This window comes from Microcaecilia unicolor, chromosome 3 (assembly GCF_901765095.1).
Source record: "Microcaecilia unicolor chromosome 3, aMicUni1.1, whole genome shotgun sequence".
NCBI lineage: Eukaryota > Metazoa > Chordata > Amphibia > Gymnophiona > Siphonopidae > Microcaecilia > Microcaecilia unicolor.
In genome coordinates, this window is record NC_044033.1 from 479,702,524 (window position 1) to 479,846,702 (window position 144,179).

At 42.7% G+C, this 144,179-nt stretch overlaps 1 protein-coding gene across 1 annotated transcript; it reads right to left on the reverse strand.

Annotated features, from left to right (window-relative positions):
• Positions 1 to 17,744: 17,744 nt before the first annotated feature.
• SLC17A5 (solute carrier family 17 member 5) lies at positions 17,745 to 88,997 on the reverse strand. Its single transcript, XM_030199043.1, has 11 exons — positions 88,788 to 88,997; positions 77,828 to 78,024; positions 69,037 to 69,270; positions 56,237 to 56,324; positions 43,035 to 43,121; positions 38,837 to 38,955; positions 35,796 to 35,954; positions 31,705 to 31,837; positions 23,698 to 23,845; positions 21,219 to 21,309; positions 17,745 to 18,497 (listed from the first exon to the last, which is right to left on the reverse strand). Exons 1-11 carry the CDS (start codon positions 88,873 to 88,875, stop codon positions 18,360 to 18,362), a joined length of 1,482 nt encoding a protein of 493 aa, XP_030054903.1. The 5' UTR covers positions 88,876 to 88,997; the 3' UTR covers positions 17,745 to 18,359.
• Positions 88,998 to 144,179: the final 55,182 nt, after the last annotated feature.

Genomic DNA, 144,179 nt, shown 5'->3' on the forward strand with positions numbered 1-144,179 from the left:
TTCTTGGGGTTTCAGTTGAATTTTTTTCTGCATATTTCTAATTTAGCATGCACTGATTGCGAAGAAGTCCATGTGAACTGAATGGCCACCTTCACATTCAGCGCATGCTAATCAGTAGCGCTGCTTTGTAAAAGTAGCCCTTAGATTGTATTGGTGAGAGTCTGTGTTCTGAGTGACCTAGGCCAGTATTCTGTTAATATGGAGTTTCTTCTTTTATTTAAATTTTTAACATTTCAATGTGTCTAAAAATATAGAAAAGCAATAATAATATTGAAAAACATACAAAGGAAAAAAATAAGCAACTTTTGTCCACAATTACAGAAAACAATGTAGAGGTCAAAATAGGAAAAAACAAAATAAAAGGAAAGAAAAAAAAAAAAGAACACTAATTACTGAAAACACATCCAGAAGGGCCCACAGCCAGCAATACAGTACAATTCAATTCCGAGTCACTAAGGGGTCCTTTTAAGCTGCGTTAAGCACTAGTGCATGCTTACCGCAGGTATAAAAGTTACTACTGCAGGACACGCTGAGGCATCCGATGGTAGTTTTGGAATTGGTGTGCTAAAACATAGATTTCACCCTTTAGCATGGGGGCATGTTTGGAAGTGAGCAGGTGTACCCTGAGCTAATCGGTTAGCATGGGGGCATTGGCGCATGCTGACTGATTTAGCAGAGGAGCTGCTACTGCCTATAAAATAGGTGGTGGTAAGGGCTCCCGTGCTAATGGCCGCATGCTAATTGGGAAATTAGCATGCAGCCATTAATGTAAAAAAAAAAAAAAAAAGAAAAGAAATTGCGGCCATTTAACAGCCACGCTAAAAGTGGCCTCAGTATGTGGGAAACCCACATGCTAAAAATAGCACAGGCCACTTTTTAGCACAGCTTAGTAAAAGGGCCCCTAAGCCTAGATCCCTTGTTGCCTCTTTTTTTTTTTCTTTCTTTCTTTTGACATTTATACCCCACATTATCCCGAACATACTCGAGTTCAATGTGGCTAACAGTAAATAAACAACAGACAAGGTTTACAAAGCCATAAACAAAATATCAAATATAGACCACTGATGGCCAGTTGCAATCTAAGATACTCCATCAATGGATAGAAACCTCTCAAAGAGGTCAGTTTTCAGTCTTTTACAAAATACCAAGTAATCAGGCTGACCCTTGATTGCCGTTGGAAGTGAATTCCAGCACTTAGCACCCTGGTATCTAAAGTCAGCAGAGTGAACCAACTTACAACACACTCTCTTGCAATCTGGAAGATGAAGTTTGAGGTTGGCCCTAGAACCAGAGGTTATATTGCGTAGGGGAATAGTTATTAAGGGCTGAATATAATCCGGTGTCATGCCATATAATATTTGAAAGACAAAAAAACACATAATTTGAAAAAAAATCCTGGCTTTAATGGGCAACAAGTGCAGCTTGCATAAATGGAGTGGCTCCATCAAAATGCAATACCTTGAAGACAACCTAGCTGCAGTATTTTGGGCTGTTTGTAGCCTTTTTAGGACACCCTGCTTACATCCAGGATAGATGGAATTGCAGTAATTGAACTGAGTTAAAACCAAGGATTGAACTTGCAGTCTTAAAGATGTCTGGCGAGAAATACGATCTGATTCTCCCTAGCTTCCAAAGAGACCTGAAGAATTTTTTCACTACCGAGGAAACCTGAGGCTCGAACGTGCCTGTCAATTAATGCACCCAGTACCCTAAGTGTTGAGTCTAAGGGATACGACACATCAGTAGTAAAATTATTATATGTGGTACAGTAAATTTCGAAAAACTGATAAAAGATATCCCACAGCAGGTGGGGGGGGGGGGGGGGGCGAGCTGCAGGAGAGCCAATATAGGATAATACACAGAGGATATATAACACAAACACAAGCAATAAGAGCAGGGTGGACACCCGATGCTCCATGTAACAGAGGAAGAAATACTTTTTTTCATGCATTTTGGAGTTGTGATAAGAGTAAAAACATTTTGGACGGCGGTGCATAAATACTTTGAGAGTATCATTGGTCAAGGAATAGCCCCGTCCTGGAGAGGAGTACTTTTGAATAAAAGGACAGCGTATGGGATCTCAGATAAGAACTTGGAACTGTTACTATGTAAGGCACATGCTGTGGGGAAAAAATGTATACTCAGACACTGGTTGAAGGAGGAAACACCCTCCTTCTGGTATTGGAGGCACAGATTTCATGAGCTGATGCTCTGGGAGGCCAAGGCAGCCCAGGGTACTCCAAAGAAAAGAAAGATGTTTATTTCTACCTGGAACAGGTATCTGCAAAGCATTTCCCATAAAGCGAGAAGTGAAGTGTTAAATAAACTTTCAACACAACAGAAGACGGAGTAAAGGTGGGGTTTTTTTAGGTCATCTTGGTTGGGTGAGGTTGAAAAGGGAATACAAGCCAGTGAGGATAATGGCAGATAAGAGTCGTCAGTAGCACTAAAAAAAAAAAAAAAAAAAAAAGGGGGGTAATGTACCATACCACACATAGAAGAAAAGTAGGAAGGTGAAAAGGATGAGCGTGAGAGACCATGAAGCGCGGTGAGGTACTTTTAAAGGAAGGGAAGGGGGGGGGGAGATGAGTGGGAGGGGGGGGGGGTACAATATTTAACAAGGTGATCAAACAAGAATAACATATGAGCAATAACTATTGGAATTCATGGTCGAGTTTAATGTTCAATGTTGTAGACTGTTTCTTTATTCGCACAAGGAAATGTTAAAGGCAATAAAGATTAAGGGGGGATGGGGGGGGGGGGAATCTCAGACCTGTCAGGTACTTAAGCAAATACATGTGTTTATGTGAAACCATCAATAAAATTGTGGGAATATAAAAGGCTTTGTAAGGGCATGGGGAGAAAACTGTAACAAAACTTTGATGATAGCAGTTTATGACTAATGTACTTAAGAACGTTATGTTATTAAACAGTCATAGGTTGAATCTTATGGATATGTTATTCTGTTGAATCATCAATAAAAACAGTTGAAACATATATATGGTACAGTTAAAGAGGTTGGTTACCACAAGAAATTTAGTCTTATCTCTATTTAACTTAAATTCAGAAGTCCAGGATTCCAACAAATCCAGACAAAGTCTAATCTTTTTTTTTTTTTTTTTAATAATATCCTATATAATAAAACTCACCCTCAACGTTCTGAGGACACTGATGTCAGTGTCACTTCCGTCGGGCACTTCCTTCGGGTTCGAAGGGTTCGTGGTGGTGAAGCCACCGAAATCACTGTCTCTGGGCCCCGCCCTCGCGTCAAACCTGATGACGTCGAGGGCGGAGCAATGGCGTCGGTGGCTTCACGACTCAGGAGATGAAGGTGGCGTGCATTGACGATTTGCGGAGCAATGGTGGTCAGTGGCTTCACAACGCCGAAGGGGTGGGTAGGGGGGGGGTTCGGGAGGAAAACCTTTCTAGCGCCCGTTTCATTTGCTCCAGAAACGGGAATGTTTTACTAGTTTCATACATAATACAAGATTTATCTTGCAATAGAAACATACAGATAATATCAAAATTTAACAAAGAAAATATTCTAAGATAAGATAACAATCCTCTCTCTTCTTAGACCACAAATGTAAGCTGGGGGGGGGGGAGGATAATTAAGTTAAGGAGAACATATAACACATTAGTAAAATTAGGAAACATGGCCTGGACCATCCATGGGTTATTTCAAAAATATATCTCAACTCTAGCTCTAGGATTCATTTGATAATTCTCTTCAATTCGATAAAGCTTTTTAGCTGATCCGGCTCATAAAAGATATATTTATTATCCAGATATTTAACCATGCATTTACATGGGAATGCCAATAAAAAGCTAGCTCCTAGTGACTTAACATCTTGACTCAATGCAAGAAATTTCCTGCGTTTTTCTTGAACTGTTCTTGTAACATCCGGATAAATCCAAATTCGGGCTCCGAGGAAATCTTTCACTGCATTTTTGAAATACAACTTCATAATTGAGTTTACGTCTTGCTCAAACACTTAGGAAACCATCAAAGTAGATCAAGTTTTAATTTCAGGTTGTGGATTGTTCCAAAAAAGCAGTCAAATCTTGTAAACCGGATGGGACTTGATTTACTGATTTTCTCTCTTCCTCCTCTTTCTTTTTTTGCGGAACTGGGAGATAAAAAATTTTGTTTTATCGGGGGTATAAGATCAGAGGAGTACTTTAGAATATCAATCAAATACTTTTTGAAAAGTTCAAGAGCACTCAGTTCAAATGTTTTTGGAAAATTTAGTATCCTCAAATTGAGACGCCTGTTGAAATTTTCAAGTTGATCTAGTCTATTATGAAGAATAAGTTCTCAGTAGTATTTTTCAAAGAGGTAATTTCTTGCTGGAAATGAGTTTTTTGATTGGATGTGTCTTGTCTAATTTTTTCCATAGAATCATTCAACAAATCAATTGTTGTCACTAGGGAAGCAGTATCTAAAGCTGCTTTTGTAACCGTATTATTCAAAGTTTGTAGCATTACCCAAATGGTTCCCAGGGTTACCTCCACAGGGGCTTCTAGCCCGATGTAAATCCTCTCTAAGCCTTCCGGGCAAGGCACCATCGAGCGAGAATTCCTCCATGCCAACCTCGGCCGCCTCCGAGAACTCTGCCTCGCCTCTGAAGCTTGCAGGACACGGGGGTGGGTTGAGATCTGGCGAGGAGAGTGTAGTATCCGCCGCTAGGGGAGGTGTTGCTCCTCAACCGCTACCACAGCAGGGCTCCTCTGTGCCTTTTCCCGTGGGGTACTCGTAGTGAAACTATCGAGGGTCGTCTGAACTGTTTGGGCAGCTCCAGCCGCCGATGGTAGGCTTTTTACCACCCCCTTCCTTTTAGTGTGTGGCATCGGAACAAGCAGAAACTTTCCTTATTAGACTGAAAGGTAAGTTCAGAGAACCTCGATGAACGCTATCGAGTAGTGTCCGCCATCTTGAAATGTCACTCCCCCGTTCACGTTTTCTGTGCTTTTTCGACAAAGCCTAATCTTAGGGATAATTTCTGGAAGACCAGTCTTGAAAGGGATATAGATTGTGACATCGTTCATGTAAATAAAAGTGCAGAACCCCGCTGCCTCTAGCCTTTCACCTAATGGAGCCATCATAACACTGAATAACAAGAAAATCTGTGAGTTGTTTAGGATCACAGAAAATGTGCGTTAAAACTTAATATACAACCATACAATTACAAGGAAATCAAAACAAATAAGAAGTCCCCAGAGCCAGGACTCTAGGTTTAAAAATCATGAATTCCTGGCACCTTTTCTGGGTAGCACATGCAGATCAGGAAATATAGCATGGAGTTTCTATGTAAGGATCTATAGTAATTTGGTTGCTCAGTTTTCCCAATAGGTGTACTGATATTCTAGGTCCCAATGCATATTTACTGTGCTGCTTTTTCCTAGGTAGGGTCATTGTTTCATGAATTTTGGAAGTTATGCTGGAATGGAAGATTTGCTGTAGATCCTACGTGAATATTTATACAGTGTTGTATTACTTCACAATATACCTGAGAGGGTTTATGTTGCCGTTACTTAGGTTATATTAAAAACTCAATTTTTGTATAACAAGTTTTATTGGGAAATGTCCTAGCTATGCGTTTCACTAATTGTTGGGTGAGAGGCCAAGTTCTTCTATGGATGAAGAATATATGTTTAGATTTAATACTGTATTGAGGAAGCATCTGTATGTTGACAGACTGTGGAGGGAGCTGGGTTCAGTAGGGTCCGAATTATGAAACCTTTTGTATTACCAACCCCCTCCTGCCCCTGGGGCTAGGGCAGTAGCAATTGTCCAGGTTTTCTTTTTCAAAAAGTTGGCAATCCCACAAAGTTCTTGATAAATATTCTTGTAACTACCTGATCCATCTGGTAAATATCTTTCTACGCCAATACAGCTGTTTGAATTCTCTCTGTTCTCTGATAAATTTTGAGCTGCTAAGGGGTTTGGCACAGAGCTCAGGGAGCTTGTCTTTTGATATCAATCAAACATTCACAATTTAGCAGACCCAACTCTTTGCACCCTGGTACTGGATGAAGAAGTGAAGCGAAGTGAAAATGGACTAGAGTCACAATGCTACTAAAGAAACAAAGTGAAACCACACTGCGTGTGTACCCTTCATATCCTTCTTGTGGCTATCATGGAAAATGGACAACAGTGAGAATAATATTACAGATACCTAGAACCCTGATGTGCATGTGTCCCACTGAACCAAACTACAGAAACCTGAAGGTGTTCTGGAGCCTGCTTCCTACAATGTTTAAGCAAACACAAGACAGATAGGGTAGGCTTTGTGGTTACATGTGAACAAAATCTGACACAAGGAGACTGAACAGAAATGGAGGAGAAACATACCACACAAAGATTATAAAAATGTTTATTAATCATTCTACATTATATTAAATTAACTAGACAATTTTCTAAATATAATGCTTTCTTAAAACCCTGTTTTGGTACCATAGTTCCATTCTGCTCCTTTGGGCTTCCAGGTCAGTTGGAACCAGCACTAACTGGGGGCTATGGCACCGTAAGCTTTCATTTTCAACTATCCAAGGTTTTTATTCCCTTTATAAAACTTCACTTAGCTCAACTATCATGGTAATGGTCCTTGGCCAGGGACCATATATCATAGTCCTAATTTGGTAATGCAGAACCTGAGTCTGGCCACTACGTGCCATTTAGCAAAGACTGGAATCTTCTTCCCTTCACAGCTTCTTTGCCCAAGTGAGTCCAGAAATTTTAATTAGGTTATACGAGAAGCAGCTGCCATGCTATCAGGCCAGCCTAATACACAATTCTGGCTCACTGCTACATACAATTTCTTTTGCAACAATGATTACTGCATAACATTTTTTTTTCTATTAAATATTCCCTTGTCTAACCCGCCTATACACTAGGCGGTTTCCATAAAAACATACATACCAATATAAAACAAAACATCTTCAATAACAAAAACCTAACCTAAAATACTACTATCATAATCTAAAACATAAAGATATTATGAGGCTCAAAGTCCAAGTCAGATATTTGACAAATTAAAGGATGGTGTGCCCAAGACTGACATTTTCCCATATGGCCTTTATTTTGGAGTCTCCTCTACACTTTCAAAACCTCTTGCAGAGCCTAGAGATCCTCCTGGCTGTGACAAACTGCAAAGTCAGTATTAATACACAGTGGCGTACCAAGGGGGGGGGGGGGGGGGGAGGCGGGGGGGGCGGTCAGCCCCAGGTGCACGCCGTTGGGGGGGGGGGTGCCGTGGCGCGCGCCTGTTGCCCTGTCTCCGAGTTCGCAATTCGCATGTGTTCACTGCTCCCTCTGAGTCTGCCCCGGAACAGGTTACTTCCTGTTCCGGAGCAGACTCAGAGGGAGCAGTGAACACATGCGAATTGCGAACTTGGAGACAGGGCAGCAGGCGCGTGCCGCGGCACCCCCCCCCCAGCGGCGTGCACCCGGGGGGGGTGTCATTTCGCCGGGGGGGGGGGGGGGGCGCATTGGCGATCCGCCCCGGGTGTCAGCTATGGTCGGAACGCCACTGTTAATAAATCAATGCCACTTATTGAATGATGACGCAAGTGGCAGTGGATGTTACCTGCATTCAAAACAGAAACCAAATTGCACAGACAGATGAAATTAACAGCCTCCATGCGGAGGTTGAGAAATGTCAGCATGTGATTTGAATAAGGCACATGTCCACATGCTCATAACTTCAGTAAGTCTGGAGGGATTTCATTCATCACCACCAGTATTCCATATATATGATACCTGCTGTAGAAAAATTGCATTTTTGTAATATAAAATCCACTGTCAGTAAAGAAATAGTGGGTCAGCTTCTTTGTAACATCTGTGGTCCACAGGAATCCCTGAGATCATCTTCCTAAGGAAATCTGTCTTGCATAATCTTGCATTAGACATTATGTCTAATGTCTTCCATTTGAGTTTGAATTACATTTAATTAGTTTCTGAGAAGCAAACACTAAATAAATTACAAATTACACCAATCTTAAGGCTCTTTATATCTATCTGATATCCCTAGTACCTTAAGAAGTTTTAATTAAACAACTCTATAATACTAAGATGCAGACAGTAGTCAAGCAGCGAGAGGGGTGCTATCCAGTCTTTTGCATTAAGTGTCACATGTATGATTATCTCCCAGTGGGTGAGAGGTCATATGTGTTTGCTTGATGAAAAGAGCTATCTCTCAGAGAACAAGTCCGTTCTCTTGAGGCTACAGTAGTAGACTTGGAGGAGCTGAGGGAGACAGAGCGGTACTAAAGGAGGCCTACAGGGATGTTATACAGAAGTTTCACTTCCAATCTGGCAGTCCCTGTGCTGCCTTGGAGGAGGGAGGTCTTCTAAAAGGAAAGCATCACCCTGGTGCAGTTGGAAGTAATCCAGTAGTCAGGACCAACACACCAGGGGATGCAATATCCTCTCGCACCGAGAATGTGTCTTCAGGAGCTACTGCTCAGGAGGGAAGGGTTAGGACGGCTGTTGTTGGTGATTCGATTACTAGGCATGTAGATAGCTGGGTGGCTGGTGGACATGAGGATCGCCTGGTCACTTGCCTGCATGGTGCAAAGGTGGCTGACCTCACGCATCACCTAGATAGGATTTTAGATAGAGTTGGGGAGGAGCCGGCTGTCTTGGTACATGTGGGTACTAATGACAGAGGAAAATGTAGGAGAGAGGTTCTGGAAATCAAATTTAGGTTCTTAGGTACAAAGCTCAAATCCAGAACCTCTAGGGTAGCATTTTCCAAAGTGCTACCCATTTCATGTGCAGGGCCCAAGAGACAGGCAGAGCTCCAGAGTCTCAGTGCATGGATGAGGCGATGGTGCAGGGGGAAGGGTTTTAAATTTGTAAGAAACTGGGCAACATTCTGGAGAAGGGACAGCCTATTCTGGAAGGATGGGCTCCACCTTAACTAGGGTGGGACAAGGCTGCTGGCATCGGCATTTAAAAAGGAGATAGAGCAGCTTTTAAACTAGAGCCTGGGGAAGGCCCGACAGTCGTTCAAAAACGCATGGTTCAGAACAAGGTATCTATCAATATCACCAAAACAGGGAAGATAGGGTATCCCAATAGCGAGGTTGCAAAAGAGACCATAGTAGATCAGGTGTCCTTAAATAAAAATCAGACAAAAGATTGCAAAATAACACTCAACTACTGAGAAAGATGTAAATAGGAACAACAAACAGTTTGAAATGTCTATATGCAAATGCCAGTAGAATAAGAAATAAGATGGGAAAGTTAGAATATATTGCAATAAATGAAAAATTAGATATAATAGGTATCTCTGAGACCTGGTGGGAGGAGGATAACCAGTGGGACACTGTCATACCAGGGCACAAATTATATCGTAGTGATAGGGTGGATCGAATTGGTGGAGGGGTACCATTGTATGTTAAGGAGGGCCTTGAATCAAATACATTGAAAATTTTGCAGGAAACAAAACACATCTTGGAATCCCTATGGATTGAAATTCCATGTGTAAAGGGGAAAAAGATAGTAATAGGAGTGTACTACCATCCACCTGGCCAGGATGAACAGACAGATGTAGAAATGTTATCAGAATTTAAGAAGGCTAACAAACTGTTGAACACAATAATAATGGGTGATTTTAATTATCCTGATATTGACTGGGTAAATGTAACATCAGGGCATTCTAGGGAGGTAAAATTCCTTGACAAAATCAAGGACTGTTTTATGGGGCAGCTGGTACAGGAGCCAACAAAAGAAGGAAAAATTCTAGACCTAGTCCTTAGTGGAGTGCATGATCTGGTGCAGGAGGTAATGGTGCTGGGGCTGCTTGATAGCAGTGATCATAATATGATCAGATTTGATATCAGCTTTGGAGTAAGTACACATAGGAAATCCAGTATGTTAGTATTTAAATTTCAAAAAGGAGACTGATAAAATGAGAAGAACTATAAAAAAGAACCTTAGAGGAGCAGCTGCGAAGGTCAAAAATTACTTCAGGCGTGGATGCTGTTCAAAAATACCATCCTGGAAGCCCAGACCAAATATATTCTGTGTTTTAAAAAAGGAGGAAGGAAGACCAAACGACAGCTGGTATGGTTAAAAAGTGAGGCGCAGGAAGCTATTAGATCTAACAGAAAATCCTTCAGAAAATGGAAGAAGGAACCGACTGAAAACAATAAGGAACAGCTTAAAGAATGGCAAGTGAAATGCAAAGCGCTGATAAGGAAGGCAAGGAGGGACTTTGAAAAAAAGATTGCGTTGGAGGCAAAAACACATAGTAAATTTTTTTTTTGGTATATTAAAAGCAAGAAGCTGACAAAAGAATCGGTTGGACCGTTAGATGAGGGGTAAAAGGGGCACTCAGGAGAGAGAAAGCCATAGCGGAGAGATTAAATGAATTCTTTGCTTTGGTCTTCAGCAAGGAAGATTTGGGAGAGATACTGGTGCCAGAAATGGTATTCAAAGCTGACGAGTCAGAAAAACTGAATGAAATCTCTATAAACCCGGAGGATGTAATGATGCAATTTGACAAATTGAAGAGTACAAAATCTCCTGGACTGGATGGTATTCATCTCAGAGTACTGATAGAACTGAAAAATGAACTTGTGGAACTACTGTTAGTAATATATAATTTATCTTTAAAATCAAGCATGGCTGCAGAAGACTGGAGGGTGGCCAATGTAACACTGAATTTTAAAAAAGGTTCCAGAGGAGATCCGGGAAATTATACACCAGCAAGCCTGACGTCGGTGCTGGACAAAATAGTAGAGACTATTATAAAGAACAAAATTACACAGCATACTCAAAAGCATGGATTAATGAGACAAAGCCAATATGGATTTAGTGAAGAGAAATCTTGCCTTACCAATCTGTTACATTTCTTTGAAGGGGTGAACAAACATGTAGATAAAGGTGAGCCGGTAGATATTGTGTATCTAGATTTTCAAAAGTACCTCATGAAAGACTCCAGAGGAAATTGGAGAGTCATGGGATAGGAGATAGTGTCCTATTGTGGATTAAAAACTGGTTAAAAGATAGAAAACAGAGAGGTCACGTGACGCTATGATCAGGAGCGGTCGATAGAGGCTTTGCTCCTGCCACCCCTTCGAATTTCCCACGATCTTGCTGACCTAACCCTCAATGTGACGAGCTGGTATAGGGGTAGTGTCTCTAGCAGAGTGGCTGGAAAGTGCTGGGCAGCTGCGACGGAGAATGGCTGTGAAATCGCTGAGGAAAGACAAAGATTGGAGCAGGGCTCCTGAAGACAAGATGGTGGCTCCTGCAAGCCTTTTAAGCTCGTTGATTGGCTCCACGTGGGTGGCAGAAATTGCGGCTGAAGTTACAGGGGCGATGGAGGTTATCTTGGATAGCAGGTTGAGCCCGATCAACTCAAAGTTGGAACAGCTGCAGAGCAACGTGGGAAAGCTAAAAGCCAGGGTTTAATTACATATCAACAGCGTACCGGGGAGTTAGAGGATCGGATGACAACGGTGGAGGAAGCGCAAAGCTGCATGCAAAAACTGATATCAAATTACACGGATAAGATTGAAGACCTGGAAAACAGGTCTAGGAGAAACAATTTTCGATTTGTGGGGCTACCTGAAACATTAGAGAAACGGGAACTCCGTACATTCTTGGAATCCTGGCCGGCGCAAGAGTTGGCGCTGGGCCCCACGGTGGGACCAATTCAAATCGAGCGAGCGCATCGGGTAGGCCCTAAACAACAGACTGAGGCCAGGTCCCAGGTGGTAATTTGCCGGTTCCTCAATTTCGTGCAGAAAGCTATGATACTATAAATGATGCGAGGAAGGAAGGAGATGCGTTATAACAACCAAAAAATCCTGTGCTTTCAAGATTACTCGGCAGCGGTGGCTGCACAGAGGAAGAACTTTTCTCCAATTTGCTCACAACTGTTTGAGAGAAAAATCAAATTTGCCTTACTATATCCAGCTAAACTAGTTACTCATCAATCAGTCACGAAAACATATGGATCAGTGGAAGAGGCAAAGGCTTTCCTGCGTCTTTTGGGACCAGCTGAGACCTGAAGGAGACCGGCAGTGGTTGATTTAAGTGGACTTACAGGATTCTGTGAAGTTTATAGTAAACTGGAGTACACATCGATCAAAAAGTCGATTATGAAGAAAGTAAGCTACAGTGTGCTGGGGTCGGATCCTGCTTGAGTAGGAGTGCAGTGAGTGCTACCCAGTTTCCAGATCATATGGGAAGTGTAATTTACTGCCGAGGGCGTACTTGGCAGCCAGGTTTGAAAGGCTGAATATAGCAAAGACAATTCTGTTAGACTTCTTACATTTTCTCTTCTTTTCCTATGTTTATTTGTTTACTGCTATTCTCATGTTATAGAGAATTTAATATGTTACTAGGATTTTTCATGGAAAGTGAGGATAATTTTTGTATATTATAAGTGGGGTTAAAATCATGTAAACAAGAGGTTGGTTATGGAGTTTGTACTTTTTTATTTTGATAGGGAAGTTGGAGGGGGAAAGCGTTAATAGCGTGATGGTTCCAGTGGGGAACTACTGTGGGGTAGGGGGGAGAGGGTGGGGGGAGGGGGCGTTGGGATTAAGTACTGGGGAAAGTTTGTGCAAGGCAGCAAGGGGGTTGGGGTGGTACATAGGATGAGATACAAGAAAACAAAGGGGTTGACATGGGCAGCGTATTGGATTGGTTGTGGATTCCGGATGGAGGGGTCTGAGGAGGACTGTAGGCTGGGACAGGCTCTCTCTCTCTCAACAATTGGTTTTTCTTGCGAATGTTTCATTTTTTTGTTGCTTAAATTGGTTAGAGTAGTAACTTGGAATGTAGGAGGCATTCACTCTCCCATTAAACGTTCCAAGGTGTTGCAATATCTTCAATGTCTCAAAGCAGATGTGGCAATATTGCAAGAAACCCATCTTTCAGATGTGGAACATGCTAAATTGGTTTCATGGTGGGTGGGGGAGTGTGTGGCCACTTCTACGGTGGGGAAAAAAAGAGAAGTTGCCCTACTATTTCGCAAAGGGGTGGCCACGCAGATTAAGAAGGTGGTTAATGACCCAGGGGGGGGCATTTTGTTTTCTGTCAAGCCACTATAGCTCGTAGGGCCGTCACAGTGGGTGGCAAATATGCCCCTAATCAACTGGACTGTGCATTTTATAAGAAACTGATTGATATTCTTTGTGTGGAGGACACCACTCCTTTACTTGTGGGTGGGGATTTTAGTATGGTTTGGGACCCCCAACTTGATAAATCTGACCCCCCGAGGGGAGTAAGGTACAGGTCTGCAAGGGGCCTTCCGCATTTCAGCTCTCTGTTGGATGTGTGGAGAGTTCTGCACCCTTTGGAGAGAGACTATACGCATCTTTCTCGGGCACATGCCACTCAGTCTAGGATAGATTACCTCTTGCCCTCTCGACCACTGCTCAATGACATAGTGGAGGCTCAGACAGGTCCTTATGTGATCTTGGATCACACGGCAGTTTGGTTAGATTGGAACCCGGGAGGGCAGGGGCCTTCGGGGTCGACCTGGGCTTTCCCTTGTGAGTTGTACTATGATGTGAAATTCAAGGAGAATTTGCTAACTAGTTGGTCGGATTATAGATTTTTAAAATCATTCCTCTGAAGCGGACGTAATTTTATTTTGGGAAGCTGCCAAAGCGGTCCTCCGGGGATCGATCATTGGCTACACGAGCCATAAAAAGAAGGCCAGAGACTGAGAAATTCTTAGACTAGAAAAAGAAATTATGAAATTGAGACAATGATTTGGGGAGCATCCGACCGCTTCTCTTAAGGGTGAACTTTTGTCAATGCAAATAGCTTTGAATTCCTTGCTTCAGGAATGGGTGGTTAAAACAAAAAGCTATTATAGATACCAACTTTACAAACATGGTAACAAAAATGGGAAATTATTGGCTCGCCTGGTAGCGCGGAAACAGCCATCTAGGACCATTGTTTCAATTAAGGATTCCTCAGGGAAGATGGTGCACTCTAATGCAGAAATATGTGAGGTTTTTAAGGCCTTCTACCAAACTTTGTATACACCACAGGATTCGGATGGTCTCCCAGGGGGTATTTATTTGGAGGGACTCGATCTCCCTAGTATTTCCCAAGCGGAAAGAGCAACCTTAGGCACACCTATTCATCCTAATGAGGTGTATGGGGCAATCAGTGGTAGCCCATTGGGCAAGGCTCCGGGGCCAGATGGGCTTCGAGACGAGTTTTACAAGTTGCTGGGGGAAGTGATTGTAGAACCTCTAACGAAAGTATTCAATACCTGGGTAGCTGGGGGCTCTATGCCTCAGCATCTGAACGTAGCACAGATTATAGTTTTGCCTAAACTGGGTAGGGATACAACTTTGCCTGCCCATTATCCCCACTTCTTTTCGTACTTTATTTAGACCCCCTTATCCGGGAGATACATTCTAATGTGGACATTAAAGGGGTGGATTTCGGTGGGGAGAGTTAAGTTGGCCGCTTTTGCAGATGATCTTCTGGTGGTCCTCACTGATCCACAGACTTCACTGGAGGCACTTTTAGAGTCCTTTCAAGAATTTTTTTTTGTTTTGTTACATTTGTACCCCGCGCTTTCCCACTCATGGCAGGCTCAATGCGGCTTACATATTGTATACAGGTACTTATTTGTACCTGGGGCAATGGAGGGTTAAGTGACTTGCCCAGAGTCACAAGGAGCTGCCTGTGCCTGAAGTGGGAATCGAACTCAGTTCCTCAGTTCCCCAGGACCAAAGTCCACCACCCTAACCACTAGGCCATTCCTCCACTTTTGGGGATGTCGCGGGGTTCAGACTGAATTTAGACAAATCGAAGGCATTGGCTAGCTCCATAGAGCTTAAGCGCTCTTGGCCCGGGCAATTTCCTCTGCAGTGGGCGGAACAATCTTTTAAATATCTAGGGGTGCTCCTTTCTTCGGAGGTAAAGGAGTTATACCAGCTTAAAGTAACGCAGATGATGTTGAATACTCAACAACAACTGGAGAAATGTCAGGCGCTACCTTTGATTTGATTGGGTGTATTTGTTTAGTGCGCATGGTAATTTTTCCTAGGTGGCTGTATTTGCTTCAAACCCTGCTGCTGTGGTTAATACAAAAAGACTTGCACCGCCTAAATCATCTTGTCTCAAGGTTCTGTTGGGCAAAGAAGAAAGCAAAACTACGTTTCACTCATTTGATAGGTATTTGGTCTCAAGGTGGGTTGGGCCTTCCCAATATGAGACTTTATAATATTGCATGCCTTTTACGACATGTTCGAGATTGGTTATATTCCTCAGATTTTTTTACATCTCATGCACTTGAGCTGAAATACTTTGCTCCCTATAACCTGATAGCATTATTACACATGGAGAGATCACTGATTCCTCGACATCTTAGAAGTAGTGTGCTCTTGGGTCCTCTTAGAGAAGTATGGAGATTTCTGCAGAATGGGCTAGGTGGGAATTCACAGGCTACTGAACTAATATCTCTTAGAGGGAACCCTGCCTTTCCCCCAGGAATGGATAATCCGGTTTTTGCTCAGTGGGAACGGATGGGTATGAGAACATTGGAGCATATATTGGATACGGAGGGTGAGCTGAAGCCTTTGGAACAATTGAAGGATCATGACGGTATTAGATGGGGGTGACACTTATGCATACTGCCAGGTTAAACATTATGTTCAATCTATGCCATTGGGGGTACTGAGGTCCTGGGGAGGGGCTAAGCTTCGCAATTTTTTTGAGGCAACAACCATGGGAGAACCCCCACCCTCGATTTCTGAGTTGCATAGGGCCTTATGGCAGTTCTGGAAAATCAATGGGATAGTGGATATCAAACTTAAATGGGAACAGGAGATAGGGGGAGGGTTGGGCTCGTGGGACTTTCTGGCCTCTATTAAGAGTATCCCTCGGCTGACTAGTAGTGCTATTTATAGGGAATGTGCATTCCGTGTTTACTATAGAGCTTATTTATCCCAGGTGCAGCTTTACCAGGCAGGAGGTATTCCTCCACCAAAATGTCTTAAGTGTAAATTGATAGATAATACCTTTTTCCATGCGTTTTGGGGGTGTGTGAAGATACGGCGTTTCTGGCGCCATGTCACCGATTATTTGTCATCTATTCTTTTTTGCAGAATTGTGGTTTCTCCACTTCAATTAGTGTTGGATGGCCCGGGTAATTTTTGTAGAGCGGCAAGGAAGTGCATTCTGCAGACCTGGACCTCGGAATCCCCGCTGGAATATTGGCATTGGCGTAATATGGTGCACCAGTTGATAACTTGGGAAGCACGGGAAGTCAAAGGTTCCTTTAAACGTAAAACTCTCTTTCTGAAAATATGGAATCCCTATTTGGCCTCTTTGTTGTCAAGAGGAAGAAGCCTCATTATGAACAAATTAAGCTGTCAGTGAGTCTGTTAGGGGAGGGAGGGGGTGAGTTTTGGAAATGGTCACTCTCTTCCATCCTTATTCTGGGAGGTCTTAAGAGTTCAGTCCTCCTGGGAGGAGGTGGGGGGGAGGCTCGCTAGGAATAAAGGGGAAGAGGGCTAGGGATAATAGGAGGGTGGGATGGTAATAAGGTTTATAAGAGTTTTCTGATATTATTACAGCATGTTTTTGAGTTCTATCATAGGTTAGGGCTTTATTTTCATGCGAGGTTTTAACAAATACTGTTGGAAATAAAAATGAAGTTAACTTTGGGTGGGGTAGAGGATGAAGGGATGGTAATAAGCGTAGAGGTACTCCTCTTTATAGTGCCTTGTTTTCGGAATAATGTTTCTGATGCATCATTCATATTGTTCCGGAGGTATGATGCAAAAATGGTTTTATGAGGTATTAAAGGAATTGGGGGGAGGGGGGAGGGAGAAAAGATTAAAAGATTGATGAAAGATGTTTCATTTATGTATACTATGTTGGTAATGAGATGTATCATATGGAATCAATGGATATTTGATAACATGTATGTTGAGCGATATAGTCAATAAAAAATGTGTTGATTAAAAGATAGAAAACAGAGAGTAGGGTTAAATGGTCAGTATTCTCAATGGAGGGGTCTGTGCTTGGACCGCTGATTTGTAAGATATTTATAAATGACCTAGAGATAGGACAACACAAAGTTATTCAAAGTTGTTAAATCGCAAGAAGATTGTGAAAAATTATGATAGCCTCCAATCTCTTTAATGCAATACTTAGTGACTGAGTTCGACTTAACATCTCTCTCTACCAAGTTAAAAGCAATAGTAAAATTTATTTATTTGAATTTAACTCATGCTTTTTTCTCAGCAGGAGCTACATTCTGGTATACTAAGTATTTCTGTGACCCCTGAAGGCTTACAATTTGTTTGTACCTGAGGCAACGGAGGGTTAAGTGACTCACCCAACATTACAAGGAGAAGCAGTGAGATTTGAACAGACTTTCCTGGTTGTCAACCTGGTGCTCTAACCACTAGGCTGCTACTCCAGTATTAGCTCACTTTCCAAATTAAAAATGTGTACTAAAATATTTAACATACCTTTTTGCTTATGTTTTGAGCACATTTTTATTTGCCTGCCCTTGCGAGTGAAGCAACTGAAAGCAAATAACAAAAGTATTTACTGTGGAGTAAATAAAAAACATAAAAGTAGCCATACTGGGTCAGACCAATGGTCTATCTAGTATCCCGTTTCCAACAGTGGCCAAGCCAGGTCACAAGTACATGGCATAAACCGAAATCATGACAACAATCCATGCTACCAATCCCAGGGCAAGCAGCTCTTTCCTATGTCTGTCTCAATAGCAGACTATGGACTTTTCCTCCAGGAACCTGTCTAAACCTTTTTAAAACCCAGATACGCTAACCACTGTACTACACCCTCTGGGAAAGAGCGCTGAATGTTACTGTGTGTGACTCTGCAAGTTAGAGGCAACAATGCACAAGAGGTCCCACGCTTACAGCAGTGGGCAGAGAAGTAAGCTAGCCTGGGTTCAAATCCCACCGACACTCCCTATGGCCTTGAGCAAGTCACTTAACCAACAGTCTCAGATACAAACTTTGGAGTTCAAGCCCTCTCTGGCAAGGAAACACTCACACCTTGAGCTCAAAATGAATAAATTCAAATCAGTTAAAATGTGCTACATACACTCAAATGAGTTCCTTGCAGATGCCTTTGAAATGCCCATCGGTATCCTGAAGCAGGTGATGAGATGTCCTGGTAGTGTGCGCTTCATTTTCCTGGAATTAATGGATCAAAAACAGCCCCTTGCTGTGCTATATATTAACAGTGGGGAAGGAATTATCCAAGACCAGAGAGAGTTGAACAAATCACTTGCAGATTCCCACGAAAAACACAAAAGTCACTTTTAGGACACACTGTACAGGTCCAGTGTGGGAGAGCACAGATGTCATTGTCCGGGATTTTTTCATATTCTATGTGAGTGAATACCTTTGATGGCCCATTCCTGTACCATTCCACTGCCAAACACCACAAAGAAAAAGGCTCCAAACACGTCAATAGCAGCAGCAATATAGAAAACAAGTTGCCACTCTTCCACTGTGTTCTAGAGGAAGGAAAAAAACAAAACAGATGACACTGTTACTTAACCAAAGTTCTCTCCAGGATAATACAGCTGCAGTTCTGGGTCAGCTGAGGTTGTATGATACAACTAAACTTTCACTTCTTTAAAACTCTAAATGGCAAAAACATCTTCTGAGATGAGATTTTATCTAAAATTTACACCTAAGAACCACCCCCCCAACAAATTTTATTTATTTAAAATATTTATAGCCAACTCTATCCCGCAGTTCTAAGCGGAGTACAAGATAAAAATATACATAATATCAGTAGATATAACTACAAATTAACAGACATGAAGTAACCTGTACCATGACAAGTAAAACTATAAAATGTATCATGCTTTACCAGTACCCCTGACTAATTTATTTTTGTTACATTTGTACCCCACGCTTTCCCACTCATGGCAGGCTCAATGCGGCTTACATGGGGCAATGGAGGGTTAAGTGACTTGCCCAGAGTCACAAGGAGCTGCCTTTGCCGGGAATCGAACTCAGTTCCTCAGTTCCCCAGGACTAAAGTCCACCACCCTAACCACTAGGCCACTCCTCCACTCTATCAAAAGCTTGTACACATAAATGAGCTTTTTAAAGTTTTCTAAACTGTAACTAATGAAGTGCAGCCCATAATTGGGCACCCGCAATGTCCACCATCACAGAGCGATAAACATCAAGTCTAATCTGCCTAAAAGAAGAACGTTCTAAAGCATTGTATCAGATGATCTTAAACGCCACACAGGGTGATAAATCTTAAGTAAAGAAGCAGGAACTAAAGTTACTTCATTATTCAACCATTATTTTAAACTGAATGTAAAATATTCAGCAATATTCACCTCAGAAAAATATTTGTAGCTGAAGTGAAAAACAGAAGTAGGTGAAGAGGCCTATAGGACAATAAAGAGAGTGGACAGCTGGCAGGGGATAGAAAGAGGAGACTGGGGACCAAAGGGTGTGCAGTAGAGAATGACACGGGGACAAAGTTTGTCTCCGCCCCCGCCCCGTGGGTTCTGTCTCTGTCCCCACCCCATCCCCGCAGGTTCTGTCTCCGTCCCTGCCCCTCCCCGCAGGCCCTGTCTCCATCCCGTCCCCGCAGGTTCTGTCCCCGTCCCGTCCCTGCAGGCCCTGTCTCCATCCCCGCCCCCGCAGGTTCTGTCCCCGTCCCCGTGGGCTCTGTCCTCATCTGCAGGAGCCTCGAACACTTATGATTTTATATTTAAATCTTTTTATTAAAATATAAAAAGGAACAATATGCTGTGCAACTGTTGTGTATAAATTACAAATAGAGAACAATAACAATGAGCAGCTATAATAACCCTCCTTCCCACCACCACCCTCTACCCTTCCAACCCCCAAAATAGGTGATTTCTACTACACCAAGGAATCTTAATTCATACTGTTAAAATGCCCAGGGGTATAAAACACAACCCGTTCTATATGCCCTAGAGGGGAAAAATATGCCCTATGAATCACTGTTATGTTTTTTTTAATCTGTGGATAAATAAGAAAACATCAGCAATCTCAGGATTCAATCTAGCTCTCCTGTCTTCCACAGTCTTTCCTGGAATAAAAGTTGTCGTCTTAGAAGATGTGCTGGTAGCAGGATGTACAGGATCTCCCATGCAAATTTTGCTAGTTGTGGCCAGTATGTTTGCTTGTTTTTTCAAAAAATCAAAATATCTTTGTAGGCATCACTTAAACATAAATAACAATCCAGTTCATTAACAGGCTTCAAAGTAGAAAATGACACAGGGACAAAGTTTGTCCCCTGTCCCCGTGGGCTCTGTCCTCATCCCCGTGGGATCTGTCCCCGCTCCGTCCCCGTCCCCATCCCCGTGTCATTCTCTAGTGTGCAGCCTACAGCGATGAAGCAAAAAGGGTTGCAAGCAGTGGCTGAGGGGGAGGCGGCAGGCCGCTGTGCTCATCAGCTGGAGATAACAGGACACCGTGCCACCTTGCCCTGCCCCTGCACACATGCGGCTTTCAGCTATTGCGGGAGCAACAAGGATCACCAGCACCAGGAGCAAGGGGGACAACGGGAGCTGGCTGCAGCCATTACAGCCAGCCCTCACGAGGCACAGACCCCCTTTTCAACACACATTCAGCGTGTGCAGCAGCTTCCTCCTCCTCACTGGCCTTCATCCAAACCACTGGCAAGCTGCTAGTAGGGAAAAAGGGGGCAGACTGGGTACCAAAAGGTGTGCAACCAACTGAGGGGGATAAGACAAGAACAATTAAAACAGCTGTACATAGTCTACAGAAGACCACACATTAGGGAATGTTCAACTTCAACTGCATTGAACAACTAGGTGAATCCCCCTTCACGGGTTTCCGACACCAGTACTGCCCCGAACAGTGCAAAGACAGCAGAACTGCTCCATCCTGCACTATGAGAGAAGAAACCTCTCTGTATTCAGACTGTTAAAACAGACAGCATCCTACCCAAAAGAAGTTTCAATTATGGAGACCAACTATAAAGATTACAGCTGCTTTGTATAAATAAAACGTATGCTACGTACTATATACTTCTTATAGCCTTGGAGTGTTATTGTACACTAACTCAGGCTGCCTCTCTATATACTGTCCCTTCTTTGAAACTCCCCCGTGCTTATACAGTGCATAGAGAGCTGCTATTAACTTGTACAGGGACAGAGATCTGTGATAAGGAGCCAATGCTTTTTGCACTGGAAGGATGCAGGTAGTCCACTTACATTACGAGTCAGGCTTTTTGCAATCACTGGTCCTACCATTCCTGGAATTGTGGCAAAAGTATTTGTGATTCCAAGGAGAATTCCTGCGTACCTGGAAAACATGTTCACAGCAAATTAACCTCTATCCTCAGTCCGTTGTCACAATTGTGGGAAGGATCATGGCTGCCAATCCTGCATCATAGCTACTGTAGTAATAAAAAGCAGTCTATTTAAATTTTAAACCATAAGTACTGGGATTTATAGCTATTTTTAAGTAAGAACAGATTAACCACTGTCGCCTTTTTTTTTTCAAGACTACAAGGCGGCATTATAGAAGTTTTCACTTACTGAAATCACTAGAAAACAGAAAAGGAGTGTCCTAGGGCAATGTTTTTCAACTTCGTCAAGTACCCCCTAAGTTGACAACAGAGTACCCTGAGCTCCGATTAGCAGTGGTTTTCAAATAGACTTTCCCAAAATTGACATATTCTGATCACAAAATAGAAAACAAAATGACTTTTTCTTCCTTTGCTGTCTGGTCATTTTATTTTTCTGAGTTGGAACAAGTCTGGTTTCTGCTTTCCTCTCTACTCCTTTTCCTTACAGCTTTCATAGATTTATTTTTCTGCCTCTCTCTTCAGATTTAATTCATTCTTACTATCCAGTCTTCATTTTTCGCTTTTTACTGCAACTACCTACAGTTTTTCCTCTCTTTCCCTCACCCTGACTCCATTCCCCTTCCTCTTACTCCCCAGTCTTTTCACTGTCATCTTTCCCCCTTCCATCAAAATCTTTCCTCTTTGTCTCTCCATCCTGCCATCCAGCAACTTCCCTCTGTCTTCCCCCCCCCTCCATCCAGTATGTTTTCTCTGCTCTTCCATGTCTACCCTTACTGTCCCCCTCTAGTTGCTGTTTTTCTAGATCAGCAGCAGCATAGGCGAAACAACATACAGCAATCATGGGGCGGCAGTCTTTCTGAGTGTGCTGTTGGATCTGCTGGTCCCCTGCCCCCTCTGACATCAACTTCCTGTTCCAGAACAGGGGGCTGGCAGAGCCGACAACACACGAGGAAGACTGTGGCCCCATGACTGCTGTATGTTCTGCCACACCTGGTCTGCAGAAGCAATAGGAGCAGTGGAAGTGGCAACAGGAGGTAGGCAAGGAAGGTCCTTTTCCACATAGGTTCTCAACATTCGGTAGAGTCTACCGGGTGCTGTGTACCCCCTGCAGAGGTCTTGTGTAACCCTTGGGGTATGTGTACCACGTATTGAGAACCTATGGACTAGGGCTTAGAGAAGCAGGCTGAAAACCAGGAATCAGATCTCACTTCTCCCACTGTTGTTCTCGTGCAAGACATTACACCCTCCACTGCCTCAGGTACCAACTTAGATTAAAATCCCTTTGGGATAAGGATCTACACATTGTCTCTGAACAGTAACTTGCTTTAGGCATGGGTTTGCGAAGGTGGGGGAAAAAACACCTCTAAGTTTCATGCCTAGATTAGGCATAAATCAAGTCACCTGCAAAGCATTCATCTTCAGTCATGGTGAACAGAACTACAGCAGGATGGACTAGAAGTAAAGCAAAGGTAGCTTTGGGCACTGGAAACGCTAAACTGTGTGTTTATAGTTCTGCATAGATCCAGATGTGCACTGACAGGAAGGGAGGCATTAGGGAGGAGATGCTGGACCCCAGGAGACACAAGGAGGGAGTCAAGGTACTAGACCCAAGCAAGGGGGGTAGGGAAGGGAAGTGCTGGATCTGTGGATATACTCACATATAGGTTGTCTCCCTGACTTTCAACTTTTAAATTGGTCATAATTGCAACCTATACTCCAGTATCTATATGCAGATGCATTGTGAATTACATTTTGCAGTCGGCAGAATGTGAAAAATGTATACGGGTGTAAAAACTTGTAAGGCTTTCTTTGAAAGTTTAGGAATAAGGGTTTTCTTACATAAGATAAGTATGGCTGGTCTTGTTGAAGTGACCCAATCTGTTTTACTTATCCCCCCCCCCCACACCTTTGGGGACAAACAGCTAGTGAAGCTTCTAGTGCTGTGAAGCCTTTGCTGTAGGTCACCATATAGCTAATGCAATAAGTTGTATTTTTAATTCAAAGAATCTCTCAAGATCAAGGAATGAGCAACCAGTGGAGGAGCAGCCTAGTGGTCCTAGCACTGGACTGACAATTAGGGAAGTCTGGTTCAAATCCTGTAGCTGTCCCTTGTGATCTTCGGAAAGTCACTTAACTTTCCATTATCTCAGGGTCAAATTTAGAATGTAAGCCCTCCAGGGATAGAGAAATATCTAGTGTACGTGAATGCAACTCATCTTGAACTACTACTTAAAGGCATGAGCTAAATCCAGATCAATATCAAGGAATGAGTAATGTTTACCATCTTTGCAAGACATAGCCACAAAAGTGAAATCTGCATTATAGAGTCAGCACTGTATTAGTCTAAGGAGACATGACTCATTCTACAGGCAACTACTTACGATGGTGCAATATCTAGGTGGTTTATACCAAATCCAGACATGCAGAAACCTCCAAGTGTTGTTGATATGGTCAGGAAAGTAACTGCCAGTACATAATTGCATCCTGTGTATCCAGCTGCTACTAAAAATAGAGCAGGCCCAATCATTCCTGAAGAATGGAGGAAAAAAAAAAAGAGAGAAGTATTTTTAATCAATTGAGCAAACTTGCCTAAATCTTATAATCAGAGTGTCTTACAAGCTGATTTCATCAGGTACTCTGATAATAAAGGTTCCCGTGAAATCCTGCACTGCACGTTGCTGCCACCTACTGAGCAACACCTGTAATGCTTCTTGGATTGCAATTGAAAAGAGACTTAGCTTTTAGTCTTTCTTACTGCTACAGCTCCTTCCTCCTGGACCCCAGCAAATCATAGATAAACAACAATATAAATTAAGATAGGCTCAGATTATTCACAGCATTTATTTTATATAACCCTGTACAAGGTTATATGCTACGTGAAAATAAATGCATAGATAGAATTGGCCATCCAGGGAAGACCACAAAAATGATTAAAAACATTCTGCACTAAAACCCCTACAATATTACATCACTGTACCAGAAAAGACTGGTATTATGGCCCTTAGAGAATTATGGAGCACGAGAAGTTATGATGACATGGGACATCCCCATTCTGAATGATAAAAAGGCTAGATGCAAGGAATTCAGACATAGTGGTGAAAAAGAAACACCAGAACAGCATTGATCATGGAGGTGTCATCCCAAGCAATTACTCTTCGAATCACAGGAAGGAAAGATCTTCAAGTATCGAGAAATGCAGTCCAAGACAACGAAAATGTGACAGAAGGAAACAGAAATATTCCACAGGCCCGATTAAAAGGAAGTTTCAGGCACACCTAGATAAGTTACCTATACATTTTACATCTTATGAACTCCAGAAGAAGACATTCTTTGGCATAATGCAAGTACTACTGTAAGTGTTAGCAGTAAATCTGAGAGACTGACATCGTACTCAACATACTCTGGCTTAAAAGCAAGACTCCTTACTATCGTGGTATGTGCAACACTAACCCATTTGGAGACATTGCCACTGTGACTTAACTATGAACACCTCAGGGGAAAAAAATGGGGGTGAGGGGATATAACAAGAGGCATCCAAATATCTCGAAGGTTATAAATACTGCATAAGCAGCTAATGTTTTGTAGTGGAAAAAAGTTCTAGAACAAAAGATCTTATGAGGCTTCAGGGTGGTACACCGGAAGCAACATAAGAAAATATCTTTTCATAGAAAATGCAGAGAAAGCATGGAATGGCCTTCTGGGTGAGATGGTAGAAGCAAAAGCAGTAATGAAACTCAAGAAAGAATAAAATAACCACAGACGACCTCTACAAGCTTAGAAATGAAGGGAAAGATGGAATCCTAGTTAATCTATAACATATTGCATCATAAAATAAACTGGTTAGACCAAATGAACTTTAGAGGCTATCAATCATCATAATCCATGTCTGTTTAAACACACTTGCAGCTTTAGTGATTCCTTTTTATTTTGCAAGTTCATGACACATATGATTCAAACTCCTCTCCATTATTGCTCAGACAAGTCTGGACAGAGATAATGGAAGATAAACCCAAAGGACGATAGGAAGAGACATTATGAAGAGGTGCCAATACTCGGATTTGCAAAGTTGCTGTATGCGAGGTCTGGAAGGAATTTTTTTCCCCCTGTGTACCCAAACTGGTGATAGAAATACAGTTTAAACCTGTAGCTGTCTGGATCACCACAGATATTAAGAACATAAGAATAGCCATACTGGATCAGACCAATGGTCCATCTAGCCACGTATCCTATTTCCAACAGTGCCAATCCAGGTCACAAGTACCTGGCACAAACCCAATTAGTAGCAACATTCCACGCTACCAATTGGGTTTGTGCCAGGTACTTGTGGCTTCCCCATGTCCATCTCAATAACATATGGGATTTTCCTTCAGGAACTTGTCCAACCCTTTTTTAAATCCAGAAATGCTAACCGTCCTCTAGCAGCGAGTTCCAGAGCTTAACTATTCTTTGAGTGAAAAAATATTCCCTCTATTTGTTTTAAAAGTATTTCCATGTAATTTCATTGAGTGTCCCCTGGTCTTTGTACTTTTTGAAAAAGTGAAAAATCGATTCATTTCTACTCGTTCTACACCACTCAGCATTTTATAGACCTCAATCATATCCCCCCTCAGTCATCTTTCTTCCAAGCAGAAGAGACATAACTTCTTTATCCTTTCCTCATATGGGAGGAGTTCAATCCCCCTTTTCATTTTGGTGGCTCTTCTTTGAACCTCTTCTAACTCCGCTATATCTTTTTTGAGATATGACGACAAGAATTTAATTCAATACTCAAGGGGACGTTGCACCATGGAGCGATAGAGAAATTATAATATTCTTGGTCTTATTTTGCATCCCTTTCCTAATAATTCCTAGCATCCTGTTTGCTTTTTTGGCTGCCACTGCACATTGGCCAGAAGATTTCCACGTACCGTCTACAGTGACACATAGGTCTTTTTCTTGAGTGCTGACTCCTAAGGTGGACCCTAGCATCACTTAACTATGATTTGGATTATTCTTTCCAATATGCATCATTTTGCATTTCATCTGCCATTTGGATGCCCAGTCTTCCAGTTTCCGAAGGTCTTCCTGCAATTTTTCACAATTCGCATAGTTCTATGTCACCTGCAAATTTAATCACTTCACTTCTCGTTCTGTTTTTCAGATCATTTATAAATATGTTAAATAGCACCGGTCCCAGTACAGATCCCTGCGGCACTCCACTAATCACCCTCCTCCATTGAGAAAAATGGTCATTTAACCCTTTGCTCCATTTTCTGCCCAGTAACCAATTCCTAATCCACAGAAGGCCATTGCCTCCTATTCCACTAATGTTCTCAGGAGTCTCTCCTGAGGAACTTTGTCAAAAGCTTTCTGAAAATCCAGATACATCAACCGGTTCACCTCTATGAACATATTGAATTACGCATTCAAAGAAATGAAGCAAATTGGTGAAGCAAGATTTCCCTTGGCTGAACCAATACTGACTTTGTCCCATTAAACCATGTTTGTCTATGTGTTCTGTAATTTTATTCTTTATAATACTTTCCACTATTTTCCCTGGCATTGAAGTCAGGCTTACCGGTCTGCAATTTCCCGGATCACCCCTGGAACCCTTTTTAAAAATCAGAGTTATATTGGCCACCCTCCAATCTTCAGGTACTGCAGACAATTTTAACAACAGTTTCTCCGCTATGGCCTTATCCTCCCTGAGTACCCTTTTTGCTCCTTCATGATCTATTCGTCCCATGAATTCCCTCACAAGCTTTCTGTTTCTGATGTAACTGAAAAAGGAAATATGATAGAGGTCTATAAAATAATGAGTGGAATGACAGGTAGACGTGAATCAATTGTTTACTCTTTCTAATAATACTAGGACTAGGGGGCATGCAATGACGCTACAAAGTAGTAAATATAAACTGAATCAGAAAAAATATTTCTTCACTCAACGTGTAATTAAACTCTGGAATTTGTTGCCAGAGAATGTAGTAAAAGGTTTGAATAGCTTCCTAAAAGAAAAGTCCATAAGCCATTATTAAAATGGACTTGGGGAAAATACACTGCTTATTTCTAGGATAAGCTGCATAAAATGTATTGGGATCTTGCCAGGTACTTGTGACCTGGATTGACCACTGTTGGAAACAGGATGCTGGGCTTGGACCGTCGGTCTGTCCCAGTATGGCAATACTTGTACTTACATTACTATGAGTTTTTGTCTCCACAGCAAGTTCTTCTTCATATTCTCTTTTACCTTTCTTTATCAGTGCTTTGCATCTAGCTTTACACTGCTTATGTTGCTTCTTATTTCTTCATTTGGATCAAATTTTCCATTCTTTGAAGGATGCTCTTTTGGCTCTAATAGCCTCTTTCACTTCACCTTTTAACCACGCTGGCTGTCATTTGCTCTGTCATTTGCTCTTCTTTACACCTTTGTTAATATGTGGAATACATCTGATCTGGGCTTCCATGATGGTATTTTTAAACAACGTCCACACCTGATTTAAATTCCTAACCTTTCCAGCTGACCCTTTCAGCTTCTTTTTAACCATTTTTCTGATTTTGTCATAGTCACCCTTTCAAAATTTGAATGCCGCTACAGTAGATTTCTTTAGTGACTTCACACCAGATAGCAGCTCAACTTTGATCATGTTATGATCACTGTTTCCCAGTGGATCCAAATCCATTACATCCGTACCATATCCTGGATTCCACCAAGGAACAGATCTAAAATAGCTCCTCTTCTTGTCGGTTCTTGGACCAGTTGCTCCAAGAAGCAGTCATTTATTACATCTAAGAATTTTACCTCTCTAGTGCTCCCCGATGTTGCATTTATCTAGTCAATATTGGGGTAACTGAAATCAAAATTTATACAATCAATTTTCTAGTACTCTATTCTGTGTCTGTAGGGATGTCATTCAAAGCAATTACCAACCACAATATTTCAAAAAGTGGAGAAAAAAAGACTTCAGTGAATATCAGAGACACTCCTATTTGTAAGGCCAATGCCTTCAGAATTATAGAGGGCTCCGTTCAATCATGAGTCATAAAAAAAACTCCACTCCATTGTGTAATTATAACTGACAAATACCTTCTAAAGATACAGAATAAACTCAGTGAAGCTAAATACTGAAGCCCACAATGTGGTATTTATCTTGGAAGATCAATACTGAAACGTTTGCACCATCAGTTGCCGCCAGCGTTTTTCTTGAATTGTAACGTTTACAAATCCTGACAGGGGATACTCTGTTTCACCTTTCTAGGCTGCATCAGGGGAAAATAAAGGTGAATAACTCAGCCTCCAAGAGCATAACAATTCTCCACTCAAGCAAATCCTTTTTCCACCGCCGCTTCACAAACTTCAGCACCTTTCAAAAATGGCAGAGGGCTGAATGAAGACACCAAGAACATTTAAGTATGCGTATGTCATATTACGTCAAGACGCCTTTGAATTCTGATAGGTTACAGAAAAGCTCTCCACTCTAAAGCCATGTTCAAACCCCGAGGGATGACCGTGTCTTGAGTGAATATCACCCATTATTATAATGTTGCCAAATTTCTGTAAGCATTTGTTCATCTGTCTGTTCGTTCTGTTCTTGCGGACAGTAGTACAGTCCTACCAGTATACTCTTTCCCTTCTTACATGGAATTTCTATCCACAAGAATTCCATGCTGTTGTTTCATGTAGAATATTTATTTTATTCGACTCAATTCCCTTTCTTTTTTTTTCCCAATTCTCTTTTATTGCCAATAAATACATAAATGTATACAGGAAATAATAATACATATATTTGTTGTTTTTATAATATCATAAGTCCCTTCCCCCTAGTAAAGACCCTTCCCCGTTCCTAACCCAACTGAAATAACAAAGCAAGAATTTCAAGTATGGTGACTCAATAAAACATAACTATTATGCTAATAAAAACTGTCATGTAGAAATATCCCGCCATCTCATATAAGGTGTCCATACTTTAGAAAACTGCAAAAGGTGTCCACGCTTTTTAGCTGTAAGCTTAGACATAAGACAACAATAGTCCACCTTATTAAAAACCTGTGCTACTGAAGGCACTGTAGATTGTTTCCAATGTTTTGTGACCACTATCTGGGCTGCTGTATAGATGTGAAACGAAAGATAGTGAAGTTCCTTCTTGATGCCCAGTTGCCGCACATTCAAAAGGCAAGTATCTAGTGTAAGGGCTGGGAGCACCGGGATACAGCTCAATAGTTGAGAATGGAGATTAGTCCAAAAGCTCTGGATAATAGGACATGATCACCATATGTGCCAAAAGGTACCAGATTCCCCACATTGGCGCCAACAGGCTGTAGATCCCATCTTAAAAATTCAAGACAATCTATATGGTGTAAAGTACCACTGGTATAACATCTTATAGCCATTTTCCACCAAAGGGGTAGCAACAGAAAGTCTCAACAAATATTTAAATATCTTTGTCTGTTGTGAGGGTGCATAAGTAGACGATAACATAAATTATTTATTTATTTTGGCAGGGAAGAAGAGGCTGGGATCTGTGCAGCAAAGCTTAATATATTCTGGAGATCCCTCCCTTGCCAGTACCTGATTGCAATACACAATGAGCTAATTACTATTATAATGTGCATGCAAGGCGATGCACAGCTGTTTCCGACCCCATGCACAAAAGCAGTTGCTACCTTTACTGTGGAAATTTTAACGGGAGGTCTGGCGCTGGCGGTTCTTCATTGTCACAAGTAGAAGAAGGGGAGAAACAAGGCAGGGAAGATGGAGCACAAAAAAAAAAAAAAAGATGAACACCAGCTTACACGCAGCTTCTCTGCGTGTATAAAGCCGTGCCATGATTCTTTTTTCAAATGACATTTTACTGGCAAGAAATGGGGGAGGGGGGAGGTAGGCAGTAAATGTAAAGCATAAAAGTAATGCTGACTTACCAAAAATGCAAGGAAGACAAGAGTCAAGCAGCCTCTGCTGGGAAACAGCTAGAAGCACAACAGAGAGGGGGCTAAACCACTCACTACTGGAGGGAGACACCAGAAAGTTCAGATCCAATCAGCTCATAGCTCTAGAATGATGTCATCAGGGAAGCCCTGCAGGGAGGAGGAGATGGGCATTCCAGGATGTCAGCCAGCCAATAGCAAGAAGCTGGGGGTGGAACCAAGCCCTGGTGCTAATTCCTCAGAGCCCAGAGGGAATATTCTAGGCTTTTCCCACTTTTTCCTAGCAGCGGGGAGGCAGGAAGCCCTAACACCATCAAAAAAAAAAAAAGCGCTTTTGTGCTTGCAAAAAAAAAAAAGGGGGCTACATCTACTGTTTTCATATATGCAGCTTGTCTGCATGTATGAGAGCCGTCTGTAGCATGCGCAGAGTAGCCACGTATAGCGATTGACTGTTCTGTGCATGCTTAGCTCACCGACTGGCTTCCCCCATATCGCATGCAAATAAGCTGGGTCGCAAAAGCAATGAGCATCTCATTCACATGTAAATAATCTGGGTTGCAAAAGCAACGAGCAGTTCATTCACGTGCGATTCTCTTTGTGAATCCCTCTGTGTTTCTAAACCGGTAAATTTTTACCGATTTGGAAATGCAGACAGATTCTTAATGGGACCTTTGTGCATCTGGGCCTCAGAGTCATAATAGTATTCTTAGTTTTGTTCTGCATTCCTTTAGAAATACTTATAACTTTCTGTTTGCTTTTTTTGGCAAACACACACAGAAGGTGAGCTCTCCACAGGAAAACCAACGAAAGGCAAAACACACAGTGGATCCAAAAAAAGGTCCTCTCACAATGAGTGTCTTCCTGAACAAGGTCTTTATTAACAGTAGCAGAATTGACCCGACACGTAACGTGTTTCGGCCGTGAGGCCTGCGTCAGGGGTCTAGTGTTATCTGTAGAAAAAAGTGCCTTGTAGGTCAGATGAAAAAATAGCACTAAAGCTGCTAAAAGCGATATTTGGCTATAAGAAGTACTCTATCCATGCGCTGGTGCAGCTCTCAAAAGAGTAGTAATGCAGGACCCAAGGTAAAGGTGATATAGATTTCGTTACATCTTCAGTATGGAGGACACCGCCAATCGGCCAACACTCTTCATTAACCACAGCCTCGCCCTCCTCAACAGATAACACTAGACCCCTGACGCAGGCCTCACGGCCGAAACACGTTACGTGTCGGGTCAATTCTGCTACTGTTAATAAAGACCTTGCTTTTTTTGGCAGCCACGGCACACTGAACTGAAAATTACAGTCTACTCTCCACAATGACACAGAGATCATTTCCTGGGTGACGATTACTAACTCAGAATCCAGTATACTGTACCTGTAGTTAAGATTATTCTTCTCTGTGTGTATCATTTTGTACTTGTCCACATTAAATTTCATATGCCATGTAGATGAACTATGATATCAAAATAACAATAGCTTCACATACCTATAGAGTTAAATGTCTTGCGAACAACCACTGTTGAGATGTTGAGGTGCTCTCTCATGTAGTCGGCAAGCTGACCAGTTAGAATCATACACAACCAGCAGCCAAAATATGGCAGTGCCGATAAAACTCCATTCTGTTATAAAACAAAATGAAACACTATGTAATGGTAGTTGCAGAGTGGATGTGGGAAAATAAAGCAAAATTCCAGGATGATGGAGATTCTGTGGGTGGGAGGCACACAAATTCCAGATGCCGTCATCCCGATTGTTGATACGATAAGAGATTTAGGGGTGATATTAGACTCTGACCTTATGAAGAAGCATCAAATTCAGAAAACAGTTAGAGGGGCATAATCGAACGAAAACGTCTATCTCCATGGGCGTTTATCTCCGAGAACGGGTCCGTGAAGGGGCGGACTGAACCGTATTTTGGGAAAAAATAGACGTCCATGTTTTATTCGACAATTTGTGAGCTGGGCGTTTTTGTTTTTCAGCGATAATGGAAAATGAAAGCGCCCAGCTCAAAAACGAATAAATCCAAGGCATTTGTTCGTGGGAGGGGCCAGGATTCATAGTGCACTGGTCTCCCTCACATGCCAGGACACCAACCGGGCACCCTAGGGGGCACTTTTACAAAAACAAAAAAAAAGGTAAAAGAGCTCCCAGGTGCATAGCACCCTTCCCTTGGGTGTTGAGCCCCCCAAATCCCCCTCAAAACCCACCACCCACAAGTCTACACCATTACTATAGCCCTAAGGGGTGAAGGGGGGGCACCTACATGTGGGTACAGTGGGTTTGGGGGGCGGTGTGGAGGGCTCCCATTTACCAGCACAAGTGTAACAGGTGGGGGGGGGGGATGGGCCTGGGTCTACCTGCCTGACGTCCACTGCACCCCCTAATAACTGCTCCAGTGACCTGCATACTGCTGCCAGGGAGGTGGGTATGACATTTGAGGGTGAACATAAGAAGTTGTGAAACGGCATATTTTTGTGGTGGGAGGGGGTTTGTGACCACTGGGGGAGTCAGGGGAGGTAATCCCCGACTCCCTCCAGTGGTCATCTGGTCATTTAGGGCACTTTTTGGGGCCCTATTCGTGGAAAAACAGGGTCCAGGAAAAGTGCCCTAAATTCTCGCTAAAAACGCATATTTATTTTCCATTATCGGCGAAAGGCGCCTATCTCTGATCGGCCGATAACGCCCCAGTTCCGCCTTCACCACGCCCCCATCAACTTTGTCCGCATCCGCGATGGAGTGCAGTTGAAAACGTCCAAATTCGGCTTTCCATTATACCGCTTTATTCGTTTTTGTGAGATAAACGTCTATCTCCCGATATGGGTCGCAATATAGGCGTTTTTCTTTTTCAAATATATGCTGGTTAGTCTTGTCTTTGCCAGATTAAAACCGATTAGATGGTTAAAAAATTATCTAACATAAGAACATAAGCGTTGCCATACTGGGCCAGATTGAAAATCCCACATACTCAGTATCCTGTTTCCAACAGTAGCCAATCCAGCTCACAAGTACCTGGCAAGATCCCAAAACAGTAAAACAGATTTTAAGCTGTTTATGCTAGAAATAAGCAGTGGATTTTCCCAAGACCATCTTAATAATGGCTTACGGACTTTTCTTTTAGGGAAATTATCCAAATCTTTTTTAAACCCTAAGTTAACTGCTTTTACTATATTTTCTGGCAAAATTTTAGGTTAATAGCACGGAGTACAATAATTCCGTACTTTGACTATGGTAATGGTCTGCTGATAGACACACCAAAATGCTACACAGGCACTGCAGGAAGCACAGAATGCAACAGCTCCAGTGTTAACAGGTACATCTTGTTTTTACCGTATTTCTCCTGTGTTAAGAATTTACATTGGTTACCTGTCGAACAAAGAATAAAATTCAAAATTCTACATTTGTTTTCAAAGTACTGACCAATGAGGTATCAACCACATTTCTGCTCGTTTTGAATCTTGTGCATTATTCATGTCTTGGAGGCATTAAAATGTCCATCATATCCAGGGCTTTTTTTGAGGGGGTACTTGGGGGTACTGAGTACCGGCACCTTTTCCATTGTCTGCTAAAATTGACCCATGGTCTCCAAGTTTTAATGAAAGAGTTCAGGCTCCACACAACAATTCTGCCTTATCATAGGTTCTGTTACTGGTTGCAGGGGGCCAAGCTATTGTGGGGTGGGTCCCTCAGTGATCACTCCCACCCCTGCAGGGTGGCCTGCCATTTGAGTACCGGCATCTTTTTCACTAGAAAATAAGCACTGATCATATCCCTCCTGTCATTTCTTTCCTTTAAAGGTATGTGAAACAAAAAAAAAAAAAGCTTCTTTTTTTTTGTTTCACATTATATTTGCAAGCAGAGTACTGTCTCTCCTGTTTGTCTGTTTCCTTTAACGGTATACATATTTAAGTCACAGCTTTTGGTGCTGATACTGTACAATTCAGATAACTCTTCTTTGGGATGTCTTTTATGGAAATGTACTTTCAGGCGGATTTTCCTAAAAAAATTATTCTACATCCGAGTATAGTTGAATTTCATCTAGTTACTCACAAGGGCAAAAACAGTCAACATAAAGGAATCTTATTTATGATGTTCCTCAAATGTAGTATATATTATTCAATACAGAAAATGAGAAGGGTGATATATGAAAAGTTTGCTATATTGGAGAAACAGGACAGATGTTAAGACAAGAATCAACTCACACAGGTACCGTATTAGAAAGAAATAAAAGGCGACACCTCTCCGAGACAACACTTTGCAGGGCTATAGCACTGCTGACCTTCAGAATACTAAGAGTAAACTTTAAAACAACCTTGGAATGTATGACCTTTTGAAATTAGGTTGATGAAATACTTTGACACCAACAAGATAGGAACCCAGGGCTCTGTTATGACCTATCCCATTATAACCTATAAAATGAAAGTGCTTCTGATCATTCATTTACCTCGTCATGCTTTCCACCCCACCTCCTTTCCCTGTAGACTGTTACTACAATCTTTTAATGTTTCACTTACATATTCTGATATGGTCATCTTTTGCTTATGCCCAACCTGGACAAGAAGGTTCTGGCGTTTGAAAGCTAGTCAAAAATATATTAAGGCAGTCTAATAGAAAGGTATCATCTTATGTTTGCTTTGTTTCCTTTCAACTTATTACCTCAGAAGGAAAATGAAATCCATTTTAGGGACTGTGCCAATGTAAAGTACACTAGGTGGGAGAAAGCTTGTTAGGAAGAAGACAACAAAGCATGGGCAAGTTGGTGATGGAACGAGAAAAAGAAACCCAGATGAGATTCTAGTTATATCCACAATTTTCAATGAACAATTTTCAGCACTCCTCAGTGACCTATATTGTGATTTTTCTCATCACTTTCCTCCATTTTCATCCTTCTTTATTCCCTCCTCTCCTAAGAAATAACCAAGAACTCTTGTATTCCTCTGCTGGCTCACAGCTAACAGGACGTGTCTTCCAAGACCCAGCGGCATAGCGAGGCCGGCTGACACCCGGGGCGGGTCGCCGCTGCGCACCCCCCCCCCCCGGGTGCAGTACGGCGCACCCCCCCCCCCGGAGTGCATCTTTACCACTGGCGCCCCGCCCCGCCGAGTGCACGTCGTCTCTGGGAGCTGCGTCGGCTCCGTTGGTTCCCTGCTTTCTCTGCCCCAGAGCAGGAAGTAACCTGTTCCGGGGCAAAGAAAGCAGGTAACCAGCGGCGCTGACACCCCCCCCCAGCGCGTGCACCCGGGGCAGACCGCCCCACGCCCCCCCCCTTCCTACGCCACTGCCAAGACCTAGCCCTCAGTGTGGCTCAAGAGCAAGGACTAATGCTGCTGCAGCTGTTGCTACTTTTCTGAGGTTCAAGTGCTCCAGCACGAGCCTCTTGTGCTATCTATTTATTCTTCATTTTAAGGAGATTGCAGAAATCCTATATTTTGCTATGAAATGCAACTCAATTTAAAAACAATTATTTTACTTCTTACTTTATTTACATGATTCTAGCATTGTTTCGGAAGTATTTCTTAATGCCATCAATGCAAAGCAAAGAATTAATTTTAAAAAGTCATTGGATTTTCTTGCACTTACCTCTTGTGCATTAAATTGCAGGATGTCCTTCATATATGTAGGCAACAGTGTAAGCAAAGTGTAGAAAGTCCAGTTGTAAGAAAAATGTGCTACAATAATAGCCCAAAGGGGCATGGACTTGATCATGGCTCCACAAGGAACAGATTTCTCCGATGACAGCTTAAAAAGAATGACAGACAATACTGTCTTAATGAATGGATAAACACTGGGAATGTCTATTATGGGGTTAGCAAAACCTGTGTGTGATTAAAACACTGTCAAAGTGTACCAGTTAAGCTCATCAGAAGAACCTGGAGGAGTAGCCTAGTGATTAGTGCAGTGGACTTTGATCCTGGGGAACTGGGTTCTATTCCCACTGCAGCTCCTTGTGACTCTGGGCAAGTCACTTATTCCTCCGTTGCCCCAGGCGCAAATAAGTACCTGTATATACTATATAAACCGCTTTGAATGTGGTTGCAAAAACCACAGAAAGGCAGTATATCAAGTCACATTTCCCTTTCCCCTTAAGAGCTGCAATTGGAGATTAATAGAATTACTATAAAGCACTGCAAGCATGGGGGTGTGGGGGCCTTACACTCATGTTGAGAATGTTACCATGCTGCAATGTACACACACACACACACACACACACAGACACAGACACAGACACACACACACACACACATTTCTCGGTGCCTGTCATAATACTAGGAGACATCAACATGCACCTAGAAAAACAAACCAATGGAACTTCACAACTAGCATACTTGCATACAGATTTGCAACAAACAAAAACCACATACTAGAAAACCACAAATGGGAAGAGGTACCATAGTCAGACCACAGCAAGCTCACATTTACACTACAATGGTAAGAAAACAGCAAGAGCAAAGAACCAAGGAAACAAATCACATTCACACAGAAACATATCACTCAAAGACATTCACTTCATAAAGAAACTGGGATGAAATAAGCAAAAACACACTAAACAAAACACCACCACTTAAAATGAAAACAAGGAGCCAAAAAAAAACCACATTCCTGGTTTAATGATGAACTACTACAAATGAAAAAAAAAAACTATGCAGGAAACTAGAAAGAAAATGGGCCAAAACCAAGACTGACATGAACAAAACCATGTGGAGGAAAGCTATAAGAACATACATACGTGACATAAATAGATTTTGCTCACCTTTTTCAGTAGTAGCTCAACATGAGTTACATTCAGGTACTCTGGCTATTTCTCTGTCCCAGGAGGGCTCACAATCTAAGTTTGTACCTGAGGCAATGGAGGGTTAAGTGACTTGCCCAAGATCACAAGGAGCAGCAGTGGGATTTGAACCGGCCACCTCTGGATTGCAAGACCTGTGCTCTAACCACTAGGCCACTCCTCCAATGTTCATCATGGAGGCCAGGGGGAAAAAAAAAAAAAAAGAGAGTTGCAGGTCCTGTATGCTTGCAGCAAAAAGAAGAAACAGACATTAAATCCTCATAAAAGAACAAACCCTTCTACGCTTCCTCACACTTGGTGTTAAAGCATTAAGCTCAGCCTTTAAGTTCTTTGCGTACTTTTCTGCATCTGTGAATAATAGCTAATGGCTATACCCAGTGGTGTAGCCAGAACTGAGCATTTGGTAGGGCAAATAGTATGGATGAGCACTAAACAAAGGTGACTTGCTATACTGCCTTTCTGTGGTTTTTGCAACTACATTCAAAGCGGTTTACATAGTATATACAGGTACTTATTTGTACCTGGGGCAATGAAGGGTTAAGTGACTTGCCCAGAGTCACAAGAAGCTGCAGTGGGAATTGAACCCTTGTTGTGACTGATTCCTCTGTGTACCTACAAGGGTTCCTGTTCTTCTGTTTTCTTGTTGAGCACTAAGCAAGCCATTTCCTCTGCCTCCTTTTTCCTCTTTCCACTCGCCTTCAACAAAATAAAATTAATAGTACCTTAGCTGGCAGGGATCCTCAAGCCCTGCCAGCTGAAGAATCTGGAGCTGTGCTCAGTCAGTAAACCACGGCACTCAGTAGCAGCATGTTGAGACTGGCTTCTACAGCATGCTCAGTTCTTGCGCATGAACTGGGTATACATGAGAACCAGGCAGGCTTGTAATTCCCGTGTCAGTGGCTCACAGAGCTACCGCTGAGTGCTGTAGTTTAGCAACCGAGCAGAGCTCTAAATTTCTTCAGCTTGTGGGGCTTGGGGATCCCTGTCAGCTATATGATTGATGGGCCTGAGGACAAAGTGGATTGGCCCAGGCCAACCAGTGGCTGTGCTCTTGCAATAGATTCATTACCACTGTTTTAAATATACTGTATGCTGGTATATAAGGCAAGGTTTTGAATAGGGTTAACTCCTGTGCAAAACTCTTTTTATGCATCAGTGTACCCACAAAATTGTGCACTAATGCCAAGATAATGCTGTACAAAACCTTGCACACTCTATTGCATTGACCCCTTGAAGTCTTGACCCCTACAATCATAGCCTGAGCAAAGAAATCAGGCAACATGCAATATGAAGAGTAAAACTGCAGCATGCTCACTAGTGGAGGAGTGGCCTAGTGGTTAGAACTGGTCTTGCAATCCAGAGATGGCCGGTTCAAATCCCACTGCTGCTCCTTGTGATCTTGGGCAAGTCACTTAACCCTCCGGTGCCTCAGGTACAAACTTAGATTGTGAGCCCTCCTGGGACAGAGAAATATCCAGTGTACCTGAATGTAACTCACCTTCAGCTACTACTGAAAAAGGTGTGAGCAAAATCTAAATAAATAAATAAAATAATCTGTATAGTCTGCTGGGAGCTTCATATAAAGCATTAACCCCTTAAGCTCACGCCCTTCACACACACTGGTTCTAGATGCTAAGCTGAAAGAAAGTGGAGAAAATCACGTGCATTTAGGTAAGACTGAATGTTAACCACTTGGAAAACTGCAAGCTGTAGTTTTTTTCTATAACATTTGAATATCATTATTTTGAGAACTGGAAATGGTGCATTTGAACTGTTGTCGTTCTGACCAGGATATTTATGACAATGCCCAATACTAAAAAATTCTACATACTTGATTTCGAAGAGACGAAAGAATATAATCTTTTTCTGAAGGTGAGATTGTTCTGTGAGTTTCAGGGGTATCGCTAACGATCCAGCACCATAAGATGAACCATACTATTCCAAGTGCACCTTGAAAAAACAATCGAGACAATTGCTGCATGTTCACCAAAGGAGACTAGTATATTCCTGCTATAAACACATTTCACAAACACAGGTTTGATTAATTGTTTATCAAAAAATTGTCCTTGCCCTAGGTAAGATGTCCGAGAATGAAGCCTGCGATACATCTCTCCCATTAGACACGGCTGGTTGCTAGTAATAAAAACAATCCTCCATGGATGAAAAAGCAAAAATGAGGAACAATGGAGGTGATATAAAGCAAAGTTGAACACCAAAGATGCTAAATAATCCTTTATTATTGATCTTCACTAGACTCGACACAAGTCATGTTTCGGCTAAGTGGCCTGCATCAGGCATCCAAAGAAGGTTTTAACATTGTAAGGATTATGAGGCTGTCCTACCCTGGTTAGGCCCCTAGAGGGCGCTGATCCCCCTAAAATGTCCAGGGAGAAGGGCTAGGTGAGTCAAAGGGGAGGTATAGCTGGAGCTCGCTAGGACCGGGGAGAGTCCTGGAGGTGGAAACAGGTGCAGCCGGTTATGGGCTGGGTCCTGTTTGGGTCATTATCCACTTAATACCCCACTGAAGTGTGAGGGGAGAAGGAGGGGCTAGCAGCTGAAGAAGAGAGCTGGTGGCTGGAGCTGGAGATCCCCATGTGAAGTACTGGCTGAGCCCTTTTGACTTGTGGTGAACTGGGTGCAAGGCAGGGAAGCTGGCTGGGGTAAGAAGGCCCTAGAGTGCCAGGATAAGAACTATGGGTTCAGAGAGCTACTGTGTGTCCCAGATGCCAAGGCTGTGTTTAGAACAGTGAAGAGGTACTGTGTGTCCCAGAGTTAATATTGAGAAGAGACTGGGTGTCCTGGACTGAGCTAGTACTGAGCCCAAATGCCAGTGGGAAAGGGCTCAGGGGGAAGAAATAAAGGGACATTGGACTGTGCAAGAAGAAATGTTTAAACTGGAAGATTGCACTGAGAGGAAGAAATGAAATAGTTAAGCTGGAAGAACTGTTGAGCTTGTGGAAGTGTTTTAAGCTAAGAGAGGTGTGCCCCATGGGCTGAAATAAAGAGTTGTATGGAAGAAATCCTGTTGATAAGACCTGACTCTGTTTGCTTTTTTTGAGAACCAGGTCACCCCGAGTAAGAAGGGGTAGGATCTGAATTTGCATAAAATCTGCATACTAGGAACCAGCTCACCCTGAGTGAAAGAGGGACCTGGGAGCCTGAGGTGAGAGCTCCATCCTCACAATTCTTCACAATTAACCTCATTATGTTTACAACATAGAACAGAGCGATTTGGTGACTCCAAAATGACTAATGTAAATAAATCACGAAGCCACAAATCCAAGCGCTATGCTCAACTGTAACTCTGGCAAAAACACACTTGTTACAAAAGAAACTTGTGTATCATTCCAATTATTAAAGATCCAGCAGCATCGTCATGATACTAGCGCTCTTGATTCTGTGAACTACTGGATCTTTGTCTCACCTCAACTGTTTCTCGTGGTTGAAAACCTCTGCTCTAGGGTATACATATTCAGATCTTCCGGTCTCTTCTCATATGTCTTTTGGCGCAAGCGCCATACTATTTTTTCCACCCTCCGCAGAACCAGTAGAAATTTAGTCTTCTCTTTTAACTTGAGTTTATGGTTGAGAATCCACACTTCAATGGTATCAACACAACATTTTAGTTCATTTAAAGGCATATTTTTGAAGCACTTAGACTTACAAAGGTACTTGGAGGGGCATTTTTGATATGACGTCTAACTCCAACTTTGGACATTTTATAAAAACCGTCCAAAATCTGAATAGGAAAGAAGGTAATTTTCAAAAAGAAAAACGTCTTTTTTTCAAAAATACTGTTTTCGAACAAGGTTATGTGCTTTGGACATTTTGCTTTTTGGTTTATTTTTGAAAAAAAAAAAATGGATAACTGCAAAATGTAGAAAATCAAGCCATTGGGATGTAGGAGAAGCCAGCATTTTTAGCAGACTGGTCCCCCCTTGACATCCCAGGAGAGCAATGGAGCACCCTAGAGGCACTTCTATGCATTTCATAAAAATGCTCCCAGGTACACACCTCACCTTTGCTTCATTATCTTGTCCTCTGAGCTCTCTGAAAACCACCCAAAACCTACTGCCCCCCACTGTACAGCACTACAATAGTCCTTATGGGTGAAGCGGGCACCTATATGTGGATACAGTAGGTTTTTGGTGACTTTGGGAGGGGGGTGTCACAGTTTCTACCACAAGTGTGACAGGTAGAGGAAGATAGAGACCTGGGTCCCGCACGCCATAGTGTACTGCACCAACCACTACTCTAGGGACCTGCATGCTGCTCTAATAGACCTGGCTATAACATCTGACGCTGTCCTAGAGGCTGGTCATATTTTTCTTCACATTTTTTTTTTTGGGGGGTGGGAGGTGGTCAGTGACCACTGGTGGGGTATTAGGGGAGGGGGTCATCCCCGATTCCCTCCAGTGGTCATCTGGTCATTTAGGGCACTTATTTTTTTACTTATTCATTATAAAAACAGGTCTAGCTCAAAATGCCTTAGTTTTGTTTTGTTCCATTATGGCTGAAAAATGTCTAAGTCTTAGGAACGCCGCAAATCCCACCCTTAACGCGCCCCCGACACACCCCCTTGAGAATTGGATGCACTGCAGACGAACAGCATAGAAAAACATCTAAAAAATAGGTTTCGAAAATACTGATTTGGATGTTTTTGTGAGAAACACGTCCAAATGCTGCTTTATGCCACTTTTAAAACGTTTTTTTTCTTTCGAAAATGAGCTCTGTGGAGGGGCATAATCAAAAGGGGCGCCCAGGTTTTCCAGAGGACGTCCTTGCAGGACGTCCCAGCGAAGGGCCGGGAAACCTGTATTATTGAAACAAAATGGGCGGCCATTTTTCACTTCGATAATACGGTCGGGGACGCCCAAATCGCGAAATTTAGGTTGACCTTAGAGATGGTCGTTCCTGATTTTCGGCGATAATGGAAACAGAGGACGCCCATCTCAGAAACGACCAAATCCAAGTTCTTTGGTCGTGGGAGGAGCCACCATTCGTAGTGCACTGGTCACCCTCACATGCCAGGACACCAACTGGGCACCCTAGGGGGCACTGCAGTGGACTTCAGAAATTGCTCCCAGGTGCATAGCTCCCTTACCTTCGGTGCTGAGTCCCCCAAAACCCACAACTGTACACCACTACCATAGCCCTTATGGGTGAAGGGGGGCACCTACATGTGGGTACAGTGGGTTTCTGGTGGGTTTTGAAGGGCTCACATTTACCACCACAAGTATAACAGTTGGGGGGGGGGGATGGGTGTGGGTCTGCCTGCCTGAAGAGCACTGCACCCACTAAAACTGTTCCAGGGACCTGCATACTGCTGTCATGGAGCTGGGTATGATATTTCAGGCTGGCATAGAGGCTGGAAAAAATATTTAAAACAAATTTTTTTGAGGGTGGGAGGGGGTTAGTGCAAGTGTACAGCGCTGCATATGTCTTGTAGCGCTATAGAAATGATAAGTAGAAGTAGGTCATCCCCGATTCTCTCCGGTGGTCATCTGGTTATTTAGGGCACATTTTTGTGGCTTGGCCGTAAGAAAAAATGGACCAGGTAAAGTCGTCCAAATGTTCGCCATTATGGATCGAGGACGCCCATGTGTTAGGCACGCCCCAGTCCCGCCTTCACTACACCTCCGACACGCCCCCGTGAACTTTGGTTGTCCCCTTGACGGAAAGCAGTCGAGAATCCCAAAATCGGCTTTCGATTATGCCGATTTGGGTGACCCTGTGAGAAGGATGCCCATCTCTTTCAAAAATAAGCCTGATAGTAACCTATGGAATCTTGTAAGTCTGTGCTTTGAAAATGTGCCCCTTTGTGTCTCAACCGAACCACGACTAACTGGAAGCATTACGGTGATATTGTCTGCATATATCAAAGATCTAAAACCTAGTTTATCCAATTGAAAGCTAAACAACTGCCTTCTTAATGTTTTACATCTAACTTGCCAGTGCTTATTTTCTTTCCTACTGGACTTGATTTCAGGGTGCAAAAGAGTAGAATATTAGACTTAGAACCAGCTTACCAAATATGTAGAATACATAACTCCAGTCCATATAGTAGCAAATTAAACCAGACACTGGGAGGGAGACAACTGTTCCTAGCTGAGCACCTGGGAAAATAGAAATGAGAGAAACTCATTTTGTTATTTCATCTGGAAAAGGGGTAGTGTTGGCCATAACACAGAAGAAACATGAGACTCAGCAGGTCTGGTTTTTAGTGTCTAAGAGTTTAACGGTGCCCAACATTCTGTCTCCAGAAGTGCGTCATGCCAAAAGCACACAGCAAATAAAATAATGGGAAAGTCCATTCCGTGGTGCTCACTCCAAGAAGTGGAGACATCCAAGTTTATATCCCCCTAATTCTATACAGTTGAGCGCACAATTTTATGCTTATCACTCAAAGTTGCATAAGGAGGTTATAGAATACTCTGTTACGTGCGTAACTTAATAAAATAATTAGCGGCTAATTGTCATTAACTACTAATTACTGCTATAATTGGTGTTAATTGATTCTAATTGGAACTAATTATGTGTGTAACTGCCCTTAGTATATAAAAAGTCGGAGAGTAACCAAGGATACCAGAAACTGGAGGATGTGGGGCGTTTGAGTTCTCCGCTTGCTGGCGGATCTTCTCTCACATAACTGCCCTTAGTCAGGATTCTGCAAATTGTGTGCGCAAAATCCATAACGTACAACTGCTAGGGAGTGTGGACCTGGGAGAGGCATGGGCAGGTCAAGGGCTTACCTAGTATTCTAACACTCATGTGCCTAAGTGCTAACTGTTATGCATCTAACTGCCTACAGTTAGGTGTGAGCATTTATGCCAGCTGTTGAGCTGGCAGAGATGCTTGTTCCTAAAGTTAGGCGTGTTACTGTGGACTTATGCTGGTATTCTATAACGGCAGTTATGCTCGTAACTGCTTTTCGAGAATGGGCACTTAGGAAGAAATTCAGTAAATGGCCCTCAAAATTCCACACGCCCCAAAAATTGGCACTAGGCATGATTCCATAAAGGACGCATGCACTTTATAGAATGGTGCTTGGGCATGAGACTTACGCCTGCTAAAAGCAGGTGTAAATGCTGGCGCCTAACTTAGGCACAGATTGAACTAATTCTATAATCCTGTGTGCAACTTTTGGGAACGCCTCTGACACACCCCCTCTTCAGATATGCACTCTCTTTATAGAACAGCGCACAGCAAGATGCACGTGCAACTGCCAATCAAAGCCAATTAACTGCAATAATTGGCTGTTAGTGCCCAATTATTGCTAGTTTGAGGGCTCGTTAATCTTCAGCGCACACACAAAATTCAGCATGCAGCTTTGGTGTGATTTATACAATTTTGGGGTTAATGTGCACCTTTCTCTTGCACCTAGCCTTAGGTGATCTTTTGAGAATTGTCCCCTGTATGTACACTGTTTCAATAACTTTTGGGCTTGCAGGCGGTATTTATTTATTGGTTCAAAAAAGCAACAAGGCAAATAATCCACAAGATCCAATGTGTATCTGGGTTTTAAAAAAGGTTTGGCAAATTCCTGGAGGAAAAGTTCATAGTCTGCTATTGAGACAGACACGGGAAGCAACTGCTTGGCTTGGGATTTGAAGTATAGAGTGTTGCCACAATTTGGGTTTCTGCCAGGTACTTGTGACCTGGCTTGGGCACTGTTTGGAAAACAGGATACTGGGCTAGATGAACCTTTGGGGTCTGACCCAGTATGGCTACTCTTATGTTATGTTCTTCAAAGTTTATTTACTAAAAAACAGAACATAAAAATATGCCCAACCCTGGCAGTGTTTGGCCCATGCAAGGGCAGCATCGAGGCAATCCAAACAACTGGTAACAAAATTAAACGAGCAAATGTTATTTCAAATAATAAAACATATAGAAAACTTAAATGCAAATAAGACTAATAATAAAACATAAATAATTCTCATCAATAAAACAAATGATATTATTTAAAAGCTAAACCAAAACATGTAGATAAAATCTAAAAATATCCATTAAACGGCAAAGGGACAAAATTTACAAAATAACATTGTATAAATGTAATCTAAAAATATCCATTAAATTTTATTTTTGTTACATTTGTACCCCGCTCATGGCAGGCTCAATGCGGCTTACATGGGGCAATGGAGGGTTAAGTGACTTGCCCAGAGTCACAAGGAGCTGCCTGTGCCTGAAGTGGGAATCGAACTCAGTTCCTCAGTTCCCCAGGACCAAAGTCCACCACCCTAACCACTAGGCCACTCCTAGGCAAAGGGACAAAATTTACAAAATAACATTGTATAAATGTAGAGGTGAAAAAAGGGTCACCTACCAAGATGGTGGTGTATAATAAAATCTCACCAGCCTGGTTCTGTACACTAAAAAAAAAAAAAAAAAAAAAAAAATCAATAAAAATATACCAATTACAGACTGGTCATCAAATGATGCAGCTCTTACATGGGTGAAATACGGCCAGTGCTGAGCATGTTTTTATGTTCAGTTTTTTAGCAAATAAACTGCTATTTTATCTACCACATTGGATCTTGTGGATCATCTGCCTTGTTGTTTTTTTCAGACCATTATTGTTGGGTATATTAGGACCTTCACTGAAAGGTATAATGTCATTTTTATCTTGGGAGGATGATTTAAGTTTCAATGAGGAACATCCTAATAGTCTACTCCCTCCTGAACTTTTTTTTTTTTTTTAAGTAACTGAAGTTATGAAAGACTATTTACAACAGTGGGAGGAAGAAGTAAAACCGAGTAAACCTTTTATAAGAATAGAACTACATGAATCTCTCTATACATGAATCAGGTATAAAAAGATTCCTAGAAGGTTATGTGTATATAAATCACCAACTATGCTTACAGATGATACTATTTTTATGTCACAGTGGGAAGCGATTTTGAATACACATTCTTTAGGATTTAATAATTTTATTAGCAAGAATCTATAAAGAAAAAGAACAAAAAGTACAAGAAGAATTAAATAAGGAACTAGCTTTTCTAAAAGAAAATAATAGATGTTTTGACTTGCTGTATGAAGATCATAAAAAAAGTTGATCAATTTGAACATGATCTTAGATTGAATAAATATGAAAAATTCAGAAGGGATGATTAGGACTATAAAAATGGAAATGTATATCCCTGGCATAAGAATAAGAATCACAATAGAAGAACCTACACAAGTATGAGAAGAGACAATAATATAACAAGTCAATCAGTGCTGATAATTGCCACTTAATTATTGATACTAATTGGAATTAGAATTTATGTACAGAACTGTCTAAGCATATTCTTTTACATGATTTGTATAAATTCTAAGTCACATAGTTCAAAATGGGGCATTTCTAAAATCTCTGTGCATGATTATAGAATACACCCAGTCTGCGCCAAATTAGGCATCAGGATTTACACCAACTGAAAGAAATCTCAGTGAACCTGGAAGATATACTGAGCCAAACTGATAAATTAAAGCGTAGTAAATCACCTGGACCGGATGGCATACATTCAAGGGTACTCAAAGAACTCAAACATGAAATTGCTGATCTGCTGTTAGTAATATGTAACCTGTCTTTAAAATCGTCTTTAGTATGTGAAGATTGAAAGGTGGCCAATGTGATGCCGACTTTTAAAAAGGGTTCAAGGGTGATCCAGGAAATTACAGACCAGTAAGCCTGACGTCAGTGCCAGGCAAAACAGAGGAAACTATTATAAAGAATAAACTTACAGAACATATAGACAAACATAGTAGGACAGAGTCAGCATGGATCGCCTCACCAATTTGCTTCATTCCTTTGAAGGTGTGAATAAATGTGGATAAAGGGTGAGCCGGTTGATGTAGTGTATCTAAATTTTCAGAAAGCTTTTGATAAAGTTCCTCATGAGAAACTCCTGAGAAAATTAACGAGCCATGGGATAGGAAGCAAGGTTCTGGTGTGGATTAAGAATTGGTTATTGGACAGAAAACAGAGGGTAGGGTTAAATGGTCATTTCTCTCAGTGGAGGAGGGTGAACAGTGGAATACTGAAGGGATCTGTATTGGGACCAGTGCTATTTAATTTAACATATTTATAAATGACATGGAAATTGGTACAAGTGAGGTGATTAAATCTGCAGATGAGGGGGAGTCACGTGACGCTATGTACCGGAGCGGTCGGTGTTAGACTAGCTCCAGGTACCTACTTGCAATTCCCGCCGAAAAAAACTCTAAAAAAACAACATAAACCCGAACATCCATTAACGGAAAGCTGCCACACTAAGATTCTGCGCCTGAAAGTGAGATCGCTGACAGCTATGGCGACTAAATCGCTAAAAAAAAGACAGAGGAAAGAGCAAAGCGCTGGAGGACAAAATGGCGGCTCCGGCTAGCCCGCCAACCTCTGCAGTTGGGTCCACGTGGGCGGCGGAGATCGTGGGAGAGGCAACGAACGCGATGGAGGCGATCTTAGACAAAAAATTAGAAGGCTTAAATTCAAAACTGGAGAGATTACACCACCATATGGCGCAACTGAGTCAAGAACTTGTAGCACACCAACAACGCACAGGGGCCCTGGAAGACCGAACAGGAGTTGTGGAAGAAAAATATGCAAAACTCCAAAAGCTGGTGGAAGAACAAGCAGAGAAACTCGAGGAGCTAGAGAAACCTCCTGTAACCTCCGCTCACAGGACAAATCCCTCCTCTCAGTACCCTTCTCCACCACCGCCAACTCCAGGCTCCGCTCATTCTGCCTCGTCTCACCCTATGCTTGGAATAAACTTCCTGAGCCCTTACGCCAAGCCCCCTCCCTACCCATCTTCAAATCTTTGCTCAAAGCCCACCTCTTCAATGTTGCTTTCGGCACCTAACCTTCATACCTTTCAAGAAATCTAGACTGCCCCAATTTGACTGACTGTACATTTGTCCTTTAGATTGTAAGCTCCTTTGAGCAGGGACTGTCCTATGTTAAATTGTACAGCGCTGCATAACCCTAGTAGCGCTTTAGAAATGTCAAGTAGTAGTAGTAGTAGTAGTAGAGAAAAGATCCCGACGTAATAACTTACGCTTTGTTGGGCTTCCTGAAGAAATCAGCGACAAAGACCTCCGTGCATTTCTTGAAACTTGGCTGACGAAAGAACTGAAACTGAGCGCAGAGATGGGCCCGTTGCAATTCGAGAGAGCACACCGTGTGGGATTGCAGAGACCTGGTGACGTTAGGCCCAGAATAGTTATCTGTCGTTTGCTTAACTTCACTCAAAAAGCAGCGATACTGCAAGCTATGAGAGGAGGTATGGCCCTTAGATATAACAACCAGAAAATTCTTTGCTTCCAGGACTATTCGGCTGTAGTTGCAGTGAAGAGAAGGAGCTTTTCACCAATTTGCTCCCAACTGGTGCAACATAAGGTTAAATTTGCCTTGCTGTACCCGGCGAAATTGCGGATAACTCATCAGTCCACTACGAAAACCTATGAAACGGCGCAAGCGGCACAAGATTTTATGAAACAGCTGCTGCAGAAGGGAGATGAATGATGAGAATGATGGCACAGACTTTTGCTAATATACAATCTGAAATGCGATAAAACTTTAATACCTTGTGGAAGCAAGCTGGAGAAAATTACAAAGAAGGGATCAGTTCAAACAAGCAGGATTCCGATGACCCCATTGGAAAGAATTTGAGGAGCATGGAGAGTGAGAATGCCTAATAAGAGCTAGATCTGGTCTTAAAAGAGCAAAAGACAATGGGGCAGTCATATGGATCCCTGTGGATTTGATGTTTACTCTTACACTGCGCCAGCGGGGTGATTGATTTATGCGAAGAGCAAGTTTGGAAGCATACTCGGAGACAACACACTAACCCGGTAGAAGCGGCCAGAGTCTCCCGGAGAAGCGTTCTGGATAGACATAGGAGGGAGATAACTTGACATAATCTAAGAATCTCAGGAAATAACCGCTCCTGCTTCAATGAGTATCTACAAGGTAAATGGCTTAGTTACCATAACTATATTGTAAAATTGGATGTTGATTGCTCCTGAAGTTGCGGTGGACATGGTGGATAAGAGACACAGACTGCCCAGGTTGGGAGACAAATTTATGAAAGAATATATGGGAAAATGGCTGACGGGATCTGAGATAAGTAAAATTTAGGAGCAAGAAATACATTTAAGTATAACAGAGCTGGTAGATCAACTGCATGTATTGGAGTTGAGGGCTCTTACCGGGGCTCTAAGAATGTTTGAAATGTTATATTTGTTTGACAGTTATAGAAAATTGCAGATGGTTCACATGACTTAATAATAATTGTGGGATAATATATGGGGAAATTTTAAATACCAAAAATTTGGGAATAGTGAGAAAGGGGAATACAAAATACTTTTAGATGTGAATATGGGATCACAAAATTAAAATGTCTATTGGGCAGGAATTAGCGAGGGGGGGGTCAAACGTTACTCGTTCCTTGGGGAAAAAGTAGTAAGGAGGGCATGGGGGATGAAGAGGGGGGTATGGGAGGAGAAGGGGGGGTTTCAAAGAATTGGGGTGAAGATTCTATCAGGAAGGAAAACGCAAAGGGAAGATATGGGTACTACAGAGGTAAGGAGGAACAGGAAAATATTACTTCTAGGGAGGAATTGGTGTACACAGTACATAGAAGTAGCTGAGAGAGGCCATAGGCTGGGGTGGTCACTTTCGGGAGATAAAAGGTTTCAATGGCAAATAGGATGCTTTCATGTCCCTTAAATGGTTAAAATAGTAACATGGAATGTTGGAAGTATTAATTCACCCATTAAAAGATCAAAAATTTTGAAATATCTGCAAAGAATTCAAGCAGACGTTGCTCTTTTACAAGAAACACATCTTTCGGATAAAGAACACGAAAAACTGGTTAGATGGTGGGTAGGGGACTGTGTAGCTTCACCAGCTAAGGGGAAAAAGGGAGGTGTGGCCATCTTAATTAGGAAGGGGTTGGTAACTGAACTGAGTGATGTGACTAAAGATCAAGAGGGGCCCTACATCTTTGGTAAGATGATAATAGCAAGACAGAAGGTGCTGCTAGGCAGTATAAATGCTCCGAACCACTTTGAGGCCCAATTTTATAAAAACCTGTTGGATACACTCAATAAAGTGGACCCCATCCCATTGATTCTAGGAGGGGACTTCAATATGGTGTGTGATCCAACAATGGATAAGTCTCAGCCCCCTACAACGTTATGTAACTGGTCCTCGAGAGGCCTGCCCAGTCTCTGCACTGTACTGGACCTTCTAGATGTATGGCGGATATTACACCCGCAAGACAGGGACTATACTCACATGTCAAGGGCTCATAACACCCAACCGAGGATAGACTACCTGCTGATGTCCCGATCATTAATGGGAGGGGTTAGAGAGGCGAGAATAGGACCCTATGCCATTTCAGATCACGCAGAAGTCTGGGTGAGCTGGCAACCGATAGGGACGGAGGAGAAAATGCGCTCGTGGTCTTTCCCGAGCTTTTTAGCTAAAGATACTGGTTTTAAAGACAGACTATTGGCTAGTTGGGCTGAATACAAAGTTAACAATGAACATTCGGTCGAAAGTGCCTCCTCTTATTGGGAAGCAGCCATAAGAGGAGAGATGATAAGCTATGTCAGTCACTTAAAAAAAACTAGGGATAACGAAATTTTGAGATTGGAGGCCCATACACGAAATTTACTGAAAAGATTTGGAGAAACCCCGAACGCTCGTACTACAAAGGAGCTCCTAGCGGCTCAGGTGGCTCTTAACACATTAATTCACGAACGTGAGGTCAAATCACAAGCCTACTATAAATTCCATCTATATAAATTTGGGGGTAAAGGCGGAAAGGCGGAAATGACTCGTCTTATAGCCTGGAAACCTCTTGCATTGTAGTAGCCTTGAGAGACTGGACAGGCAAACTATGTCACTCAGACTCTGAAATAAGAGATATTTTAAAAAACTTCTACCAGCAATTATATGCAGAAGGGGAGAATTCAGGCCTTGAAAGTACTCTATATTTAGACAATCTGGATTCTCCAAGACTGACTGATAGGGAGAAGTTCAATGCCCCTATATCTATCGATGAGGTGAGATGGGCTATTGGAAGCAGTCAATCAGGGAAAACACCTGGGCCGGATGGGCTGAAAATAAAGTTTTATAAAATGATGGGAGAGGCTATTCTTCCACCACTGGTGGAAGCATATAATGAACAGGTGGAGAAAGGGTCATTACTTGTCCAATTGAATATAGCTCGTATTATACTAATTCCAAAGCCTAAACGAGATGTCACTCTACCTGAGTCTTATAGACCCATATCACTGTTGAATTGTGAAGTAAAAATTTTCGCAAAGATACTGGCAAACAGAATGAGCCGGGTACTGCCAAGAATTGTACATGAAGCGCAGGTGGACTTTGTCAAGGGCCGAGCTATATCTAAGAACCTTAGAAGGATTTTACTTTCCTTGGAGCAGATCGGTAGGGGGGATAGCTCGGCCCTCATGGTAAGTTTTGACGCAGAAAAAGCTTTTGACCATGTAAGATGGGATTTTTTTGTTTACAGTAATGGAAAAATATGGATTTGATGGATGGTTCCTGGGTGCAGTTAGATCTCTTTACTCCTCACCAAAAGCGAGGGTTGTGGTGAATGGTAATTGTTCAGAAAACATGGGGATAGAGAGGGGTACCCGTCAAGGATGCCCCTTGTCGCCGCTATTGTTTGCACTGTATTTGGATCTATTGATAAGAGATGTATATTCTAATCCAGACATCTATGGAGTAACTTTGGGTACAGTTAAGTTTAAACTGGCAGCCTTCGCTGATGACCTATTGGTTGTGATCACAAAGCCAAAGATATCGTTGCCAGCTCTACTAGACGCATTTAAGGAATTTGGTGATTTCTCTGGTTTTAATCTAAATTTGGAGAAATCGGAGGCATTGGCTACTGATGAAGTAACTGGTAGAACTTGGCCTGGGATTTTCCTGTTGCGGTGGGCGAGTGGGCACTTCTGATACTTAGGTATTTTGTTAACCACAAAGACTAGTGACCTTTATAAGCTTAATATACAACAGTTACTGACGCAAACCAAACAACAGCTGGAGAAATGGGATGCATTGCCGCTCTCTCTGATAGGTCGTTTGGGGCTCATACGTATGGTTAATTCTTCCTCGCTGGTTATATGTAATGCAAACTCTCCCCCTTCGGCTGTTGAATAAAGATCTGACGAGTTTCTATCGGCTGGTAATGAGGTTTTGTTGGGCAAATAAAAAGGCGAAAACCAAATATCAGCTGTTGTGGGGGGGGGGGGGGGGGGGGGGCTGGTTACAGGGGGGATTAGGCTTGCCTAATGTGAAATTATATAATGTGGCATGTTTATTGCGACATATTAGAGACTGGCTTTTTGAATCTAATAATAATAATTCCCCTAGAGATGGAAGAGGCGTTTTATGCTCCTTACCGCTTGGTGTCACTGTTGCAAGTGGAGAGATCTTTGATTCCTGGGTGCCTAAGCCAAAGTTTGCTGTTGACTCCGCTGCGAGAAGCTTGGCAGTTCTTGGGGAAATGTTTGAAAGTGGATATGGGGATCACGGAATTAATGACCATTCGAGGGAATCCTAGGTTTCTGTCAGGTTTGGAGAATACAGCATTTAAAAAATGCGAAGAAAGAGGAATAATCTGTCTGGAAGAAGTTATAGGGGTAGATGGACAGATAAAACCGCAGGAGCAAATTTTCGGTAATGAGACACTGGAGTGAGGGGATACTTTCGCTTACTGCCAATTGAAACATTTTATACAATCCCTAGACGGGGAGAGACTGAGACAAAGGTTGGGGGCTAAACTGAAAGAATTTTCTGAGGAAATTTCAGATAATGAACCATCTGTCTCTGACGTGTATAAGGCGCTAGGGGCAGTGGGAATGATTAAAGACTTGAAAACAGTTAAAGAATGGTGGGAGAAAGATTTGGGAGTAGATCTATCCACTTGGGATATTAACAGGCAAGTGAAGGGTATTGCAAAACTAGTTAGTGGGGCTCAATATCGGGAATGTGCTTTTCGAGTACTTCATAGGGCTTACTTCACACAAAGTACAATTAGCAAAATTTGGGGGGGGCACAAAATTCATTATGTCCGCGATGTAAATAGCAGAAAACACATTTTACCATGCTTTTTGGAGCTGTGAAACCATTCAGGGATTTTGGACCAGAGTAGTATTACCTGTCAAATCTGCTGTCTTGTGATGTAGCAGGAACCCCCTCACAGATGTTATTGGATATATATGGGTCTTTCAGAGGAAACACTTCAGAGGAAACATTGCTCTTTCATAAGGGGTGTCTGTTAGCAAAGAAATGTATACTCCAGTACTGGACTTCAGAGGCAGTGCCAGAATTTTGGCATTGGCAAAATCTGGTGCATCAGCTGCTGATGTGGGAGGCAAGAGAAGCCAGGAGATCTCCAAAATGAAAAACTCAGTTTTTTAAGATCTGGGGGAAATATATAGATACCTTATCAGCTAAAGGTAAGACCTTTGTACTTAATGTGCTGTGAACGTTATGTTGGAGCTGGGGGTTGGGATAATTCCTCCTTTTGGATGGTTGAGAGATTTTCATGGGAAGGGAGAGGGAGGGAGGGATAAGGAGGGTATGGGGAGGGAAGCAGGTGGGTGCGGAGGGGATTGGGAGGGGGGTGGGGGTTGGATAATGGAAGTAACAAAGTAAGTTGAAAGCAGTATGTCCGAACTGCTTGGTGATTGAATATGATTGAATTCAATGGTTTGTTGTACTTATCGCAATATTTGTTGTTGATAAAAGTGTGTACTGTTTTCAATAAAAAACTGTTGAAACATAAATCTGCAGATGATACAAAACTATTCAAGGTTGTTAAAACATGTGCAGACTATGAAATATTGAAGGAAGACCTTAGGAAATTGGAAGACTGGGCATCCAAATGGCAGATGAAATTTATTGTGGACAAATGCAAGGCAATGCACATTGGAAAGAATAATTCAAATCATAGTTACTTGATGCTAGGGTCCACCGTAGGGGTCTGCACTCAAGAAAAAGATCTAGGTGTCGTTGTAGATAACACACAGAAATCTTCTGCCGTGTACAGCAGCAGTGGCGGCCAAAAAAGTAAATAAGATGCAAGGAATTATTAGAAAAGGGATGGTGAATAAGACCGAAAAAACTATAATGCCTTTGTATCTCTCCATGGTGCGACTGCACCTTGAGTACTGCGTTCAGTTCCGGTTGCCGTATCTCAAAAGAGAAATAGCAGAATTAGAAAAGGTTCAAAGAAGAGCAACCAAAATGATGGAATTCCTCTCGTATGAGGAAAGGCTAAAGAGGTTAAGGCTCTTCAACTTGGAAAAGAGATGGATAAGGAGAGAGATGATTAAGGCCTACAACATCCTGAGTGGTGCAGAACAAGTAAAAGTAAATCGATATTTTACTCATTCCAAAAGTAAGAATAGGGGACACTCGAAATACTTTAAAAAAAAGGAGGAGGAAATATTTTTTCACTCAATGAATAGTTAACCTCTGGAATCCAGACAATAAATGGCAAATAGATTGAATATACAAATTAAATAGTAATGCAGATAAAGAAGAACTTTGTGGAACCCAGTTGTTAAAGCAAGGCTGTCCAACCTTAGTCCTCAAGGGCTGCAATCCAGTCAGGTTTTCAGGATTTCCCCAATGAATATGCTCTACCTCCACTGTATGCAAATAGATTTCATACATATTCATTGATATTCAATATAGTTATAAACAATTTTTTGGATATTTCACAAAAAAACTGCGATCGCGATGTATAACCTTTTTTAATTATAGTCTTCGGTGGTGTTCTTGTGCACTGGGACTCACATCCATTCTTCACTCATCCTGTCTGTATGGGATCATTCATCACAGTAAAGCAGCACCCTTATTTTATCATCCTCACTTTAATATTCCCTTATCTTTTGTTTGTCATGTTTGTCTGTCATAATTAGATTGTAAGCTCTGTCGAGCAGGGACTGTCTCTTCATGTTCAAGTGTACAGAACTGCGTACGTCTAGTAGCGCTATAGAAATGATAAGTAGTAGTAGTAGTAGTGGTAGTAGTTAATTACCTCACTAGTTACTCCCATCTCTAAATCATTTATAAATATATTAAAAAGCAGCGGTCCTAGCACAGACCCCTGAGGAACGCCACTAACTACCCTTCTCCATTGTGAATACTGCACATTTAACCCCACTCTCTGTTTCCTATCCTTCAACCAGTTTTTAATCCACAATAGGACATTTCCTCCTATCCCATGACCCTCCAATTTCCTCTGTAGCCTTTCATGAGGTACCTTGTCAAACGCCTTTTGAAAATCCAGATACACAATATCAACCGGCTCCCCTTTGTCCACATGTTTGTTTACTCCTTCAAAGAATTGAAGTAAATTGGTCAGGCAAGATTTCCCCACACAAAAGCAATGCTGACTTGGTCTCAGTAATCCATGTCCTTGGATGTGCTCTGTAATTTTGTTTTTGATAATAGCATCTACCATTTTCCCCGGCACTGACGTCAGACTCACCGATCTATAATTTCCTGGATCTCCCCTGGAACCTTGTTAACTAAGTTGCACACGCAAATCCAGAATACTGGATTTTATTTACTTTCTAAATATATTTTATTTACTTTCTAATTTCTGTAGTGTTGTTACATTAAATTAGGGGCAGCAAGTGATTTCTATGCCCCTTATATATATATATATATATATATATATATATACATATACATATATACACACACATACATATTTTTAACACAGTTTTTCAAACTGACATGTGAAGTATTTGAATTCATATATGTACATTCATTGATTGTCTATTTGTTTATATTTTTACTCTATCTGACCCCTCCTGGAATAACATGTATAGAATGTTTGTACGTTTGGGAAGCTTGCCAGGTGCCCTTGGCCTGGATTGGCCGTTGTCGTGGACAGGATGCTGGGCTCGATAGACCCTTGGTCTTTTCCCAGTGTGGCATTACTTATGTACTTATGTAAGTCTTGTTTTATGAAGTGCTCTGTTAATACTTTTTGCATTGAAATTTGGGTTCTGGTCCACCTCTACTTCCCTGCATTTTGTTGGACTATAAGTAGGAGTTCTAGGTCTCCTGTTTGCTTCATTTGATTTTGTTATACTGCAGAACATGAAAAATACTTTCTCACTCAATCAGGCAGGCACAGATGCTTAATGCCTCATTTGTTCTGGTACGTTGGTATGTACATATAAGCTCACCTGCATAAGAAAGGCTGAGCAGCCTACTGCGCTCCAAAGGTGGTGCCCAAGAGGACCACATGGCATGCATCGCAGGGAAGGTAACACCCTGGGAAAGAAAAAACAAATCATTATATATTTCCACACCATTTTCATTATTACATGCAGCAAAAAGTGTGTTTTAGAAATGCCACCCTGTAGTCCTGATTCACACATTAGCACTGAAAGCTTGACAGACATCATTGCTTTGGCTTTAATATAGGAGGACATGTTTTAAAATCGTAGGTGAACGTGGTAAGACTGTGCGATTCTAGACATTGCTTTTGACTGGTTCTCCTCATACCTTTGGGACCATTCAAACACTATGGCAGGAATCACAATTTCAGACATATACACTCCTATGTGGCGGCCCACAAGATGCCATTCTAGACCCTACACTCCAACATCTTTATGTCCTCATTGCTAACTCTTATTCAATCATTAGACCTAACCCCTTATGTCTATGCCAACAATACACAGATTCTCAGCATTTCTGACTGCGATTCAGCCCAGGAAATTATTGCCTTAAACACCAAACTTGATCGAATAGCTGACTCCAGACAAGATACAGGGGGTCTTATTCTCCTGGAAAGGCAATCCAGAACCTACTACCCCTATTAGTATAGCCAGATCACCAGTCGGTTTTGGACCTACCACAAAAGTTCAAGGCATCATTCTAGACCAACACCTAAATTTCAGGCCACAAATATCTAATACTATTCACTCTTGTTTCTTCAAACTAAGGATGCTCTACTATGTAAGATATCTGTTTACGATGCTAACTCATGGTTTTATCATATACTCAACATCTAAAAATAGACAGAAACTTAGCCATTAAACTAATTACCAACACATGCAAATATTTATTTGTTCTTATATCCCACAATTATCCAAAAACTGGTTTTTGTTCAATGTGCTTACAATTAACAAAAATAAATGCAACAAAGTTTGCTGACAAATTGCACATAATTGAATGTTCATTCAGATGGAGGAAAGACTTCAATAAGACAGCGCTAAAATTGTAACATAGCTGCTGTATGACATATCACTAGTCAGAAAACCTCCCTCCACTTCATTGCAAAATGCTTCTTCGGGAGGCTTCAAACTGGCATCACGCACACTCTATTCTTCTGGACATTCCAACATAATATTCCTTCCGTGTATTCTGACATCAATGTCCAACATAATATTGCTTCCATGTATGCTGACAGAATACATGGAAGGAATATTATACTGGAGCATCCAGAAGAACAGAGTGCGTGTGATGCCAGCTTGAAACCAGCAGCTCCTGAAGAAGCATTTTGCAGTGAAATGGAGGGGCTCTGTTGAGTTGATGCCGTGCTGATTATAAATATTACCAAAGCTAAGTTGTCCCACTTCTCTTTTGTGCACAAAAGTATTTCATCTCCTACACACACCAATTTCGGAGACACTTATAAGGAGGTCACTAGTAGAGATAACACTGGTCATCCAAGGAGCAGAACTCCAGGAATGCCAGTTCAGAGCGGTGCACAGAGCATACTTTTCACCGAAAAGGGCATTTCATGCATGGATAATAAACACTGATCATTGTCAAAAATGTAGGCAGGGGGGAGCGACCTTTGTTCATTGCATGTGGCAGTGTAGGCATATCAACTTATTCTGGCAGAGGATAAGGCAATTTTTAAGTCAGGTATTAGGACACCAGGTTATCCTCACTTTTGAAAGAATGATGTTAATCTTGTGGGGCATTGGGGAGTGGGTACACGGGGAGAACGCATACTGCTAAGTAAGTCATGCGTCGTAGGGAAGAAATGTATTCTTAATCACTGGGTGTCGGACTTGCCTCCCTCATACTGGTACTGGAGGAACAAACTTCACCAACTCATGTTATGGGAATCCAGAGAAGCGAGGGTTTCGCCAAAGAGACAGGAGAGGTTCCTAGCAATCTGGATGCCATATCTTAATAAAGTATCACCTAGAGCTCGCAGTCAAATTCTGAATAGGTTGCCATGGGGCAGTAAGGGGGATAGGGAATAATCTGGTATGGGCAAGGATGCAGAACTCAAAAGGTGGACGACCAAACCAAGGAAGGGGGGGGGTGGGGAGGGGGAGGGGCCTATAGAGGAGATGGTTATGGGTTAAGTGCTTATATACGAGTTGTTTGCAATGTTACACAATTGGCAAGATTAATAAAAAAGGGGGGGAGTTTTGTAGTTTACAAATGAAAGCACAAACATTTGGTTTATAGGAACAAAGATTTGAGGGAGGGTTGGGAGAAAAATTAAAACACTTTGATAATAGACGTTCATGATTTATTCATATGCGTATTGTGATAAACACAGTGCCTGCCCTTACAGGAGGAGGCCGCCAGATGGCGCTCTCCCATTGAAAAGCTAAAAAAATGCCCATTCTGGCCACTAGAGGGAGCTTTAGAGTCGAGTCCATGGTAGTGACCAGAAGGAACGGCTAGGGGGTGCTCGGGGCACAGGACCTATACTTCCCTGGGGAGGCCACCAGGGGGACTCTCTGAGTGGAAGCTGGAAAGGTGGAGAGAGTTCTGGGTGCAGACCTTTCTGGAAGCAGGGGGAGAGGCCTAAAGAAAGGGGGAATGGATTATTGGGCACCCTATAAAAAGCACCCTCTAAGCCAAGGGAGGAGGGAGGAAGATGGGGGAACCTGCAACACCCAGAGCCTGAGGATGACTAGCAGGAAGACTGAGGAATGAGGCCTGCTGGAGGAGAGCTCAAGAGAAAGGTCAGGAGAAGGTTCCCTAGACAAACCCAAGGAGGTACTTACCTGGTGGGGACCAGACATGGAGGGGCATAATCGAACAGAAACGCCTATCTCCATGGGCGTTAATCTCCGAGAACGGGTCCGTGAAGGGGCGGAGTGAACCGTATTTTCAAAAAAAAATAGACGCCCATGTTTTATTCGCCAAGGTGTGAGCTGGGCGTTTTTGCTTTTCAGCGATAATGGAAAATGAAATCGCCCAGCTCAAAAACGAATAAATCCAAGGCATTTGTTCGTGGGAGGGGCCAGGATTCATAGTGCACTGGTCCCCCTCACATGCCAGGACACCAACCGGGCACCCTAGGGGGCACTTTTACAAAAACAAAAAAAAAGGTAAAAGAGCTCCCAGGTGCATAGCACCCTTCCCTTGGGTGTTGAGCCCCCCAAATCCCCCTCAAAACCCACTGCCCACAAGTCTACACCAATTACTATAGCCCTAAGAGGTGAAGGGGGGCACCTACATGTGGGTACAGTGGGTTTGGGGGGGTTGGACGACTAAGCATTAAGCAGCACAATTGTAACAGGTAGGGGGGGGATGGGCCTGGGTCCACCTGCCTGACGTCCACTGCACCCCCTAACAACTGCTCCAGGGACCTGCATACTGCTGCTTGGGAGGAGGGTATGACATTTGAGGGTGAAAGTAAAAAGTTGTGAAACATTATTTTTTTGTGGTGGGAGGGGGTTAGTGACCACTGGGGGAGTCAGGGAAGGTCATCCCCGACTCCCTCTGGGGGTCATCTGGTCATTTAGGGCACTTTTTGGGGCCTTATTCATGAAAAAACAGGGTCCAGGAAAAGTGCCCTAAATTCTAGCTACAAACGCATCCATTATCGGCGAAAGGCGCCCATCTCTGTTCGGGTGATAACCACGCCCCAGTTCCGCCTTCACCACGCCTCCGACACGCCCCCGTCAACTTTGTCCGCATCCGCGACGGAGTGCAGTTGAAAGCGTCCAAGGTTCGGCTTTCGATTATACCGCTTTATTTGTTTTTGTGAGAAAAACGCCCATCTCCCGATTTAGGTCGGAACTTGGGCGTTTTTCTCGTTCGATTATAAGCTGGATGGGGTACTAGGGTTATGAACAATTGCTACTGAAGTGTTTAAGAAGAACAAACAGCCGTGGGGTGGAGGATAGGACCGTAAGGTTATGGTGAATAAAGTGTGTCCTATCCAGTGGAGGTGGCTGTTATATCCTGAGACCTAGATGTTCCCCCCCAGTAAATGGTCTCAGGAGGATGAATTACAGTCAAAGAAGAGTTGGAAAGCCAGGTTCCCAAAAGACTGTAACCTAGCTCTAATAAACAGAATTTGCATGCCACCAGTTAATTTGCATATTTTGGCCAGCAGAGGAAGCTGTGCTATCTTCCAGAGAAGGGTGACCAGGGGGCCCCACCAGAAGAACTGGTAAGGGGGATTGGTTACCAGGAGATACAGCGGGGAGGCTGGGCCGGGACTGCAGGTTAATGAAGAGGTTACCCCGAGTAAAAGGGGAGGACCAAACCTAGAGGCCCTTTGGACTGGGGGTAGAACTGTGTGTTCCCAAGAAGGAAGCTGGCTGGGGTAAGAAGGCCCTGGTTCCCCCCCCCCCCCTCACATACTCCCCCCCTCACTTACTATCTAGCCCTGGTGGTCTAGTAGGGTCTTCTCTTCGGGGCAGGAAAGAGCCCCCTCTTTCCTGCCCGGAGCGCTGCCTGTCCTTGCCTGCTGCATCCTCCTCGGTCTGGCTGGAGATTCAAAATGGCCACTGAGAGTTGAAGTGGCCTCGCGAGAGTTCAACTCTCGGCGGCCATTTTGAATCCCCAGCCAGACCGAGGAGGATGATAGACAGGGGAGGCAGCGCTCCAGGCAGGAAAGAGGGGGCTCTTTCCTGCCTCGAAGACGTCACTAGACCACCAGGGAACATGGTAAGGAAGGGGAGGGGACGGGAGTAGGGTTACCACGGCGCCGACCGCCCACACGCACGCGCCTGCCCGCACCCGCGCCTGTCCAGAAATCCGGACAAACGTGGGTGCAGGCAAAATCCGCCGGACGCCCCGGACATGCCCTCAAAAAGAGGACATGTCCGGGGAAATCCGGACGAATGGTAACCCTATGTGTCTAGAACAGTGAAGAGGGACTGTGTGTCTAGAGCTGTGTGCAACCAGGGGGGACGGTGTGTCCAGGGACTGAGTTAGTACTGAGCCCAAATGCCTGTGTGAGAGGGCTCAGGGGGAAGAAATCTAGGGGTATTGAACCGTGCAAGAAGAAATGTTTAAAATGGAAGATTGCACTAAATAGGAAGAAATGAAATGGTTAAGCTGGAAGAACTGTCAGCTGGTGAAAGTGTTTTGAGCTAAAAGAAGGGTGCCCCAGAGGCTGGAATAAAGATCTGTTTGAGATAAGACCTGACCATGTTTTGCTTGTTGGAGAACCAGGTCACCCCGAGTAGAAAGGGGTAGGAGCATCATTTGCACAAAATCTGCATATTGTGAACCAGCTCACCCTGAGTGAGAGAGGGACCTGAGATCCTGAGGTGGGCGCGTCATCCTCACATTAGCCTCATCATTTTTACAGTATGCTATGTCATGTTCTGTAAATCATCATATATGGAATTTGGTGTTTCTGTTTAACATGCTGATTCAATAAAAACTGTTGAAAGATTTAAAAAAAAAAAAAAAAAAGTATTTCATCTCCTAAACTGTACCACTCCCTCTGGTTTTAGCAGCCCAAATGCATGGCCCTGTATTTTTTAGCATTAAACCTTAGATGCCAAAATCTGGACCATTCTTCAAGCTTTGCTAGGTCCCTTCTCATGCTATTCACACCATCAGTTAAGATGAAGATTGTTTACCTGGGAATAACTCTAAATCAGCACTTAACCTTACATGCCACCATGTTAATAAGATTGCTCATACATCTTTCTATGGGCTGTGGCTGTTGCACTGCTTGCATCCATTTGCAACTGATGCTTATTTCCATGCAGTATTGCAGACTCTAACAGCTCACTGTCTTGACCACTGTAATGTTACCTTATGTGGGTTGCCTGCTTCTACACTAAGATCTCTACAGGTGGGTCAAATACAGTGGTGAGAATCCTGTTACACAAGGCACGCTTTGACCAAATAACTTTCGGATTGGTGTTAACTCCACTGGCTTCCTACCAAATGGCATATTAGATACAAGGGTTTACCCATGGATTTAAGCATGCATGAAATATGTCTTTATTTACTGTATCTCTTTTGACTCCCCATACTTGTGGTTGATCAATTAGGACCTGCTCTCAAAACACATATCACTCCCTCTTTGGCTGTGAGCAAACTGCAGATGGCATGTGCCAGGACTTTCTTGCTTTTTGACCCAAACTGATGGAACACTTTACCAAACATGCATTCTAATATGAACCTTCAGGGTTTTGGGGAGAATCTCAAGACTTATCTTTTTTTCTCAAGGTTCCTCGGTATGAGTTGTTTGTATTTTTATGCTTTTGTTACTCGAATATGTTTATTGTTAACTGCCTAGAACCATGGCAAATGGGCAGTCTTGTACAAAACAATGTAAATAAAAACAAGCCAGGGTATTACGGCAAGAATTTGTCATTTTCATTGTTACATTTGGCATTAGCAAACTCTCAGGACTATAGATCAGAGTCTCAGTTGCCAGTGCAGCAGAAACTGAATCTATGGGTGCAAACAGTGAATGACAGGCTGTGAAGGGTGGTGCATAGCCTTCCCCCTGAATTCTAAAATTTATGAACACTACCTAGGAAGCAGTGTGACCACTGAAGAAATGACCAAAGATAATAGCTTAGTCAACCTCTCTCAGAGAACCGCTCGAGTTCAGCTCATACAGAAATGATGCTCAAATAAAACCTGGAAATATAAAATTGTCATTTAATGTTTGCAGTGATCCTAAGGTGTCACAATCACACTTCTAGTTCCTTATCACCTCAGTGACACTTCACACTACTCACCACAACTGCTTTGTGGTGGAGGAGTAGCCTAGTGGTTAGTGCAGTGGACTTCGATCCTGGGGAACTGAGTTCAATTCCCACTGCAGCTCCTTGTGACTCTGGGCAAGTCACTTAACCCTCCATTGCCCCTGGTACAAAATAAGTACCTGAATAAAAGTAAACCGCTTTGAATGTAGTTGCAAAAACCTCAGAAAGGCGGTATATCAAGTCCCATTTCCCTCCCCCCCCTTTTTTTTTTTACTGTCTCATGGGTTTATGCTCAGAACTCTGGCATTGTAGGGAACAGTGCAGAAAAAAAAAACTTCCCAATGCTCAACACTAATAGCATGAAAATTATGGAGAAATTAGATCTTACCTGCTAATTTGCTTTCCTTTAGTCCCTCCGGACCGGACCAGGATTGGACTGTTGGGTTGTGCCCGCCTACCAGCAGGTGGAGACTGAGAAAAACTCTGACTCTAGAGAGCCAATAGGAGCCCTGGCCATGTGACCTTAGCCTCAGTAATTGAATAACAAAGCAGGAAAGAAAGAAAGAACTTCTGTGCCGTATGGAATCCTAGCAGCCACAAATTCCTCGGCAAAACCGAGTACTAGAGCTAACCAGCAACTCTCACCAGAGAAGTGGTATGGCCCATTTGTATTAGAGCTCGCCAGCAACTCTCACCAGAGAAGTGGTATGGCCCATTTGTAATAGAGCTCGCCAGCAACTCTCACCAGAGCAGTGGCATGGCCCATTTGTATTAGAGCTCGCCAGCAACTCTCACCAGAGAAGTGGCATGGCCCATTCATATTAGAGCTCACCAGCATCTCTCACCAGAGAAGTAGTATGACTCACTTAAGGTTTCATATATATTCCATCAACTGAGCTCACCAGCAACTCTCAACAGAGAAGTGGTATAACATATTTAAGGCTTTATATCTATTCCAGCAACTGAGCTCACCAGCAACTCTCACCAAAGAAGTGGTATGACCATTAAGGTTTTATATATATATATATATTCCAGCAACTGAGCTCACCAGCAACTCTCACCAGAGAAGTGGTATGATATATTTAAGGCTTTATATATATTCCAGCAACTGAAGTCACCAGCAACTCTCACCAGAGAAGTGGTATGACATATTTAAGGCTTTATATATATTCCAGCAACTGAAGTCACCAGCAACTCTCACCTGAGAAGTGGTATGACATATTTAAGGTTTTATATATATTCCAGCAACCGAGCTCACGAGCAACCACCAGAGAAGTGGTATGGACCACGCAAAGTCTTTTTTTTTTTTTTTTTTAATATATATATATATACAGTATCATCTGTTTGTTTGTTTGTTTTTTTGAAACATTCCACTTCCAAACTTAATAAAAGAATCTAAAGAGTTGATAGAACATGGGAGGGGCCTGGTCCGGTCCGGAGGGACTAAAGGAAAGTAAATTAGCAGGTAAGATCTAATTTCTCCTTCCTTAGCGTCCCTCCGGACCGGACCAGGATTGGACTGTTGGGAAGTACCAAAGCAGTAATCTTACGGGAGTGACAGACATTGAGAATGCGGTAGAGTCCCTGAAAACACCCAAACTAGGATGAATACGTAGCCAAAAGCTTGAGGATCCAAGAACCGCCAATAAACTAAATAGAATAACTACAAAGCAAAAAAGCTGAAAAGTCCAAGCGACGCTGAACATTGTCCCCTACCAAGTGGTCACGAAATTGACGGAGTGAAAAGCTGCCAAAAAAAAGACTACCGAGACTCCAAAGAGAATGAAGAAAAAATTCCTTCTTGGGAGCTAGAAAGTAAAATTTTACTCTGCAAAATAGAGCAAGGTAATGGCCGAAGGCCCAAGAACATCCAGAGAAAACAGAAAGTGGGACACTTGTAGAGAAGACAAAAACAGTCTGCGCCAACGTGACTAAACAAAGAGAGAAAAAATAGAGACATGCTACGAAATCTAATGAGATCACACGAGAGCTCAAAAGAGAGATCAAATGAGAGACCTGGCTACACGCACCCTGTAACCTAGAGTGTGCCCGAAATGCACCACCCGTTGCTTGACCTGACAACTCTGCCAATAAGACTGTCTGTAATGAACCAGACATCTAGGAAAGGATGAAACGAGGAGACGTTGTTTCATGAGCGCTGCTGCTACTACGACCATAACTTAAGAAAAAAGTGCGCGGAGCCGACGCAAGACCGAAGAGCAGGGCAAGAAAACTGGTAATGAGGACCTTCTCATCATCCTTGTATCGTGGACATTACTCCTCCTATACTGAGATGTACTAAGATCTACCAACCCACACCCATAAGAAATGAATGTGGTACTTGCAACCTGGATTGACCACAACTGAGGACAGGATGCTGGGCTTAATGGACTCTTAGACTTTCCCCGTATGACAATACTCATATACTAAGCAAAAATGCAAAGGAAGTGAAAGAATCCCCTTCCAATTGAAAGGAAGGTCTGGAGTGAGGACGTATAGATTGAAAATGAAAGGATCACCATATGTTGCGCGTGGACTGAGACACACTGGCCTTTAATTTTACCGGATCTCCCCAAACCTTGTATCATGTCATGCCTCCTTCCTCACTGAGAGTACAGAGATGAACAGACGCACACTCACGAGATATGAATGTGGTATTTGCAATCTGGATTGACCCCATCTGAAAACAGGATGGGGACTCTTGGCCTTTCCCATTATGGCAACACTTATGCCCTTATGGCAAAAAATGCACAGAAAATGAGTGAATCTCCTTCCAAGAGAAAAAAACTCTGGAGAGAGGAAGAATAAAATGAAAATGAAATGGAATAGACTTGGAAAATACCTATTACGGAAAAGGTGGTGAATTTGTGCCACAGGAGACAAGACTGTACCTGACGTCAAGAAAGCTTGAAACAAGACCCTAAAATCTGTAAGGAAGAGAAAGGGATAGCAGATGTTATGGATGGTCATACTGGACAAAACCAGAATGTTTACCATGTGCCCAGGCTGAACAGATAGAGGAAACAAAAATACAAGTAGATGGCGTGAGGACCTCCCACTATCCTTAAGTGGGAGAAAATGCAAATTGACTGGATAACTTTACTCCCTAAGTTAACATATATCTTGTAAGTCCTAGAAGAAAACTAAGATAACACATGAGAAACTCCAAGACAGTTGGAAAGTAGAGAAGACGTGAATAAAACATGCCTTCTAAAGCAGTTGAGAAAACTGGGTGCTCGGTAGACAGGACTGAGTCTCCTAGAATATGAGAACCACCTGAACCATGTAGCCTAGGCAGCTGTCATCTGCTATGCCAAAGAGAACGCATAGCCATGAAAGAAAATTGCTGAAAGGAAGTAAGACCTTAATGTCCAGAATTGCAAAGTACGCAACAATTGAGTATCAGACAATGTATTTCATTGCACATGGCATCTGAACCATATAGCCTACGCTCTAGAGAACGTTTGTTAAGATCTTAAAACACAGTATAAGAACATTGCCACGGAGGAAAATTTCCTGAAAGGAATTAAGATCTTATGTCCAGCATTGTAAAGTACCAAACAATACACTATCCGGCAATGTAGTTCTACCCACATGGCACCTGACCCAGATAGCCTATGCCATAGAAAATGTTTGTTAAGTCCTTAAAAACACTGTATAACATTATAGCCATGAAGGGAAACGCTTGAAAGGAACTAAGATATTATGGCCAGATTTGTAAAGTACTAATCAATTGACTATTAGACAATGTAGTCCTATTCACCAGGAAATGAGAAAGACACAGAGTGACGTACACTGGACCCCCATAAAAACTGCGCTAGACAATAGCGAAGACCTTTCCTCCAAACATCACGCACAAGGGAGAGGAATAGGAAAATGGTTATTTTGGAGCTGAGATACAATTTAATTCGCCCCATTGTCTAAAACAGACAATTCCTGACTGAGCTGCACTTTGAATCGGAGTCTTGCCAAGAACAAAGAAATCGCCAACTGAGCTGCACTTTAATTCACAACATTGCTAGCAACCAAAAAGTCCCCGACGGAGAAAAAACAGAGGGAAAAACAAAATGAGCGCCATTCGCATCGTAGCATTTCTTTTTTTTTTTTTTAATAGCTAGAAAAATACATGTAAAAATTAATTTCAGGGAAAATATACTACCAATTGCCCCAACTACCGGAGAAACAATATCTCCTTTCCATTGCACAAACAGCCAAACACAGTAAAAGCAGAAAAACGCTGCCACGTCAAGGGAAATTGCAGCTGCATGCAAAACAATGGCGGCCAAGCGCGCCAAAATGAGAAGAATAAAGTTCGGGGGAGAAAACCACTGACTGGACCGACGAAGAAGCAGGAAATCCGTGCCGCCGAAAAACAGATAGCCTCCGAGGCCGCACAAAACATGGTTTAGCCTCTGGCCCGAACAGGAACCGTCAATACAGCTCCCAAGCTATACAGACCCGTCCAAGAGCGAGCACGCGCTTAACAGTTCGCGCCTCTTTTTTTTTTTTTACAACTACCGCCGCTAACAACGCCGGATAGCAGAGGAAAAATAATGAAGATAACAAAAAACCGCCGATTAAAGTCACAGATGCTGACTTTTCACTTTTTTTTTTTTTTAAATAGCCCCGCAAGAAAAGAAAATAAAGACTCTTCAAACAGAATAAGACAGAAGAGCTACCTGCTCGTTATAAGCCTGGGGAAAGCAAAAACTACTTCCTTTAAATTCCTTTCATTTGAATTAATTCTTTTAATTTTCTTTACTTGATTTAATTCTTTAAAAACAGCTGCCTATTAAAAGTGGCTGCCTCTCCCAAAGACGGTACACCTTTCCAGAGAAAGGGACGGCCCTTCCCTGCTAAGCCAGGGAGATGGGGAGGAAGGGGGGTGGACTCGAGACACCCGAGTTTAACACTCCAGAGGCTGTCAAAGAAAGAAAAGAAACCCTGTCAAGCCTCTAATTATGATTCCAGGCACAGAAGAAGTATTATAAATATATCTGTAATATCTTATAGAGAAAAAGAGAGAGAGAGAGAGAGAGAGAGACTAATGGGCTCACTTCCTACCTGCTGAGAGACTGAGAAAATACTGAGGCTAAGGTCACATGGCCAGGGCTCCTATTGGCTCTCTAGAGTCAGAGTTTTTCTCAGTCTCCACCTGTTGGTAGGCGGGCACAACCCAACAGTCCAATCCTGGTCCGGTCCGGAGGGACGCTAAGGAAATATGTGCTGTTAGCAGTGAGCATTAGGAAGTTAAGTGGGAAGAACGTGCCTGCTGCATGTGCACAAGGGCTATGTGGTAAGAACAGCTCTTATGTGCATGCTCAGTCAGAGCCAGAGGCTGGAGGCGGTGACAGAGATTAAATGTTTAAAAAGATGGAGTTTTTGGGCTAACTTCTGGACAAATACAGAGGTGTGAAAAATCATCCTGTCTGGGAATTACAAAAAAAATATATATAATCTATTGTCGCTTCCCACTTGTCCTACAACATCTTATTTTTAAACTACAGGTACACTGTCACTCTTCAGACACCCTAATGCCTGCTCCAAGTTTTCAGTGGTAAGGGCAGGGCTTGGTTTGTGCGCTGTTTCTGAACATTGGGAGGGAATAGCTAAGGACCACATTTGAATAAGAATGGCATTTTAATGCTGTTTGTGGCCATGAACATTCTGCGCAGCCTAACAGCAACGCTATTCCGGCGCTAATTGCCTCTAGCGCCAGTGTTGGGTCCTGGGCATCAGCCCATCAGTGTACAGATGTCCCAATTCACAGCAAACCTAGACGACCTCAGGTTAAGAAGCCGTGAATGTGTACATTTCCTCTGATAGATGACACACAAAGAGTAAAAACAGGATGTGAAGTTGTGTGCACGTCACAATGCCATAGCAGGCATTTTTCAGGAAGCTGGAGATTGCCACCTGATGCACATTTGGGCCAAACACCTTGCACAGATCTTCCAGGTCTACTGCTCCAATTTCACCTTCTGTTTGCTTCCCTTAAGTGTTTATGCCTATGAAAACATTCAGCTAAGCAAACATCTGAGCACAGAAGTGTACATTGGCTGAAGATCCACCTTTACAAACCAGGAAGATCTTACCTCTCCCAAGCCTTCCAATGCCCTGACTGCTAGGAGGTATCCAACCCCTAGATCTGCAGCCAGCGGGGTGAGCAGAGTGAAGACAGCTGTGCCAAGGACTCCAAACCCCAGCAGCAGCTTCCCACCAATTCTACTGGCAAGAAAACCCCCAGGAATTTGAGTAACGATGTAGCCATAGAAGAAGGAACCCAGGATCCAGCCCTGAGTGTCTGCATCCCAAGGATATTGTTTCCCCTGTAAAACAAACACGAGGAAAAACTGATTGTAAAACAGAGTACACAGTATGCTCAGATTACAAACAGGAGAACACAAACAGAAAAAAAAAGCAAAACTCTCCCCCCCCCCCCCCCCAACCCCACTGCACTAACCAAGGCAAAGAAAGAGCAGGGGCAATGAAAACAGCAGTGACAGAAAGCAGCCTGAGATATTAATGAAGATTTATTTTTATAGTATATTATCATTAATATGTAAACACTTTGTTGATGTGATATATGACTGTAAGCATTTCTGTATTTATGTGTTAAATTATATTTTGGATTTTATATATGTTTTATTGTGAGCTGCTTAGTTGTAAATGGGTTTGTGAAACACTGCCACTCACCCTTAAGAAAGATCCCTCTATAACTAACCAGGGCCATGATAAAAGCACAGGTCTTGTTGGGGGAGGAAGTGAGCCAGGCGCAGCAGAGTTGAAACAGAGAGTTTAAAGGGAAGGGGAAGCAGAGGCGAGAGAGGCCTAGGGGAGGAAGAGGAAAAGATCCAGCTTATGCCCCCACTGAATACATATAAATGCTGTGACTGGGCTGAGGTAAGCCATTGTTGCTGATTAAACTTTACAAGGTTGCTGGAAGTCTGGCTGGAGCAAGACCTGACACGTAGGCCAGAACTGAAAGGCTGCGTTTGGGACATGGCAATCCTGCAGCCGTGGACTATGCTTCAACCTGCGGCCAGAGGCTGGCTTACTGCTGTTTGCCAGAAACCGCTGGGGTTTTCTCCCACTCTTTGCCTCGGGTTCTAAAGAAACAGGCTCGAGCGTACATGAGAATAAATACTAATAACTGTGTTCCTGAACCACAGAGGTTTACCCTCTCTACGACTCGGGTCCTGTGAAGAAACAAGTCTGGGAATTCCTGTAAATAAACAGTTTTGGCATTCCTCCCTTTTTGTCAGGGGTCTCACAGTGCTATACATTTTATAAATAAAATGAATCAGATTTATCCAAATTAAAAAGTCATCTGAAAAACAGCAAACAATTTTTACTGCTAACACTGTTACTGAAACAGCCAAATATAATTTAAGACATTTACAGGCTTATTTCGAAAGAGAAGGACGCCCATCTTTCGACACAAATCGCAAGATGGGCGTCCTTCTCCCAGGGTCGCCCAAATCGGCATAATCGAAGGCTGATTTTGGGCGTCCCCAACTGCTTTCCTTCGTGGGGATGACCAAAGTTCTCGGGGGCGTGTTGGAGGCGTAGCGAAAGTGGGACTTGGAGTGCCTAACACATGGGCATCCTCAACCCATAATCAAAAAAAGAAGGGCGTCCCTGACGAACACTTGAACGACTTTACTTGGTCCTTTTTTTTTGTTATGACCAAGCCACGAAAAGGTGCCCAAACTGACCAGATGACCACCGAAGGGAATCCCTTACTCCCCCAGTGGTCACTAACCCCCTCCCACCCTCAAAAAAACATCTTTAAAAATATTTTGTGCCAGCCTCTATGCCAGTCTCAGATGTCATACTCAGGTCCATCGCAGCAGTATGCAGGTCCCTGGAGCAGTTTTAGTGGGTGCAGTGCACTTCAGACAGGCGGACCCAGGCCCATCTCTCCCCCCCCCCCCCACCTGTTACACTTTTGGTGGTAAATGTGAACCCTCCAAAACCCACCACAAACCCACTGTACACACATCTAGGTGCCCCCTTTCACCCATAAGGGCTATGGTAGTGGTGTACAGTTGTGGATAGTGGGTTTTGGTGGGGGGCTCAGCACACACGGTAAGGGAGCTACTGTATGCACCTGGGAGCAATTTCTGAAGTCCACTGCAGTGCCCCCTAGGGTGCCCAGTTGGTGTCCTGACATGTCAGGGGGACCAGTGCACTACGAATGCTGGCTCCTCCCATGACCAAAGGGCTTGGATTTGGTCATTCCTGAGATGGACGTCCTCAGTTTCCATTATCACCGAAAATCAGAAACAACCAAGTCTAAGGACGACCATCTCTAATGTCGACCTAAATTTCCAGATTTGGGCATCATCGACCGTATTATCAAAACGAAAGATGGAAGTCCATCTTGTTTCAATAATATGGGTTTCCCCACCCCTTCACGGGGACGTCCTCCGAAAAACTTGAGCGTCCCTTTCAATTATGCCCCTCTTAGTTATCTACCATCCCTGATGATGAAAACTGTGGGGAAATGTGGCTATACTTCACTCTTTCAACATAAGTAATGCCATCAAGGGTTAAAGCTGACTGTGGGATTAATGGCTTTGTTAGCATAATGGAACTGCATGTTCTCTTAGCAGCCTCCTGAGTTGTGAAATATCTGTTGTCTTTCTTTACTATATTTACTCTTCTGCATCACTGTTTCTTATAGTCTGTAGCCTACTGAAGCCTAATGAAACAGCTGCCTGCTTTTTTAATAGTAACTTAGTAAGTGACGGCAGATAAAGACCTGAACGGCCCATCCAATCTACCCAACTGTCACACTCCTTATCAATTATGATTTAATCAACAATGAAGGCGATGTGAAATACTTGATCATGGTCTTTCTTTGGCGTTTCTGGGTCATAGACCATAGTAGTCTGCCTGGCCCTGTCCTTACATCTACTGGAGTTGCTGTTACAGCTGACTCCAGAATGTCCTTTGTGGGACACAGACGGTAAAAGCCTGCCCAGCAGTGTCTTCAGGTTCCAGTCACTGAAGCTGCTGTTGAAGTCCTTTCCAGCCCATCCTAAAATGGATTGCCATATTGGGGACTGAGACCGTACACGTCCGCCTGGAACTGGCCTTAGCTCATCACAACTGGAGTCGCCATCTAAGTATCACTTGACATATCCACACACATGCAGCCATTTAAGTTTAAGGTTTTTTTATACCATCCATTTTCTAATTAGAGATCATCTGTGTTCATCTCATGGCATTTTGAATTCCATCACCATTTTTGTATTTACCAATAGCGCAGAAGAGAAGTGCCCTGCCATCCAAAAGCTTCAGATTAAATATAGCGTTACCTTCAGAAGTAATTTAATATGACTATTTTTACCTTTTTTTCCTGTTTTAATTCTTTTTTTTTTTTTCAATATAAAATTAATTGGACATGCTAACATGTGCATTTTGTTTATTTCTAAGCGTTTTTCTGCTCTGAGTGCTCGGATTCAAAAGTTTAAGAGATTGTGGGGCTCAAAGGTGTGTAAGGGCCTACGTGCGTCCAGCACGCATCAAATCAGCATTATGGCCCAGCTAGCCGTGCGCCTGGCAGTAATTCCGAGTTTGGCGCACGCTCAAAACATGCATTAGAAAATAATTTTCTATTTTCTACTGCGGGGGCGTTCCCGGCAGTAATCAGCAGTTGGCACGAACTGGACGGTTATCGCACGGGTAACGTGTGAGCCCTTACTGCTAAGGCAATCCAAATGATATCTAAATAAAACTCAAAGGCAATTTTGAAAGTTCTAACATTAGAAGGGACACATATCTAACAGTTAGTAAATGTAGCAATGAAAACACCTCTGCTTAAGAACAGTAAAAAAAAAAAAAAAAAGGGGTCATCAATGTAAGAAATCAAATAAGAGAGCCGTGTCAAAAGACAAATGTGGAAGCACACAATGTTCACAGCAGCAGGATAAAAAGCGTCTCCTCCTTTCTAAATAGTAAAGTGCAGCTGTGCTAAAATGCTGAATTTCACTTCATGTTGCAGGTAAGAGTTCAATCACAAACTCCCTCTAAAAAAAAAAAAAAAACTTCTAAAAGAATGGTAAAAAAAAACCCTCCAAAACTTAAAACAACAGCTAGACAAGTTTAAAATTCTGCAGGAAACAAAAGACTTCTTGGAATCACTGTGGATAATTCTGCAGGAAACAAAAGACTTCTTGGAATCACTGTGGATTGAAATTCCATGTGTAAAGGGGAAAAGGATAATGATAGGAGTGTATTACCGTCCGCCTGGCCAGGATGAACAGACGGATGCAGAAATGTTAAAGGAAATTAGGGATGCAAACAAACTGGGAAACACAATAATAATGGGTGATTTCAATTACCCCAATATTGACTGGGTAAATGTAACATCGGGACACGCTAGGGAGGTAAAATACGTTGATGAAGTCAAGGACAGCTTTATGGAGCAGCTGGTACAGGAGCCGATGAGAGAAGGAAAAATTCTAGACCTAGTCCTTAGTGGAGCGCATGATCTGGTGCGGGAGGTAATGGTGCTGGGGCCGCTTGATAACAATGATCATAATATGATCGGATTTGATATTAGATTTGAAGTATACATAGGAAATCAAATACGTTAGCGTTTAACTTTAGAAAAGGACTATGATAAAATGACAAGAACGGTGAAAAAAAAAAACTTAGAGGAGCGACTGCGAGGGTCAAAAATTTACATCAGGCGTGGATGCTGTTCAAAAACACCATCCTGGAAGCCTAGGCCAAATATATTCCACGTATTAAAAAATGAGGACGGAAGACCAAACAACAGCCGGAGTGGCTAAAAAGTGAGGTGAAGGTAGCTATTAGAGCTAAAAGAAAATCCTTCAGAAAATGGAAGAAGAAACCGACTGAAAATAATAAGAAACAGCATAAGGAATGTCAAGTCAAGTGCAAAGCGCTGATAAGGAAGGCTAAGAGGAACGTCGAAAAAAAGATTGCGTTGGAGGCAAAAACACATAGTAACAATTTTTTTAGGTATATTAAAAGCAGGAAGCTGGCAAAAGTATCGGTTGGACCGCTAGATGACCAAGTAAAAGGGGCGATCAGGGAAGACAAAGCCGTAGCGGAGAGAGGGGAGACTCCCAAATCTTCATCAGTGCTTCTTTAAGGATAGGGTGCAATGGTACTGTGACCCCTTCCTTAGGAGACAACTCATAGGCCAGAAAAGAAAACATCTCTGCCCTGGATTCCTCCTCCGTCTGCAACTTAAATGGGATAGCTGAAGCTATTTCCTTGACAAAATTAGTTAAAGAAGAGACCCTCAGGTGGAGATTTATGTTTCTCTTGAGGTGGAGAGGGACCCTATAAAACTCCTCACCGTACTCAGACTGGACTGAGTGAATCTGTGCCTGTCTTGGATCAGTGGAACCACATCCACGTCCCGAAGGGAACCGAAGTATAGTCCTACCCTCAGACTCTGGGGAAGCTTCCTCCCCTAACATTGAGAGCGGTACGACACCCTTTGGGGCACTGGCACCGAGGACCTCTCCACAGGCATCGTAGGAGCCTCAGGAAGAAGCTGGGGCTTATCTGGAGTTCTCAATGCCAAGCAGTGTGCAACTGCAGTATCTGTGTCAGCTCCTCCATGAGCATGGCTTGGTACTACTCATTGAAGGGAGGCATCGGTAAAGGCAGGGGAGTCAGGACAGAGGCAGCCTAAGGAGTTGGTAATGAACCAGAAGTGGGAACCTAGCTGCTTGGAGACTTGTGCACAGGCACCTCTACCAAACGAGGGGGGGGCGCTCCTCCCAGTGCCAGTGCTTCTTGGGTACCAGCAATGTATTTCCGGCACCAAGTGTCGAAGAGGACCAATGCTGAACCCGTATGTGCCCTTAGTGTTGGGTCTGACGCTGACCGGTCCCAGGGCCTTCTTTCATCTCCTTGATGTCAGTGCACCCTAAGCAGCCATCGCGGTCAATGCTTCCAGTGCCGATGTTGATGGATTGGCCTTCAAGGAATCAAAAGTATCTCCTGCTGCCCCTACTGAACCCTCTGTGTCCTCGACTGCATTTGCAAACAGAGAGAACAAGAGTTAGGCTCATGGTCAGGCCCAAGGCACCTGATAAACCAAGAGCGAAAGTCTGTCATGAAAATCACCCGATTACATTGGGCACACCTTTTGAAGTCACTGGGGGTCTTCTTTGACATCAAAAAAAGAATTGCCTTTTGAAGCCACTGGGGGTCTTCTTTGACATCAAAAAAAGAATTGCAGCCAAATTAAACTCTTCAATTATGAACTGTAAAAAGGGGCAGCATTCAAACAGAGGTTGGTACTCCAGCCTAAGCGAGCCTAGCAACACACGAAAAAGAGAGTAAACTTGAAAAGCCGAAAATACTAAAACAACTAAAAGGAAACAATAAAATAAAGATTATTGAGAAAACAATTACAAAAGGGAGAAAAAAACCCACACAGGAAGGCACTGCAATATGAGAGAAAATAAAACCACACTGTGAGGAGAACCCAAAGACGTGTCCTCCCTGCTCCTCGGAAAAATGAAGACTGAGGGAGCCACATTCACGCGTGCGTGGTGGAACACTGCTAGAAACTTCTACATTCATCTCACTAATCAGCGCCCACACCGGGTTCCATCAGATGATGTCATCCAGATGTGAGAATATAACTAGCTGCTTGTCCTTGGAGAACCCTACTTTTTTTTACGCTTGAAGTATTATCCAATTTACCTGCCACAATCACATGTTTCTTCTTGATGCTGAGTTTATTTCTTACTATACAGGAGAAGCTAACTTTTTGTAGGAACAAAAAACATACTACCAGCAAATACAATGCCCATTCTGTAGGATCCTATATGACAAGAATGATTCTAAAGGGGAAAAAGGAAAAGAGAAACCTCTCTCACAGATGACACCAGAATAGTGAGAAAAATAATCAACAGTTAAAAGACAAAGCTACAGAAAAATGTGGGACCCCGAAATCTACAGAATGAGCCCCATGCCACAGCTCTTCCATGCAGTCATGCCAAATCCAACAGAATCGTGGGGAGGAGTGGGGAAGATGCTCATGGAACAAATCCAAATGGGATTCTAGAGGAAATTCATTTAGTGGGCCTTTTACAAAGGCACAGTAGAGTTTTTAGCGCGCACTAAATGCCAGAGATGCCCATGTATTCCTATGGGCATCTCAAACGTTGAGCATGTGTTAAAAACACTACTGCACCTTTGTAAAAGACCCCCTTAGCTACAGTGGTGGAAATAAGTATTTGATCCCTTGCTGATTTTGTAAGTTTGCCCACTGACAAAGACATGAGCAGCCCATAATTGAAGGGTAGGTTATTGGTAACAGTGAGAGATAGCACATCACAAATTAAATCCGGAAAATCACATTGTGGAAAGTATATGAATTTATTTGCATTCTGCAGAGGGAAATAAGTATTTAATCCCTCTGGCAAACAAGACCTAATACTTGGTGGCAAAACCCTTGTTGGCAAGCACAGCGGTCAGACGTCTTCTGTAGTTGATGATGAGGTTTGCACACATGTCAGGAGGAATTTTGGTCCACTCCTCTTTGCAGATCATCTCTAAATCATTAAGAGTTCTGGGCTGTCGCTTGGCAACTCGCAGCTTCAGCTCCCTCCATAAGTTTTCAATGGGATTAAGGTCTGGTGACTGGCTAGGCCACTCCATGACCCTAATGTGCTTCTTCCTGAGCCACTCCTTTGTTGCCTTGGCTGTATGTTTTGGGTCATTGTCGTGCTGGAAGACCCAGCCACGACCCATTTTTAAGGCCCTGGCGGAGGGAAGGAGGTTGTCACTCAGAATTGTACGGTACATGGCCCCATCCATTCTCCCATTGATGCGGTGAAGTAGTCCTGTGCCCTTAGCAGAGAAACACCCCCAAAACATAACATTTCCACCTCCATGCTTGACAGTGGGGACGGTGTTCTTTGGGTCATAGGCAGCATTTCTCTTCCTCCAAACACGGCGAGTTGAGTTCATGCCAAAGAGCTCAATTTTTGTCTCATCTGACCACAGCACCTTCTCCCAATCACTCTCGGCATCATCCAGGTGTTCACTGGCAAACTTCAGACGGGCCGTCACATGTGCCTTCCGGAGCAGGGGGACCTTGCGGGCACTGCAGGATTGCAATCCGTTATGTCGTAATGTGTTACCAATGGTTTTCGTGGTGACAGTGGTCCCAGCTGCCTTGAGATCATTGACAAGTTCCCCCCCCTTGTAGTTGTAGGCTGATTTCTAACCTTCCTCATGATCAAGGATACCCCACGAGGTGAGATTTTGCGTGGAGCCCCAGATCTTTGTCGATTGACAGTTATTTTGTACTTCTTCCATTTTCTTACTATGGCACCAACAGTTGTCTCCTTCTCGCCCAGCGTCTTACTGATGGTTTTGTAGCCCATTCCAGCCTTGTGCAGGTGTATGATCTTGTCCCTGACATCCTTAGACAGCTCCTTGCTCTTGGCCATTTTGTAGAGGTTAGAGTCTGACTGATTCACTGAGTCTGTGGACAGGTGGCTTTCATACAGGTGACCATTGCCGACAGCTGTCTGTCATGCAGGTAACGAGTTGATTTGGAGCATCTACCTGGTCTGTAGGGGCCAGATCTCTTACTGGTTGGTGGGGGATCAAATACTTATTTCCCTCTGCAGAATGCAAATAAATTCATATACTTTCCACAATGTGATTTTCCGGATTTAATTTGTGATGTGCTATCTCTCACTGTTACCAATAACCTACCCTTCAATTATGGGCTGCTCATGTCTTTGTCAGTGGGCAAACTTACAAAATCAGCAAGGGATCAAATACTTATTTCCACCACTGTATATAAAAGAGAGAACCAAATGCTGCTCCTAACAGTGTTTCAGCTAGCACAAGACACTCCACCAGTACCGTTGTATTATGAGGTATCATCGGGGTTGTTGAGTGTGCTGGGCACACGCTGTCATTTGCATTCTCCGACATGCTTGAATTGCTCTTCACCATGTCCACCAACGCCACACTGAGATTCACTCTCAGGGCATACAGCATGAGGAACCCGAACAATGCCAGCGCGGCCAGGTTGTAGCGAGCTGAGCAGCATTTCGGCACTGAAATAGAGGCAAAATATATAGACTGAAAGTAACTGCAACTCAAGCTGAAATACAGTACAGAACACACTTAAATCGCATATCATTTACAAGATGAAACGGAGAATAAAACTACTTCGACGTTAAGCAGTCATTACAAAGCTTTACTGAAGAAAGCACAAAGATAGATATATGCAAAAAAGAATTTATAATACTGAAAATAATTTCTAATGCTTAACCAATATAAATTCAAAAAGTTCCCAGAGTACCTCTGGTAAAAATCTCAACAATAATAATACAAACCAGGGTATAATATGAGAAGTGAGAGGACTGACCCAAAGGTCTACTGGAATATGGTGTTATATATATTATTATCGTGTGCATGAGGTCGTTGGAGCAAGTGATAGCATTGACCCACTAGTTGTTTAAGTTTTGAGGAGGGTGCATATTTATGTCATTTGAATTTAAATTATAGCACGGGTGTGCATTTGCAAGTACATAAAAATTAAAAAAAAGACTCAAGGTGAAGTTCTATGATTGAGAAGCTTGTCCACCCTTAGAGACGTAAAACACTTTGTGTATACTTCGTGTAGTCTCGCTTGGGTGAGTTTAGACTCTGTGAATTTCCCAACAAAATATATTTATATCTCTATATAGCACCATATTCCAGTAGACTTTTGGGTCAATCCTCTCACTTGTCATATTATACCCTGGTTTGTATTATTATTAACAAATATAAATGTCATTGGTGAGTAAGAAATCATGCTGACTATATACATGCAAATATAAATATATATATTCAGGGCAATTCTATGAGTTATACATTAAGAGCACAAATGTTTCATTAGAACAACAGCATACATAGGTGTACATGCCAAAATTCTGCTTAAGTGTTATTCTATAAAAACGTGCATATCTTACACAGCTCATATTTGACAGGTAGGCGTACACAGGGGTAGAGTCTGGGTGGAGCATGGGCAGGCCTCACACTTATGCATGTAACTTATAGAAGACTATGTTATGCGTATATCTCTGGCACCTAGGGGCACACACTTATGACAGCTCTATGATAGGCACACATTTTGATGGTTACACTAATAATAAACAAGGGGAAGTAGGTACCCACATTCTTTTATGGGATAGGCTCTTACCAGGCATCCAGTTATGGAACTGCCCCCATAACCTAATCATGAGTGTGGCAAACTGGAACCGAATGTTTTTCTCTATTGTGAAGTAGAGCTGATATTTGATTCATTGGCATTTAAGGCACCACAATGCTATAGTAGAAGCTGGAGTTGAATATTAAGTTATTAGAAAAGGAAGGTCACCCATTTTAGTGTTGGGTGGTGCTAATTTAATTCAAACAGAGTCACGTCTAAGATTTGTACATATTTTCCCAGCAGGTACTGCCTTAAATTTAATTCAATTGGTTTTTACAAGATATGACTGTAGTGGTTGTGTATGGAATGATAAAGTGAGGTTCGTTTAAAAAAAAATCGCATCATTCAACTGTCATACGAGGCTGCAGGTTTGAGCTTCAAAGGCATCAGAAATATTACATCACATCTTGAAAGGTTTAAGACAGAGCCCCTTCCAACTACAGTCCAGGTCGACCTAATGGTAGCAAGTTTGCTATGAAAGCTCAAGGGTGAATTCTACATGAAGGTCTCAGAAATTCTGAGGTATATTTGTATTTATTTACATATTATAAATGTAATTTACATTATAAAAATAAAGCTTAAAAAAACCCATTTATTTTGGTCCTTGTTTATGGAACAAAGGGATCTTAGCAATCAACACTGGGAAGGGTGAAAGGGGTTTTCTCAAGAGGAGAAAAAGGGAGAAGATAAGATAAAGGGCATCCTGGATCAAAGAGGGAAGAACAATTCTCTACTCAATGCATTTACCTGGATCAAAACAATGATATTATGAGGTGTATTTTCAAAGCATTTAGAGTTAGAAAGTCTATGGAACTTTGTAAGTCTAAGTGCTTTGAAAATGAGCCCCTTGAGATGTTTAAGAATCTTTGAGTAGTTTATAAATAATATTTTAGTATGCAATTTACCCTGAGCCTTGTTTGGAAAGTTAGGATAAACAAACTACATTACATAATATGGTAGTGGTATCTTCCAAGTTAGAGTTATGTACACTAAATGGAAACAGTGGAGTTAGAAAAGGTACAGAGAAGGGCGATGAAAATGATAAAGGGCATGGGACAACTTCCCTATGAGGAAAGGCTGAAACGTCCAGGGTTCTTCAGCTTGGAAAAAAGACGGTTGAGGAGAGATATGATAGAGGTCTATAAAATAATGAGTGGAGTGGAACGGGTAGATGTGAATCATTTGTTTACTCTTTCCAAAAGTACTAGGGCTAGGGGGCACGCGATGAAGCTACAAAGTAGTAAATTTAATACGAATCGGAGAAAATATTTCTTCACTTAATATGTAATTAAACTCTGGAATTCGTAGCCAGAGAATGTGGTAAAAGTGGTTAGCTTAGCGGGGTTTAAAAAAAAAAAAGGTCTGGATGGCTTCCTAAAGGAAAAGTCCACAGACCATTATTAAATTGACTTGGGGAAAATCCACTGATTATTACTGGGATAAGCAGTGTAAAATGTACTTAACTTTTTCAGGATCTTGCCAGGTATTTGTGACCTGGATTGGCCACTGTTAGAAACAGGATGCTGGGCTTGATGGACCTTTGGTCTGACCCAGTGTGGCAATACTTATGTAAAAAAAATCATTAAATCAAAAACATATGCACACACACACAAACCCCAAACAATCTCTCAAAAGATAACAGAGGTAAAAAAAAAAAAGAAAGAAGCCATTACACAGACTAGACTTAATAGAGAAAAAGAGAGAAGTGTAAGTTGTTTAGTAAAAGCTTAATAGCTTGAGCAGCAAATCAGCTAAAACAAAAACAATAAACAACCTCCTCTCCCCCTCACCCCATTTCCCACGTTACTTTCCAGAGAAGAATACTGTAGCAGGAAGAGTGAGGCAAAGAAACGCCGTGAAACCAGATTCCCATTACAGTAGTAAAGACCCTTGTGGACCTTGTACCACAGTCATTACTTTAGTCAAATATGTCTGTTGGCTGGAGCCTGATTATAAGTAAACAGTACTGCTACCAATGTAAATCTTTTGGACCAGACCAGGGCTGCTATGTGTCAGGCCAAAACATAATAGATTTTTCCATTCTATTTCTTAGAAAACATTGCCCAAGGGTAAATATCAAAATGTTCCTTCTGCTTCACAAGTTCTGCTGCATTAAAAGATTTTCTATTAAGATGCCATCCTAAACATTAAAAAAAACATTTACAAAATTGAAGGCCTAGAACCCATGCATCAAACTTATTTCAGTGCTGCACTGGAAAGGAAATACATACCGTAAATGCAGGAACCAAGGAAGGGGAGTAGGAGGTCCCCTGTAATGTTGAAGCCAACTGACAGAGGGTCATTGTTGCATAAATATACAAATAACTGCATATTAAATTATATACACTTATTTTGCTTTATTAAAATAGTCTTCTGATACTTGTATTTATTAAATTTTTTATATTCTATCTGCAAGCCCAAAGGATTTTGAAGTGGTGTACATTCAGGTACAGAAGGTATTTATCTGTCTCTGCAGGGTTTACAATATAAGTTTGTAGCTGTGGTAATGGAGGGTTAAGTGACTTACCCAAGATCACAAACAGCTGTAGTGGGATTTGAACCAGGCTCTCCTGGTTCTGAGCCCACTGATCTAGCCATTCCACTACTCCTCCACTCCAAGAGGAAGTGTATAAAGGAGCGTAAGGTAGAAGGAATGAGCAAGAGAGAGAGAATAAGAATGCGAGTGTGAATAAATGGGGAAGGGAAGAGTGGTTCCCCTTGGATGCACATGATGCTGGGCGTGTCAAGAGGGGCAGAGGGATAGGTGAAAAGGAGAAGGAGACAGAGGGAGAGTAGGATAGCAGGAAATCAGAAAGCAGAGGAAAGTGGAAGGGAATGATGGAAGGGGTGGGGGGGGGGGGGAAGTCATTCACATCCTAAAGCCCTTCCTATCCGTTCAATCTGTCACAACTGTGGTTGTGACTCCACTTTTCAGTCTCACCTTGTCTTCCGGTGGTCAGCTTCAGAGGTGGCTCCAGTCTGTTCTTTTCTTTGCATTGTTCCCTCTGCTGCCACTTCCTGTTCCAAGCCTCACTCTGGTGTTCAGTGTGGTTCAAGCCTCTTTCCTGTAGTGCTTCCACTTCCTGTGTGTTCCAAAGCCTCACTTTGCTGTTGTGTGTTTCAAGTCTCTTTCCTGTAGTTGTAACATCATCAGTGAAGGCCCTCATATAAGAAAGGTGAAGACATTCATTCAGGGCCTTTGCAAAGCCAAAAATCTCCAGGTTTGTCGGTGTGCTTGTTTAGCATTTCTGTCCTGTTTCCTAGTTTGTGTGCCTGTGTGGCATTTCTGCTTTAGTTCTTCTGTTTGTCTGTGTGCAAGGGTTAGCACTTCTGTCTTGGTTGGCCTGTTTATTCTGTTGTTTGTTTGTGTGGTTATCAGGCTCATTTTCAAAGCACTTAGCCTCCCAAAGTTCCATAGAAACCTATGGAACTTAGCCTCCCAAAGTGCTTTGAAAATATGCCTCCATGTGGCCCAGCCTTGAGCTCTGCCTAGTTTCTTCTTCCTTCTGCTGTTGTGTTTGGGTTCCCATTTGGCCTTGCGGCCCGAATGAGACGGCTCTGTGTGCGTAGGTTCCAGGTCAGCCTTGCGGCCCCGTTTGAGTGTTTTCTCTTCTTGCTTTACTTAGTTCTGTCCTTGTGTTCCCTGCCTAGTCCAGTCCTGGTTTGTGTCTTAGTACAGCCTGTGTGCTCTGTGCACTTCTGGTCTGTTTCTGCCTGTGTGTTCATTGCACTTCTAGTCTGCTCTAGTCCAGTCCTGGTTTGTGTCTTACCAGCCTGTGTGCTCTGTGCACTTCTAGTTTGTTTCTTACCAGCCTGTGTGCTCTGTGCACTTCTAGTTTGTTTCTGCCTGTGTGCTTATTGCACTTCTAGTCTGCTCTGTTTCTGCTTGTTTAGTCCAGTCCTGGTTGGAGGGTTTTGCCTGCTGCTGCCGTTCGTCGACAGCAGCCCAAGCGCTCACGTTGTTCCTGAGTCCGTGACAGCTTGCTTAGAGCCTGGGACTGTCACACAATCACACTGGATGCCTCTGAACAAAATCCATACACATCTTCTTTCCTCCTCAAAACTAACTACGTGTTCCTCTGATCCTATTCCCACCCATCTACTTAATACTATCTCTCCTAGTGTCATCCTTTTTATCTGTCATATCCTCAATCTTTCACTTTCCACTGCGACTGTTCCTGATGCCTTCAAACATGCTGTAGTCACACCACTCCTTAAAAAAAAAAACTTCATTGGACCCTACCTGTCCTTCCAACTATCGCCCCATCTCCCTCCTCCTGGCCAGATCCAAAGGTCTCTATTCTATCCTCATCCTTCTCAATCTATCTGCTGCTTTTGACACTGTTGATCACAGCCTACTCCTTGATACGCGATCCTCACTTGGATTTTAGGGCTCTGTTCTTTCCTGGTTTTCTACTTATCTCTCCCAGCGTACCTTTAGTGTATACTCTAGTGGATCCTCCTCTACTTCTATCCCACTGTCAGTTGATGTATCTCAGGGATCTGTCCTGGGACCTCTTCTTTTCTCCATTTATACTTCTTCCCTTGGTACTCTGATCTCATCCCATGGTTTTCAGTATCATCTTTACGCTGATGACTCCCAGATATACCTCTCCACACCAGAAATCTCAGCTGAAATCCAGGCCAAAGTATCAGCCTGCCTGTCTGACATTGCTGCCTGGATGTCTCAGCGCCATCTGAAACTAAACATGACCAAGACTGAGCTTCTTATCTTTCGCCCTAAACCAACCTCTCCTCCTCCCCCATTCTCTATTTCTGTGGATAACACTGTCATCGTTCCTGTCTCATCAGCTCGTAACCTTGGGGTCATCTTCGACTCCTCCCTCTCCTTCTCTGCACTTATTCAGCAGACTGCTAAAACCTGTCGTTTCATTATGTATAATATCACCAAAATTCGCACTTTTCTTTCTGAGCACACTACCAGAACCCTCATCCACACTCTCGCTTAGACTATTGCAACTTGCTTCTCACAGGTCTCACACTTAGCCATCTCTCTCCTCTTCAATCTGTTCAAAATTCTGCTGCATGACTAATATTCCGCCAGTGTCGTTATGCTCATATTAGCCCTCTCATCAAGTCACTTCACTGGCTTCCTATCCGTTTCCGCATACAGTTCAAACTCCTCTTATTGACCTATAAGTGCATTCACTCTGCAGCTCCTCAGTACCTCTCCACTCTCATCTCTCCCTACATTCCTCCCTGGGAACTCCATTCACTGGGTAAATCTCTCTTATCTGCACCCTTCTCCTCCACTGCTAACTCCAGACTCCGTTCCTTTTATCTTGCTGCACCATATGCCTGGAATATACTTCCTAAGCCAGTACATCAAGCTCCATCTCTGGCCGTCTTCAAATCTAAGCTAAAAGCCCACCTTTTTGATGCTGCTTTTAACTCCTAACCCTTATTCACACTTGTTCAGAACCCTTATTTTATCATCCTCACTTTAATATTCCCTTATCTCTTGTTTGTCCCGTTTGTCTGTCCTAATTAGATTGTAAGCTCTGTCGAGCAGGGACTGTCTCTTCATGTTCAAGTGTACAGCGCTGCGGACGTCTAGTAGCACTTTAGAAATGATAAGTAGTAGTAGTAGTAACATAAACCAGGTTACAAGGACACAAAATAACATTTTTGCTGTTACAATTTGTTTCAAAAGGGAAGGGAAATGGGACTTGATATACCGCCTTTCTGTGGTATTTTGCAACTACATTCAAAGCGGTTTACATATATACAGGTACTTATTTTGTACCTGGTGCAATGGAGGGTTAAGTGACTTGCCCACAGTCACAAGGACCTGCAGTGGGAATCAAACCCAGTTCCCCAGGATCAAAGTCCGCTGCACTAATCACTAGGCTACTCCTCCAAAGAAGAACAAAACACCTTCTGAGACTAAGGATCAACCCAATCACTTCCCATGAGGGAACGTGTACACCATTGGAAATTTCCACAGAAGTTATGAAAACCTACATACAAACTCCCCCCCCCCCCCCCAATGGTCTTAGCTCAGGTAAATGCTACTGATGGAAAATCCTGAAAACTAGGAAAAAGTTATAACAAAATTTCCAACGAGTTCTCATAATTTATTTTATTTTTGTTACATTTGTACCCCGCGCTTTCCCACTCATGGCAGGCTCAATGCGGCTTACATGGGGCAATGGAGGGTTAAGTGACTTGCCCAGAGTCACAAGGAGCTGCTTGTACCTGAAGTGGGAATTGAACTCAGTTCCTCAGGACCAAAGTCCACCACCCTAACCACTAGGCCACTCCTCCAAAAACAGCTACATCAGTAGAAAAAGAAAATACACGTTTAAAGCTTCTTTTCCTTCACATGTATAGTCTTGAAGAAAAAAATGAACACTGAACAAATTCTGCTCTCAAATAAACTGCTCTTACTGCTTTATAAGGGTAGGCTCTCTGTAAAACAGTGGCACAGCTACGTGGGGCCACGGGGGCCTGGGCCCCCCCCCAATTCCTCTGGGACCCTGGTTTTGCTGGCAGGAGTCCCCAGCCCCCACCAGCTGAAGCCTTGTTAAGCGCCGGTCTCTGGCGCCACCGCATTGCCTGCCCTGCTCTCTCTTCCCCCCTCATGTGCAGGTGCTGGAGACGGAGAAGGCTTCAGCTGGTGGGGGTTGGGGACCCCCACCAGCCAAGGTATTTGCTGCAGCAGTGGGTGGGGAGTAGCAGGGTGGCAGGGAGGGGAGCAGTGGGGTGGCGAGGTGGGCAGCAGACCAAAATGTGCCCCCCCCCCCCACTTCAGGCTCTGGCCTCCTCCCACCATGACGTCTGGCTACGCCCCTGCTGTAGAAAGCGAATTTTCAATTCTTCAGCACGTTTTTAAAAAATCATCTAAAAGTAAAGAACGCTCAAACTTGCAAAAATTGACTAATGGGTAAATCATATTTCAAACTGTATAGTTGAAAGCTGGAAAAATGCAACAAAGTATTTCTTTGGACAGATTTTCTAAACAAAGTAGTATGTAATTTTCCAAAATGCTTCTCAATCTACAACACTGGTTGAATTTTAAAGAACAAAAACGGATACATAATTTACATATCGTTACCCCTAAGGATTTGAATGCAGAGACTGAATGGGTGTCTCTTCTCTAGTTCAGGCTTGTGATTGGTAGAGCATTAGTTTCAGGAAGTGTTTAATCTTAGTTTTGAACGCTGCCGCCATCTTATTCCAGAGAAAAGCTGGGGTATGATGGCGTGTTCGACAGTTACTGGTTAAGATCTACCCATTATGTTTTGTGCAATTCTTAACTTTTTTTTTACAAATTAGGGGCTATTAGATCATTCTGTTTTGTTTGTTTTTGTTTTTAAATGGACTTGGAAAAATTCCGCATTTTTAGGTATAACTTGTCTGGAATGTTTTTACGTTTAGGGAGCGTGCCAGGTGCCCTTGACCTGGATTGGCCACTGTCGGTGACAGGATGCTGGGCTAGATGGACCTTTGGTCTTTCCCAGTATGGCACTACTTATGTACTTATGTATTGGGGATGTGCCTTTAGGGCGAAAAATGTTGGTGGACACATTCTTCCCCTAGCCGTTCTGGATGCATTTGAGAAAAGCTAAGTGTTTGAAAACCTTCAAAATCTATAAGTTATTTAGATTTGTTATAAAAATTTATAATGTACCTTCTGTATTTTTATATATCTCTAGAAAATATCCATTTTGATATAGAAAGTGAAAGTGCCTTGGTGCTTTGTAGCTTTTACTACATGAGGCTTGGGGTAAGGAATAATATATTGTAGAGGAATATATTTGAGTTATTCCCCAAGTTTTCCACGTCATCACTGTGACCCCTGACGCAGGTGCTAGTCACCGAAACACGGCCCGTGTCGGGTCTTTTTGTCAAGGCTCATTCATTAAAGAACTGTGTTACCATTACACTTTAGTCTTTAAGGTGAACAATTTCTTTGAACTATTTTTGGATATTTTCTAGAGATATATAAAAATCATGCGTGGACTGGAATAAGTAGTTGTGAATCAATTATTTATTCTCTCTTTATAAGTACCAAGACTAGGGGGTATGCAATGAATTACTAAGTAGTACATTTAGAGCAAATCCAATAAAATATTTCTTTACTCGATGTGTAATTAAGTTCTGGGATTCACTGCTAGAGAATGTGAAAAAAAGCAGTTTGGGTAGAAGGGTGTAAAAAGGTTTGACAAGTTCCTACTATTATTAAGGTGGATTTGGGGGAATCCATTGTTTATTCCTAGGATTAGCAGTATGAAATCTATTAATTCTTTTCGAGTTGCAGGGTAGCTGTGACCTGGATTGGCCATTACTGGGAAACAGGATATTGAGCTTGATAGACTTTTGGTCGGTCTTAGTACAGCATGTTATATACTTACAAGCAAAAAAAGCCCGTTTCGCGAAAAATGAAACGGGCCCTAGGAAGGCTATCGTCTAAGCGATTTCTCCTCTCTCCCTGCCCTCCCCTCCAAGTCCAGCAATTCTCCTCTGCCCCCTCCCCTCCATGTCCAGCAATTCTCCTCTGCCCCTCCCTTCCCATCCATGTCCAGTGACTCACCCCAGCCCCCACCTGCCCCCCTTTTAAGCACCCAAGGTCGAGTTCAACCCCAGCCCTCACCTGCCTGCCCTCGTCTCCCACAACAGCCCTCTTTTCCTTCCTGCCGCCTTGCCCTTCAAAACTTTCATTTTACCTCAGGTCGCAGCGGCGCCTCCAGCCTTCCCTTTCCATCCCTCTCAGTGTTCCGCCCTCCTCTGACATCATTTCACCTTTCCGCGAGGGCGGGACACAGAGTGAAGGGAAGGCTGGAGACGAACTGACGTAAGCTGATTTGCGTACTGTTACGACCCCAGCCAGCTAGCCACACAGATAGACAAATTATTATATAGGAGATGACACTCCATAGTGACTTGCTCAAGTTCACAGACCTATCTCCCACTGCTCCAAGACTCAACTAGACCACAAGGCATTAATATTTATAATTATTGTAGGGTTCCATGTGTCCAACAGCACAGTAAAAAAAAAAAAAAGACAGAGCGAGACAAATCTAGTAAAAGAAGGAACGACATTGATCTATTAAGTCATAGTTTCTAATCCGTGAGAGGTGGTGGTGATATTCAAGGCAGGAAGCTAGCATACTGTATTTTTAGTGTGAAGTTTGTCTCGAGCGGAACTCGAGTCTCTTGTCAGCTGTTGTTTTCATTAGTAACCAGCTGTATGCAGCGAAGAATGAGAACAAGGAACTGGAGCAACAACAGAAACACTTCTGAATGCTTTATTCCCTGAATTTTATTATTCCTTCTAAATCTGTAAGATTAAAGCCCTACAAACATACAATAAGAGAAAGAAACTCTGGTCTCACCGGCGAATTAGCAAATTAGAGATTTTGAACTAGGAGGTGCTGATCTGTGCGATTTACTGCCCACACACAAGAAATGCAAAAGAAAAACTTTGCAGCACCTCCCTACAGACTATGTACAAAAAAAAACAAAACACAGCACAGGATCTCCATTAATCTCTCACGGTGCCCGGCGCACCCTGCAAACAAAGGAAAGACTGCAGAGAGATCAGTCAGGCACCCCCTTCCCACCGAAGCGCCGGGGACAAACTACATCTGAAAAGCTCACCTTTGGTAGGGAGCAGCAACTCCCGCCGTTCCACGGAGCTCCCCAGCATCGGGCTAGTGTCTGACTCCTCCTCCGATTCCGACTGCATCCAACCTGATGCTGCCGTGCCCGAAAGCCGCGGTGAGAAAGTAAGAAAGCGCCCGCAGCAAAACCGCACAGCGCTTCTCCCTGCATCAATTAGTCTACTGAGTACTGGCAAAGATAGATGCAGCTTCCAGGCAGCTCGTGACTGTCATCTTCGCCAAGCCCCCGGAAGTACGTCACCTAGGGAGAGCAGTGTCGACGCTGCGGAGGGGGGGAAGAAAACAGGAGACGGGATGATGTCAAAAAGGTGAAGCCACTTAGGTTAGTCTTTGTTTCCTCTTCCCCGCGCAGCCGTTACCTAGTACACTCAAAACAAAGCAAGCAAATCTATGAGCTGCTGCATACTTGCTGCCGTTCTTTATTGTTGGTAGCATTTTTATTTAATCTCACTTATATTTTCAAACATGCCGGCTTGTGCAGCACTATAGGCGCTCCCTGTATTCGTTCAGAGATGTTTTCACCTAGTAAAAGGCCACCAAAACAGACATCATGTTGTAAGATCAGGTACTTAACAATCAGACTTACTATTTATAAGTATAATTTTTAAAAAATGTAATTTGGATGAAACTGGGCACATTTAACATCTTTTTTTTTCTTTCCTGTACCTACATCAAAAGAAAAAGATGTCATGTCGGAACGTTTTCATTTTTGTTTTGTGGAATGCAGTGGTATATTATAAAAATGCACTTGCTCGTATTCAGGGCCGGTCTTAGGCAGAGGCGACCAAGGCGGCCGCATAGGGCCACGCGCTTAAGGGGGCCCCGCGCGGCGCACCTCAACTCTGCCTCTCTGAGCCCTGCTTGCTCGGACCGCATCATCATGATCTCGCGCTCGCTCCAGATCGCATCATCATGATCGCTCCGCCTCCCGCCACCGGTGCCCCCCCCGGCTGAGCCCGCCATCAGCTCCCGCCTCCCAGTCCCAGGACAACGACTGTTGCAGTGACGGCCCGGCCCCGACAGACAGTTGCAGGCATGACAGCTCACCCCAGCTTTTCCCTTCCGCCTTCCCGCTCAATGTTCCGCCTCCTTCTGTTGAGGTACTTCCTGTTTCCGTAAGGGCAGGCGGGAGTCATTGAGCGGGAAGGGAAAAGGAGCTGCAGCGTGGTTGGAGATGAGCCATCGTCTGGTGCTAGTGCGAGTGCAACTTAAAAAATAAAGAAACTTATGATTTATGCTTGTGACGGCAACTTCATCACTCAGGTAGAACAAACGATTAACCTTTCTGTAACAGAACTATGCTGCCGTGCTTTTCCCAGTAAACCATTTTAATTTTCAGGTTAATATAATCAGTTGTAAGGAATCTATTACAGAAGATCAAAGCTTGTGCCTGATGGTTTTTTAGCTTAATGTGACAAGTGCTCCATTTCTTGGAGTCTAGAATGGGTTATATGCAATTTTATCTGTGTTTTGATGCTTCACAGTCTTCTGTTTGATGGCATACAGTTTGCTTTTATATGTTACTGTAAATTACTTCTTGATGCACTTAGTAGAGGTAGAGCATTAGAGAGCAAATAGAAGGTTGCAAAGAAATTGGCTATTACACTGCAGGTGGTCTCACAAACAACCCCAATATAAATAATTTACTAGGGATTCCCCTGTCACTTCATCAGTCACACTTAAAATTTTCTAAAAATGGAATAATCTTTTCAACGGGGTGGAGCTAGAATGGGGGCGGAGCTAGGGTGGGATAGGTGGGGCTAGGGTAGGGGCGGGGCTAGGATGGGGCCCCACCAAATTGGTCTGCACAGGGCCCCGCACTTGCTAAGACCGGCCCTGCTCGTATTAAATAATAAGATAGGGGCTTCCTTCATGCAGAAGTTTTGTCCAGAGGCACAATGAAAGCAAGTTTGGTCCAGTGAAGACTAGCTCAAAATAGCATGTTCCTTAGCTGAGCCCTAGTATTACCACATAGAAAAAGCAACTATATCATGCCTGTGTGGTTATATTCCACTAATAAGTTAAACGATTATCTGGCTATCTTGAAAGGATTATATAACTGTAAACCCCCTGGTGGCAGACCAAGGTATTAAAATGATGGTACCAAATATGTCACAGTGTTTCCCCAAAATGAATCAACATCAACCAGGGAGTTTAACAATAAAAAGAAAATATTTTTTTATTATTTGAATTATATTTAAATGTTAATGAAATTTTACCAACTTGCAAATTTAACAAATGTATTTCAATTACAGTTTTGCAACACAAATCAGTTTAGAAACATTGGGAGCATTTTCAGATAAGTATAAATATTAGGTACATAAATCATTTAAGCACATTCAATTTTACAAAACACTAGATTCTTTAAACTTTCTTTTCTCCTGTCTTTGAGACCCCCAAGGATCCCAACATGTAAGTTTTCCTCTACTCTTTCTTTTCTTCTTTTAGTTATCTCTCACTTATTGTTCAGGTTTCCTTTACTATTTTCTCTTATGTGTACTTTTTTAAAATAGTTTCAGTCACTTAGCTGCTCTCTTTGTTTTCTCTCTCTGGCTCTCTTGAACGGTGGGCGCCTTTTCTTTCAGGTGATGATCTCCAGCATCAACTTTCTTCCAGTCTTTCCCTAGTAACATGTTCTCACCAATAGAGCTCTCTCCCAACTGCCAGCCTGAGCTGTTTGTCACTCTCCTGAAAGTTCCATCAGCATGCAGAACACTCAGCAAATGCACACAGACTACTCAGTTTCACTGCACTGCTCACTGTCTCCACACCAGATCTAGAAGGAGCCAGGTAATCTTTTCAAATTTAACCCATAGGGTTACATAACCTTATATATATAACCTTTGGATGCATGACTAGGGACACATACACTTATTTATTCAATAACACAATTCCTCATGTTTGTACAGCCAGAAAACAACCTTTTAGGGTGGATAGTATTCACAATGGGCTCCTTTTATTATTGACCATTTAGAAGAGACAAGAGTCTCCAGTTTTGGCACAGTATAAGTTAGCACAAGAACAAAATATAAGACTGCATTAAGGGCTTTTAGCCCATTTATATTTAAACACATGAGAGATCTGCATGAAACAAAATATTTATTTTTATTTTGACTTATAAAACCAGTCCCTGAAATATGCTCAAAACTGAATAATTCATTTGTGTATCTAAAATGTAAACTTCTACAAAACAGATGCAGATGTGATTCCATGTGCCCCAATGGAAGGAGAGTTTAATTTTACTTCCATTTAATTTCAGTATATGCCATCTTTATAACACCAGGCTTCCCAAGGCAGATTACAACAACAGTTAAGATGAACCCACCAGGAAACAGGATATCTTCACTGAAATCTCACCATCTGTATTGTATAGAACAGTGTAGAAAATGAGCACAAAATACAGAGGTTATAATGAAGAACTTTATCAAAAACTTTCTGAAAATCTAGATAAACTTCTTCAACCGCCTCACCATTATTCACTTTTATTCACGCCTTCAAAGAAATGAAGCAAATTGGTGAGGCAAGACTTCCCTTGGCTGTACCCATACTGACTCTGTCCCATTATACCATGTTTGTCTATGTGTTCCGTAGTTTTATTTTTTTAATAATAGTTTTCACTATCCTGCCTGGCACTGATGTCAGGCTTATCAGTCTGTAATTTCCTGGATCACCCTGAAACCCTTTTAAAAAATCAGCGTTACATTGGCCACCCTCCAATCTTCAGGTACTACTGACATTGGTTACGGTAAACCCCCTGGTGGCAGAGCAAGGTATTACAATGATGGTATCAAATATATCACAGTGTTTCCCCAAAATGACTCAACACCAACCAGGGAGTTTAACAATAAAAAGAAAATATTTTTTTATTATTTGAATTATATTTAAACTAGCCGTTAAGCCCGTAAAAACGGGCGAGATTTCCAGCTACCCTCCTTGCCGCCGCTCCCTCCCCCCTCCGTGCCGGGCCCCCTGCACTGACCTGACAGCGCCTCTCACCTCCGTGAGAAAGCGCTGCAGGCAGCAGCAGATCGCTCTGCTGCTGCATGCCGCGCTTCCACATGGAGGTGAGAGGCGCTGTCAGGTCAGTGCAGGGGGCCCGATGCAGAGGAAGGCGGGAGCGGCGGCGGGGATGGGGGGGAGAGTGGAGTTTGGTGCACGTGATGTTCGTTTCCAGGCGGCAGCGTCCGACAGTTACTCCGACTCCATTTCCCTCTCTGTTCCGCCCTCTGACATCATCACGTCTTGACGCGAGGGCGGGACAGAGAGGGAAGTCTCTACTGCGCATTTGCAGGTGAGCCGGTCACTTGCCGTTTATATGTTTGATGTTCATGAAATTTTACCAACTTGCAAATTTAACATATGTATTTCAATTACAGGTTTGCAACACAAATCAGTTTAGAAACATTGGGAGCATTTTCAGATAAGTATAAATATTAGGTGCATAAATCATTTAAGCACATTCAATTTTACAAAACACTAGATTCTTTAAACTTTCTTTTCTCCTGTCTTTCAGATTTCCAGAGAACTTCAAGGATCTCAACATGTAAGTTTTCCTCTACTCTTTTTTTTCTTCTTCTTTTAGTTATCTCTCACTTATTGTTCAGGTTTCCTTTACTATTTTCTCTTATGTGCACTTTTTAAAAAATATGTTCAGTCACTTAGCTGTTCTCTTTGTTTTCTCTTTGGCTCTCTTGAATGGTGGGCGCCTTTTCTTTCAGGTGATGATCTCCAGCATCAACTTTCTTCCAGTCTTTCCCTAGTAACATGTTCTCACCAATAGAGCTCCCTCCCAACTGAGAGTTCCATCAGCATGCGGAACACTCAGCGCATGCACACAGACTACTCAGTTTCACTGCACTGCTCACTGTCTCCACACCAGATCTAGAAGGAGCCAGGTAATCTTTTCAAATTTAACCCATAGGGTTACATTACAGATCACTAACAGCAGATCAGAAATTTCATATTAGAGTTTTTTAAGTACCCTGGGGTGTATACCATCCAGTCCAGGTGATTTATCACTCTTTAACTTGTCAATTTGGCTCAGTACGTCTTTCGGGTTCACTGAGATTTCATTCAGTTCCTCTGCATCATCACCCTTGAAATCCATTTTCAGTACAGGTAGATCTCTTATATCTTCCGTAAAAACTGAAACAAAGAATTCATTCAATCTCTCTGCTGTGGCCTTGTCCTCCCTAAGTGCCCCTTTTGCTCCTTCATGATTCAACAGTCCCATGGATTCCCTCATAGGCTTTCTGCTTCTAATGTACTTGAAAAAGGTGATACTACGCATTTTTGTCTCTGTGGCAAGTTTTTCTTCTTATTCTCTTTTAGCCTTCTTTATAAATGCTTTTCATCTAGCTTGACAGTGCTTATGTTGCTTCTTGTTTTCTTCATTTGGATCCTTTTTCCATTTTTTGAAGGATGCTGTTTTGGCTCTAATAGCCTCATTCACTTCACCTTTTAATCATGCTGGCCGTCATTTGCTCTTTTTTCCACATTTGTTAATATGTCAAATATCTGGTCTGGGCTTCCATGATGGTATTTTTAAACAATGCCCATGCCTCCTTTAAAGTCCTAACCTTTGCAGTCGACTCTTTTAGCTTCTTTTTAACCATTTCCCTCATTTTGTTGTAGTCGCCCTTTCAGAAATTAACTGCTGCTACAGTAGATTTCAGCTTAAATTTGACATGTTATGATCACTGCTTTCCAGTGGATTCAACACTGTTACCTCTTATACCATGCCCTGCATTCCACTAAGAACTAGATATAAAATAGCTCCCCCTCTTATAGGTTCTTGGACCAGTTGCTCTGTGTCCTTAGTGACTACCCTGAAAATCCTTCCTCCCACCCTTCAAGCATGGGCATTTTTTTTTTTTGGGGGGGGCACACTTATTTGTCTAAGTGCTTTGAAAATTAGCCCCATGGTTGCTGATGATAGCAGATAAAGACTTGTATGGTCCATCCAGTCTGTTTAACAGGCAACAAGATAAACTCATAGCATATGGTATGATGTGAACCTACATATGCATACTTGATCTTGATTTGTCCTTGCCGTGTTTAGGGTTACCATATGTCCGGATTTACCCGGACATGTCCTCTTTTTGAGGGCATGTCCCCAATCTGCCCATTTGTCCGGATTTCTGGACAAACAGGCAGGCTGATGGGCGGGCCGTCCACCAGTCTGCCCATTTGTCCAGAAATCCGGACAAACAGGCAGATTGCTAGCCTCCCCTCCCCTTACTTACTAGTGCCCTGGTGGTCTAGTGATCTCTTCCGCCTTCGGGACAGGAAAGAGCCCCCCTCTTTCTTGCCCGTAGCTCTGCCCTGCATGCATCCTTCCTGTTGCTGATCCTCGGAGCTGAGAGAGTTGAAGTGACCTCGCGAGACCAATTCTCAGTGGCCATTTTGACTCGGCACCAAGGATCAGCAACAGGAAGGATGCATGCAGGGCAGAGCTACGGGCAAGAAAGAGGGGGGCTCTTTCCTGCCCCGAAGAGGTCACTAGACCACCAGGGCAGTAGTAACGTAAGGGGAGGGGGGTGACGGGGAGGGGGGCAATGGGGTATGTGATAGGGGGGAGGGGAAAATGTGACAGGGGGCGGAGCGAGGGTGTGACGGGGCGGGCGGTGTGTGAAAGGGGGCGGGGCATGTGGTGGGGCGGGGCATGTGTCCTCCTTTTGGGGGGACAAAATATGGTAACCCTAGCCATGTTCAGTGCACAGACCATGGAAGTATGCCTGACGGCCTGGCCTTGTTCTCCAACCACTGAAGCTAAATCTGTCCAGCCATGATCAGGGCACAGACTGTAGAAGTCTGCCCAGGACTGGCTTTGCATCTCAATTACTGGTGTTGCATCTGATCACTGCTAAGCTTGTTTGGTTCCATGCCTTCCATACAGGATTCCTTTGTGTTTATCTCACGCATTTTTGAATTCCATTACTGTTTTCATCATCACCACCTCCTGCTGGAGGACATTCCAGGCATCTACCACCCTCTATGTGAAAAAGTAGTTCCTGACGTTACTCTTGATTCAGTCCCCTTGCAATCTAAACATGTCCTCTAGTTCTGCCACCTTCCCTTCTCTGGAAAGGGCTGGCCCAAGTTTGATACCCTTAGCAAATTGTCAGCTCTGTGCTAGCTCCTCTTCCTATCCCTGCCTGTGGCTCAGGATAATTGCCTAAGGCAAGGGAGGAAATTGCATGCCACTTCCTAGGTACCCACAAGGGAGAGTTCCCCCAGGTTTGGGTAATAGCCAACTCTGCCAGACCTTCTGGATCCTAAATACTCCACCTTAAGTTGGATCAGGGTTTTACTTTCAGTTTGGGTAAATGCCAGATTTTCCAACACTCTGGTGTGCACTCTGTGGTGGATGGAGAGATATTTTTTTGAGGGGAGGATTTGCTGGGTCACATTTCTGGCGCCTTTTAAAGTGGAAAGCATAGGATTTGGAGAATTTGGTTTCCTTTTCTTCTCTGTGCTCAGGCAAATTCGTTGGATCTTCTGGATCCTATGCTTTCTGCTTTAAATTCCATCAGAACTGCAATACGGAAGACCCAGTGGATTCGGCTGAGCAGAGATGAAAAGGAAGCCGATTCTCCAAATCCTATGCTTTCCACTTGAAAAGCTGCCAGAGCTATCGCTGGAATCTTGGCTATTCTCTAGGCAGGTCTAGGTATCCTCTGGGTCACACCTCTGGCAGTTTCTAAGGTGAAAAGAATAGGATCCAGTTTTTACCTTATAAGGTTTAAAAAATCTCAACTTAAGAAATATATTTAATCAAGCTTTTTCTTAGTTTTTGTATGACCACACCCACAGGGTAGAAAGCCTGCAGTAGATTTGCTCATCTGCTGATTTTATTTTATTTTATTTTATTTGTATCCTATTTGATTTGATTTATTGTTTAGTTTTATTTTGTGTTAGGTTTGGGCCTTCCTGATCTTTAAATGGTGGTGTTCCTTTTCTTTTGTTTTTAATAGGTTTTATATCATGTTGTACACTGCTTTGCTGTACTATCCAGCTTATAATCGAACGAGAATAACGCCCAAGTTCCGACCTAAATCGGGAGATGGGCGTTCTTCTCACAAAAACAAATAAAGCGGTATAATCGAAAGCCGAACTTTGGACGCTTTCAACTGCACTCCGTCGCGGGTGCGGACAAAGTTGACGGGGGCGTGTCGGAGGTGTGGTGAAGGCGGAACTGGGGCGTGGTTATCGGGCGAACAGAGATGGGCGCCCTTCGCCGATAATGGAACAGTTTTGAGCTAGAATTTAGGGCACTTTTCCTGGACCCTGTTTTTTGACGAATAAGGCCCCCAAAAGTGCCCTAAATGACCAGATGACCCCCAGAGGGAGTCGGGGATGACCTCCCCTGACTCCCCCAGTGGTCACTAACCCCCTCCCACCACAACAAATGATGTTTCACAACTTTTTACTTTCACCCTCAAATGTCATACCCTCCTCCCAAGCAGCAGTATGCAGGTCCCTGGAGCAGTTGTTAGGGGGTGCAGTGGACGTCAGGCAGGTGGACCCAGGCCCATCCCCCCCCTACCTGTTACAATTGTGCTGCTTAATGCTACTAGTCGTCCAACCCCCCCAAACCCACTGTACCCACATGTAGGTGCCCCCCTTCACCTCTTAGGGCTATAGTAATGGTGTAGACTTGTGGGCAGTGGGTTTTGAGGGGGATTTGGGGGGCTCAACACCCAAGGGAAGGGTGCTATGCACCTGGGAGCTCTTTTACCTGTTTTTTTGGTTTTGTAAAAGTGCCCCTAGAGTGCCCGGTTGGTGTCCTGCCATGTGAGGGGGACCAGTGCACTATGAATCCTGGCCCCTCCCACGAATAAATGTCTTGGATTTATTCGTTTTTGAGCTGGGCGATTTCATTTTCCATTATCGCTGAAAAGCAAAAACGCCCAGCTCACACCTTGACGAATAAAACATGGGCGTCTTTTTCTTTTAAAAAATACGATCCGCCCCGCCCCTTCACGGACCCGTTCTCGGAGATAAACGCCCATGGAGATAGGCGTTTCTGGTCGATTATGCCCCTCTATGTATTAAGAGTGGTATATTAAGCATTGAGTAAATCATAACCATGCCTATTCTCCCACCACCACTCAGGACATTGGCCAGGTGGTTGCCTCAAGCTAAAAAGAATATGTAACATATTGCTAAGCTAATAATAACAATAAAAAATGAAAACATTGTATTTGCTGGACCCTAATATACATGGTGTCTGGAAAAAAAAGAGATCCCTTACATAGTTTCAAAATACTTTGCAATTGTTTAAACATTTATGGAGTCCTTTTACTAAACCACAGCAGGCTTACCACGGGCCTACTGCACGCTAAAAGAACACTACCACAGGACACGCTGAGGCATCCCACGGTAGTGTTCTGCTTAGCGTGCACTAATCCCACACTGGAAAATATTTCTTATTTTACAGTGTGGGAGGCATGTCTGGGGGCGGACAGTAGGTGTACCTGTGCTAATCAGGTAGTGTGGGCACATTATCGCTCACTACCCAGTTATCGCAGGAGTAGCACAGGAGCCTTTACCGACACCTAAATAGGTGTCAGTAAGGGCTTCTGGTGGTAATGGTCACGCGCTAATGCAGAAATTAGCACATGGCCATCTAAAAAAAAAAGTTGATCGCAGCCATTTTTCAGCCATGCTAGAAAGTGGCCAGAGCACACAGCAAACCCATGCGCTAATTGCCACTTTCTAGGACGTCTTAGTAAAATGACTCCTTAGTGTGACATTTAAAAATGCATTAGTATAATGGGTGTTTTTCTTAGATAATTCATAATTTGTGTTCAAAGTGGCCTCCTTAAACCTTGACACATTCACAAAGTCTTTGACCAGTGGCGTAGCAAGGGTGGGGCGGTGAGGGCGGTCCGCCCTGGGTGTCAATGGGTGGGGGGGGGGTGCTCCGCTCCGTCCATCCACACCCTCCCTTGGCATGGAACCGCCTTCACACCCCCCAGATGCAGTTCCCACCTGCCAACCAGGTTCTAGGTCCGTCCACCCCCAGCGTGGCGCCGCCCCCCCCCCCCCCCCGACGGAGTCCCCACCTGCCAACCAGGTTCCAGCTCCATCCACCCCAGCGTGGCACCTCGCATCTGCAGTGCTGCTGTAAAAAGAAGAAAATCGCCTTGTCGTCGCCCCTTCCCTCACTGTGTCCCGCCCTCTGACAAAACTTCCTACCTCCAGTCAGGAGGTGCTGATACATCGGTTTCCCAGCAGCCAGGACCCAGCTCCCATCTCGACCCGTGCAGTTCTGCAGCCTGTCTCTGAGCCGGTCCCTCAGCCTTTCCCAGTGTCCATCCTCAATCAGTGCATTTGGGCCTTGCTCCCCGAGCTGCTGGATGGCTTATTGCAATGGTGTGTATCAGCATAGGGGTGCTTGCACCTACCCTGCCTCCCATTGCAGCCCTGCTTGGCCCCTCAACCTGCAGTGTGGTCTCCAATGCCCAGGGCTGCAGAGAGACCTGGCTGGGCCCCCCACCCCCGCTGCCCCCCCTGAGGTTGTCGTCACCGCATCCCCCCTCCACCTGCCCCCCTCCGTCCACCACCGGTCCGGGCCCCCTGAATTCAAATCACATCGCCTCATCTCGCTCCGTGTGAAAGCGCAGCAGCAGCAGTCTGCAAATCGCCTCCCTTTGGGCCTTCCCTCCCTGTGTCCTGCCCTCGCAGAAGTTACGTCAGATGAGGGCGGGACACAGGGAGGGAAAACCCGAAGGGAGGCGATCTGCAGACTGCCGCTGCTGCGCTTTCACATGGAGCAAGGTGGTGAGGCAATGTGATTTGAATGGAGGGGTCCCGGCCCGGTGGCGGACGGTCGACGGAGCCGAGGGCTGGCGGGTGGGACTGCAGCGCCGGGCCTCCCGGGGAATTTTGTCCCCCTTGCCCCCCCTCTCGGCGGCCCTGCCAATGCCGGTGTCACATGTGGACCAGGTGTCGACTGCCACCCAAGCTGGTACTCCCTCAGCGTTGGTGAAGGAAGCCTCGCCGGAGCTGAGGCAGAACCTGACTCCTTGATGCCCTTCTCGAGGACATGGTTCCTCTAATTCGAGGGAGGCTCAGTGTCATGAAACTCCTAGCCACACGCCTGGATTACTCCTTGGCCACTTAGAGAGTGTATCCCCAGCACAGCTCAGGTCCTCCTGCACCTGCCGCTTGTGGTCTACAATAGCACCCTCCTGATGCCAGATATATGTTTTTGTGCCTGCTTTCTTGGTGTCCAAAAATTGGAGGTTTCACTTTCAAAAATAGTTCCTCCTTTTGGATGTTTTCAGGCTAAGATACCTATCTTATAGCTCATTTTCAAACAGGAAAAATGGACATTTTTCCCATTTGGAAAGGGCTGTCAGATGAACTTTTTTTTGGACATTATTGGTAAAACGTCCCAATTCAGACTTCAATTACTTTCAAAAATGCCTCTCCACATGTACTGTTATTTTAATGTTTTTACTGCTTGAATAGTTTACTGACTATGTATCTAGGCTATACTTACTGTATATCTTGCATGGATTTCTTTAAAAAGGTATTAAATAAATTCTTCAATAAATGCACGCATAAAAGAAATAAATGTACTTTTGCATTGTCTGAATTTCATGTATTTTGGTGCTGTAATTCAGGTTTCTAGCCATTAGAGGGCATGTCAATCCTTTGTATACTTTTGTTCTCTATTGCAGTTGTATGTTGCTATCTAACATAAATGCATTCCAGTTATGAAAAAAGATCACACTCTGATTTCCTGTGTCATTTCTTGGATGTATCAATGGTTGTTGTTTTTTTTTTTTTTAAATTTTATGTATATGTTTCAAACACTTGAATGTACTGCAAATCTCTAAAGCAGACAGAAAGGGAAAAAATTTGCAAAAAGGAAAATAAAAGCAATACAGCCAAAGGAAAGTAAGTATACACTCTCCACTTTGAAATCTAAAGTCCACAGCTAAGGAGTGGAGATTAATAAAAGAGAGAGAGAGAGAAAACAGAAGAAATAAACAAGAAGCAATCAAAAGGCTAACGTACTGATGAAAGGCACATCATTGATATTTAAGCAAATAGACTGACTAAGTTATACAGATAGGGTTGTTGGAGGTCCATCATTTGTGGGTTCAACAGAGATCTTTAATACTCAAAAATAATGTCAGTTGAGAAAGTTTCGAAATAAATATTTAACCTTATTATACAAACCAAACATCTACAAGGAAACTTCTACAGGAAATGGGTCCCTAATTGCTAGACCCTAAGTCTTAGAAGCAAAAACTATTTCCTGCTCTGTGTAGTTCTAGCAAGATCTGGAAACACCTACATTTGCAAACCCAAAAAAAACACAAAGTTTCCTATGTTTTTAACCCTTTAGTGTCTAATGTTCCCGTAATAAGCCATATGGGAACAGATTGACGGGAACATTGGACACTTTTAAACCAAGTATGTGTCAGAAACTGAAGTAAATGTTGCAATTAAGCTAGCAAGGAAAATTGACCCAAGTCATCAACAGTCTAACATTATAAAACAGCTCAAATGGATATTTTTTTAGCCAGGCATTTGGTGTTTGAGAAATATATTCAGAGTATCTTCTGAAACTTCAAAATCCATAGAATCATTCTTTTCCAGCTGAAGTCAACATTGGAACATAGTAAACCCTAATCAATTTTGGGAGAGTCCATTTGCCAACTCATAACCTCTCTTAAATACTTTCCAAAAACGTGTTCTGGTGTCAATCCGTCAATCTTGAGAAAATTCATAAATTGCAGATTCTAAAACCTGGACTATCCATAGTTTCCAGTTTCCTCTGTAGCAACAAATTGTCTTTTATAATAACTGCCTCTGTAGTTTCCAATTTTGTTACTTTAAGCTCCAAAACATCAAATCGTTTCTCCAAATTATTTATTTTAACAGTTCAATCTGAAACATTTAGAGAGAGCTGAGATATTGCTCTCCCACCATACTGAAGTTCTGAGAGAAGACTGTACCCAAACCAGTAATAGCTAGCCATAATGAATCTAAAGTCACTACTTGGAGTTTCTCCAGCAATATAGAAGCCATACAATACATTGATGACTGGGCTATCAACTTTCCAGACTGATCAGAAGGAGCCAACTTCAAAGTAGAACATGATATCAGAAGTAGCTTCCTACAATGATGGATCTTCCAAAACAGTTCAAATCTGCACATCTTCATCCATTCAACTGCCTCTCAATTAATCTGATGGGGACACAAGCTGTCTGTACTCCTCAGGAGACAAAGATGTTAATGAGGCTCGGGGGATGTCTCTTCTCCCATAAGTGGCTCTACTCCCTGCAGTTACCCATTTGAGAACTGGAATATACCTGGGCTGAGGCGAACATATGCATTCATGGACCAGCTACCACAGAGGTAGTTGGGGGTCCCACTACCATGTGGATATAGCCCTTCCCCATTGCTGAAAGCTGAGGAAACTTCATCAAGAAAAAGATAGGATGCCAAGGCTCATACCAACAACATGAATTGCACCATCTTGCTTTGTTCCTAATCTATCTGATCACCTGGATGTATCAATATTTATATTTAATCTTCTTAATGATGACCTTTTTGTCTTTACTCAAAACCTTTGTTGTTGTTGAAATCCTTTTATCAAAAAATTATGTACAAATCAACCAAAAAAGCAAAACAGCAAAAGCAACATTTCAAAATGTTGAACATATATTCCAAAAACGCCTTTACTTTAGCCCCAAAATAGTCGTGGAATGTTTTCCATGTTGTCACCAGGGGGTGCTCAAGTGCTGTTTGAGTTCAGGAATCTGTCCCTGTGCCACCCCATTGTTTGCAGAGACACCCACACTCCAGATAATGCCCAGCTGGCTTAACGCTCCTCAATTATAAGGTACATGGAGTTTCAGAGCTCCAAAAAAGCATTCTTTACTTCCAAATTAAAATAACAAAAAATACCTTTTTTTTCTCCAGTTTACGCTACATAAAGGTTATGAGCTTTCTCCTACATACTTGAAGTTAACAGATGTCCAGAAATATTCTAGTAGTTCACAGCGATAACCCCCTCTTCAATTTCTCTCTCTTTCTCTCTCTCTTTTGCTCTGTCCAGTTCTTTCCTCTGATCCAGGTGAGGATGTACAGCGCATAACATAAGTATTGCCACACATTTTAAACTTCTAACATATGGGCTTTTCTCTTTTCTACAGTGTTCCAGTCCTTTTGGGCTTGGGGACTCACTCCAGTCATTACCTATTGTACTACCCCATAGAATGGGTACTACTAGTGCGATGGAATTTTCTAGGGCCCTGGGGAGAGGGAGGTCCCTGCTAGAGGGCTGGAGTGGTAGGATGTCCCTGGGTGGGAGGAGGCCCAGCCAATGGGAGGGTTTTGAAACAGAGTGCAGGAGAAGAAATTTGCCCTTGTAGTGAATGACAAGGGGAGGAGGAGTGACAAAGAGGATAAAGGTTGGAGGATAAAGAGGGGGTCATCTTTGGTTGCCTGATGGTCTCTTGACAAGAGCCTAGGAGGAGAAAACTCTGCTGCGCGACTCATTTTCCGCCAGAATCGCTATGCTCACATCTATATCTATAACACCTATTCATTATTCCCTCCTGGGCTTGTCTTCTTGCTCATGGAAATGTAATGTAGATCCCCTATGGGTGAGGTTTAAAGCAGATGGTAAAAGTATGTAATCACGGTGTAAAGGCCCCACACTCAACACTTACCAATTGGGGAAATACAGAGAAAAATAAGGAAATTCTATATTTGGTATAGTGTGCAATTCAAGATGTTAGTAAATTAATTTCCCTTGGTGATGGTTCAAATTTTACAAAGTGATGACAATATTGCACACTAAACTTGAAATTAAAATAATTTATTGTGCAAAGTGTTTCTTTAAAAATTCAATATATAATTGTAATAAATTAATTAATAAAACAGCTGTTCAATTGTATTAAAATATCAAATGTAAAAGATTTGTTTTCATTTCAGAACAAACAGTAGGCATTTATAACCTGCAACATTTTTTCTAACTTTCAGAGAATGTGTACACCTTCAATAAATAGACTCCCATCTACTGACATCTTCCACAAAACAAATCAGATAAGTAGTACAATTGTTTATGTTCTCTATTCCTCAAAATTTACTTTAACCAGAAAATCTTATTAAAGAAATTGATTCTTTATCTCATTTTTTCTCTTTAAGGATCAAACCTCCTCCACTTGAATATGAAAACACTCCTCTATCTTCAGGTAAGTATTTTGAGTCTCTGAACCACTGTGGATGTTTGTAGTTAGCTGTTTTGTAGACCTTTCTTGTATGGTGTTAACTTTGGTCTTTCTTTAACGTTGGTGCACTTGTTGGTTTGATGTTGCCAGTACTTTGGTTCAACGCTGCCAGGGACCAGGAACCCGGAACTTGAGTACCTACTACTCTATGCTTTGAAGAAAATCAAAAAGGCAAAACCCTATCCCTGTCTAATTCATCAAATCAATTCCTCTTTTGCTATAATTTTAAACTTATTTCCCTATATGATTTTTCAACTTATTTTCCTAACTAGCTTTCCCAAGTAAAGAAAAATATAATTATTTATCCCTGTTCTACTCCCTCCCATCAACAATGCTCCCAGATTTTTTTGTTTTTAAAAATGACCCAGCAAAACAATTTCCCCTTAGAATCACCACTAACAACATCAGAGTTTTTTTCAAAACCTCCGTTTCAAACTCCTTTAGTGATCCTGTCTTCACTGAAACTTTTAAATCGTAGATTTATTTTTTAACCCTCCCAAAATAATCTACCCTAGCATATACAGAGGCTTAACGGACGTTTACTGCGATGTGAGCTTTCAAACTGCTATAACGTTAAAGCTTCCACTTAAGCCCAACATCAGTCGTCCCTCTAAAGCCAATAAACGGAAGCAAGTGACTTTTAAACTTTGTTCCTAATGCAGTCACTGGTCTCTAAGTACCTTAAACACTTTCACACTTTACCAACCCCACCAATATAAAATTTTTCCCTAGCTGATCAGAGACCTCTTATACCGGACCTGTCAGCTCTGCACCTACCTCCCAACTGTCAACTGCCAGGCTTAGAACCCTACACAACTCTCCCCCCCCAGCTCGAGCCATAAGCACGAGCTTAACACATTCCAATACCCCTTGCACACAAACACAGCATTTTTGAATAAATATAAACATTTCTCACACATATACAAATAAACAGCTGTTTAAATTAATATAAATTTCAGTACCTTAGTGTCTTGAAAATCCCAAAGATCTTCTTTTACATTTGGGAGTGACATACCCATAAGAACAGATGGTGGAAGGTGCAACATGATATCACTTTCTGGTAACACAGAAACATGAAGGCAGGTAAAGACCATATGGACTATCCAGTCTGCCCATCCATGCCATCTACTCTCCTTTCACTCCCTTAGAGATCCTACGTACTTGTCCCAAGCTTTCTTAAATTCAGATATATAAGAACAGCCATACTGAGTCAGACCAATGGTCCATCTAGCCCATTCCAACAGTGGACAATCCAGGTCACAAGTACTTGGCAGAAACCCAAATAGTAGCAACATTTTATACTACCAATCCCAGGACAAACAGTGTCTTCCCCCATGTCTATCTCAAGTTCCTGGACTTTTCTTCCAGGAAATTGTTCAAACCTTTTTTAAACCCAGATACGCTAACCACTGTTACCACGCCATCTTGCAATGAGTTCCAGAGCTTAACTATTCTTTGAGTGAAAAAATATTTCCTTCTATTTGTTTTAAAAATATTTCCATCCCATGTAATTTCATTGAGTGTCCCCTGGTCTTTGTACATTTTGAAAGAATGGAAAATCGATTAACTTTTACCTGTTCTACACTTCTCAAGATTTTGTAGACCTCAATCATATCCCCCCTCAGTCATCTCTTTTACAAGGTGAAGAGGCCTAACCTATTTAGGTTTTCCTCATATGAGAGGAGTTTTATCCCCTTTATTATTTTGGTCGCTCTTCTTTGAAGTTTTTCTAATTCCGCTATATGTTTTTTGAGATACAATGACCAGAATTGAACACATAGAGGGGCATAATTGAACGAAAACGTCTATCTCCATGGGCGTTTATCTTCGAGAATGGGTCCGTGAAGGGGCGGACCGAACCGTATTTTCGACAAAAATAGACGTCCATGTTTTATTCGACAATTTGTGAGCTGGGCGTTTTTGTTTTTCAGTGATAATGGAAAATGAAAGCGCCCAGCTCAAAAACGAATAAATCCAAGGCATTTGTTCGTGGGAGGGGCCAGGATTCATAGTGCACTGGTCCCCCTCACATGCCAGGACACCAACCGGGCACCCTAGGGGGCATTTTTACAAAAACAAAAAAAAAGGTAAAAGAGCTCCCAGGTGCATAGCACCCTTCCCTTGTGTGTTGAGCCCCCCAAATCCCCCTCAAAACCCACTGCCCACAAGTCTACACCATTACTATAGCCCTAAGGGGTGAAGGGGGGCACCTACATGTGGGTACAGTGGGTTTGGGGGGGTTGGACGACTAAGCATTAAGCAGCACAATTGTAACAGGTAGGGGGGGATGGGCCTGGGTCCACCTGCCTGAAGTCCACTGCACCCCCTAACAACTGCTCCAGGGACCTGCATACTGCTGCCAGGGAGGTGGGTATGACATTTGAGGGTGAAAATAAAAAGTTGTGAAACATCATTTTTTGTGGTGGGAGGGGGTTAGTGACCACTGGGGGAGTCAGGGGAGGTCATCCCCGATTCCTTCCGGTGGTCATCTGGTCATTTAGGGCACTTTTTGGGGCATTATTCGTGAAAAAACAGGGTCCAGGAAAAGTGTCCTAAATTCTAGCTAAAAACGCATACTTTTTTTCCATTACCGGTGAAATGCGCCCATCTCTGTTCGGCCGATAACCATGCCCCAGTTCCGCCTTTGCCACACCTCTGACATGCCCCCATCAACTTTGTCCGCATCTGCGACGGAGTGCAGTTGAAAACGTCCAAAATCGGCTTTCGATTATACCGATTTATTCGTTTTGGGGAGATAAACGTCTATCTCCTGATTTGGGTCGCAATATAGGCGTTTTTCTTTTTCAATTATAAGCTGGATAGTAACATAGTAGATGACGGCAGAAAAAGACCTGCACGGTCCATCCAGTCTGCCCAACAAGATAAGCTCACATGTGCTACTTTTTGTGTATACCTTAACTTGATTTGTACCTGTCCTTTTCAGGGCACAGACTGTATAAGTCTGCCCAGCACTATCCCCGCCTCCCAACCACCAGCCCCGCCTCCCACCACCGGTTCTGGCACAGACCGTATAAGTCTGCCCAGCACTATCCCCGTCTCCAATACTCAAGGTGAGGTTGCACCATAGAGCAATATTGTATTATATTTTGTATGATGTATGTTTTCCTTTTTATTGTAAACCACTTAGACACAAAAATATATTGTGGTATATCAAATCAATAACTCCAATCCAATTATAATATTCTTGGTCTTATTTACCATGCTTTTCCTAATAATTCCTAGCATCCTGTTTGCTTTTTTGGCTGCCACCACACACTAAGCATAACTTTTCAGCATATTTATTTATTTTTATTTATTTGTAGCATTTGTATCCCACATTTTCCCAACAATTTGCAGGCTCAATGTGGCTTACATTTGCCGTAATGGCGGTTGCCATTTCCGGGTAACAGAATTACAAATGGTAATGTGCTAAGTTGCATACATACATGGTAACATACATGTAACATAACATACGTGAACAGATCATGGTATAGATATATATCATGTGCATATATATGTTAAGGAAGAATAAATTATGATAATACATGAAAGTTCCTGAGTAAGAAATTGGAAGAATAAATTATAGTAATACATGAACGTTCCTGAGTACGAAATTGGGTTGTATCATTCTTTAGGTCATCGACTATGGAGAGACCATATTCGACATAGAGATTGAAGTGGTTATGCTTATTCATTAGTGGTAAGGAGGTTGATCAGTCAAGTGATAAGATTTCAATTATGTCTATGTCGTGTAATGTCTTATTTTTTGGTGTTTAAGATGGGTGTTTATGGTATGCCTTCTTGAACAGGTCTGTTTTCAGTAGCCTTCGGAAGATAGTTAGGTCTTGCGTTATTTTTATGGCCTTCGGTAGTACGTTCCATAGCTGCGTGCAGATGTATGAGAAACTGGTCGCGTATGTGGATTTATATTTTAGTCCTTTGCAGTTAGGGTAATGGAGATTGAGGAATGTGCATGCTGATCTCTTTGCATTCCTGGTAGGCAAGTCTATAAGGTCTGACATATAGGTCGGGGCTTCCCCATGAACGATTTTGTCTACAGTGTTACCTAGATCTTTTTTTTGGGTGCTGACTCCTAAGATGGACCCTAGCATCGGGTAACTATGATTTGGATTATTCTTCCCAGTGTGTATCACATTACATTTGTCCACTTTAAATTTCATCTGCCATTTGGATGCCCTGTCTTCCAATTAAGGTTTTCCTGTAATTTTTTACAGTCCACATGTGTTTTGACAACCTTGAATAGTTTTGTATGATCTGCAAATTTAATAACTTCACTTGTCGTTCTGATTTCCAGGTTATTTATAGATATGTTAAATATCACCGGTCCCAGTACAGATCCTTGCGGCACTCCACTATTCACCTTCCTCCACTGAGAAAAATGGCCATGAAACCCTACCCTCTGTTTTCTGTCCAATAATCAATTCCTAATCCACAAAAGGACATTGTAACCTATCCCATGACTTTTTACTTTTTGCAGGAGTCTTTCATGAGGAATTTTGCCAAAAGCTTTCTGAAAATCTAAATACACTACATGGACCGACTCTTCTTTATCCACATGTTTATTGATGCCTTCAATGAAATGCAGCAAATTGGTGAGGCAAGACTTCCCTTGGCTGAACCCATGCTGACTCTGTCCTATTAAATCATATTTCTCTGTGTTCTGTAATTTTATTCTTTATAATAGTTTCCACTATTTTGCCCTGCACCAAAGTCAGGTTTACTGGTCTGTAATTTCCCAGATCACCCTGGAAACCTTTTTAAAAATCGGTGTTACATTAGCCACTCTCCAATCTTCAGGTACTACAGATGATTTTAATGACAGATTACAGATCACAAACAGCAAATCAGCAATTTCATGTTTGAGTTCTTTCAATACCCTGAAGTATATACCATTTGGTCCAGGTGATTTATCACTCTTGAACTTGTCAGTTGGGTTCAGTACATCTTCCAGGTTCACTGAAATTTCTTTCAATTCCTCCACATCATCACCTGAAATGGTACAGGTAGATCTCTTACATCTTTTTCTGGAAGCAAAAAATTCATTCAGTCTCTCTGATACAGTTTTTTGCCTCCCACACCTTCACCACCCTTTCCACAAAGAAGTATGTTCTCAGTCTGTCTCCTTTCACCTTCATCCTATGTCCCCTCATTCCAGAACTTCCTTTCAATTTAAAGAGACTTGCCTCCTGTGCATTTATGCCATGTAGGTATTTAAACGTCTCTATCATAGCTCCCCACTCCTGCCTTTCTTACAAGTATATATATTGAGATCTATAGGTCTGTCCCCATACACTTTATGACAAGGACCACTGACCATTTTAATAGCTGTCCTCTGGACCGACTTCATCTTGTATATGAATGAGAATTCCTGGCATGGTGCTGAGAGCCAGAAACAAACAGCAGGGAGCTACGGTAGTCCATTTATTTGGCTGGTGGGACTTGGCATCCTTGTCAACAAAGGTATGCCTAGTGTGCTCGCATGGGGGGAAGGGAGGGGAAAGAGGAGTGTGTTGCCCCTCAAGTCTACCCTCAAATGCCCAGAGAGGGAGCCTGTTGTTAAAAAGTCCCAGCATACCACTGCCTCTATGGGTCCTGGTAGTTTAATTAAGACATATCTGATAGGGCCTTGCTAAAACTTTAGGCCCTGGACGCATGCCTAGTTTCTGTGCCTTATAATTAATGCTGCCCTAGCTATCCTTGCCACTATACATTCCTAAAATGACAGTGATGATGAGTGTTGGACTGAGGGCAGGAATGCAGGCTGTTTGAGCAGAGCAAAAATGATCTCTGTGGCTATGGCCATATCAGAAAACACTTTACAGATGAAGTGCTCAGGGTCTGAGAACTCCTTTGGGATCTAGCACACATCTTCACATCTTATCAGGTAGCCTTCTCAACATTAAAAAAAAATGTTTTGTTTTTTTGTCTTTCCAGTATTGGGTTTTGCCCTTTAAACAACACAATAAAAAAAGCAAACATAATAGAATAGTCTGTCTCCACCCTGAGCATGACTAATTGTAGCTGTTTTCAAAGCTACCAGCCTCTCTCACACACAGTACTTTAATTCAAGGCTCACCTAAGCTGATTCCATAAGGAAGGTATGTGATTATGCAATTTTAGCATTTAAGATTCCAGCTTCTTCTCAGGTTCTCCTTTCAGAAAGCACGTAGGATGCATCTTGTCGTGTGGGGAACTTAACTTTGCTTCTTTAAACTTACAAAATGAGTCTTGAACTCATTTGTTTCTGTTGTATACTCACAGACAGTAAATTGTCTCCAGCAATTCCTGGGAACATAGCTTTCCTGAAAAAGCCCTATCTGGGATTCATGTAGAAGAGTTCAGACCTGATTCATTAAGGCTTTACTCCCATCCTATACTTACAGTAAGTAATAAAAAGCTTAAAACTAAGGCATTTATAAACAAGGCACCTGGTTTCACATGATTCTGTGACTGCAGTAAGGGCTGTAAATTTGGTTCTTTGTTATAGAATTGCTGGGTCATATGCAGGGATAGGCTCACCTCTCTCTACTGATCCTTCCTTGTTATTTGCCATTTTCATCCCCTCCCTTCAGATCTCCACCCTCGTCTGCTCAATCACAGTCAATAATCCTCTTATTCCTGCTGCTCTTCTGCACCATGGTCTGCAGTAGGTGGAAGAGAGTGTGCTCAAAGATAATGCAACACTGTAGGATGTAGGAGACTTCCACTGCACAATGCTGAGGATCTTATTGGAGATAGATGTTTCAAGTTGTCCCTACGTCACCTGGAACACCCATAAATTGATAGGAAAGACCCTATCACTCTTTCCCACAATCCTTTTAAACCAGGTTACTTAAGCAATTTCCTACCTTGTTAAGATATCTTCCAGAAGTAGAGAGGAGGGGCTAAGATAGAAAAGAAAAAGGTTATGAGGTAGATTCAATAAAGGGCACCAAAAATTAGGTGCAAAAAATTGAGTACTAACCAAGCATTCTATACTAGCAAAGTTGTGCACTGAAGCCATGATAAAACACTAGTGTAAATCAGTATCTGAGCACCAAACTAGGCTGGTGTAAATGCTGGTACCTAAATACTGCCAGTTGTGCATGTAACTGACAGTATTCTATAACTCTAGCATGTAAGTGCCTGACATGCTCATGCCCCAGAGGCATATCTAGGTAGGGTACAAAGGGAGGAGGCATCAGTGAATTGGCATCACTCCTGTCTCCTTTCAGATAGAGGGTCGGGGGCCTTGGGTTGGAGAGGTCAAGGGACGAGGGAGGGCACTTGACTAGACTATCAGTGAGGGTTTTTTTATTTGAGACTGGGGGGAAGGGAGAAGACCAGTTATTTGTATGGTTGGGAGGGAAGGGGCCCGGGGGCTATTGGACCACCGGGGAATCTTTTTTAATTTAATATTGGGGGAGAGAGGAGCCGGGTCTGCCATTTTGAGCCATGTGTTTTAGTTTTTTCAATGTCAACTTTCCTGTCAGTGTCTGAGCCAACCACCACTCAGACACTGACAGGAAAGTTGATATTTAGCGCTGAGCCACAGATTACTTCTGCAATTTTAGCATGCCAGTAATTTGCATGCTAATTAGTTTGAGCATCCAGTGACGTTTTTGTGCACTAAGTTCGCTGTAGAGTGAGGGCTCTACCACAAACCTTTGAGCTTTGGCTCTAGAGTCTGCAGAAATCCTAATATATGAATTAATACATTGTCTCTACTATTAACTCTGTGAGTCTGAGATGTGTGTCTTTCTGCATTTCAGATGTCTTATCCATCTAAGTGGCTCCCTTCCAGCCTGGTAGATCCTAACATTGCAGCCTTTGAAAAGCTGGTCCAACAAGATGTCTCTTAATTAACCTACTTATCTTCAAAATTTGTTATCTTGAAAGGAAAAAGCTTTACAGACTCTAATTTCTGATCCTACTATAATAAAACCTGCAGACAAAGGGGACAGGATCATAGTGATGAATCAACAGGATATAAATGAACAGGAGGGGCTGTATTACTTAAATGGCACTTATTATTACAAGCTCATACAAGAAAATCCCATACCAACTATCAAAGCAGAAGTCATACAAATGTTGGAAAAGGCTATGAGAAGCAGTCATATAATATTTTTTAAAAAACATATACCGTAATTTCTTGTAAGAATCTCATCCCTCAATTCCCATTTCTTATTTGAGTCCAAAGAGTCATAAAAGGTTAAATAAGACCTCCTGGTTGTCCTATTGTATCAGGAATCAGTTCTGCATCAGAGCTCGGAACCACTTTCAATTACCTCGATAAGTTTCTCCAAATTTTAGTGAGCCAAAGCCAGTCATACCTTCGTGATTCTACATATTTGATCCAGATTTTGAACATGATGATGATTTTTTGTTTCTTTGTCATTATGGACATCACAGCCCTATATATTAATATACCTCAGCAGGATGTTATTCACCTGATAGAGGAATCTGTTCAAAATTTTTATTAAGTTTTGTAAATTACAATAAGTGTGGAAACGTTGTTGAAATTGTAATCTTTTAACTACAAACTTACTAATACAGATCAGTACTATAACAAAACAATTACAATATACAAACAAACAACACATGAGTGTCTAGTGAAAGTCAAATACTATTGTAAAGTATGTCTCTATACTGAAAATTACAATATTGAACTTATTATGTACTAGTATATTTTATTACAGGTATCCAGATTTTTTCATAAGTCAACATACTTCTGTTTTTTTTCCGCTGCAACTCTTTCAAATTTAGCAACTGAACATACAGAGTTCCACTAGTGGGCATATTCCAGAGGAGTCTTTCCAATGTTGTAGTATCAATTTTATTGCAGTGTGCAACAATATAAGCAACAATTTAGAGCTATGTACATCTATTGTCCTATTGCTAAGATAGCATAAGTCAGTGGTTCATCTAATTGTATTATTTTACATATTGTTGTCCATATGGAAAACCAAAATTGTTTTAGATGAATGCAATCAAAAATTGTGTGTCTTAAAGTTCCAAGTTCTACATGACATGGCCAGCATTTATTATTGCCAGTTTTACTAAATTTTGCTTTATGTAAAAAAAAAGTAAATGGATTGTGTCATAGAAGCAGATCGAAAAGACTTGAGTAATAAAGGCCATAATAGCTTCCAATTATCAATATCTAACTTTATGTTCAATTCTTTATTCCAGACTTGGTGAATGTAGCGTATTTCCAAGATTGTAACATTTTGTACCAATTAGATGCATATTTGCGGTTTTTACAAATTGTGTGACATAACTCCCAAGAACTAGGATGTTCATTAGATAATGAGCCTGCCCGTGGGTGGGAATAATGTGGGATATAAATGCCATAAATAAATATTCAGTTTGGTAGCTATACAATGTTTGAGTTGAATCCATTTAAAGTATTGGTTATTAGGTAAATTATAACTTTTAACTGTATCATCAAAAGTGTACCATGCAGATTCATTTATTAATTGGTCAACCGAGATTATACCAGAGTACCTCCATGTTTTCCAATCTATCATTTTTCCGTTGATTTGGAACAAAGAGTTATTCCATATTGGCAACAAACAAAAAAGCAGAGAGGGTTAAGAAATTTATTGGAACAATACCCGACGTGGCTACGTTTCGCCCTCAGGCTGCGTCAGGGGTAAAACTAGTAGGAGTGAATCTAAAAACCTATTCACTCCTTAATTGTTCCTAAAACAGTTCCTAAAAGTGTGTTCTCTCTTCTACTCCAGAAGTGCTGTGGCATTCAGCATATTGGTACACAATCAGGTGAATTTTCAAAAGAGAAGGGCGCCCATCTTCTGACACAAATCGGGAGATGGGCGTCCTTCTCTCAGGGTCGCCCAAATTGGCATAATCGAAAGCTGATTTTAGGTGTCCTCAACTGCTTTCCGTTGCGGGGATGACCACAGTTCACGGGGGCATGTTGGCACCGTACCGAAGGCGGGACTGGGGCGTGATTAAGAGATGGGCGTCCTCGGCCGATAATGGAAAAAAGAAGGGCGTCCCTGACGTTCATTTGGCCGACTTTACTTGGTCCATTTTTTTTTTTTTTCATGACTAAGCCTCGAAAAGGTGCCCAAACTGACCAGATGTTACACTTGTGGTGGTACATGTTGAGCCCTCCATACCCCCCCCAAAACCCACTGTACCCACATGTAGGTGCCCCTTTCACCCATAAGGGCTATGGTAGTGGTGTACAGTTGTGGGGAGTGGGTTTTGGGTTTTTTTGGGGGGCTCAACACACAAGGGAAGGGAGCTATGGACTTGGGAGCAATTTGTGAAGTCCACTGCAGTGCCCCCTAGGGTGCCCAGTTGGTGTCCTTGCATGTGAGGGGGCCAGTGCACTACGAATGCTGGCTTCTACCATGACCAAATGCCTTGGATTTGGTCATTTTTGAGATGGGCGTCCTCGGTTTCCATTATTGGTGAAAAACGAGGTCGCCCATCTCTAAGGTCGGCGATCTCAACATTTAGGTTGATCATCTCTAAGGTTGACCTAAATGTTGAGATTTGGGCATCCCTGACCGTATTATTGAAACGAAAGATGGACACCCATCTTGTTTCGATAATATGGGTTTCCCCGCCCCTTCGCGGTGGCGTCCTTAGAGATGGGTGCCCTTATAGATGGTCATCCCCGTTCGATTATGCCCCTCCACAGGTTCCAAGCCATGGTATTTGCATATATTGTTCAATTTCTGCGATTGTATAATAATTGTATAATAATAGTAGGTTTCCTTTTACTTGTATTTGGTATAGGTAGGTATTTCAATGGAGGGTCCTTACACCAATTAGATTCTATTTTCCTCCATAATGGAGTATCCATTTCTGAATTAGCCATATTCCATAATGCAGATTGTCCCATTATAAATGCATGATGGCAGTCTTGGAAGCTGAGAAAATTCACTCCTCCATAATTCCTCGAGCTTTAAGCTTTGTTAAGGCTATTCGAGGAGCCTTGTTAGCCCATAAGAATTTTGCTAGAATTTGCTCTATTTTTTTATATACATTAATAGGAAACATTATTGGCAGCATGCTTAATACGTAGCTAACTTTAGGAACTATCATCATTTTCATTGTATCTAATCTCCCCCACCAAGATAATCTTAATGGGGACCATTTTATTGTTAATTCAGTGATTTTCTTAATAAGATATTCCATATTGAATTTTAGTGTGTCTTCTAATGTGGTGCCTAAGAGTATTCCCAAATATTTTATAGACTTAGGTTTCCATATAAAACCATGTGGTTGCTATTTCTTTTCCTCTGGGCATTAAAGGGGTAACATTTCTGTCTTGGATTTGTTAAGTTTATACCCAGATATTACAGAATATTCATTGATAATTGTCAAAATCTCAGGGATGGAGGTAGGTGTGGTTAATAGGAGCATACCGTCAGTATACTCCGATACCTTAGCTGTTATCTTATCTGTCTTATGTCCTTATGGCTTTTAATAGTGGTTCTAGTGATAAGTTAAGTAATAAGGGAGATAATGGATCCTCAGGAGCTTAACCGAGATTGGATAGCAGAGCCGGTAGTGGGAGGCGGGGCTGGAGGTTGGGAGGCGGGGATAGTGCGGGGCAGACTTATACGGTCTGTGCCAGAGCCAGTGGTGGGAGGCAGGACTGGAGGTTGGGAGGCAGGGATAGCGCTGGGCAGACTTATACGGTCTGTGCCAGAGCCGGTGGTGGGAGGCGGGGATAGTGCTGGGCAGACTTATACGGTCTATGCCAGAGCCGGTGGTTGGGAGGCGGGGCTAGTGCTGGGCAGACTTATACGGTCTGTGCCCTGAAGAGCACAGGTACAAATCAAAGTAGGGTATACACAAAAGTAGCACACATGAGTTGTCTTGTTGGGCAGACTGGATGGACCGTGCAGGTCTTTTTCTGCCGTCATCTACTATGTTACTATGTTACCTCTTGTAGGATAGAATGGATTAGAACACATACTATTGATCTGTACCCTTAGAGAAACCATTCCACTGCAAAACATAAAGGACCATTCGACACGGTCAAATGCTTTCTCAGCTTCTAATCCTATAGCAATGACTGGTTCAAGAGAATTTTGTACACCTAAAATTATGTAAGTAAACAGTCTGGTATTATGACATGATAGTATCCCATGCATAAATCCAGATTGCTCATTCTTAATTAGTTTGGGAAGAACACATTGCAAACTTTCTGCAATTAGTTTGACATAAATTTTCACATCAATATTAATTAATGAGAGTAGTCTATAATTTTGTATTAACAAAGGATCCTTGTCTGGTTTTGGAAGTACTATTATATTAGCTTCTATGAATGTACCTCTGATATCACCGGATTCAATAAGATATGAAAAAAAGAATTCAAAATAGGTGCAAGTTTGTGTATACGTAAAAGCTGTGTAAAATTTGACTGTTAGTCTATCAGGTCCAGGGGCTTTTTTTGGTGCCATTTTTTAAAAATGTAATTTCAATTTCTTTTACAGTTATCTGCTTCGTTAGTAGAGAATTATCGTCTTCGTCCAAAACAGGATGGTCTAGGTTTTCAAGATGAGATGAATTACCAAGATTATCAGATATTTCAGACTTATATAAGGATGTATAAAAATGTCTAAAACATTCAACAATTATTTCTGATTTCGATTGTATTATATTATTACTGTCTAAAATAGCCAATATATTTTTCTTTTCGGCTTTGGATTTGTAGTGCACTGGTCCCCCTGACATGCCAGGACAACAACCGGGCACTATATGGAGGTATCAACACAAACTAGAACATGAATATACCTTTTATTCTAATCCACACAACTCATACTCACGATTAGATTTCTCTTTAATTAAGAAATCTTTACTTAGTTCAGTATCAAACTCAAATATTGGTACAATATGGGGGCTCATTTTCGGAAAAGAAGGACATCCATCTTTCGACATAAATCAGAAGACGGACGTCTTTCTCCCAGGGATGTCGAAACCCGATTTAGGACATCTCCAACTGCACTCCGTCACAAGGCCGGCCAAAGCTCAAGGGGGCATGTCGGAGGTGTAGCAAAGGCGGGACTTGGGTGTGCCTAACACTTGGACATCCTTGATCCATAATCGAAAAAAACAAGGATATCCCTGACGAACACTTGGATGTTTTCACCCACCACAAACCCACTGAACCCATATATAGGTGCCCTCTTCACCTGTAAGGGCTATGGTAGTGGTGTACAGTTGTGGTTAGTGGGTTTTGGGGGGCTCAGCACACAAGGTAAGGGAGCTATGTTCCTGGGAGCAATTTATGAAGTCCACTGCAGTGCCCCCTAGGGTGCCCGGTTGTTGTCCTGGTATGTCAAAGGGACCAGTGCACTACAAATGCCGGCTCCTCCCTTGCATTTGGATGTTTTTGACATGGACGTCTTTGGTTTTGAAAATTGCCAAAAGTCAGAAACGTCCAGATCCAAGGACGTCCAAATCTAGGGATGTCCAAATTTAAGGATTTGGACGTCTCTGTCGGTATTTTCGAAATGAAAGATGGATGTCCATCTTGCTTCGAAAATACGGGTTTCCCCACCCCTGGATTTCGACGTTTTGCAAAGACGTCCAAATCACAACTTGGACGTTTCTTTCAAAAATGCCCCTCTATGAGACCAAAGAAAAGTAAGAACATAAGAATAGCCATACTGGGTCAGACTAATGGTCCATCTAGCCCAGTATCCTGTTTCCAACAGTGGCCAATCTGGGTCACAAGTAACTGACAGAAACCTAAATAGTGGCAACATTCCTCGATACCAATCCCAGGGCAAGTAGTGGCTTCCCCCCATGTCTGTCTCATTAGCAGACTATGGACTCTTCCTTCCTCCAGGAACTTGTCCAAACCTTTTTTAAACCCAGATACGCTAATCGCAGTAACTACATCCTCTGCATACTAAATTCCTCCTATTTCTTCAACTTCCATCCCACTTTCAGTTGGTGTCCCCCAGGATTCTGTCCTTGGACCCCTCCTTTTCTCCATCTATACCTCTTCTCTTGGTACCCTGATTTCATCCCATGGCTTTCAATACCATCTTTATGCAGATGACTGTCAGATCTACATCTCCACCCCTGAAATCTCAACCGTAATCCAGGACAAAATTTCACCCTGCTTGTCTGACATTGCTGCTTGGATGTCTCAACGCCATCTGAAGCTAAACATGACTAAAACTGAACTTCTCATTTTCCCCCCTAAACCCACCTCCCCTCTTCCCCCATTCTCTATCTCTGTTAATGGCTCTCACATCCTCCCTGTCTCCTCGGCTCGTAACCTTGGAGTCATTTTTGATTCCTCTCTCTTCTTCTCTGCGCATATTCAACATAAGTACATAAGTACATAAGTAGTGCCATACTGGGAAAGACCAAAGGTCCATCTAGCCCAGCATCCTGTCACCGACAGTGGCCAATCCAGGTCAAGGGCACCTGGCACGCTCCCCAAACGTAAAAACATTCCAGACAAGTTATACCTAAAAATGCGGAATTTTTCCAAGTCCATTTAATAGCGGTCTATGGACTTGTCCTTTAGGAATCTATCTAACCCCTTTTTAAACTCCGTCAAGCTAACCGCCCGTACCACGTTCTCCGGCAACGAATTCCAGAGTCTAATTACACGTTGGGTGAAGAAAAATTTTCTCCGATTCGTTTTAAATTTACCACACTGTAGCTTCAACTCATGCCCTCTAGTCCTAGTATTTTTGGATAGCGTGAACAGTCGCTTCACATCCACCCGATCCATTCCACTCATTATTTTATACACTTCTATCATATCTCCCCTCAGCCGTCTCTTCTCCAAGCTGAAAAGCCCTAGCCTTCTCAGCTTCTCTTCATAGGAAAGTCGTCCCATCCCCACTATCATTTTCGTCGCCCTTCGCTGTACCTTTTCCAATTCTACTATATCTTTTTTGAGATACGGAGACCAGTACTGAACACAATACTCCAGGTGCGGTCGCACCATGGAGCGATACAACGGCATTATAACATCCGCACACCTGGACTCCATACCCTTCCTAATAACACCCAACATTCTATTCGCTTTCCTAGCCGCAGCAGCACACTGAGCAGAAGGTTTCAGCGTATCATCGACGACGACACCCAGATCCCTTTCTTGATCCGTAACTCCTAACGCGGAACCTTGCAAGACGTAGCTATAATTCGGGTTCCTCTTACCCACATGCATCACTTTGCACTTGTCAACATTGAACTTCATCTGCCACTTGCACGCCCATTCTCCCAGTCTCGCAAGGTCCTCCTGTAATCGTTCACATTCCTCCTGCGACTTGATGACCCTGAATAATTTTGTGTCATCGGCGAATTTAATTACCTCACTAGTTATTCCCATCTCTAGGTCATTTATAAATACATTAAAAAGCAACGGACCCAGCACAGACCCCTGCGGGACCCCACTAACTACCCTCCTCCACTGAGAATACTGGCCACGCAATCCTACTCTCTGCTTCCTATCTTTCAACCAGTTCTTAATCCATAATAATACCCTACCTCCGATTCCATGACTCTGCAATTTCTTCAGGAGTCTTTCGTGCGGCACTTTGTCAAACGCCTTCTGAAAATCCAGATATACAATATCAACCGGCTCCCCATTGTCCACATGTTTGCTTACCCCCTCAAAAAAATGCATTAGATTGGTGAGGCAAGACTTCCCTTCACTAAATCCGTGCTGACTTTGTCTCATCAGTCCATGTTTTTGTATATGCTCTGCAATTTTATTCTTAATAATAGCCTCCACCATCTTGCCCGGCACCGACGTCAGACTCACCGGTCTATAATTTCCTGGATCTCCTCTGGAACCCTTCTTAAAAATCGGAGTAACATTGGCTACCCTCCAGTCTTCCGGTACTACACTCGATTTTAGGGACAGATTGCATATTTCTAACAGTAGCTCCGCAAGTTCATTTTTTAGTTCTATTAATACTCTGGGATGAATACCATCAGGTTCCGGTGATTTACTACTCTTCAGCTTGCTGAACTGACCCATTACATCCTCCAAGGTTACAGAGAATTTGTTTAGTTTCTCCGACTCCCCCGCTTCAAATATTCTTTCCGGCACCGGTGTCCCCCCCAAATCCTCCTCGGTGAAGACCGAAGCAAAGAATTCATTTAATTTCTCCGCTACGGCTTTGTCCTCCTTGATCGCCCCTTTAACACCATTTTCGTCCAGCGGCCCAACCGACTCTTTGGCCGGTTTCCTGCTTTTAATGTATCTAAAAAAATTTTTACTATGTATTTTTGCTTCCAACGCTAATTTCTTCTCAAAGTCCTTTTTTGCCCTCCTTATCTCCGCTTTGCATTTGGCTTGGCATTCCTTATGATCTATCCTGTTACTTTCAGTTGGTTCTCTTCTCCACTTTCTGAAGGATTGTTTTTTGGCTCTAATGATTTCCTTTATCTTACTGTTTAGCCACGCCGGCTGACGTTTAGTCTTTTTTCCCTTTTTTCTAATACGTGGAATATATTTGTCCTGAACCTCCAGGATGGTGTTTTTAAACAGCATCCACGCCTGATGCAAGTTTTTTACTCTGCGAGCTGCTCCTTTCAGTCTTTTTTTCACCATTTTTCTCATTTTGTCGTAATCACCTTTTCTATAGTTAAACGCTAGCGTACTTGATTTCCTAGTTTCACTTCCTTCAATGCCAATATCAAAACCGATCATATTATGATCACTGTTATCAAGCAGCCCTCGTATCGTTACCCCCTGCACTAGATCATGAGCACCACTAAGGACTAAGTCTAGTATTTTTCCTTCTCTTGTCGGCTCCTGAACTAGCTGTTCCATGAAGCTGTCCTTGATTTCATCAAGAAATCCTATGTCCTTTGCGTGTACAGATGTTACATTAACCCAGTCTATATGCGGGTAATTGAAATCCCCCATTATTATTGTGTTGCCCAGTTTGTTTGCGTCCCTGATTTCCTTTAACATTTCCGCATCCGTCTGTTCGTCCTGGCCAGGCGGACGGTAGTACACTCCTATCACTATCCTTTTCCCCTTTGCACATGGAATTTCAATCCACAGTGATTCCAAGGAGTGTTTTGTTTCCTGCAGAATTTTCAATCTATTTGATTCAAGGCTCTCGTTAATATACAACAGATCGCCAAAACGTGTCGTTTCTTTATCTACAACATTAGCAAAATTCGCCCCTTCCTTTCTGAATACGCTACCAGAACCCTTATCCAAACCCTTGTCACCTCTCGCTTGGATTATTGCAATTTGCTTCTCACTGGTCTTCCACTCAGCCATCTCTCTCCTCTCCAGTCTGTCCAAAATTCTGCAGCACGACTTATTTTCCGCCAAAATCGTTATACCCACACTAGCCCTCTCCTCAAGTCACTTCACTGGCTCCCTGTCCACTTCCGCATACAGTTCAAACTTCTCCTACTGACCTTTAAATGCATCCATTCTGCAGCTCCCCATTACCTCTCCACTCTCATCTCTCCCTACTTTCCTCCCCGTGAACTCCGTTCACTGGACAAATCTTTCTTGTCGTCCCCCTTCTCCTCCACTGCTAACTCCAGACTTCGTTCCTTTTCCCTCGCGGCTCCTTATGCCTGAAATAGACTTCCTGAGCCTATAAGTCTAACTCCATCTCTACCTGTTTTCAAATCTATGCTGAAAACCCACCTTTTCACCACTGCTTTTGGCTCCTAGCCTCTACTCAATTGCCCTCCCCTTGTTCCTTTCTCACCCAGTACTTCCCTCACCCTTAATTGTCTTGTCTGTGTGTATTTTTAGATTGTAAGCTCTTTTGAGCAGGGACTGTCTCTCTGTGTCAGGTGTTCAGCGCTGCATGCGTCTGGTAGCGCTATACAAATGCTAATAATAATAATTTGTTTTAAAAGTATTTCCATGTAACTTCTTTGAGTGTTCCCTAGTCTTTGCACTTTTGGAAGTAGTAAAAATCGATTGATTCTACTCGTTCTACACCACTCATGATTTTGTAGAGATCAATCATTTCTCCCCTCATCCGTCTCTTTTCCAAGCTGAAGAACCCTAACCTCTTTAACCTTTCTTCATATGAGAGGAGTGCCATCCTCTTTATCATTTTGGTCGCTCTTCTTTGAACCTTTTCTAATTCTGCTATATCTTTTTTGAGATATGGCAACCAGAACTGAACGCAATACTTAAGGTGAGGTAGCACCATGGAGCAATATAGAGACAATATGGTATTTTTGGTCTTATTTACCATTATTTTTCTAATAATTCCTAGCATCCTGTTTGCTTTTTTGGCCGCCACCGCACACTGAGCAGAAGATTTCAGCATATTATCTACAACAACACCCAGATCTTCTTTCTTGGGTGTTGACCCTCAAGGTGGACCCTAGCATCAGGTAACTATGATTCAGATTAATCTTTCCAATGCTATAACAGGAGAGTAGTCTTACAATCAGGTTATTAAAATAAAAACTTGATGTGGCCATGTTTTGCCCTCAGGCTACATCAAGGGTCACACATCACATAAAAGTGACAATGCCATAAATCTGATGACACTTAGATTCTCTGATCATATGAGATACAATTGTGGAATGCTGTATGAGACAGGAGTAATCTGCAGTTTTCTAGACAATAGAGCATTGGTTACTTCTGAAGACACTATTGTCAGTGTTGAGTTTCAGCATAATGATAGGCAGTCACAGATGGAAGACATAATTGTTTAGGAGATTCAGATCGAAAATAATGCTTTGGAATATATATGTTCAAACTATCAACAAAGTATCTAGGTACGTCAGCATATATGTGTTGATGGATCAATGACAAAATTTTGAAGTTCACTCTCTGCACCACTTCGGGACATCTTTCTTTATCAGACCAACAGCGAAATAATGTACATTAATAATTTGTGAACTTCAAGGCCCTTTTACTAAAGCTTAGTGCATGCTAACAGATATTAGTGTGCGCTAAATGCTGCACGTCCTATTTTATATCTTTGGGCCGCATGGCAGTAATCGCATGCTAATGTACATTAGCACTTGCTACGTTTTTAATAAAAGGGTCCCTTTATTTGTTATTTGTCAAATGATCTATTAACTAAGCTGCACTGTTTTGTACTAACATGCATTTATAGCCAAAGTTAAGTTGCATTCTGTGTAATACCTCTAAACAACAAAAGTGGAAAACACCTAGACAATGTTCAAGATAAAAAGTCCTTTAATGTTGTTAGAATACCATACAATCTTCATATGCAGTATCAGAGCCGTCCCAAGGCAAGACGCCGCCCCCACCCCCCAGGCTGAGATGCTGCCCTCCCAGGTTGAGATACCTCCCTCTTCCAGGCAGAGATGCTGCCCCCTTCCTACCTCCAAACCGGCAGCAGCAGTGATTCCCATACGCTGCCCTGCTGCCGGCACCTGCCTCTCCCCTTTACTGCGCCTGTCTGAGCCTCTGACAAAACAGGAAGTTACATCAGAGAAGCGGCCACAGTAAAGGGAAGAGGTGGGTGCAGGCAGCAGGGTAGCATATGGGAATCGCTGCCGCTGCCAGGTGTGGAACGTGACGAGGTAAACGCCACGAAGGGGGAAATGCCGCTCCCAGAAGAGTGGTGAGATGCTGCTCCTGAAGAGTGCTGCCTGAGGCCCCCGCCTTGGGTGGTCTAATGGTTGGGCTGCCCCTGTGCAGTGTACAGGATGAACTTAACAAACCACGTCCCAATACGGTCTGCGTTTCGGCAGTATGCCTTTATCAGGGGACCTGTCAAGAGGACATCAGTATTTAACTGCAAGTATTTGAAAACCATAAGTGCATACTGGTACTGTAATAAACTGTGAACAGATGCAGCAGTTCTGTCGCTGATAATACCTCTACATAAACTGTTGGGGGCATTCTCAGCCTTTTGAGAATGATAGCTGTGAAGTTAGGGGTCCTTTTACTAAGCCATGGTAAAAAGTGGCCTGCGGTAGTATGGACGTGTGTTTTTGGCTTGCGCTGGGCCATTTTTTACCACAGCCGGAAAAGAAGCATGCGGCTATTTACTGCCTGAGCCCTTACCACCATCCATTGACCTAGCGGTAAGGGCTCGCGTGCTACTCGCAAGATAATCATGCAACATGCACCAATGTGGCCATGCTACTGATTACCACCGAGAACACTCCCCATGGTAGAAAATAGAAAAATATTTTCTACTGCGGGAAACAGTGCACACCAACTTTGAAACTACTGCAGGGCGCCCATGCTACTCCTGCGGCAGTGCTTATTTGGCGTATGCTACCCATGTGTTATCCCTATCACTGCTTCGTAAAAGGACCCCTTAATGCAGAGAAATAATTTCTGGATAATGCAGAATTCAATTATCTAGTCCACTTTAAAATATGCATATCTTCTGCATTAGCAGTTAACACAACGGTAACAACCTCCCTGTCAATTGCAAGATACAATCCTTTCCGATGCACAGAAAATCTGTAAGCGGCTCGGTAGAGAACGTGCCTACCATATGCGCAGAACAGTCTCTTGGCAAGTGTTGATGTTCTGTGCATGCACTTCTACCTTCAGATCTCAACTTTCCACTCCTACAACGCATGACTAGCTAAACTTCAAAATGCGTACGTGTCAAGATATGAAATTAGAAGACTGTTATAAAAAAAATGTGGTAACTTAAGAAGAACCAGGATCTTTAATGGTTTCTGTTTCTAATTCAGGTTAATTGTGCTGCAGAGGTTGGCGATTTCAAATCCAGGTTTGAGTCCATTCCTTCAGTAAAAGTAGCATGGTGACTGGTATGATAGGCACAGGTATTATAACTTGAGGGGCATCACTTTTCCTATTTTAATTTTAAAGGCTGATCTTATTCAAAAAGGAAAGTACCTTGGTTCAGATGTGTGGGTTTAAAATAGTAGCTTCAGAAATTGTTAACTTCAGGCCCTTTCTATTGTTCTGTGTTAGTAGAATTATGGAAAACAGTCAGGAGTGAGGAAGCAGAAAAAAAAGGAGGAAACCAAAGCTCATCCAATGAATCAGATCTTTATTGCCTCAGAAATAATGTATGCCAAATATCCAAAGGCTCGACACGGCCGTGTTTCAGCAGACGTGCCTTCGTCAGGATCCTTATCTTATTGACCACATAAACAATCGTGTAAACCGTGAACAGGTACGAACACAGTACACATTAGAGTGAGATCTGTAGAACAGTTATACTCTAATGTCAGCCTCACGGCGTTTCTCTTCAAAAAGTAGAATTATGGAACCAGGATGGGTATGGGCGCATGTTTTCTAAGGCTTTAATCCAGCAAACTGTATAGAGTAAGCAGACTGCCTCCCTTACAATGACAGTTCCAGACCTGCTGTAAAATTTTGCACATTAAAGTTAGGTGTTCCTTTCTGTGCAGTGCATGGAAACATCTATGCATCGCTTAGAATGCTCATTTTAATACTAATGAGCTCTTTTAATACATTTGAATAGGATTATTGGTAGCTGCTAAGGTGAACGGTAAAAGATACACTGAACCCCTTTGTGCATTAGACGCTACATAACATGTGCGCTAGATCGACTACAACCGGTATAAATCAATCATTGCAGCACGGTAAGCTTTGTGCATTGGGTTCCTAGGTGTTTTAACATGGCCAGTAGCATAAGTTAACAGTTAACATGCTGCTAGTGTGAGTTAGAACAGTGCACTTAACACATAACTCAGGGCCCTGTTCACTAAGGTGCATTAGTGTTTTTAACACACCTATACTTAGCGTGCGCGCTAACTACGTAGGCACCTATAGGGATATTGTAGGCACGAACATGGTTAACGTGCATTAAAGACGTTAATGCGCCTATAACGCTGCTTAGTAAACAGGGCCCTTGGCTTATTAAATAGATTCCTAATGGTTTAGCTCAGTGGTTCTCAACCTAGTCCTTGTACCACACCCAGTCTGTCAGGTTTTCATTTTATCCACAATGAATATGCATACCATGGAGGACATACATGCTTATTTATCTCATGCATATTCATTGTGGATAGCCTGGTCTAGCTGATTGCTCCCTCAAGAGTAGCATGAATACTGAGGATGCATGCATCCAACAAACTGTAATATCTACTGATATGTTTTTAATCCCAGCCCAAATCATTCAAGTGGGTGGTTTTGTTGTGGTTTCAGGTGAGACTATGTCATTGTCAAAGTCAAATAAATGTTTTCGATACAGGGCATTGTCTTTTTTCAGCAATTGCTTCATTAAATCCTCCCATCCTTTGAAAAACCTGTCTACTTGTTTGTTTTATGGCCTGTTTGAACCTGCTTGGTATTTTTTTAAAATTAAATATATTTTAGTGTTAATGCTGATAAATCTGAGGGCATAATCTGGCTGAGAGCAATGTCCAATGATAAAAACATAAGTATGTAGAAGTTGCCATACTGGGAAAGACCGAAGGTCCATCAAACCCAATATCCTGTTTCCAACAGTGGCCAATCCAGGTCACAAGTACCTGGCAAGATCCCCAAACAGTAAAACAGATTTTATGCTGCTTATCCAGAAAGAAGCAGTGGATTTTCCCAAATCCATCTTAATAATGGCTTATTAACATTTTTTTTAGGAAATTAGCCAACCCTTTTTTAAACCCTGCCTTTACCACATTCTCTGGCAACAAATACCAGAGTTTAATTACACATTGAGTGAAAAAATATTTTCTCCGAATTGTTTTAAATTTACTACTTTGCAAGTTCATTGCATGCCCCTAGTCCTAATATTTTTGGAAAGTGTAAACAAGCGATTCACGTCTACCTGTTCCATTCCACTCAGTATTTTATAGACCTCTATCATATCTCCCCTCAGCCATCTGTTCTCCAAGCTGAAGAGCACTAGCCACTTTAGCCTTTCCTCATAGTGAAGTCGTCCCATCCCCTTTATCATTTTCGTCGCCCTTCTCTGTACCTTTTCTAATTCCATATATCTTTTTTGAGATGCAGTGACTAGAATTGCACACAGTATTCAAGATGCAGTCTCGCCATGAAGCAATATAAAAGCATTATAACATTCTCATTTTTGTTTTCCATTCCTTTCCTAATAATTCCTCACATTCTATGTGCTTTCTTAGCTGCCACTGCACAGAGGGTTTCAACATATCAACGATGACACCTAGAACCCTTTCCTGGTCGGTGTCTCCTAATGTGAAACCTTGCATCACGTAACTATAGTTCGGGTTCCCCTTTCTCACATGCATCCCTTTGCACTTGCTTACTTTAAATGCCATCTACCATTTGAATGCCTAGTATCCCAGTCTCGTAAAGTCCTCTTGCAATTTTTCACAATCTCCTTGCGGTTTAACAACTTTGAATAACTTTGTGTCACCATCAAATTTAACTGCCTTACTAGTTATTCCCATCTCTAGATAATTAATATGTTATGTTAAGAAGCAGTGGTCCCAGCACAGACCCCTGGGGAACCCCACTACTGTTCTCCATTGAGAATACTGATCGTTTAACCCTACTCTGTGTTTTCTTTTAGACAATTTTTAATCCGCATTAAGACATTACTTCCTATCCCATGACTTTCTAATTTCCTCAGGAGTCTGTCATGAGGTACTTTGTCTAATGCCTTTTGAAAATCCAGATACACAATATTGACTGGCTCACCTTTATCCACATGTTTAGTCACCCCTTCAAAGAAATGTAGTAGTTTGGTGAGCAAGATTTCCCTTGATTAAATCCAAGTTGGCTGTGAGACATATTTTCAAAGCACTTAGACTTACAAAGTTACATGGAGGGGCATTTTCGATATGATGTCTAAGTCCGACTTTGGACATAATCTGATCAGGAAAGAAGGTCATTTTCGAAGAAGAAAAACGTCTTTCTAGAAAATACTGTTTCGAACAGGTTTGGAGCTTTGGATGTTTTGTTTTTTGGTCCATTTTTGAAAAAAAAAAAAAATGAATAAGTGCAAAACATAGAAAATCAAGCCATTGGAGTGTAGGAGGAGCCAGCATTTTTAGCAGACTGGTCCCCCAGACATCCCAGGAGAGCAGTGGGGCACCCTAGGGGGCACTTACGTGCACTTCATAAAAATGGTCGCAGGTACACATCTCACATTTGCTCCCTTATCTTGTCCCCTGAGCCCCTCAAAACCCACCCAAAACCTACTGCTCCCCACTGTACACCACTACAGTAGCCCCTTATGGGTAAAGGGGGCACCTATATATTGGTACAGTAAGGTTTTGGTGAATTTGGGAGGGGTCACAGTTTCCACCACAAGTGTGACAGGTAGAGGGAGATAGGAACCCGAGTCCCCCACTCTATACTGCACTGCACTAATCATTACACTACCCCAAGGACCTGCATGTTGCTCTAACAGACCTGGCTGAAACATCTGAGGCTATCATAGAGGCCGGTAAGTCATATTTTTATTCACATTTTTTTGGGGGGGTGGAAGGGGGGTCAGTGACCACTGGGGGTTATTGAGGGGTCATCCCTGATTTCCTCCAGTGGTCATCTGGTCTTTTAGGCCACCTTTTTGTGCCTTATTCGTTATAAAAACAGGTCTAGCTCAAAACATCTTAGTTTTGTTTGGTTGCATTATGGATGAATTTGGACACACTGCAGATGAACTACATAGAAAAACGTCTGAAAAATAGGTTTTAAAAATACTGATTTGGACGTATTTGTGAGAAAAATGTCCAATTTCTGTTTTATGCCACTTTTATGACGTTTTTCTCTTTCAAAAATGAGCCCCATAGTAACGTACGGAACTTTGTATGTCTAAGTGCTTTAAAACTGAGCCTCTATGTCTCATTAATCCATGCTTATGTATATGCTCTGTAACTTAGTTCATTATAACAGTATCTACCATTTTTTCCAGCACCATCAGTTTCACCAGTCTGTAATTTCAAGGATCACCTCTGTAATGGCTCACTATAGCTTAGAATGTGTGTGGGTTGAACACTAGAATTGAGTGGGTTCAATTTTTCTGAAAAGAGGTGTGGAATACAATGTTGCCATTGGTGGAAAAACTGAAATGACGTCAGACGTCACCTTATAAAAGAGAACGGAAGACCTACACCTGGTAAATAGAACGTGGAGCAGATTTTGCTGGTCAGGGAAAAAGCCCAAAATTCAGCTGGTGGATATGCTGGGATTTTGGAAACAGGGGGGTATAGGGCTGCCAGATTAAAAAACTTACAATCAAGCGTGTTTACTGAGACACTTGAGTGACTGGTTTGGGAACGTACAATAATACACGCCGGTGGAACTGGAAAGAGCATTCTATGAACCATATAATTTCTACTATTTATTACACTGTAAGAAGAGGCATCTACCAAGCCCCTTGAAGGGGAGTGTTTTGTTGGGCCCTCTGAGGGAAGCGTGGAAGGGGTTAGTGAGTAAACTGGGAGGAAATGCATTGGTTTCAAACCAATTATCAATCAGGAGTAATGGGGATTTTGAACCGAGCTTAGATAGCCCCGTATTTAGGATTTGGGAACAGAGTGGAATAAGTTTGCTGGAAGATGTGTTAACAGAAGAAGGAAAGCTGATGACATTTGAGGCGCTACAAGAGAAAGTAGGTCCCACATGGGATAACCGGTTTGCATACATACAAATTAAACATTACCTGTCCAGTTTGGATGGAGCTTCAATGGGATTTCGATTGGGAACCAAGATAAGAGAGTTTTTTCAGCAGATGTGGGAAATGGGGGTTTCGGTGTCGGGGCTTAATTGGGCTCTTAATATGGGGCCCCGATTAGAGACCACATAGAGGTAAAGAGACGGTGAGAGGAGAACCTGAGGAAGCCACTGGGAGACTGAGATGTCGCAGCAACTATTAAGACTATCCCTCTATTGATGAAAGATGAAAGACAAAGGGAGTGTGGAGTTAGGGTGATGCTTAGAGCATATATGACCAAATTGCAATTGGCTCACATGAAACCACAAGAGGGGGTAAATTGTAATAAATGCAAACAATATAGCCATACGTTTTTCCATGCGATATAGGAATGCCCCCAGATACAGCAGTTCTGGGAACAGGTAAAGCGGTTTCTGGCTGGAATATTAAAAGAGGGGGTTAGAGGCTCAGTGGAACAATTTGTGTTAGACAAACCCAAATCATATTATCTGATGGAAAAATGTGCAACCCTTTTGAGTCGCAAGTTGACGTTAGTAGCTAGAAAAGCCATATTACAATATTGGGTGGAGGAAGAATCTCCGGCATACTGGCACTGGAGGAACCAAGTACACTTGCTGGCGACTTGGGAAGCCAGAGATGCCAGGGGATCCCCTAGGTGGAGGAAGGACTATTTGGCAATATGGAACCCTTTCCTGTCCAGCCTTAGCTCCAGGGGAAGAAGCCTTATTGTCAACATCTTGTGATTTGCGAAATTGATACCTAATTGGGAGGGGGGAAGGGGGGTAAGAGGGATGGGGGGATCAGGATTTCAGGAATGGGGGAAGGGGAGCTAGGAGCAGAGAGGGGGAGGGGAGGGGAAGAGATACATGTGGAACAACAAGTTGGGTAACAACAATAGGAGGGGAGGGGGGATTGGAGGGGAGACTGGTCAAGGGGGGTACAAATTTAGATATTTTGATGAGGTGTGTATTAAGTACCAGAGGGTTTGTTTATAATATCTCGTAGATGGAATTAGTCGAATGGTGAATAAGATGGATTGATATAACAATGACTAGAACAGAAAATAGAGGGTGGGGGGGGGGGGGGTGGAAATATAAATGGGGAGAAAAGATTGATGATGGATTGTATAATTTTGTTCAGCTGAGTACAATTTCGTATTTCAATTTTTGTATTTTCATACTAGTTGGAAGTGTTTGTTTTATTTTTTTGGACTGTCATCAATAAAAATGTTGAAACATAAAAGAGAACGGGAAGTGTGTTGAGGCTTTTTCCTCCTGTCAAGACTCTTGAGGCTTGATAACTTGAGGCCTCAATATCTTGGAGTATAACCTTGGCACACCAATCACCCGAAGTCTCTATTATTTTTATGAAGTCTCTTTTATTGAATAAATCACAGATAATTTACTCACAGATAGATGTTCAGAGGTGCTGCTCCAGGACACCAAGACTCCTTAATCTGAGAGCTGTTGAGGGTGGAGATCTGAGGAGAGGTAGCTATATTGCAGGGGGGGAAGGATAGTTGAACAGGTAGAAATGGTTCAAAGCTGGGTGACTGGAATGTGCGATATCTCATTAAGGTGGAGATATTTTCAAGGTAAAAAAAACCCAGGTTCGTTACAGGGAGTTTCAGCAGGACAGAGCTGTCTGGAATAAGATGGTACATGCTCCATGTCTCTGGCTAGGTGGTGGGAATGCCTCATGGCTGAAGCGACAAAGAGGTGTTGAGGCTTCACGTGGGTTCAGGGAGGAGCAGATAGAGACCAATGGGGACAGAGCTTGCCATCGGGTAGCAAGGGGTGGTCCTAGAGGATGGCTCTTGATTGGAGGGAAAGGTCATACCTGGCTGACCTCCCAGGACAGAGATAGTGAGAATGACCAGGAAATGATAGCAGGAAAACAAAAGAGCCAAACTTGGCAGAGAGAGAGAAGAGGTCTGGGCAGCCTCACAACCAGTGGTAACAGTTCTTACACAGCCAAGCAAGTGTGGTTGCACTGCCTGTGAACTACATGACCCACAGTGCATTGCTCATGTATCTTTGCAGTGAGAAACTGCAGCAATGATAGTCCTTAGAACTGAGAATAACAGTAAAAGCATTACACACATTTTAGGATCACGTTATAAACTAATGCGAGGCTGTCGGAGGACAGAACACCTCCATCTCAGAAAAGACCTGACGGTACTATGTAAGCCACATTGAGCCTGCAAATAGGTGGGAAAATGTGGGGTAGAAATGCAATAAATAAATAAATATAGACGATAATAGGCAGAATTCAGGGTTAGACTATAGGATTATAGGAAGATAGTACTAAGTAGGTTGATCCTAGTAGATGCTAAAGTGGAGTGAGTAGGTGCTACTATGTTGGCTATGACAGAGAAAGCAGCACCCTTGGCTTGTTAACCTGTGGTCAGAGCTGGATTTAAAATAGAGGTGCCTATAAACAATTGGGAGGAGGGATCTTCTCCATGAAATAATTGATGGGCTCATGGGGGAGGGAGCCAGCCTCCAGAGCATCCCTACAGGACAGCTTCCTCTTTCCCTTGTCACCTTTGACTCACTGTGATCTACAGCTTGTTTTGACTGACTGCACCATTCCCACAGCAGTAGCAAGTGCATCTATAAAATTCATGTGGAGTCTGCCAACCTTCATATTCTAATTGGCCTTGTAACACTCTGCAAAGGGTAAGGTGCAAGATTTGGCAGCTACTGCACTGAATTTTATGGATGGATTTGCTGCAGCTGCTGCAGTGGGGTCAGTGTTGCTGAACATAATAAGCAGTTCAACTGAGAAAGGGGTCCTAGATGGAGATATTGCCCTGGCCACAGCACTTTAGTACCTATAAGAATGTGGCACCAGAGGCAGTTGGCTAAATCCAGGCCTACCTATGTCATCAGATCAGACAGGGGACGAGTTATGCCAGTGGAGTGGAGTACCCTGGTGGTTAGAGCATGGATTCAACGTGGTTTACAACAAACAAGAAATAGGAGAACTCCAACAGAAAGGAGATTTAACAGTGTTAAAAACACAAAATAGAAAACAAGTTTAAATTATTGTTCAAAAGGATACGTTTTTAACAATTTCCTAAAAGAAAATTAAGAAGAAACTAACCTCAAATTTAAAGGTAGTCTATTCCATATCATTGCCCCTACTGAAGGAAAAGACAGCTCAGAAACAGACTTAAATCAAATATTTTTTATTGATGAGAAACCTAACTTCAAAGTTCTTAAAAATCCTAATTTCCTACCCACAGATGGAAATATCAGTAGCTCACTCAAACCCTCAGCTTTCAATCCAAATATTGATTTAAAAATCAAGCAAATAATTTTAAAATCGTTACGTTTAAGTATCAGCAACCAATGATAAGTTTGAAAAACAGAATCCACACTTTCTAACTGTCCAGTACCACTAATTAGCATAATGGTTGTATTCTGCATTAATTGTAGACGCTTCAACTGATAAACCAAAATCTGAGAATAGAGTGAATTACAGTAATCCAACTGTGGCAGCCGGACTGCCTGAGCTATAGTACTAAAATCTTCTTTCACTAAGAAAGGTTTTATGGCCCGTAACTGGTGAAGCCTGAAAAAAAATATCTACTCAGAGTATTAATCTGTTTTTCAAATGATAATATAGAATCTAAGATTATGCCTAACCATGGAAACATTTTTTTAAAATTCAAATCACAGTGCTGCTCCTTGTGATCTTGGGCAAGTCACTTAAACTCCATTGCCTCAAGTACAAACTTTGATTGTAAGCCCTCTGGAGACAGGGAAATACCTAGTATATCTGAATGTAACTCACCTTGAGCTACTACTGAGAAGGTGTGAACTAAATCCAAATAAATCAGTAAACTGACAGAGATGCTCATGCTGCAAGAGTTGAGACTTGCCAGTTGGCAGGATGAAGTTTTCTGTGATTCTGCCACAGAAGCCTTGTCCTTGATTTTGTGGCAGACTGGCGGCTTGGATTATTCTCAGCACTGGCATTATTTTGTAACATAGGGGCATAATTGAACGAAAATGTCTATCTCCATGGCCGTTTATCTCCGAGAACGGGTCCGTGAAGGGACGGACCGAACCGTATTTTCCAAAAAAAATAGACGTCCATGTTTTATTCGACAATTTGTGAGCTGGGCGTTTTTGTTTTTCAGTGATAATGGAAAATGAAAGTGCCCAGCTCAAAAACGAATAAATCCAAGGCATTTGTTCGTGGGAGGGGCCAGGATTCGTAGTGCACTGGTCCCCCTCACATGCCAGGACACCAACCGGGCACCCTAGGGGGCACTTTTACAAAAACAAAAAAAAAAGGTAAAAGAGCTCCCAGGTGCATAGCACCCTTCCCTTGTGTGTTGAGCCCCCCAAATCCCCCTCAAAACCCACTGCCCACAAGTCTACACCATTACTATAGCCCTAAGGGGTGAAGGAGGGCACCTACATGTGGGTACAGTGGGTTTGGGGGGGTTGGACGACTAAGCATTAAGCAGCACAATTGTAACAGGTGGGGGGGGGATGGGCCTGGGTCCACCTGCCTGAAGTCCACTGCACCCCCTAACAACTGCTCCAGGGAGGTGGGTATGACATTTGAGGGTGAAAATAAAAAGTTGTGAAACATCATTTTTTTGTGGTGGGAGGGGGTTAGTGACCACTGGGGGAGTCAGGGGAGGTCATCCCCGATTCCCTCTGGTGGTAATCTGGTCATTTAGGGCACTTTTTGGGCCCTTATTCGTGAAAAAACAGGGTCCAGGAAAAGTGCCCTAAAGTCTAGCTACAAACGCATACTTTTTGTCCATTATCGGCGAAAGCGCCCATCTCTCCTCGGCCGATAACCACGCCCCAGTTCCACCTTCGCCACGCCTCCGACATGCCCCCGTCAACTTTGTACACTTCCGCAATGGAGTGCAATTGAAAACGTCCAAAATCGGCTTTCCATTATACCGATTTATTCGTTTTTGTGAGATAAACGTCTATCTCCCGATTTGGGTCGAAATCTAGGCGTTTTTCTCTTTCAATTATAAGGTGGTTAGTAACATAGTAAGTGACGGCAGAAAAAGACCTGTACGGTCCATCTAGTCTGCCCAACAAGATAAACTCATATGTGCTATTTGTATACCTGACCTTGATTTGTATCTGCCATTTTCAAGAGAAATAATACATGATTTTGGATTATTTGAGCAAGTGCCCCTGGCTTCTGGGAAAGAATCTTTTATCAAAAGATTATATAGTTTCAAGTGAAAGAATTTGCCATTGATGTGAGAATAAAGCTTTGTGTTTTTTTTCTCTTGCTTCACACAAATATTGCTTGACTGCCTTCTACATCAAGCAATATTGAGTTGAGACTTGCCAGTTGGCAGGATGAAGTTTTCTGTGATTCTGCCACAGAAGCCATGTCCTTGATTTTGTGGCAGACTGGCGGCTTGGATTATTCTCAGCACTGGCATTATTTTCTGTCATAATTTAAATGGATTTGGTACCATTATTAAGGCTCTGTTGGATATGTGTCCACACATCATTATAACAAAAGTGCTGCATTTGATACAGTTTGGTAAAGGGGAGCTAGAACAGTCGAGATACCACCTGTTTGGATTTAATAGCTACAAACATGTTTTATAATATCTGATGACCACTTAAGTATTGTATAGTCATGTCTGTCACTTTTATCAGCATAGAAATGTTCTAAATGACCGTATCACTTTCCTGCACTGAACTGCAAGGAAGTTACTTACTTAAATGATTACAACAGGCCTTGAGTGTGTGGTTGAATGCAACGTTAGGACAGAGTTACTTAATTATCCACAGAATACATAGCCTTAAGTTCATTTTTTTTCCTATTCTTATAATGGAGGTGCTTTAGTTGCTCTTCTGATTTTATTTCCTTGTGCTTGCTGTGTAATGTCGAATCTTCCAATTATTAGCTTATTAATATTCAAGAGATCTGCATGGTAACCATGCATTGTAGCTGCATGACATAAGTCCTGAGAAGCTTTTATATTTCAAGGAATGCATCTAGTATTCCCATTAGGCAAATATAAAGAACAAGCTTTTACATGACTTTGCTCTACCTACAGTACATATTTTCGCCTTTTGGATTGGCATGCACATTTCATAAGCGTCAAAAATGTTATTTGCTGAATTCTGAAACACAGTATGAAAAATGGTTATCATATTGTTTTTATTAAGAAATTATAGTTTGATACATAGTATCATCTATATAGTTTTAATTAGTTTGAATGATGATATTTGCACTTTATCCATTTTCCTGCTATTCAAACCAATCATATTCATGTGTCTTCGCACTGGGCAAATGTATAATTTCTTACCAACCCTTTGGTTCACTGATATATCCAGGAAAACCTTTGTAAAAGAGATCTCATGTGGTTTGATCACCCCTAAGAAAGGTCCTGATTTCTTTCTGAGAAGAAGCCACATCTCCTAAGATTTCCCTGCAGTGGGGAAAATGCTCTGTTCTGAAGTTGTCAAAGGTGTTGGTGTCAGATTCCTCTCTTGAACTACTAGTTCAGTCCCTAGTTATAAGTCGTCTTGATTACTGCAACAGTATCTACGGGGGATGCACATCCACGCTATTGAAAAAATTGCAAACTGCTCAGAACACAGCAGCTCGACTCATCTTCGGTAAATCGAGATTTGAAAGTTCGAGCCCACTACGTGAGAGGTTGCACTGGCTTCCTGTGAAGGACCGTATCGTTTTCAAGATCTGCGCATTGGTGCACAAAATCATCTATGGAGACGCTCCTGCTTACAGGGACACTCTCATTAACTTGCCGCCCAGGAACTCCCGCAAATCAGCTCGCTCGTATCTCAATCTCCACTATCCAGCTTTCAGTGGCCTAAAATATAAGACAGTTTATGCTTCCTCTTTTTCTTATCTTAGCACTCAATTCTGGAACGGACTGCCCCAAGTGGTCAAATTCACCCCTGATCACCCGACCTTTAAGAAGCGGCTCAAGACCTTCCTTTTCGGTAGAGTATATGCCGTGAGCCCTCCTGGTGTTACATCCTTCTGAACCACGGCTGCCATAGCGACAATTTGTCACCTTCCCCTCTCTCCCTCTCCCTCCTGTTGTTCCTCTTTCCCTCCTCTGACACTAATTACTGTATTTTGTATTAATGTTGCTTAATAGACTATTGTACGCCACATTGAGCCTGGGTGGGAATAATGTGGGATATAAATGCCATAAATAAATAAATAAATAAATAAAAGTTAAGGCCTTCATTTTACAAGCCCTATTGGCGTTTGATACGTGTATAAACTGACACTTAAATGTTTGTCTTGCATAAACGTCTAAGTCCACATTTTACAAAGCTGGGATATGCATTCTTTCTCCTGCTGTGGCACCACTTGAATCTACGCGCCATTTTGTAAACTAGCCCCTGTCCTCTGGAGCAGTCATCTGTGAGATTTAAGATAGAACTCTACAGGTATAAAGCTTAAGTCAGGCCTTAAGACCTACTATTTTGGGATAGCTTTTCAGGGCATGTTCTAATGCATTCATCTGTCTCATGCTCCAAAGACCGAGGCTCTATGCTCTTCTGTAACCTCTATCACTCATCTCTCTTTAGTTTCTTAATACTATGATATATCTCTGTTCTTTCTTCTCTATCATGGGCCAATGATCAGAAGCAAACACAGGGGCTAGAGGCTGTTAGCGCTATACTAGCGCCTGCATTTGCTATTGCCCCATGATCAGAGCCACCGAGCGCATGAAACAACACGCTCGCAGGCTCTGAACACAACTAGCATGCAAATGCATGCAAATCAGGGCTCTTAGTGCAAGTAGCATGCAATTGCATGCTAAACCTTTTCCTTCCCAATGATCAGCAACCAGTGCGCCAAACCAGTGCGCTAGCCGCGGCAAACCCTACACCAGCTCAGAGATGGCGTTAGGGTTTACAGACCATTGGGGAGGAATGGTGAGCCCTGTCCAGCATGCATTTGCATGCTAGCAGGCCCCCCATTCCCCCCAATGCAGCAGCTGCCCCCACCGCAGGAACCCTGACTCCCCTGCAGCGACACTGGTCTCCAGCCCCCTCAGCATTCTCTCAGATGTCCCTGGTGGCCCAATGGGCCATGGGTCAATCTCTCCCCACCTGGTGTTCTAGCGGCCCTTCCCCACCCCCTAACTTCATTGGAGGAGAGAGGTGGCCTCCCTCCTATTCCATCGGTGCTACCTCAAAAATGGCAGCACCCAGCCCTGCCTAGTAGATCCTGGGATGTGCTGGGTGGGGCTTCACACCATATAAGGGCATAAGCACTCCTGCTGAAACCTGGTGTAAATGCTGGCGTGCAACTAATAGCGGTTTGCCATATAAACGACACTATTCTATAATATCACGCATAAATTCCAGGAATGCCCCTGAACCTACTCATGCCTCATCCATGACCACACCCCCTTTTGAGTTTCATGCCATAAAATGTAGGAGCGCTTGTTATAGAATACTGTGCAGGACATTTCCATTTCCATTTATTTAGTCTTATATCCCTCATTATCCAAATCAAGTTCGGTTCTATGTGGCTTACTGTGTAACAGAATCAGTTAGCGTGGTTCACGTTATAAGAAGGAACTGTAATCAACAGGTTTACAGCGCAACGAAGGACTTACTAAGATAAAGAATCAAAAGAAAACTGTAATAATAATCAAGGTTACAGAGTAACAGGGAAATCTTCTATGACAACGAATCTATTGTATAACAGTTGTATTGTAACAGAAAGGCTGCAATCAAAAAGTTAACAGTCAGATTAAGAGCCCTTGTAACCAAGAATCCATAGTGTAATAGAGAACATACTGAATAATAGTGTAGCTGTTTTGTTATGGAGAGCAAGATTCAGGATCTGGTAAACAGGGAGGTGTCGTTGTTGAGTCAGATGAGAGTGACTAGGAGCCGTGGTCAGGTTGTGTGCTTGGTCTTCAGGGGCTTATCTTGTGTCAGTAAAAAATGTTGTGAAGAGGTATGATTTTAGCATTTTGGAAATGTAAGGTAATCGGTTATTCTTCTAATGTTTGAGGGTAGAGTGTTCCAGGCCTGGGTTGCGAAATAGGAGAACCTTGTGTCATAAAGAGGTTTGTATATTACTCCTTTACAGTTTGGAAAGGGGAGTAGAAGGTAGTTTCGAATATCCATCAGGGCATTTCTGAGTGGGAGGTCGATTAATGTGATCATGTAGGTGTGGGTTAGTCTCTGGAGGATTCTGAAGACAAGCGTTAGGATCTTGAAGCTTATTCTAGCCTTTATGGGGAGCCAATGGAGTGTTTGCAGTAGGGGAGAGGCTCTTTGATAGCGGGGAGACCTGAAGATCAATTGGGCAACTGTGTTTTAGATGATTTGTACTTTTTTCAGGCTCAGATCTTTGCAACCTGTGTATAAACCATTACAATAGTCCAGTCATGGTTATATTCTGTTCGTAATCTAGGACTTCTGTTAGTGAGACGCTGACTTCTTGAGAGTCAAATAGCATTTTCCCACATGGCAGTTGATCCAGCAAAGACTCTGTCATTTCCTGGCCCAGCAACGGGTCTTCCTGCTCTGTTTCAGCTATACACTGCACGTTCTGGTCACTAATGATGTTTTGTGATTCTGTCAGGTCAGTTACCAGTGGGTAGCCCCAGGGGCGTAGCTACGGGTGGGCCTGGGTGGGCCCAGGCCCGCCCACCCAAGCGCCACACAATTGCAGCAGCAGCCAGCGCAGCAGCCTAGCGTGATGGCAGAGACGGCACGGCACCCGCGGCGCTCTGGCAGCTGATCACGCCTCTCCAAATACAGGCTCTGATTTCAGGACCGCCCACTACCCAAGCGTACACACACAGCGTAGCGTAGGTCGCACCCGCACTCAGGCTCATCGATCCCATCAGATTCAGGCCACCTACCTTCAGGAGAGAAGCAGAAAGTGCATCCACAGATTCCATTCTCCTACGCGGAAGCGGACCCGGACATGGCTGATAGTGGCTGTGCGCGGCGGCATGCTCGCAGCCTCGCTCTTGCGCCGCTTGGCTCCTCCGCTCACTCGTGAGGTGGTCTGAGGGAGGGCAGGCTAAAAAAATAGGTACACATGGCCACATGCATGCACGCAGGGTTGTGCGAGCCTCAGCCTGGCCCTGCCCTCCCTGGAAAGGTGGTCTTCGAAAGTTCGAATTGAAGAGATCATTCGAGAATTGGATCGGACTCCAGTTCCTTCCTGTCTCGGTCTCGGCCCCAGGTAACTTAATTCAGAATTTATATACAGCAATCTACAAATAACACCTTTATAGTAGTTGGCATATGATGCCCAGTGGGTGAGAGGGATTTTTCTTTCTACCAAAGGGAAATAACCTATTTGAAGATAACAAAGTTGTCTAAGCTTCCAAGACGGTGTTTAAATCCATTTTCAAAGGCAATAATGAAACTACTTTTGGGACTCTTGGTCTCAGATTCTTTTGTTCTCAGCAATCAAAGTGGTTTTCCTGATGGTGATCTGTTTGATAAATGTGAGGAAGCTGTAGGCACAGTCTTCCATTTTGCTTTCTTTAAGCCTATAGTAAATATGGCAGTTTTTAGGACAGTTCCAAGGTTAGTTCCAAAGGTGAATCAGTGTTTCATTTAATTCCAGAGTTTGTCTTACCTGCCTTATGCCTAGAGCCCAAGTTTCCTTTAAAAGAAAATGCTTATGCTGTCTGGTTTTTTAGGTGTTTTACCATTTTATTGCAGAGGGAAATCAGACAGTTCTTTGTTTTCTTTGAAGTAGGTAACTTTACTGCCCAGGTAACTTTACTGCCAGTGCCAAGCAGCAGCAGCTGCCAGCCCAGCAGCAGGTAATAAAATTGTAAATGCTTTTTGGGTTTTTTTACATCATAATTTTATTATCATGTAATTTTTTTTCTTAAATTAAGCTAGCTGGGGCCTGGTGGGCACTATTAAAATTTTTTTCACATTAAGTAAGTGGTTTATGTTGATGCAGGGCAGCTGTTGGGCAGAATACTTAGAAATCCATCATCAAGTGCATTCTAAGGCATTATTTTGTAGTATCCCAAGAAACACTACTTATGTCTCTCTCTCTATATCTATCTATCTATCTATCTATCTATCTATCTATCTATCTATCTATCTATCTATCTATCTACAGTGCCCACCCATATTAGCTCTGGACCCACCCAAAATGTCAGGTCTGGCTACGCCACTGGGTAGCCCTCAGTCTTGGCATTGAGACCTTTAAGATAAAGACTGAGGTTTCGCCCTCTCTTTAACAACAAAGGTTGTTTACCCCTTCTGGTCCTCTGTATATTAGGGATTTTGTAGGAATCCATGCTTAGCTGTTGCGTCTTTCTGATTCCCCAATAGATTGAAAGTATATAAAATGGTGGTAACGCCTTTTTTAATATCAACCGGTCATGTGTTGTTCTTATTAGGGTCCTTATGTTCTGTCTGCAGACTTGTCCAGACATGACTAGCTTTGCCATGTGTTATTACATTTTTATTCATGTGACTGTATGATAAATCGGTTTGCTAGGGGAAAGGGGGAGGAGGCTACAGACAGAGAAAAAGGTGAGGGTCTGGGGGGATGCAGAGAGTGAGATTATTTTCCTTTCAAACTGCCAGGAAAGGGGACAAAACAATACCTTTAGAAAAGCATTTATTCTGCCATTCCACTTTGTTCATTTAAAATAAAAGCATTGAAAAGAAAAAAAATTTGCTTGTCTGTAACTTTTTAAGTTCATCTATCTTATGGCAGAGCTGTGATTCTCTCTGCTGCTAGCTAGGAGGGGAGGCACAAAGTAGTAGGCCAAATCCAGAGGCCACTACTCCATCCTCCTCGATCTATCCGCCGCTTTTGACACTGTCAATCATGACTTACTTCTTGCCACACTGTCCTCATTTGGGTTCCAGGGCTCTGTCCTCTCCTGGTTCTCCTCCTATCTCTCCCACTGCACCTTCAAAGTTCACTCTCATGGATCTTCCTCCACCCCCATCCCCTTATCTGTTGGTGTTCCCCAGGGATCTGTCCTTGGACCCCTTCTCTTCTCAATCTACACCTCTTCCCTGGGCTCCCTGATCTCATCTCATGGTTTCCAGTATCATCTCTATGCTGATGACACCCAACTGTATCTCTCCACACCAGACATCACCGCGGAGACCCAGGCAAAGGTATCGGCCTGCTTATCCGACATTGCTGCCTGGATGTCCAACCGCCACCTGAAACTGAACATGTCCAAGACCGAGCTTATCGTCTTTCCACCAAAACCCACTTCTCCTCTTCCTCCACTTTCTATCTCAGTTGATAACACCCTCATCCTCCCCGTCTCATCTGCCTGCAACCTCGGAGTCATCTTTGACTCCTCTCTCTCCTTCACTGCGCATATCCAGCAGATAGCCAAGACCTGTCGCTTCTTCCTCTTTAACATCGGCAAAATTCGCCCTTTCCTCTCTGAACACACCACCCGAACTCTCGTCCACGCTCTCATTACCTCTCGCCTGGACTACTGCAACTTACTCCTCACCGGCCTCCCACTTAGCCATCTATCCCCTCTTCAATCTGTTCAGAACTCTGCTGCACGTCTCATATTCCGCCAGAACCGATAGACTCATATCACCCCTCTCCTCAGGTCACTTCACTGGCTTCCGATCAGATACCGCATTCAATTCAAGCTTCTCCTTCTTACCTACAAATGCACTCAGTCTGCTGCCCCTCACTATCTTTCTACCCTCATCTCCCCTTACGTTCCCGCCCGTAACCTCCGTTCACAGGACAAATCCCTCCTCTCAGTACCCTTCTCCACTACCGCCAACTCCAGGCTCTGCTCATTCTGCCTCGCCTCACCCTATGCTTGGAACAATCTTCCTGAGCCCTTACGCCAAGCCCCCTCCCTGCCCGTCTTCAAGTCTTTGCTTAAAGCCCACCTCTTCAATGCTGCGTTCGGCACCTAACCCTTACCGTTCAGTGAATTCAGACTGCCGCAATTTGACTGCCCCTATCGGACCGACCGTTCACTTGTCTATTAGATTGTAAGCTCTTTGAGCAGGGACTGCCTCTCTTTGTTAAATTGTACAGCGCTGCGTAACCCTAGTAGCGCTCTAGAAATGTTAAGTAGTAGTAGTAGTGCTCTGCCTTGAGAGATGAGTTGAAAAAGGTGATTTCCTTTCAAAGTGGCTGCAGAGAAAACCAGCTCGGCTCTTATGCAAGCAACCACCTGGCATTTTTTCTGTCTCACTTCAGCCGTTTAGGGCACGATCTCACACAGTTGTCTCTTGAAAACAGGAGAGCAGCAAGCTCTTGCATTCTTATGTAAGCTAAAAGCAAAGAGGAGGAGGAGAGTTGATCTATTATTTTTGTTTTAAAACCTAAAACAGCTTGCCACAGCTGCCAAGTAAAAACAGTTTTAAAAACCAAAAACTCCTAACCCTTACTCACTTGTTCAGTACCCATGTTTTATCATTCCCACCTTAGTAATTCCCTTATCCCTTATTTGTCCTGTTTGGATGTCCTAATTAGATTGTAAGCTCTGTTGAGCAGGGACTGTCTCTTCATCTTCAAGTATACAGCTCTTCATACTGTAACCAGGTACGTCTAGGTGCAGCCAAGGATAGAACAATCTCCTTCAGCCACAGGCTCCTGGTACAGTCAAGAAAACAAATGTCCACCAGCAACTTCAATTTTAAGGCTTTTATTCCATGCAGGTTTCTAGTAGACCTGGTACACGGTTCCAACAGCAGCATTCACCTTTAATCTTAAGCACATGTAAGCCACCTGAAAGTGTGTGGCAAATAGCCCCCCTTAAGCAGTAGGCTACCAGCACCTACCAGGATTCAATACAGGCTCACAGTCAGCTTCAGTCTGGGCTCTTTATCCAGTGCACAATAAACAGTAGTTCAATTCCCAAGACAAACAGTTCAATCAGTTCATCATCCCAGTTAAATCACAAAGCAGCCTTTACTTTCAGGAGGTTTCAATACTTTAGGGACTTCCTCACACCCAAGGGATTTCAGCCTGCTTCAGTACTTTAGGGACCTTTCTTGCCCAATGATTTTCAGCCTGCAACTGCTTCTCTCCTCCTGAACTGAACTCCTGAGACTCCTTTCCACCTGCCTAATCAATCCCTGGCTTCTGCTCTCACAACCAATCATTCTCCTTCCATTAGCTTCCCCCACACCCATAGCAGCTGAGTTAAACATTAGACTAATGAGGAGCTCCTGCACCCAGGGTTTCCTATCTCTCTTCCCCACAGTGGCAGCCTCTCTACACATCCTGCCAGCTTACACCCATGCCTTCCCCCCTTTGCAGCTAGGAGTCCAGTCCGGGTTCTTCATCTCACCCCCTGGCTCCTTCTGGGACTTGTATTTCAGACTGAAACTGCCTTAATCCAACTATCCTGGATGTGACTTTATCACAATATGTCTAGTAGTGCTATAGAAATGATAAGTAGTAGTAGTAAAAAGAGTAGAGGGCAGGGGTAATGGAACATCTTTTTGGTTGGAGCGGCCAAACAATCCAACCAATCTCCAGCCCTGACCACTGTTCCCTCTAACCTGAGCAGGGGTCCTCCAACTGCATTTCTGCCAGTGGGGGGTGCTA

What these genes read in the sequence shown, in the direction of transcription:
- SLC17A5 (XM_030199043.1), bottom strand. Translation starts at nt 88,875, where the DNA reads ATGCAGTCGGAATCGGAGGAGGAGTCAGACACTAGCCCGATGCTGGGG. An exon ending in GTTGCTGCTCCCTACCAAAG is followed by an intron (nt 78,025 to 88,787) that starts GTGAGCTTTTCA and finishes CCTCTATTTCAG; the next exon opens with TGCCGAAATGCTGCTCAGCT. An exon ending in TGATACCTCATAATACAACG is followed by an intron (nt 69,271 to 77,827) that starts GTACTGGTGGAG and finishes TTTGTTTTACAG; the next exon opens with GGGAAACAATATCCTTGGGA.